Source organism: Grampus griseus, assembly GCF_964374135.1.
Source record: "Grampus griseus genome assembly, chromosome: 13".
Classification (NCBI taxonomy): domain Eukaryota; kingdom Metazoa; phylum Chordata; class Mammalia; order Artiodactyla; family Delphinidae; genus Grampus; species Grampus griseus.
Genome location: NC_139007.1, coordinates 18,088,434 through 18,208,120, shown reverse-complemented (window position 1 = coordinate 18,208,120; position 119,687 = coordinate 18,088,434). Strand labels below are relative to the sequence as shown.

At 39.6% G+C, this 119,687-nt stretch overlaps 2 protein-coding genes across 2 annotated transcripts; both read right to left on the bottom strand.

Moving 5' to 3' along the window:
- Positions 1-29,642: 29,642 nt before the first annotated feature.
- Positions 29,643-112,635, bottom strand: CYB5R4 (cytochrome b5 reductase 4). Its single transcript, XM_082669216.1, has 16 exons — positions 112,435-112,635; positions 107,294-107,447; positions 86,769-86,869; positions 81,804-81,885; positions 69,220-69,249; positions 66,980-67,040; positions 65,527-65,584; positions 63,595-63,688; positions 61,752-61,784; positions 59,702-59,824; positions 46,873-47,013; positions 45,110-45,262; positions 42,168-42,318; positions 41,772-41,858; positions 32,642-32,806; positions 29,643-30,209 (listed from the first exon to the last, which is right to left on the bottom strand). The coding sequence occupies exons 1-16, from the start codon at positions 112,507-112,509 to the stop codon at positions 30,155-30,157; spliced, it is 1,563 nt and encodes a 520-aa protein (XP_082525342.1). The 5' UTR covers positions 112,510-112,635; the 3' UTR covers positions 29,643-30,154.
- A 2,198-nt stretch (positions 112,636-114,833) lies between these two features.
- Positions 114,834-118,758, bottom strand: RIPPLY2 (ripply transcriptional repressor 2; the record flags this gene model as incomplete). The annotated part of the gene is made up of 3 exons (XM_082669165.1): positions 114,834-114,981; positions 118,014-118,078; positions 118,393-118,758. The coding sequence occupies 3 exons, from the start codon at positions 118,756-118,758 to the stop codon at positions 114,834-114,836; spliced, it is 579 nt and encodes a 192-aa protein (XP_082525291.1).
- Positions 118,759-119,687: the final 929 nt, after the last annotated feature.

Genomic DNA, 119,687 nt, shown 5'->3' with positions numbered 1-119,687 from the left:
CCACTTTTCCCTGGTCTCAGATTCATAATTCTGGTGTCACGTTTTACTTCCGATCTTCAGGCCAACCAGCTGCTAAGTTTTTCAGATACTTCTTTTTGGTGTCGCTGGACTTCATCCCTTCTTCCGCCCTCCGCAGCAACTTTCCAAATGCGAAACTTCGTGACTTACACTTCGTGTGCTAACCTCTCTCCTGGCATCATATTCTTTCTCTCTGACCTATTTCCTAACCCTTGTATTATAACGTAGAAGTCCAAAAAGATTTTTCTTTTCTCAGCCTTCAAAAATCAGAGAAATGCTTGTAAAGCAAGACCTGCCCTTGTTGAGGAAATGATCTGAATCAGAATCAGCTGCTTTTGGCTAGAAGCTCAGTCTAGAGGGCCTGAAAGTGGGTGGAATTATTGTGGTTGAGGTGAGGGGAAGGATTTGTCTGTTACTCAGCAGAAGAGGAAGGACGTGGGAACCAGGGAGATGGCAGAGGCTTTGTACCCCAGGGTCCCCGAAAACTTTAGGGAAGTGATCAAAGTCACAAAATGCCTGATCTTACTTAGATTTTGGTTTTGTTTATTTTGTGGGGCTTGTATCTGTGTGGGGCAATTGGTGAAAGTGCTGTGCTTGTCATCCAGGTTGACATGGCAGGCCTTAGGCAGCCAGTTTGTCTTCCTGAGACAGGGAGCTGAGGGAAAAACTATGAATATATGAGTAGTAGGAAATTCTCAAAACCGTAGAAGGGCTCTGGACTCTCATTTGTCATGTTTGACTATCTGAAGGAGGCCCTGGGTGATGCCTAGCATACGTTTTAGTAAATTTATGTAATTTTATAACCTGCCTTTAACACTTCCTGGCCCGAGGACATAAAAACAAACAAACAAATAAAAATTTTAAAATGTGAATAAGACACTTTATACATTGTGACTATAACTTTGTAAAAACTATTTATATGAAAAAAATAAATATACCAAAAGATCAACTGTTTGGTAGTGGAATTATGTATAAATTTTCTCTTTTTCAAATGTTCTGTAATATGGTTATATTACTTTTGCTTTACATTTTAAATAAGTAATTATGAAGGCTATATAATAACGTGAGGAACTGTTCATGATAGAGTGTATTTTTTAAATAGAATAAAAGTAGTACTGTGGTATGTCTGCAATAATGTAAAATAAAAATACAGTGCAGGTATCCTCCACTCTTTGAAAGCTCACTTTACACCACTTCACGTTTATGAAAGGCTTACATTAACACCTGTTTTTGCTAATGGAAAGAAATCCTAAAAGGATTTTTGTTTTTGTGAAGGAAGGTGAAAAGCAACAGTAGTGTTCAACGTTTGTTTTGCAGTGAGCTGTTAGAGGCAGCGTGCACCCTGAGCAGAGAGAGTGGCACCACCAAGCTCCTTCCCTGGAACTACACTCAGCATCTCACCATCAAGTTGCCTTAGCTTTAACTGTGTCTGTGAGCATCTGCGCTTTAATCTCAATTTGTTTTGTGCATCCCTTAGCTAGATGTGTTCTAGGGTAACTGTTTCTTCACTTTACGCCGTTTTGATTTACAAAGGGTTTTGTAGGAATGCTCTATTTTGTTTCTTTTTTAAAATTAATTAATTAATTAATTTTTGGCCACGTTGGGTCTTCGTTGCTGCGTGTGGGCTTTCTCTAGTTAGGGCAGGTAGGGGCTACTCTTCGTTGTGGTGCACGGGCTTCTCATTGCAGTGGCTTCTCTTGTTGCAGAGCACAGGCTTTAGGCGTGCGGGCTTCAGTAGTTGTGGCTTGTGGGCTCTAGAGCGCAGACTCAGTAGTTGTGGTACATGGGTTTAGTTGATCTGAGGCACGTGGAATATTCCCGGACCAGGGCTCGAACCCGTGTCCCCTGCATTGGCAGGCGGATTCTTAACCACTACACCACCAGGGAAGCCCCTCTATTTTGGCTATGGAGGAAACCCGTATATGTAGACAAGGGGTGGAAAAGTGTTAAAAATGGTCCCAGTGTGATTTTTTTGGGAAGCAGACTCTGAGACAGAGCTGGGTTCGACATGTTTATCAGGGAGCCCTTAGGATCAAGATCTGTGGGAAGGAGGAGGCGGAAGCAGGGAGGGCAGGGAGAAGTGTAGCTGAACTGGTTCCTGGCAGTTGTCCCCGCTGGGCCAGAATCCCTGTCCTGCATGGTCCCCCCGCACCAGTCACTGGATGTGGGCCACTCCAGGGAGTGGCGGCCTCGGGAGAGGCACTTCTCTGCTGCATGGACCTCCATCTGAAGGCTGTCTGCTGACAACACTTCTAGCAGCTGAGCCAACAATTTCTTCCTTGAAGGGCGCTCTGAGCCACACATACACACATATATATGAATTCATATGTACAGCGAAGGGATTCAGTTGTACATATATATCCATATATACATGTCCATAACTGGGACAAAAATGAAAACATTTTGCATAGAATGGCAGGATAAAATGTCATTCGAAAACCTTTTTTGTGTGTAAAAATCCCTTTTAATTTTGCTACATCAAATGTTTATTTCTATAGAATGGGCTTTTAGTAGTATCCATCTCATAGCGTTGCTGTGAGAATTAATAAGATAAGAAATGCAAACCACAAGGCCTGGCACAGAGTGCCCAATATTATTATTGTTCTTTGTTTCTAACTCTTCCTAAATTATACCCTGCTGAGAGGCTAGTCTTCTCCTTTGCCTTCCTTGTGTCACTAATCAGGGCCTACCTACCCTTTTTTTGCACCTGCCCCTTCTCTTTCTGCTTTCTGGTATTGAAAATGACGTAAGGAGTTTGGGATTAACATACACACACTATATAAAATAGATAATCAACAAGGACCTACTGTATAGCACAGGGAACTCTACTCAATATCTTGTTATAACCTATAAGGGAAAAAAATCTGAAAAAGAATACATATACGTATACATATATGAACATATATATGTATGTATAACTGAATCACTTTGCTATACATATGTATTCATATATATGAATACATATGTATGTATTATATGTATTTATATATTGTATATAAATTTGTGTTCATATATATGTATACATATGCATATATATGTATGAATAACTGAATCGCTTTGCTGTACACCTGAAACTAACACAACATTGTAAATCAACTCTACTTCAGTAAAAAAAATAAAAGTGAAAAATAATTTTCAAAAATTAAAAAAAGAAAATGATATAAGGATGTGACGCTGGAGTCATGCCAGCCTTCTTACGAGCACTGGAAAACAGGCAAGGGGAAAACAGGCCCACACTCTAAGGACGGTGAAGCAGAGGAATAAATGGTCTGGGTCCTTAATGGCGTTGTTGAGATGCCAAGCAACCCTGAGTTGTTTCACCCAGTGAACCATAAATATCCTCATGATATTTAAGCTACTCATAGCTGGGCTTTACTACTTGCAGCTAAAAACATTTCTAACAAATATTTAGGTCAGTAGCGATAGATGGAAAGTTGGGAGGAAAGAAACACATGAGGTTTACAAACTGGCTTGAGTTCTGTGAATATGGGAAATTCATACGTAGAACTTCATGAGATCCCTTCTGACTGTGTCTGCTTCAGATTGATCCATGGTTTAATTTTCTGAATACCTCCCTGCTCATGACACAAACAAATTAAGCCCTCCTTTGCCTCTAGGCTATATGGAGCAGGTATGTGGGGAAAGAAAGGATACTGATGAGATTTTCTGTTATTGGTGGATACCAGTGTGGCCATTAAAAAACAAACTAGAGACCTGCTTCAATCAGTACACTGAGATTCCTAGAACTTTAGTAAGAAGACCTGCATTCTGACAATTTCCAACCTCACCTATAATTTTAAGCTATTCATCCTCTTTATTATTCAGCGGGCATGATCCCTGTGGAGTTGTGGAAAGACACTTTCATCTCCATCCTTAGGAGAGCTGTGTGAGCATGGCTCAGCTAGTGACTGACTGTGGACCTAGGGGGAAGAAATTCAGGAGCCAGGAGTTTAACACACTTGCCAGAATTCTCCCAGCAAACAAGGAATGGAGAGAGGAATAGACTTCACTGCTTCCCCAGTTTTTATGCTTCATGCTAACTCTCTAAATGATGCTGCTTATCAGAGGCAAATTTCAAGCTTTTGTATTGTCATAGATAAAAGAGACAGCTACAGAAATAAAAACGCCCTGAATGATTACTTTAAATGAATTTCAAGAACTGTAGAGTTTGGAATTGAAACATTATGAAAAATAAGACTGACTTCCTGGGTTGGCTTCTAAGAATAGAGTGAATCCATTTCCAAAGGAGGTGGATGAAATGACCCAAGCCCCAGGTCCACTGATCCCACACGCTCATACACACTTAGAAATGTCAGTTACTTAGCAAGATGCTCCCCCGTGTTAGTGACACACTTGGTTATGCGTATGCCCTAAATCCTGTTTTGTCTTGGCTCTTAACTTTGTGTGGGTGACTGCACACTTGTCCCAATGAAATGATTTCTTTGTGCATGGTTGAGGTCTATGGGATTAGCAGAGCAGCTCCCTGCTCTCCTCTGCTTGGGCTGTGCTTCTCTTCCAGCCCTCCACACACCCCAGCCCAGACATCCTGGCACGTCTTTCCAGACCTTTCTTTCAGCTGCTTACATGAGTGTGTGTTTATCTTTGACCCATCAAGTCTATACATATAATGTCCATGTATCCTGACTCTACTGTAAGGATCTGTCTGCTGCTTCTCTCAGCACATTGGGTGAATCCAGAACCCTGAGGAGGGGCACACTGGAGCAGCTGGTAAGTGCAGCGCTACAGAGCCTCACTCTGACCTGAGTGCTTCTACGAGCAGGCCAGCTTTCAGCTCCTTTGTTCGTGCTCCCCCTTGGGCCCTCTGCTCATCAGCAATGCCTCAGCAGTGCTCAGCATCACATACAAGTTAAGCAAGTACATCCTGCCCTTCAGGGTGCCTACAAGGCATGAAATCAGATTAGGTGATGAGAGCAGATAAAAAGGCCTGTAGAAGCACAACCGTGCAAACCCTGAACAGACACATCAAATGCATAATAGACTGTTACTTTTTAACCCCAAGCCAAAGAACTTGGCACAGAAGGGACCAATTTTAATCTGTGAGAAAGAACAATAGTTGGCAAAGTGATTCCCTCTAATTCCTATATTCCGTGAACTGGTAGCAGAAGTAAAGCTATAGGACACTTCCCCAGATAACAGACTCCTCTTAGAGTTCTCTTTTTGGTCTAAATGTGGGTATGACAACATTGGGCAGTGTTTCCCCCGTGTGGGCTGAGAGCCCGTTTCCCCATAAATCACCAGGGCGGATTATTTAAAAACATAATTTTGTAGACTCCATCTCAGAGCCAAATCAGAAGCTCTGGAGGGTGGGGATGCTGGCAGTGTGTATTTTAACCAGATCCCCAAATTTGAGACCCACCCACATAGAGAATATGGGGTTTTACTAACATGTCAATGTTTCCCAAATGTGCCTGGAGCCATGATGATCTTTTTAAACAGACTCCCAGGCCCCTTCCCTGGAGATGCAGGTTCAGTAGGTCTGGGGCAGGGCCCTGGAATCCATATGCTTAATAAGTATTCCAAGTGATTCCTCTGGTGGGGCAAGTTTGGGGAACTCTGATAGGAGGCGATTGCAAAGCACATCCCAGTTAAACTATAAAAGTAAATCTGCCAGTTATTGCATCCTTACCACTAAACACTCTGCTGAATGTTTTCCAATGATAGCTCATCTCAAGATGATCTTAGGAGGTAAGTGGTATTCTGACTGCTATTTTATGCAGGAGGAAAATGAGACTTAGCAAAGTAATGTGAGGTCATAGAGCTCGTAAGTACTGAACTCAAGTCCTAGGAGTTAAAGGTCCCTGTCCTTTCCCAGGGGACCAGCCTGTCTCTCTTTACACACCAGGCAAGCACCAGAATGGAGTGTCTTCCCTCCTGTACTACACTGGAGAGATTCTCTTCTATGTGGTTTTGTGATGTTTGGAATCAGGACTTAGTATTCAAGGTCATAAAATACATTCCTCTTCATTTTGTAAAATGTTTTTTTGACCAAAACCTTTTTAGGTTTTCATTTTTAAAATTCTTGGTCTGATGCTCACACTTTATTCAAAATTCACTTCTTCATCAGAACACCTGAAGTTTCATACCATCAGGTTCAACCCCAGTGACCTTGTGGAATTCACCTCTATGTCATAACGCAGAACTCGGAATTATTTATTACTGCCAAGAGGCTAGAATGAACATCACAGACTCTCCCTCTGAGCAGCTTCAACAAAGATGCTTTGGTCTTAGGTGTTCTTGATCTTTTTTTTTTTTTCTAACTATATCTAATGTTCACATGAAAATTCCAGGTCAGGCTGAACTCCTGAGCTTGTAAGCTAATTTTGAAATTTGCTGGAGAAAGTTTGTAAAAAAACAATCTTCAGAAAGCTACTTTCTGTGTGTACATATTGCCTGGGGCTGCAGTACATCAAAGAAAGGATTGTGCCATGGTTAGAAAAGGACATGGGGAGGTCTGGGTGAGGTGGGAGTAGGGAGGAGATGAAGTTGGTCTTATCCTAAATTAATGGACATTATATGTCATTTCTCATTCAAATTCAAAGGTGGAAAAAAGAACTTGATGGTGGGCAAGCCAAGCCTGATTTTCAGTGTGGCCACCATCCTAAGGGGTTATTTGGTTCTGGGCAGTCTCTGAGCTCCAGAGCAATGGATCATGAGTAGTTCAAATGGATAGGGAAAACAAATCAGGAACTGTTCTTAAAAAGTAATTGCATTTTTGATATACCATGTTGTTGAATTGGAAAAAATCAGTATTATTAAAATGACCATACTACCCAAGGCAATCCACAGATTCAATGCAATTCCTATTCAAAGCACCAATGCCATTTTTCACAGAACTAGAACAAATTTTTTTAAATTTGTATGGAAACACAAAAGACCTCGAATAGCCAAAACAATCTTGAGAAAGAAGAACAGAGCTGGAAGAATCATGCTCCCTGACTTCAGACTATACTACAAAGTTACAGTAATCAAAACAATATGGTACTGGCACAAAAACAGACACATAGAACAATGGAGCCCAGAAATAAACTCACACTCTTATGGTCAATTAACCTACAACAAAGGAGGCAAGAATATACGGTGGAGAATAGATAGTCTCTTCAATAAGTGGTGCTGGGAAAACTGGACAACTACATGTAAACGATGAAATTAGAACATTCTCTAATGCCATATACAAAAATAAACTCAAAATGGATTAAAGACCTAAATATAAGACCAGATACTATAAAACTCCTAGAGAAAAACATAGGCATAACACTCTTTGACATAGATCTCAGCAATAATTTTTTTTGGATTCATCTCCTAGAGTAATGGAAAAAATAAACAAATGGAACCTAATTAAACTTAAAAGCTTTTTCACAACAAAGGAAACCATAAACAAAACAAAAAACAACCTATGGGATGGGAGAAACTATTTGCAAACAATGTGACCAACAAGGGATTAGACTTATTAAAAATGAAGGCTAATTTAAATTGAGATAGAAAGGAATAAGTTTGCCCATGAGTCAACAGTAGTACACATTTAATGTGGATTCTAGTCATTGAACCATTTTGGTCAAATGAATCCATTTTCCCCCTTTGGCTAAGCTAATACTAAAATTAAAGAAAGGGTAATAGGAGGTGAAAATATAAGTTTTGACTTCAAATTCACTAAAAAGAAAAAAAAACTATAGGTACTATTGAACCATACATTTAAATGCTAAATCAATGTTATTGTTTGAGCAGCTGTTCTTTTACGAACAATTTTATAAGGCATAAGCTAAATTTTATTTCATTAGCAGAGTATAGCTTTTCAATAAACAATGTAAATATAATAGGCCATTTCAATTAAGGCATTAATTAAATAAATTGGGTGAACTAGGGTTTACTTTAGACCACTGGTTCTCAAGTATTTTGTCCTCAGAATTCCTTTATGCTCTTAAAAATCATTGAAGACCCTAAAGAGCTTTTGTTTTTATGGATAGTTATCAATATTTATCATTTTAGAAATTAAAGCTAAGAATTAAAATATATATTAATTGATTTAAAGATAACAATAAATCCATTTCATATTAACATATTTATGAAAAATATATTTTCTACAGTAATGTTTAGGGACAAGAGTGGCATTGTTTTACATTTTTTGCACATCTCTACTGTCTAGCTTAAGAGATTCTCATATTTTCTTTTGCATTCAATCTGTTGCAATACACAGTTTTGGTAGAAAAAAAATCAAACTTCACAGAGATATTTAGTTGGAAAGGAGAGGAGCATTTTTAAAAGCTTTACTATTGAGGTATAATTGACAAATAGAATTTTAAAATATTTAAAGTGTACATCCTGGTGATCAGATACATGAATAGATTGTGAAAGATTCTTCCCATCTAGTTAATTAACTTAGTATAATGTCCTCAAATTCCATTCCCATTGTTAAAACAGCAGGATTTCCTTCTTTCTCATGGCTGAATAATATTCCACTGTGTGTGTATACGTGTGTGCGTGTGTGTGTGTGTGTATATGACACATCTTTATCTGCTGACACTTAGGTTGTTTCGTATCTTGGCTCTTGTGAATAATACAATAAATATGAGAATGCAGATATCTCTTCAACATCCAGTTTTTTGTTTCCTTTGGATATATATACTCTGAAATGGTGCTCATGGATCATATGGTAGTTCTATTTTTAATTTTTTGAGGACCCTCCATACTGTTTTCCACAATGGCTATACCAATTTCCATTCCTACCAGCAATGCACAAGGATTCCCTTTTCTCCACATGAGAGGAACATTTAAATAGCCTTTAAATAACTGTGGATAACCTTCTTTGGTACAATACCAAAACTCAACAGCAGTACTTTCTTACAGGTAAACTGCATTGTGGAACCTGAAATATCAATGAACCTTTTGTACTTTGTAACATTAAAATCCACTGGTCTATCTTGTACTTCAAGTTGATCTCTTACTTATGCATATATTTTTTTTTACTAGATCACATTTTGGTAAATAACCGCTCGTAACACTGTGCAGATCTTCCAAATGTTGATATCAACAAATTGTACAATATCCAAAAAAATCACATTTATCAATATCTCCATCAATCTCATCAAAAATTATCTTTTTTTAATTTTTTAAAATTTGGCTGCACCGGGTCTTAATTGCAGCATGTGGACTTCTTAGTTGCGGCATGCGGGATCTAGCTCCCTGACCAGGGATTGGATCCGGGCCCCCTGCATTGGAAGGGTGAAGTCTTACCCACTGGACCACCAGGAAAGTCCCCAAAATATCTTTAAGTATTGGGAAGCTGTCAAGCTCACAGTAGAAGACACAGGTTTTCCAAAATTCTAATCTCTTGAAAGTCAAAACTTTATCATTAGCAAAAAATACAAAATTAGCCAAAAATGTCAGTCCTGGCAGTGACAGTCTACTTTGTTAGTTTTCAAAAAAAATGCCCGCCAAATCCACCTGTCTGAATAATCATGGTTTGTATGTCATTTGTTCTATCAAGTAAAAATGGTCTCCTACATATAAAGCAGTCAGCTCAGCTTGCAATTCAAAGAGCTTTTCCTTGAAACAACTGTCTTCAGTCTACAGCAGAAATGTCTTATGTGTCCTCACCGTTTTGTCTCACATAATATTTTCCTGTTGCATCAAGGTCATTGTTAAGTGAAACTGGCATTTGTTTTTTCAGGGCGTGAGTGATGTTGGAAGAATACAAACACCACTGGTGCAGTGCAATTGCCTTAATTTGTATTATGGCACCAGCGTTTTTACCCACCACTGCTTTTGCGTCTTCAATAAAATGTCAACACATTTGTCCCAAGGATAAACCATAAGATTCAGAAAAAGTGATTCAACGCTTTGAATTTTCCAGTGCGGCTGGAGCTTACTGCGGAACATTCACGTATAGGAACCTCTTCTTTGTGCTGAGTTAGTGCTGATATGAGATGAACGTCAGCAAAAAGTCAGTACAGCCATGTCTATAGACCAATCCATTTGTAAGGTGAAAGGTGCAATTCTGCAGAAGAGATGTGAACTCATCTTCACATTTGTAGCTAAATCTTGAATTCACTGAGTTGCTGTAACCTTGGAAAGTGGTACTGCTGGGATTTCCTTTACTTACTCTCTGACCAGCAGGCAGTGAGCAACGTCTGATTACAAAATCGTTACAGGATTTGCCTCTGAGTTGTTTGTGCTCCTTCAATCATGTAACTTATCCTAGAAGATGCTTCACGGAGTTTTCATTTTTAGTTCAAAAAGTTGGAACAAATCATTTTTGGCATTTAAAGAGCTCATCAGGTCTATATTTAAAATACTCGATTATTTATTCTTTAAACTCTGAGTTATTGGTCTCAAAATTGGCAAATCTAAATTGGCAATATAGAATGACAATTTAACTGATACTCTATATTATCTGAAAATTTTCTATTGCATAAGACCCAGTTGGCAAATTATCAACACCCACAAAGTGAAGGAAACAGAACTTTTGTCATTTGTTTCATTTAAAGTTTCGCACAGTCTCTTTTGAGAGTCACAGAATTCTGTTGTGTCAGTTTCCACATTCTTCAGCATCTTTAGACATGGATGGTACAGCTGTGGGTTGAGAAAGCAAATCCTCTAATCTTTCCTTTTTATGCCAAGATCCCTTCTTTAAATGTAAGAAAAATATATTATAATTTTAAATTTTACAATAAAATTATTGAACTCAAAATTTTCAAATATGTTTTCAATAAACTTTTAAAAGCATTGCAAAATTGTGTATACAGTATGATCTCACTTAAACAAAAATACATATGTGAGTATATCTAAATATAAAAAATACATGCAAGAATGGCCACAGACATGTTAATGGCGATCATCTCTGAGTGGTGGGATTTTAGCCATTTTTGCTTTTTCCTTTATATTTTCGCGTATTGCCTAAATTTTTGCTGTGTTTTTAAAAGCTATTTTCCTTGTTTGTTACAGGGAGGGTACCCGTTCCCAACCTTAGGATGCTGCTGTGTGACGTGCTGTGGAAGGATGAGTGGGACTAGTCAGACGGTTTGATTGATGAATCTGATGAATCTGCCCAGGATTAATCTGGGAAAGGGAACTTGTCCATGCTAATCAGAGCTTGCAAAGTTGTATTTGAATACCAAAACATGAATACTTTTACTTGATTTACTGAGAGAACTATAGCTGTCAAATTCCACCAGAACATCATCTCATTCTTTTCCAAATCACAGTGCCGATGGGAGAAAACAAATTATGGAGTCATAGAAGGCCAGAACAAGAAAGAAATTTTAGAGATCATCTGGCCCAACCCTGTCACGTTACAGACAAGAATACTGGGCTCCAAGAGGAGGAAGTACGTCTTCCAGGTCACGGAGAAATCTCGGAGTGTGAGTGTGGTGAGGACGAGTGCCACTTGGGAGGCCTGAGATTATGCCCTCATAGAGCCCTGATTTATCAGCCCTGGACAAAGTGTGTCCCAGCCCTGACTCTCCATCTCTCCCTTATCAACATCACCAAGACTTCCCATCAGCGTCTTGTCATGGCTCCAAGATGTCTTCTTATCATGGTTTAATTACATTTACTCTACAATCTTCCTGCTTTCTTCAGAGATGCCAACTCATCCTCATAAACATATGATACTGAAGTCTTAAGGCAGAATGAGCAGTCTTAAGGCATTAATGAGTCGGCTGTTAGTGTTTACTACTATCAGTTGCTGACTGAATCCTATTTCCAGATTCCAGAGTTCAGTCTCTGCTGAGCCCATCATTTTTATTCCTTTAATGCATGTGCTGTAAACATCATCAGCCAGCAGGGCAATGGTCTGGAACAGTGAGCAAGGGATTGAGAGGACATAAAGGAGATGCTCCAAAATCTACTGCAGGCACATTCCTTGCCCTAAACAATTGCTTAAACCTATGAAATGTAAAGCCAGGTTGCACTGAATGTGGTTGCCCAGCCATCTGGAAACACTTCTGGGAAAAGGTGGGGTAGGTATTATGGTTCTCCAGAGAAACAGAACCAACAGAAGATATATATAACAGATGGGTAGGTAGATAGATACATCGATCTATATATAGGAATATATAGAGAGAGAGGATTAATTGATTGACTGACAGAGAGAGAGATTTATTGTCAAGCAGAGTACGCTGTACTGACTGCCAGCCTCAGGAAAGGACTCCACACACTTATGCCCATTGCACCTTGGTATTGGAGTGACCAAGGAAGACACTACGCAGTCAAGCACCAGATAGAACAAGTCTTTACTCACATAGAGAAGGGGCAGAGCAGGATTAGCTCCAATAGTATGCCGTGGTCCTCACAGCTGGTGGGTCCACCTCCACCATGGCCAATGCAAGGCAATTAGCCTATGAACCCCCAAGCTCCTGAGCACCCCTCCCCAGCGGCAATAGAAGGACCCTGACTGGGTCTGAAATACCGAAAGCTGGGGTTGTGCCTGAGGGCCGCTGACATACCTGCTTAAACAGAACAAAGGGACAACTCATCTGGGAAAAATATTCCCACACTAGGTGATAACCTGCACAGGCTCTATGGGTTCTTTATCTCTAAGGCCCAAGGCCCATTCTTATTCCGCCAGATTGGGGTGAAAATACTGTGCACATGACACTGTCTTTGCCAACATTCATTTTAAGGAACTCGCTCACGTGACTGTTGGGGACTTCTAAGTCCAAAATCAGTGGCTAGAAAGTCAGGTGAGAGTTGATGCCGTGACTTGAGTCCAAAACCTGCAGGACAGGGCAGTTGGCAGGCTGGAGACTCAGCAGGGTTTTTATGTCTTGAGGCAGAATTCCTTCTTCAGGAAACCTCAGTCTTTACTTTTAAGGCCTTGAACTGACTGGATGAGGCCCACCCACATTATGGAGGGTCATCTGCAATGCTTACAGTCTACTGATTAGTCACGTCTTAGAAATACCTTCACAGCAACATCTGCATTACTGTTTGATCAAACAGCTGGGCATCATACTCTAGCAAACTTGTTTTTTTTTTTAATGCATTGATTACCTTCCTTATGCCCTAAATCACTGGTTCCTCTCTGGAAGAGTATCACTGATTCTTAATTATCCTCTCACTGTGCCATTTCCCTGTGGGAAAATGTTCAGAGGGTCTCCACTATCACTATAGTTACATACAAACTCCTTATTCTGACACATAAAACCTATGACCTGGCCGCACACATCACCTGCCATCACTCACCCCCATGCAGGCAGCCAACCTGTACCCCTGGCTCTTCCAGGCTCTGGTACTTGCTCCCTAGGCTGCCCCCAGCCCTGCCCGTCAAAATCCTACTGCCTGAGAAAGGTCAGCTCAAAGACCAAATCCATTCAAAAATCTTATTTGTTGCTCAACTGAAAAAATCTCCCTCTTCTATGTTTTCAAAATATAGGTCCTGTTTTTTTTGTCTTTTTTTTTTGGCCATGTGGCATATGGGATTTTAGTTCCCCGACCAGGGATGGAACCATGCCCCCTGCAGTGGAAGCGTGGAGCCTTAACCACTGGACCACAAGGGAGGTCCCCCAGAATAGGTTCTTTAAAACTTTTATTTTTAATATTCTGCCTTCTACAGAGACCTTTCAAATTCACTATATCCCTTTGGAATGTAAGCATCCTGAGGACAAGGATGACCTTGACATCCTCACAGAACAGGCGTTCAGAGACCCAAATAATTTCAGAGTCTGAGAGATAAGGGAGTAGAACAATGTTCTCAAGGTTACCGAGCAGCATGAGAATAATCTTTACTTTGAGGTGAAAAAAGCAAAGTCCTGCTGCAACTACCTGGCCCCTCCCTCCTCCTGCACACTGCCCTCTGAGGCCACTTCAGCCCCACCTGTACACTCCAGCTGCCTCGACCATGGCCTTGGAGGAAGGAGTGTAAGGCGTACGAGATCAATTCCTCTAATCGCTGACCCTGCTCTCACTTCAGACTCCCACCGTGCTTCCCCAGGACTGAGACCCACTCAGTCCGCCAGACCTTAAAGGACTAGACTCCTGCCCACGTCCATCCTCTCATAACTAACCAAGAGTTGCCCAAGGCCGCAGCTGTGGTTAAGGAGAGGAGCATGGGCTGAGCTAAAGACCTGGGTGTGAGTTCTGAATGTTCCACTCACCAGCTTGGTTAGTTATGTAACTTCCGCCAGCACCTCTTCCCCACCTGCAGAGCGAGCATTATCGATACGGTGTAATGCATAGGGCGCAGGGTTTGGTGAGAAATAGATGAGACGCAGCTCATGAAAATGCTCTGCAACATTTGCTACAGATCTCAGCTATTCCCTTGATTGGGGGTCATCGCAGCCCCTCTGCCCCGGAAACACTTGGGATCAGGGACTTAGCCCAATTTACCAGCCTTTCGTGTGGGGTCATGTGGGAGGACAGAGGGAAGGAAAAATGCTCACTGAACTGAGAAGACCTCTTAAGGCAGAAGAGCGAGAGGGGCAGCTCCCTATAATCAATGAATCAGTTTATTATAGGGTAACTTACTCAGAGGGTGGGGTTGGGATGGGAGGTGAGGGGGAAGAAAATGATCTGGAAGAATGTGGCATTTGCACACCAATGGGCCACTGGGACAATTTTATAGTTAACCTAGGGTATGGGGTAGGTGCTTAGAAACAGGAAGTACATTCTTAATTCAAGATTCATGAATGGATAACTAGTTTCATGGGTGCCAGGAATACGTCACCAAAGCTTTTCATCATTGTTTGGGGACTAACTCAGCATACAGGTTACCTGGTCCTAATGACTATTAAATAATACCTACTAACTACAAAGCCCTTGATGACAGAGAAGTGATTTACTGCACAGTATAGTCCTGGGTAGGGTCAGCAGAAGGACAGGGGAAACACTAAGGGCCCAAGATACTGTCAGTTATGCGCATTCCGCCCCTAACAACTTGATGGCCCCTACAGTCTTATCTGACCTTCTTCCACGCAGACCCAAGAGCCGGATATAAAGATTAAGATCTTTATGTCAACTGATGTAAGTGTAAGAAATTCGAACACAATTTTCTTATGTTTCTTATGGCAATAACTTTGAAGTTATTTTTGAAACATAACGTTCTCTAAGAATGTTTAGGTCCCCTATTTGCTGCCCCTTCCCACATGGTGGGGTCAGCCTGCTGGTCAACCAGCATGGTCTTCATCCAGCTTTCATGTCCTAAGGCATGGCTTTTACTGCCTGGATCAAGCTGGGCCCTGATTCCTGACCACCCTGGCTTAGCTGATACTCTCTTCTAGAAATGACAAGGTAGGAGAAAAGGTCAGCAAGTGGCAGGGTCTAGTCATCTGAGGGCACATGCAGGTGGCAGACCAGCCAGGTGAGACGGGAGCCCATAGCTTAGCCTTGGAGGGGCTCTAGTTGAGTGAGTGGCACCGTCCTCCTTTAGGTGAAACCAGAGAGTTGGTACCCATCTTCTGTGCTGGACAGCACCACCGCCGATCCAATAAGAAAGGGATGCTCCACCACTCCCTCCTCCACTCCTCCCTGCTTTCTTATTCCTGGAGCGTTTCAGCAGACGCGACACTGGCTCCTCTGTGGCCTGGCCTCACTGCCTTTATACGGTCCACCAATCCCTTCATCGCTCTGGCCTCAACTGTTCTTACCCCTCCATGCCCATTCTGAAAGGGATTCCACCAGCCTTCCTCCAGGAAACCTGTTATGATTCCTTAAGACTAGGGAAGGATTCTGTCTCTAGCTCTCGTGGTACCCTTTGCACATTTCTAATGCAGCATTTATTGTAACGCACAGTTGTTTGTTTACTTATTTGTACCCACTAAATTAGGAGCGTCTGGATTAAAAAAAAAATTCTGTTATATTGAGAGATGGAAGTGTCCACCCAAAGTGGGCTCAGAGGACATAAGAAATTCTGAGTTAACAAAGGGACAAGATGGGTGGGTGACAATAATGATCTAGACGAACGAACTTCCTAACAATTGCGTATCACTTGGGTGCTTGCAGATGCTGGGAGTATAGGGAAACTCCTGCTGTTTGTGCGGGCCTTGGTTCCGTGTGGGTAGGCATGCATCAGCAAGGCAAAATGCCAGAGCTTAGCCTGGGAACTCTGACTTAGAAATAAATTATATAGATAGTCATCGCTTTCTTATATTCTCCTCCCTTTCCTATCATGCTATAACATATCATTTATGAGCTTTGCAATGAATCACAACAAGAAAGAAAATAGTGATCCTTTTCAGTTTGCCTCTAAGATTGCATAGAAATTTGTTATGCAATAAAAAGAGCACTAACATTCTCTGAAAATGTTCCCCTAGAACATACCTTCTAGGGCTTTCCAAATAGCTCAGAAGAAGGGTTTCAAAACTTTTTCTGTAAAGAACAACTTGAGTCTAGCACTTCTCAGAAGAAATCCAGCCTCAGTTTTTCTCGGCTTAATTTCATTTCAAGAATAGTACATTTTCTTCTTCCTCCAATTAAGCTCCACTGCCTAGTCCCAGGAAGAAAAGGAGTCATGGTAAAGCAGCCACAGTTAATAGATGAAGAAAGGAAGAGCAAAGCAATGAGACTGACAACAAAAATACATTTGGGAGGATGGACAAAACCAGAAATTCATTATTTAAAAACACTAATAAAATAGCTAAAGCTTTGAAAAGATTGGTGAGAGAGATAACTAGCTAATAACAGGAATGAAGAGACTGCCTTTAACTACAAATGAATATTCAATACCCAAAACAAGAAAATACTATGAACAATTTTTTCCCAGTGAATTAGAAAAGTTAGATAAAACAAACCATTTTCTAGATGAATATGTTAGCAAACTGACTCAAAGGGGAAAAAAAGCACAGACTCCCTGCTGTAGTCTAAATGTTTACGTCCCCTCAAACTCATATATTGAAATCCTAACCCTTAAAGGTGATGGTACTAGTAGGTGGGGACTTTGGGGGATGCTTAAGCCATGGGAGTGGAGCCCTCATGAATTACATTAGTGCCCTATGAAAGCAAGATCTCTAGCCCCTGGCACCACGTGAGGACACGGAAAGAAAGTGCCGTGTCCTCTGTTCTGTCCTCTGTAAAGCCCTCTGTTGTTTATAAGCTACCCAGTCTGTGGCATTTTGTTACAGCAACTCAAACTGACTAAGACAACTCCAAATAGACTTTAAAATATTAAAGACGATCAAGAATATAAAAATCTGCCCATGGGATCAGGGGAAAAGTGATGAAACAGTTTTACAAATGAGATCTACCAACAATTGAAGGAACAGATCCCTGTCATGTAGGAATTTTACCATAAAATAGAAAAAGAGGAAGAATTGTCCACCCCAAAACACATATTACATGACCAGTATTACTCCAAGGTTAGAATGATTTAAAGAATGAAAATAACAACACTAATCTCACTCACAAACACTGATAAAATCCTGATAAAATCCTCCTTAATAAAATATTAGCAAAGAAGATTCAGTAATTAGAAAACAACAAAAATTATGACTCAAATGGGTAACTGGTTTTATCCCAAGAATATGAGTTAAGTTTAGAAAAACCTATTGTTTTTTAAATCTATATTTTATCTATTATCACATTAGCTGAATAAAAGAGAAAAACAAAATCATCTCAGTAGATGGAGAAAAACTTTTTTTTAATTTATGATTTTAAAAACATAGCATATTTGTTTGCAAAATTAGAAGGAAATTTCCTCAACTTAATAAAAATTTTAACACAACAAAAGATTGTACTTAATATAGAAAATAGAATAAGAAAAACATTTGATAAAATTAACACCATTAAAAATTAAAAACACAAATTCACAGATATAGAGAACAAACTAGTGATTACCAGTGGGGAGAGGGAAGCGGGGAGGGGCAAGAGAGAAGTAGAGGATTAAAAGGTACAAACTATTAGGTATAAAATAAGTTACAAGGATATATCATACAACACAGGGAATATAGCCAATATTGTATAATAACTATGAATGGAGTATAACCTTTAAAAGTTGTGAATCACCATATCATACACCTGTAACTTATATAATATTGTACGGAAACTATACTTCAATTAAAAAAAATTAAAAACAAATGCCATGCACATATATTTGGAGAAAACTGTAATTCGAAAAGATATACAGACCCCAGTGTTCACTGCAGCACAGTTTACAATAGCCAAGACATGGAAACAACCTGTGTCCATCAACAGATGAATGGATAAAGAAGATGTGGTGTGTATATATATATATACATATATATATACACACACACACACACAATGAAATACTACTCAGCCACAAAAAAGAATGAAATGCCATTTGCAGCAACATGGATGCAACTAGAGATTATCATATTAAGTGAAGTAAGTCAAAAAAAGGAAGACAAATACCATATGCTATCACTGATATGTGGAATCTAAAATATGACACAAATGAACTTATCTATGAAACAGAAGCAGACTCACAGACATAGAGAACAGACTTGCGGTTGCCAAGGAGGAGGGTGGGTGGGGGAGAAATGGATTGGGAGGTTGGGGTTAGCAGATGCAAACTATTATATAGAGAATGGATAAACAACAAGGTCCTACCGTAGAGCACAGGGAACTATATTCAATATCCTGTGATAAACCACAATGGAAAAGAATATGAAAAAGAGTGTGTATATATATATATATATATATATACACACACACACATATATATATAACTGAATCACTTTGCTGTACAGCAGAAATTAACACAACATTGTAAATCAACTATAATTCAGTAAATTAAAAAAAACAACAAAACAAAAGTGCTGTGCAAACTAGGAATAAAAAGGCACTTCCTTAACCTGGTAAAATTTGTAAAACTATAGCAAATATCCTATTTAATGGTGAAATATTAGTTTTAAATAATTTAAAAATTATTTTAAAGGAAGAAATAAAACAATCATTCACAGATAGTGTTCATTATCTAAATCAAACTTGAGAAAACTCAAGAGAAAAACAGACCAATTATTAGAATTACAAATTGAGGTCAGAATAAGACAAATATATATAAATAGATTGCATTCCTACACACAAAAATAACATATGCATACAATTTTAAAGCATATCGTATATGATAGCAACAAAATGTAAGGTACTAGAAGTAAATCTAATGAAAATGTGCATATCTTTATGAAGGAAATTATAAACATTTATTGAAAGACATTAAAGAAGTTCTATGTCAGTGGAGATATATCCCCTTCAAGGATAAGAGTGAATATGATAAGGTTGTTAATCTCCCCCAAATAAGCTATAAAGCTTCAGTTATAATCCCAACAGTATTGTTCATGGACTTTGACAACTTTGTCTTAAAATTTATGTAGAAGAGCAAAGAACCAAGAACAGACATGACAATTCTGAAGAACTTCAAGGTGGGTGAAGACCCTCATTCTGGCAGCTATGAAGATCTCCCTAAAGCTTGAAGAATGAAGCAACCTGGTACAGGGAAGGGCCAAAGAAACCTACGAACAGATGGGAAACTCAGGCACTGACATATTCATAGACAAAAACCTGACACGTGACAGAAGTGGCTTTGGAAATCAGAAAGGAAAGGACAGAATAGTCCAGTGTTTTTCACATTTTGTTTTACCAATTACCCACAGTGAGAAATGCATTTAACACTGCAACCCAAACCATACAGTCATGTAGGTAAATATATACATAAAACCAAAACAGAAGATTCAAGGAAAATAGTTACAATTACTATGTGCAATGCATTCCAGTATTTTTCTATTCAGCCCTGTTTTATTTAAAACACACACACACACACACACAATTGTTGCGACCCATACAGTTGATTCCATAAGCGCTACAGAGTCGTAACCTTCAATTTGAAACACTGCACTGTGCAACAAGGTTCTTGATAGAGAGTTCTGTGCAGTGGGCATGCTAGTATGGTTCCCCAGGGGTTGGAGAGGGAGTTGATTTGTAGCGTTTGCCCATAACTGTGGTATAAAAATTCCTGCTGTGGCCCATATGAGCTAGCAATGTGTTTAACAACCAGCTAACGCGATGCCTGAGAATTAACAATGAACTTTCAGGAGCTGGTACGAGGTAGCTGCAGCACGCTGCTGATTCTAGGATAACTGGTTACCCATGTGAAAGAAATAATCAGACCTGTACACCACACCACAGATAAACATTAATTTCAGGTGAACTAAATGCCTGACACATGAAGAACAAAGATGTGAATGTGAAATGTGAAAAGCAAAAGTTAGAAAAGTGCAAAACAAAAAACAGTAGTATGTCTTTTTAACTCCTGGGTAGGAAAGGATTCTTAAATGATGTTAAAATCGCAAGCCACAAAGGGAAAGATTGATACATCTGATTACATTTAAAACAGACATTCCTGAGCATTAAAATTCATCACTTAAAAAGTGAAAAAACAAGCCACAGCCCAGGATACAACATTTGCAACTCATATACATTCAGAATTTTATAGGAATTCTTATAAATCAATAAGAAAAAAAACCTATAGAAAAAATACACAAACACACGTGCAAATAATTTACAGCAGAGATGATGTAAATGGCAGAAGAAAAAGGAAGAGAGGGAAAGAGGAATGGAGGGAAGAAGAAAGAAAAAGAAAAGCTCAACACCATTGTAAAGCAATTATACTCCAACAAACATGTTAAAAAAATATTCTCACTTGGGTTAGATGTATCAGCTGGGTTCAGACTGGAAAACAACATTCACACCCAGTCTTTCAATTCAGAGGAAATTTAATTCAGAGACTTTGGAAACCCAAAAGTCGAGGCAACCAAGAGATATAAGTGCAGGAACCCCTAGGCTGGGAAGGAAAGAGAAGACATGGTGTTTTCAGAATCCAGGACCTGGGGCTGCCCAGCAGGCCCTGAGTGGAGAAGGGGCCATCCAGCTGAGCCATGGCAGGAGCTGGCCAAGGTGAGCTGGGGCCATGGAGACCCCATTGGAGGCAGAGTGGATGGGGAAAAAGACCTTGGCTTCTCCCGTTTAACCTTCCACCAGTGCTTCACATTAGCTGAATGAAAATGGAAGCCAGCAGGCAAGGGACGCTGGGAACGGTCCTTTTAGAGATGGGCTCCCTCCAGGACAGGAGAAAGGAAAGATCTGAGAGAAAACTTGTAAATGCCCAACACATCAGGGGATGCACTGAGACCACTCCGTATCCATCAGATCTGGAATATTTCTAAAGTCAAGCAATAAAAAGCATTTTAAGAATATGAATGTATGAGAAATCTAATACACTGGTAGTGAACGAGGAAACTGACACAACAATTTTGAAAATAGAGGTTTTTTTCTCTAGTAAAATGGAAGGTACACACACCTGTGACCTAAAAATTCTACTCCTAGATAAAAATTCCAGAGAAAATTCTCACATGTATGTACAAGGTGACATGTACAAGAATATTAACCATTTGGGGATGGTTTAGAAAGTGGCAATAATTTCAATGTCCATCAATAGGATAATTAATTTTTTAAGGTTATATATTCATATGATAATGGAATACTATACCACAGTTAAAATGAAGGAACTAGTGCTACATGTTTAACATGGATTTATCCCTCAAACAATGCCACTAAAACAAAGCAAGGAGCAGAAGACCATATACAATATCATTCATATAAAGTTTAAAAACATAAAAGACAATTCTGTATTTTGCACGAGGATATTGCTCAGGACCACATACAGAGGATAAAGTATAAGAAACACGCAAGAGAAAGATAAACACAAAATGCAGGATAATGGTAACCCTAGGAGTGATCTCGAGGAAAATGGCATCATGGAAGGGTCCCTAGGAGGCTTCATCAATATATAAGTGCTTTGCTCCTCAGGTTAGGTGGGCAATACTTGCCTGTTCCTGACAGTTTCTCTCCACCTTTTTATATGTCTGAAATATTTGATTTTTATTAAAAAGATATGGAAGGACTGGCATCAAATTACTTTATTACTCACCTATATATATCAGGCCTCATATTGGTCAAAACTCTGAAATGTGTTTATAAGAATTCGTAACACAAAGCTGGTGTGAGAAATAGAAATGGTTGGTAAATTGCCCATTAATGACTCCCTATGTTTTTGGACTTACTAAGAACTTGTGATCTTTCCTCCAAAAAACTAAGCTCCTTCGTTCCATCACATATATAAAAACCCAGAACATTTGGAGATAGTATTAGTGGCTAATATGTATTAAGTACGTCCTCTGCTTCAGGCACCTATCATCCCCACTGTATGTATGAGAAAAACAGAGCACCAAGAGAGGAAGTCGATTTCCCAAAGCCACCTAGTGAATCGGGGATAGGGCCATTTCCACACTCACTCTTCTGCCCCACCCAGGTCAGCCCTTGTTTTTCTGTCTTACCTCGGAGTAATTTTTAAACCAGGGTAGATGAAATAAGGGTGCTTCTGGCAATGTCTAGACCTGACCATAACGTGAAGCTTTCTAATGTCACGGAATAGAAAACAAAATCCAGAGGGCTCTCTGGGGAGAAGCAAGCACACCCTATTGGCACCCCTGGTTCTGAGGCCATGCGACAGCTCCCACCAGCGTGTGACTTTGGGCAAGTTAATCAAACCAACTGCATTCCAGTCCCGGTTCTACCACTTTCTGACCCATCACTTAGCTTCTTTAAGCCTCATCCAGAAAACAGAGTATTTAATACCTTCCTCGTTGAGTTGGTCTGAGGGTGCTAAGTGAAAGCACGTCAGAAGCTCTTGCACCCTGCCTGCCCCGTAACCTAGATGGTTACCCACGGGACAGAGCCAACAGTGCCCATCCCTTCCCAACTCCACATTCAGTCACCTCACGTTGACATTGGCCATAGTGAGACAGGCTGGGACCTGGGACCCTTTGCTGCAGTGCTTACAGCTGGGCAAACATCTCCCCAAGCAACAAAATACACAGAAACTCTAAGGGACTAAAAACAACTGTGTGCATGTGCGGTTGAGGCACATTATGGACAACAAGATACAAAAAGACCAAAAAAAAAAAAAATCAACTGCCACTTCTGAAGAGCCAGGAACAAAAGTAGGACACTGCGCATGCCCCCTGCACACAGCACCACCAAAGAAGTGGGTAAAACATCTAAGCCACTCCTCCGGCCAGACCCCTGGACACAGCCCTACCCTCGCCCCATAGAAGGAAGCAGCTCAGCCCCTGCCTCGGGGCTCAAGCCAGCGAAACTGTGGCTTGTTCTCGCTCCCCGCTGCTGCAGCAGGAACCCCAGTAAAACTTTGCCTGAATTTCTTGTCTGGCCTCTTATCAATTTCTACTGATTAAGGAGGCTGAGAATCCTGGTCGGTAACAACAGCAAAAGGACTTAAACCACAAAAATGGACAAATTCTACAAATCAGGGCTTTATGTATTTATTTTTCTAAGAGCTGGTTGTTAAACGGTTTACCAGCAACCCCTGCAGCACTGTTGGAATTGGTTTGTCAACTATATAAATATTAGCTATTATTGTTTAAGATTTCCTGACCAAGAGGACAAAATGGAGAATGTTTAGGGGTGAAAACAGCTCCCACAAGAACACGGTTCTCCATCTCACAGAACACCTGTGCAGCACACACAGGTAAGGCCTTCCTCTGTGCCCAAGCCGGGATGGTGGGGTGCCAGGGAAACAGCAGTTTTTAGACAGCTGGTTCAGCACAAAGGGGCCGAGTTCCACGGCTTCATTACTGAGTGAGCAGGTGGTATCTTCACGTGTTACTTTCTAATCTGACCAGCATTGTGCTTTTCCTGAAACCCCAGTAAGTACCGGGAACCCTGTATTTGGTTGCCTGTGCCACTTTCTAACTGGGTGAGGGAGAATGCCCCTTCTTCTAATGGTTCACTGCACAGAACTCCCATCTCACTGAAGGTTTAGAACAATTAATTCAAGATTTTAAAATATGAAAGTATATATATTAAAATACACCAGACAATATGTGAAAGGCAATGAGGAAAATCTAGATGTATAATGATTCCTGTGATTTTTTTTCTCTAAACTGTGCAAGAATGTGGCTATCCTGAGAATTGCCTTGTGATAATTCTTATATTAGTAAAATATTAACTTGCTCAGAAAGTGAGAAATCCTCAGCATAACAAACACCTGAATGTATTTTACTAAGAATTTCAGTAGCTTCTCCCTTAGACATGTTTACAAGCCAGAGTTATTTGTACCAAACACAAATAACTGCGTTTCTCAGGATGTTCGAAATGAGAGGAAATAAGAATTGTAATGAAGTCAACACAGGCCACCTCAGCAAACACTACAATAAAAACACTTCCCTCACTATTCTGATCACCACCGGTTGAGATGATGGCTAATTAGAAAATCCTGAGTCAGAACATAAGCTCTTCAAATTCGAGGAAGAGAGTTGCCAGCATCATTTTCAGATTTACCTCCAAGTGTCCAGTTGCTAAGAGACATATGGACAAAATGTACTATAACGTGCAAATGGTTGTTCCTCCCAAAGAGCCAAGCTTACACAAAGCCTGTGTGGTTTGTATTTGCCTCCACGGCTACAGTGATGATTTGCATTATTGAATGTGTTTGCCATTGTACCAGAATTAAAGATGTCTCATCATGGCCCTATTTGTCATTAGCTGCCTGCCTCTCAGACCCGTCCCTTCCAGAATGTTCTCCCCATGCTATCACCAGAGTTCTCTTCCTAGAATGTTAGTCATTCATTTATCAACTTCACAGCTGCCTTCTGCACTTTTAGTTTACACTCTTAATTTAAATTGATTTGTACCCAAGCTTATTCTTGCCCTAAGCACTCCATATGATTTGCTGTCACACAAGGGAAGAAAATATTCGTGAAACATCTGAAAAAGGACTTGTATCTAGATGTACAAAGAATGCTTCCAATTTAATAACAATAAGAAAAACAATCCAATTAAAAATGGGCAAGGGCTTCCCTGGTGGCGCAGTGGTTGAGAATCTGCCTGCCGATGCAAGGGACATGGGTTCGAGCCCTGGTCTGGGAAGATCTCACATGCCGCGGAGCAACTAGGCCTGTGAGCCACAACTACTGAGCCTGTGCTCTGCAACAGGAGAGGCCACGATAGCAAGAGGCCCACGCACCGCGATGAAGAGTGGCCCCCGCTTGCCCCAACTGGAGAAAGCCCTCGCACAGAAACGAAGACCCAACACAGTCAAAAATAAATAAATAAACAAACCAATGAACCGACATTAAAAAAAAAAGGCAAAAGATTAAAACCCTACAAAAGACAATATACCAGTGGCCAATAAGCATATGATAACAAGTTCAACGCCAACAGACATCAGACAAATGCAAATTAAAATCACAAGATACCACTACACACTAACTTTTAAAAGATTAATACTTCAAGGTTGTTGAGGATGTGGAAGGATTGAAATTCTGATACAGTGCTTGCTGGCAGGAGTGTAAAACGGTACAACCAATTTGGCAAAAAAAACAACCTGGCATTTTCTTAAAAGTTTGAAACTGTACATTCAAAAGCATGATTATCTAACTAGTATATGTCTCAGCACTAGATCTAGAAATATACACAGAATAAAATAGGGTTTAAAAAAAAGTTAAATGTACAGTTACCACATGACTCAGCAATTTCATTTGCAGGTATCTATCCAAGAGAAATGAAAAAATACGTCCACAGAAAGACCTGGGCATGAATGTTCTGGGGACAATAGAAGCTTCTCTCGGGGTGACACCCTTCCTAAGAGCTGAGCACTTGCTGGAGGGCTGGGGGGCAGTGGCCTGAAGTCCCCTCGGCTTGCTCTCCGGGTGTGGAAGCCGTGCCGCATTACCAGGGCCCCGAGCTCAGTGTGCTGCCCCCCAGGATGGAGCCTCCATTCCATGAGTGCGGACCCGGCAGCAGAAGAGCACTTTAACCAGGAGAGAAAACATGTTTTTTGTATTTCAGATAGGTGACTCTGGCATTCTGGCAGACAGAGAGAACAGACTTGGGATTGCCAAGGGGGAGGGAGGGTGTGGGAGGGAAGGATAAACAACTGTAGAGCACAGGGAACTATATTCAATATCCTGTGATAAACCATAATGGAAAAGAATATGAAAAGGAATGTATATATAACTGAATCACTCTGCTGGACAGCAGAAATTAACACAACACTGTAAATCAACTATACTTCAATTAAAAACACACAAAAAACCCCCAAAAAACCAAAGCAGAAAGACACCAAGAGACTGGGGCTGGCTGAGGTTTCACTTTTCCTTTTTAACCAATTAGCCGCCATTCTAAATATCGTAGACCAAACAGAGACTGGGTCATCTGCCCAAAGGTGGGAGTCTGCAGCTATCAACAGACACAACCCCAAGCTAGTTTAGGACAAGTTTATGTGGCAGAGAAGGTAGACCACAGAGGAAGCTGGAGTCAAGCCTTCACCAGGCGTGGAAAGCATCTCTCACTCCTCCATCACATTAAGGTGAAAATTGAGGGCCCATAGCGAGCTCTAGACAAAATACAACTATCTTACCTTGGACAAGTTTCTCTGTCCTCTTCAGACTGTGGTAGGCAGAACGGTCCCCCAAAGACGTCGACACCCTAACGCCTGAAGACTTTGAATATGCTCTATTAAATGGCAAAAGGGACTCTGCAGCTGTAACACTACAGGTTTTAAGATCAGGAGATTATCCAGGTAGTCCTGGGCGGGCCCCGTCTAATTGCATGAGCCCCTACAAGCAGTGAACTTTCTCCAGCAGGGGGAAGAAAGACTGTAGCAGAAGGGAAATGCAGAGAGATCTAAAGCATGAGACGCGCTGGACCTACCAGTGCTGGGGAGAGCCACACAGACAGCATGAGAAGGGACGTGGGCAGCTATACAAGAAAAGACTGGCCCCCAGCTGACTGCTAGCAAGGAAATGGGGAACTCCAACCTCAAGGAACTGAATTCTACGAACAACCTGAAGGAGCCTGGAAGCTAAACATTCTCCAGCACCTCCTGAGAAGAGTCCAGCCCAGCTGACAACCCGATTTCAGCCTTAGGAGGTCTTCAGCAGAGGACCCAGCTGAGCCCTATTGGGCCCAGACCTCTGAGCCATGGAATACATGTGTGTTGTTTTAAGCCTCGAAGTTCACAGTCATTTGTCCTTGCAGAACTATAAAACTGATACAAAACTGACATAAACACATTTTTAAAAAGGAAGTAAGCAAGCAGAATTCTCAAGGAAAAGTGACTTTGAGTATAATTCCAATTTTCTTATTGCAAATACAGGACGTAGGAGCCTTGGAGCGCTTTGCTCAAGAATAATAGTTACAATCCATACTCCCTTCTGCGCTCCTCAGTATACGGCTGTATTAAATGGGAGACTGAGGCTCTATTTAGGGGAGTTTCTAAGGCCCTCTAGCAACACTGGAACAGAGAATGGATTTCAGTGAGGTCAAGACTGCAATAGGAATAAAAAAAAACCCTGCAATAGGAAGACCAGTTGTCGGGCTATTGTACTGAGGTGATTGAGGGACCACAGGGCAGGGCTAGCTGGTATGGAGGAATCAGATTGGAGAGGGAGACACTGATCCCGAACAGTTCTAGAAGGGCTGGCTAGGTGGAAGGTAGCACCAGTAAATCAGAGAATTCAAGAGAAGGAACAGACCTGGGAGAGAGTGAAACCATGGGTTTGCTTAAATCCACTTCAGCTGCCTTCACTGATCAAGGTGGTTTTGCATGTCCTCCAAGCGGCATGTAGCCTGAACAATAAGGTATGTATCTGCCCGAGTTATTTTCCAGGAACTTGGAGTCAGCTGTGTCTAGTTGGAGCTCAGCTGGTTAACACTGGAGAGGACCACTGACCCTCCAAATGGGCACACATGAGTGGCCACGCAGGGACCTTCTGACGCCAGAGGGTCGAAAACTCCACCTCAGCTCGTGCTAAGCGCCTCCACTCTTGAACGTGCAGAAGCCTGTAGCCTCGTTACGCCTGCACAGAACAACAATCACCCCCACCTTTCCCGGGTCACCTTTCCCCACGCTCCCCACGCCTCAGACGGCCCTGCTTCTTCGTTCATTATCCCGTAATTCCCCTGAGCCCTTTGGCGGATCTGAGACTTGTTTTCCCTTCTTCTCACCCGGCTGCCTTTTAAATAAACCCTCTCTTTGCTGCAATCCTTGGCGTCTCAGCGTTTCGGCTTGCTGGACGTCAGCCAAACATTAACCTGGTTTGGTTACAAGATGGTCACGGCAAAAGCTTAGTTTGGCATCTATTGAATTTGAGGGGCTTGCGGAACACCCAGGTGGTAACTGGATATTGAAAACTGAAGCTCAGCTGATTCTCAAAGATGCCAATTTGGGAATTATTAACATACACGTTCAGAAGATGCTCATGGGTTTTCCTTTGCTTTAAAATACAGTAAGAAGACTGAGGAAGAGAGACAAACAGGGAGTAACCTGGAGGTAATTAGAAATGGGTTTGGAGGAGAGAGGAAAAAGGAGGGTAGAAAAGATGAGAGAGCTGGCTAAGGTAGAATTAACAGATATATTACTAATAAACTACAAAAAAAGGTGTGCCTGGAAAGTTCATGATCTTAGGGGAGAAAAAAAGAGGTGGTAGGAAGGCAGAGGTAGAAAATGTTCCTGTTAGCCACAGGGAGCATTGCCACCTCCGGCCTGAGTGAATGACTATGCATGGAGGAGGGAGACGCAGGGAAAGAAGAAAGTGTTGATCCAGCCACTTGCACCTGGGGAGCTTCCTGGGCTGGGGGTTTGTAATTTGAGGAATGTTAATATTGTGTTCCTCCTGAGTACACCATTCATTCAGTGAAGACTTAGCTATTTACCAAATCGTTTACAGGGGAGTTGGAGACTCCCCACACCCCGATTTCTGTAAAAGCAAAAGCAATGCTGCCATCCTGAATACGGCTAAATCTTAAGTACGGCTAAATCTAAGTTGGCTTACACATAGCCACCTATGCATCCAACACAGTTTCCTCATGAAAAGCCCACAATGGCTTTTCTTTTTTTTTTTTAACATCTTTATTGGAGTATAATTGCTTTACAATGGTGTGTCAGTTTCTGCTTTATAACAACGTGAATCAGTTATACATATACATATGTCCCCATATCTCTTCCCTCCTGCGTCTCCCTGCCTCCCACCCTCCCTATCCCACCCCTCTAGGTGGTCACAAAGCACTGAGCTGATCTCCCTGTGCCATGCGGCTGCTTCCCACTAGCTGTCTGTTTTACACTTGGTAGTATACACAATGGCTTTTCTTGATACCCTTTGCAGAATCCCAATCTGTGAAAGCCTTTGAAGGCTGCACACAGCAGCAGGGAGAGAGAATAAGATGCCCACACAGCAGAGCTTAGGAGGGCTCCCTGCTGAACCGCCAGCTGTGGGGCAAGCAGTCAGCCAGGGAAGGTACCATTTAGGATGGAGTGTCCCTCATTTGCCCAGCTGGTCTAGATGGGCTCAAAAAGAATTTAAATTTAACATATTCCAAAGCACCAAATGATTATTTTAGACCATGAGACCAGATGCTATACTTTCATTATCTTTCCTGATGCCTCTAGTTTTGGCTAAGAATCAGAATAGTTGTCAAGGTTGGGTTGTCTTAAACTTTCTAAACACATATACTCCAAAGCTGCGTGTGTCAAGTGTCTCCAGAATCTTTTACTGCTGCTTTTAAAATTCCCCGCAGACACTCACCCACACTGTTGCACTCGAACACATTTCTACCACAAAGATTAAAAAGTACTTCAGAATGTTTTTTATTCTACTCTGTATCAAGGCCACAGACACACAAAATGTTTGGATCACTTAAGTTATAACATTCCATGTTTTCATAGTAAGAACAAGGACATAAATGATCATTTCCTGAGTTTACAGTGCAATGTAAAATTTAATCTGTATTGCTAATCAGACATCTTACAGCATAGAAATGTGATCAAAATGATCATTTGCTTTATCATGTCATAAAACACAAGAGCTTATTGTAGAACAGTGATACAGTTTAAATGGTAAGGAACTTTGTGATTCGTAACAAAGAATCCTCTATATACTTGTTGCCACGATTGACCTTCCAGGACAAATATCAGTAGTAAAATAAGTTATGGTACAAAATAAAGTCAACAAGGTATCTATAGTGAAGAAACATTTGATTTAATTTAAGAAACTAAAACCTGGATTCTAGTTAACCTATATACAAAAATGTTCTTTTAAAAAACCCTAAGTAATCACAAATTTAGCTAAAACAGTTGAACGATGGCGCTTCATTATGCTGTAAAACTATGGATCTCATCTTTGGAAAAGTTCAAATCATGCAGCAACCTGAAAAACAAATAAAAAGCACATGTTTCTTAGGGAAGATGTTTAAAAATAAACAAGATCAGAGTTTACCATCGTAACCATAGTATTTTTTCATTTTCCCCATTTAGCATGTGTTTTCTAAAAAACACAATTATCAATTCTAAAAAATTAACAATAATTCCTTAATATCATCTAGTATCTAGTAAGTGTTCACATTTTCAATTGTCTCATAAATGCCATAATTTTTTAAAGTTTGTTTGAATCAAGATCCAATTAAAGTCTACTCACTGTGATTGGTTTATATGTCTTTTGGGGTTTTTTTTGTTTTTTGTTTTTTGTTTTTTGCGGTACGCGAGCCTCTCACTGTTGTGGCCTCTCCCGTTGCGGAGCACAGGCTCCGGACGCGCAGGCTCAGCGGCCATGGCTCACAGGCCCAGTCGCTCCACGGCATCTGGGACCTTCCCGGACCGGGGCACGAACCCGTGTCCCCTGCAACGGCAGGCGGACTCTCTACCACTGTGCCACCAGGGAAGCCCCTCTTTTTGGTATTTTTTGATCTATAACATCCCCTCCATCTCTCTCTCTCTCTCTCTCTGTCCTTCAATTTATTTGTTGACAAAATGAGATTTTTAAGTGTTGAGTCTCCCACAGTTCTCATTTTGCTGCATCCCTGTGGTTTACTTTAATAATGTTCCTTTTTCCTTTTATCTCCCAAAATTTAATAATTGGATCGAGAGGCTTAATCAGATACAGGTTCAATTCTTTTTGACAAGACTACTTCATAGTGCTCTTTCATCAGGAGGCACATAATACCGGGTTGCCTCTCTTTTTGGATGCTAACCACCACTGGTGATCTATGTGCATATCTACTAGTTTCATTAGGGACCGAAGTTGGTGATATTCTACTCCTATCATTCTTTATTCGTTTATCAGCCGAGGAATTCTATAAAGAATAACTTCTGCTCATCTAGTATGTGGTTATCCAGTAGTATAACTCATACAGAAAAGGCAGAATAAATGCTGGTTTTCTTCCTCTTTATTCACCAGTTTTTGAAGTAAGGACTTGATCCCCTAGCATTCTATCTTAATTTTCCCCCACTGAACAGGAGAAACAGAAATACTGCTTAAGTATAATTCAACTTGGAGAATACTGTAAATGGAGACTGAAATCTTAAAAGTAGCTCTGTTTAAAATAGTGCTGAAGGGGACTTCCCTGGCGGTCCAGTGGTTAGGACTCCACGTTTCCACTGCAGGGAGCATGGGTTCGACCCCTGGTTGGGGAACTAAGATCTCGCAAGCCATGTGGCATGGCCAAAAAAAGAAAAAAAAGGAGGTGAAAAAAAAATAAATAAAATGCTGCTGAAAATAATAAACATTTCCTTCGTACTCACTCTTTGTAGTCACTGTGCTAAGCATTTCACATGCATCAATATTATCCTTTATTCCCTCGGATAGGTGAGTGCACGAAAGCTGAGATGGTTTTGGCCCTAGGACACTTAGCTGATGATTATAGCATGAGCCTAAGTGGTGGACCTGGGATACCAACCCAAAGTGGCAGCTTCCAGAGCTGACACGCACATTCAGACAAAACGACAGGACGGCACAGGAGTTACGAGGGCCAACGTGGTGCGGCAGGCAAGCCTCTCACTATCTGAACCCAACCTACCTTTCCGGACATACCGCCTGTCTTTTTCATAATTAAAATTAAAAATAAAATAGCAAGAGAGAAAATTACCTAGCAAATGTTAGGTTCAGTCATATACCAAACAAGGAAATGCAGGGCATTTAAGGCAGTCATGTTTTAAAGTCATCTAGAAGCCCAGTAGTGGCTATATGTAACCAAATATTTTAAAGTGTCATTTTAGAGTTAAATAAGATCAAGGTGATTTTTAAATAAGATGGTCACTACCACTGGTTGTTCTCTGTGTGGAGTTCAACTCTTGGTCTTGGCTTATTTATGTTCTAGTCTCTGGTTTTTGTCTTGCTGTTTGGCTTTCTCTCACTGTGTTATCGATTAATGCTCACCCAGTTGCAGAGAATGATGGAAGATCAAAAGCTACAATGAGATGAACACTGCTTATTATGATATATTTTTAAAAAATTATTATATATTATGAAGCTTTGGTGGAAGAGGAGGTTGAATCTAGTGTCCCCAAAACTATCTGGCACCAATCTTGTGAAAGCGTCCACACTACCAGCCACTACCAGAGGCCATCAAGAGCTGGCTGTGTCTGACTTTTGTGTTCACGTCTAACTCTGTGCATAATCCGGGCCTCCGACGCTTCACCTGCATGCAGATTAAACACTTTGTTATTATTTTCTTATGCTGTGACAGACTACTGAAGTACGTGTTCATATGAATAGGAAGAAATGAGAGCCATGTCAACTGCTGTTCATAGGAGGTCGTCATTTCACGGTGCTGGGATTCTCTCTCCTACCACGTTGCTACTCACTTCATTCCTTGTTCTGTAAATGGCATTGGTCCACAAATGCAGATGAGGACTTTGGACGTGTCTAAACTTCTTTTCAAAAATTCAGAAAGCAGAGCTGGTGAAATGTATCCCCGTTTGCCATTCCATTCAGAAGTAGGTACTGAGAGAACAAATTCAAGGTCAAATCTGGAGAAAAGAAACATTTTTTTAAAGTCTATTACATTAAATACATTATGAACATGTTTCCAGTTCACTAACGCATCTTTTTCTCCCCTGGAGAACAAATGAATATATGAAGGTTGACACGCTTGCTAGCAAAGCACTAGAACAGAATGTAAACATTTTGCAAATACAGGTAAATCCACATTTACTAAAGATAAACTTTTGCTACAGATAAGAGAATAATTTGAAATTTTCTATTGAACTCATTAGAAAGAGAGCTCTGAAGGATCTCAGAGAACTCCACATTTTTATTAATAATTCACTTGTATAAAGCACAGTAAAGAGCAACGACCAGTGACATGTGCATTTTCATCTGACTCAAACCCCTCCAATGAGTCCTTGACCCCGATAACCAACGGCCTATCTGACTTCTTACTGTTACTGTCTTCGTGGCTTCAACCTTGACTTACAGTATCCCTGTGCCACACCCGATGTCACTGCTGTGAATGGCACCACAGTCCGTTTGGTTGCACAAACCAGAAACCCAGGACTGATCTGCCTCACCCTCCACGTCCAAATTCTCCCCAATCCTAGCTCCTAACTCTGTGCTCTGCTTCTCTCAGCCTTCACTGCCACACCCTGCCTGTTCTCTTTCTCCTTCTGTAATGTTTCTACCACACCCCACTGTTCAGTTTCTTAGCTCAAGCATAATTTCCAGGGAAGCACTGCAGCCCCACCAGTCTGGAGTCCTTTCGTAATTACATGTGTTGTAGAAATGTTTCCCTTTTCCTCTTCTTTATAGCCTTTCTATCAGGCTGTAAATATGTGGCCACCAAGGTGATTTTTCTAGTAATGTCTCCCTTCCCCATTAGACCAGAAACTCCGTGAGAGCAGGGACCATGTTTGCTTGGGTTATCACTGCACCCCTAGTGGCCATCACACAGGAGGCACTCAAACACTATGGAGTGAAACATTTCAAAGAAAAGAAAGGGTACAGAATTACGATCAGAAAGAAGCACATCAAACCAAGCCTCACAAGGGAACAACAGACCACTTCTTCCCACAGCTCTGCAATCTGTTAAGTGAACTGCTGATGAACAGCCATAGCATATTCAAAATTCTAAGCTCTACCTGCTCCCTTTGCTCCATTTCTGCAAACACAGTTAGTTCTTATCATTTTCAGTAGCATCAGATCGAATGTGTTTCTACATTTTCCACTTGAGTAATATGTTAATCTCAATCTTAAGAAAACGCTGAAGTGAATAATTTCTCTCGTGAGGTGGCCCTGGGAGCCAAACATCAGAACAGAAGCAAGACATGGCTGGAGCTGTGGTCCTCGCCTGGCTGGGGTGCAGCTGGGTGAACGCTCCCAAGAGCGGACGGGCCAGCACAAGCATACAGACCAGCTCAGGGCGCCAGCCGGGGCTACAGAACCCGTCCCAGCTCTCACCAGACCCAGCCTCTAGGGCTTATAGGTCCATCTGTGGAACAAGGTGGGAAAACTATATGCTCTCTTACAATTCTAATATTCTGATTTTATATTTAAAATCCCAACAGAGACGTGTTTTATTTCTTGCCTTCAAGGTTCCCATTTCACTTTAGCAGCAATAGGAATCCACCCTATACAAAACAGTACCCCAAATACTCTCTTTTACTAGCATGTTTTCCTTCCCAGCACTTATCATTAAGATAGCGTTACATAATTCTGGAACGTGATGTTTGTTTGCTGCTCCATGAGGCCAGAGTCCTGGCCTGTCTTGTTCATACTGTATCCAGACCTGGCTTGAGGCAAGTGTGCAAAAAATACTTGATGAATGAAAAAAGGAATTTATTTAACAAGAAGCCATACTGGTTAAAAATAAACACTATACTCAGAAGAACAAAGCCACATGCTGGCATCTATGAAATTACATATAAAAATGTACGTGAATTTGTAAGGGCATTTTTCTGGGAAGAAGGTCTATAACCTTTCATCAGATTATCAGAGGGGACCCAAAAGCAGCTGTGGAACCACTATCTTAAGACATTTCTAATTATACATAGACAACGCAATAAAATATAGCAACTGCCTTGTTAAATTACAAATAAAAGATAGTCTCCTCTGCCTCTATTTCCAATCAGCCTGTCACTGGAATAAAACTGCTAAGATATATAAATCAATACTGGCGTCCTTTGTCATCTGAATAAAAATCTTAATTTTCCTTTAGTGAGATGCTTTAAAAAGAAAAAAAAAAGCGTAATCAGTGGCATGCTTTCTGCAGGCATCTACTAAAGGGTGAAAAATAACTGTGATCCTTACATAAATGGTATAAATTCCTCATGTATTTTGTATTTATTCACATATTGGTCCCCCGGGTATACCTTTGGGTCTCTCAGTGGAAAACGTGACCAGGTGGCATGGATGCAATTTTCAGGGGATTGTAAGGAGGATGCTCTCCTGTTTCTCTTCTCCTTCACAGCCCTGGAAAAGAGCTTTCACTGGAGCGGGAGCAATCCCAAGGTAAGACTCAAGAATACATGAATGAAGGGCTTTTTATACCATATCAGGATACAGATGGTTACTGTGGATGGTTGCTTCTGAATTTTTCTGAAGGGCAACTTACTGTCTGAAGCATTTATAGCCTTGAGGCATGAGGGGACGCACTGGCAAATGTCCTGAAACTCCTTTCTGCCCTATGATTTCAGAAGTGCCAGAAAGGACTGGGACTCTTGAAAAGGTTACTTGAAAGTAAATTTCGAGAATCCATAAAGTGCAAAGCAACATGAGAGAGAGAGAGAGAGAGAGAGAGAGAGAGAGAGAGAGAGAGAGAGAGGGAGAGACCTGCTTCTGATGAATGCCTGTGAGGTCTAAATGTCAATGGAAGTAAACAAGCTTGTCCAAAACAAATTACTTTAAAGTAGGCTGATAAATGACCTGAGATTAAAAAATCTTGAAATATAAACGTATGCATTCAGTCTAAACCATATGCAGAGCCTGAAGTCATTCAACAGCGTACTCCCTCCTCCTCCAGGCAATCAGCTTCCCAGACCCACTCCTTCCTATTTCTTAAACAAACATACATAGCCCTGCCTTCCCAATTTTACTGCCACAACTCCAGGTCCGGCCCTTCTATCTCTTGTCTAAGATGCTGCTCTAATAAGCTTACCCTCATCTCTCTGGCATATCCTTGTTATACTAGTTCTCCTAAAAGCCCAGATCCAATCTCACAACTTCTTTGCTAAAGCTTCAGTGGCTTGTCACTGCCCACAAAGTAGTACTTCAGAGTATTTGGGGCCCCAGCTTCTCCTGGTTCCTCTAGCTAAAGAAAAATACTAGAATCTGCAGAAAAACTTGCTATTTGCTCATGGGAAAAACAGCCCACAAAATAAACAGCTAGGGGTTAAAAATATTTCTCAAAACGAATCTGATTAAACACGTGTGCTCCTCCAAATGTTAGTGGTTGTCCATGAAAACAAAAGGCTAACCTGGCAAATAAGTTTGGGACTACTGGGTTAAGAGAAGTTAAACAGATTTGTTTAGAATTTCTCAAAGCCTTGAATATGCTAAGTTCATATTAAACTTCAAGAAGATAACATAGTATACATTATTTCTCAAACTTATTTAATCATAGAGCCCTTTAGGGGGAACACATATATATTTCAAGGAACACATTCCAAGAAACACACCCCTGGGACTTCCCTGGTGGCACAGTGGTTAAGAATCCGCCTGCCAATGCAGGGGACACGGGTTCAATCCCTGGTCCGGGAAGATCCCACATGCCACGGAGCAACTAAGCCCGTGTGACACAACTACTGGGCCTGCGCTCTAGAGCCCGCGAGCCACAAGTGCTGAAGCCCACGTGCCCTAGGGCCTGTGTGCCGCAACTACTGAGCCTGCGTGCTACAACTACCGAAGCCCACGCGCCTACAGCCCATGTTCTGCAACAAGAGAAGCCACCGCAATGAGAAGCCCACGCACCACAATGAAGAGTAGCCTCTGCTCGCCGCAACTAGAGAAAGGTCACACGCAGCAACGAAGATCCAATGCAGCCAAAACATAAATAAATTTAAAAAAAAAACAAAAATCATTGGGAACTGTATTCAATACCTTGTAATAACCTATAATGGAAAATAATCTGAAAAATATATATCTCAATCAATTTGCTGTTCATCTGAAACACAATATTGTAAATCAACTATACTTCAGTAAAAAAGAAAATCCAAAAAAACACCACCCCTGGAGGAACATCTGGGAGGAACAGAGAGTGGTATAGGGTCCAGATTAGGGGCCCACATATCTGAGTTGCCTCACAGGCTGGGGAAAAAGAAAGGCATTCAAGCACCTTGTTTAACTTACTTGTGCTTCTGGAATCACTGGATTTTGCCGTCTTAAATGGGACTTACACATTGCTGGTCCCCAAACTGACACCAGAATATAGAAAAACCTTTACCTTCGAGAGGCTACTGTCAAAGTGGATCAATAGGCCTTGGTACACTTTGACTTAGTGATTCTTCTGGTGAACCTTTATCCTGCATAGCTAGAGAGGTACAGAAAAATTTGTACTCACTATGTCCAACAGTAGAGGGTTGGTTAAACAAATTATGGTATGAACTCAATGACCAAATACAATGCAGTTATTAAAAATCATGGTGTAGTGTGAGTTTTCCCAACTAGCGCTACTGGCAGTTTGGGCAGGATAATTCTTTGCTGTCCTGTGCTGTCTTGTGCACTGGAGGCTCTTAACAGCATTCTTGTAGGCTCTTAGCAGTCTCTACCCACTAGGTGCCAGGGGAACCCCTTCCATCAGTTGTTACGATCAAAAACGTTTCAAGACATAAATGTCCCCCTAGGGTGTCAGGGTGTCAGGCGGGGAGAAACAGAATCACTCCAGGTCGAGAGCCACAGGTTGAAAGTGTTCTATACATAGAATACACACAATTCACTAAAAATGTAGTTATAAAAAGTATAGTCAGTATGGCTACATTATTTAAAAATACAAAAAAATAATGTGCGCATTTAAGTGTATAAGTGCGTGCATGTGTGTATGTATGTGTGTGTCTGTGAGAGAGAGAGGGAGAGAAAGAGAGAGAAGGAGAATGGAAAGATACAAACCATAATGTTGTTCCTTGGGTGGTAAGATTATGGGTGATCTTTTCCCTTATATATTTTTCTATACAAATATGTATTAATTTTATAAACGGGAAAATCAGCAAATCATCAAATTCTACTATTTATAGAAAAGAATATGCTATTAACTTTACTAAAATAAGGTTATTATCTTCAAACATGACTGCTTTGAAAGGGAAGGAAAATACTTATTCTATTTATATATTACAAAATGCCATCCAGAAGTCAATCTCACTGTCAAACTGTCCTGCACCTCAAAAAGAATTCTGCAAAAGCAGAGAACTCAGAGCGGGCGCATTCTACTGGGGGAGGGGGGAGTACCAGCGTGTAAGACTGAGTCAACCAGGCCTCATAACACTGCTCAGTAGTCGAGACAGAGATAGTGAAATTTAATTTGGATTTCCGTTTACATAGTAATTACCTACACCTGCTGCTGTACATATTTACCTTCTACTGGAGTTAACAGTCAAGTGTAATAAAATATTTGGATAAAATTCAGGCAAGCTAACTTTTTTTTTTCCCATTGAAATTTTATGCTTAATGACATGAAAACTGAATTGAAACAGAAACATCCTGAAAGAGTACAAATCGTCTACCTATTCTCGGCAATTCTAAGATTAAGTTTAGCAACATGGGAAAATGAAGAGATCCATTCCCCGGATTGCATGAGAAGATAAGCCAACACAATATCCTGTTCCCCGTTATATCCCCATACAGGCACCTGGGAGACGCTCACAGGAAATTGATGAGTAAATGAATGTTACAAATATGCTAATTCTGGGCGAGGCACCCACATCCGCTATCTCATGGCCCCCACTCCCAAACAACCCTATGATGGAGATATCGATGTCCCTGTTCTACAGATGGAAAAACTGAAGCTCCCTCTGATCAAGTGACTTGCCTGAGGTCATAGGTTAACAAGTTTCCATCATACAACAATATTTCGAAGAATTTCCTTTGCTAACTATATTATTTAGATAAACTCTGAGGACAAGCACAGCATGCTTGCTGAAAATGAAAATATTAGACAATACACCAGTCTCAGTATACATTTTTCCTATCCCTCCTTGTTCCCCAAAGGATTGAATGGAAAGCTGTGTCCTAATCCTACAGAGAGTAAGGTATTTCATTTGTTTTAACTATAGAACTTATTTTTTTAATAGTCACAATCCAATAATAATTTAACCAAGGAGATGTGTTCAAGTTTCACATTCTGCCATCAGAAAGTTTATTACTAAAATGAGCAGTGACATTGGAGAGTCAAGATGTAGGAAAGGGTGGTTTAACAGATTAAAAAAATTAAGCCTTAAATGTTAATTAAATGACAGATGTGACAAATTAAAACTACTTTATATTAATTTGAACTTTCATTTTCCTTCTGTGTATGGGACTCAACAATTATGCTCTGAATGAACAGTACTACCGAGAGCCATCAGTAAACCTTTAAGGCTAGGTTTCTCCTCTATCTGCATAAAACCTGAGAATATGGAAGGTTCCTGACAAATGTTCCAAAGCCACGTACATACACAAGGCCTCTGTGTTTCCCACTGAGGGTCTGACCCCAAGGCCTTTGTGTTTTCCAGTGAGGGTCTGACCCCAAGTCTCCAGGGGGGCACAGATCATTCGAGGCTGGAAGTCAGTGCCAGTAGAGGGCCCCCAGCAAGGAGAGTGTACCCCCAGAAAGTGGAAGGAAAGGGAGGGAGCAGAGAGCGCACAGTAGCGGGAGCAGGCAGGTGAGAGCAGGGAGAGCGCGAGCGAGCAGAAGAGAGAGGATGAAGGCAGGCCAGAGGCAAAACACTCACTCCTCCCAGCACACTGGAGCGTCTCACTCACTTAGAGCCAGTTATCCAGAAGTGAAAAAAAGGGGCCTTTCCTCATCCTCAGTCCTGCAGCCTACGCAATTCCACCAACCCAAATTATGTGGACCAAGCAAGACAAAACAAAATACACAGGGGACGTTGTTAAAGGGCACTTCATGTTCAGAAGCTGTAACACATGCCTTTCTACCAATTCTTTCTTTTTTTTTTTTGATTTTTTTAAACTTTTTATTTTATATTGGAGTGTAGTTGATTAACAACGTTGTATTAGTTTCAGGTGTAAAACAAAGTGATTCAGTTATACGTATACACATTACTTCTTACGTCGAGTTTAACATCAATGGATAGACTAAGAGTACAATGTCTGCTGAAATAATAGTAAATGAATTCTTCTTGTACAAGCAAACTATCTTGAAGAATACCATGTCCCAAAACTGCCAGAAATAATTTTTTAAAAAAATCTAGCTAAAAAAGTGTAGCTACGTCTGCTTAAAGTCTTTTAAATGCTTGTTTAGGAAACAGGAGCTCAAACAGTCAATACAAGAACACATGTATACAGAGGTCCTTCATAACAGCAACCCAAATATCTGAGGCAGGGCTTCACAATTTCTAAGCATTTGCACTATCTTCTCTAGTCCTCACAACAGGCTTATGAAGTAAATAGGAAAGATGTCATTATTCTATTTTGAAAATAAAGGGACAGGCCCACAGAGCTACGTAATTTTTGAATACAGTTTCAAGCTAGTAAAGGGTAGACTGAAAACCAGAATTTAGGTCTTTAGGCTTTTTGATAAATGCTGCTTCCGATATTCCACTTTGAAAATTAGTGAAAAAGACACTTGAAAAACGCAGGACTTTCTATTTCTTTAAATTATGCTCTAAATTGCTGTGCAACTACTTAAGTATAGTACATATTCTTAGGTTTATGTTTTAAGTACGTGAGAAAACACTTCGGTGATTAAATTCAGGTCGTCCTTCATTTGTGCAAATTATTTACTAAAAGAGAAAGAGGGGGAGGATGGGAGACAACAGAGAGGAAAAGACTAGAAGGAACCACGGCATCACCTTAGTGAGGATATTCAGAAAATATTCAGAAGAACCTGGAGCCCCAGGGACAGCTGGATTTCTGAGGTCTTTAACTTTTAAAATGTCAAGAACTTTATCTCCACCATACTGTCATAAACATAAATACTTACGTCAGATATTTTGTATGACTTACGAAGTTCTGCAATTCTTAGAAATAGTTTTTAATGATTACAAAAATGCTTCAGAAATATGACAGCTTGTCCAATTCATTCTTCTTCTGAAAATTTTGTTTTGGATTTCCAACTGCTTTCATACCTCTTTAGGGGAGATGGGGCGTATGCGTGGTTAAATTATCTCACTTCCTTGGACTGTGCTAGGGCTCTTTTTTCAATGAAACAAACTGCCACCTTGCTGTCCTTGCTGCCTCATTTTACCACTGAATTCAGCCTGACTCAGACTTTTTTCTATTACCTATACCAGCATTTCCCAAAGTGTGTACTGCGGACCACTAATGATATTTAATACGTGTTAATGTGAATGAAAAAGAATGAAGAGAATCTTGCTAAACAATGCAGAAGGAATCCCCTTCTTGGAAAGTCACAATGGACATTGGCATAGTAAACGCTCTAAGAAATCCTGTAGTAAAAAAAGTGTTTATTTTTGCTTAACCTACCTCACCAGATTTATCTGATCTGTCCCCATTATAACAAGAAAATCCTGAATTACCAAATTGGCTACACTGGATCATTTTCAATGAAACCTAACTCAGTATACACAACATAACATAAACATAAAGCCCAGTATATATTTTAGTGAAACATCTCTGATGTCACATTGACTTTATCAAACTATCTCTTTGGGAGAGGTGTACTAACATTACTTACATTTAGTTTTTTGTTCTTTTTTTTAAGAGAATTAGTGATTATTTTTGTTTGAAGGAGTTTCCTGGTCAGTTAAAAACTCCAACCAAAGGAGGCAGGGTATCAACTAACTAAACCTGTATGAATATTTAAAAACAGAGCTAATACCACTTTTATACCTTTTATCCTTAAATGCTAACTTCTCCAATTGGCTTCTCCAAATTATGTCATCCTCTGTTTTATTGAAGAACATCAGCTTCACTTTCCTTAAAAGAAAAAACAACAACAACTCAAAAGGTACCATTTCGATTATAGAATTAAAAAATATGCATGAATGGAAAGTCTAAAAGTGAACTAGCATGAATGTTTTTTTAGTGCCAATTAGGTAACCAAAAATGTCAAAAATAAAGGAATCAAGTAAATAAAACAGCTTGGAGTGGAGGAAGAAGAGTGAGAAATGACGACTGAGGGATAACATGTCTGTTGAGGTCCACTAAGTATTTAATCGATTTAGAATACCTTCTACTAATCTAGCAGTCTTACAAGGGGTAATAATTAAAGATAAAATGACATACCTGAGACTGGGTATATTAGTCAAAGCATAACTCAGTACTTTAACCATTGGTGTGAAGCCTGTTCCCGCTGCCAATAAAAAGAGATCTTCCAAGTCTTGGAACTGGGATATTTTAAAATTGCCCTCGGGATTGCTTACAGAAACATAATCTCCTAAACAATGAAATATACATAAAATCGGGGAAAAAAATGAGACCGTTAACCTAGCTGAATTAAGAACACGAGGAGAAACAGGTTGCATAATTATCAGACTACATCTCAGTTTTTAAGGAATGTAAGGGGTTTTGAGAATACTCATTAGGCTCCCAAGTATGTCATTACACTCAAATTATCATTATAATCAAATTAATAATGAGATTTCATTATACTCGTTTCCCAATATTATTTTCCCAAATCAACTGGAGTCTCTAACATACAAACTATTGCCAAATATTTAACTACAAATTATCAATAAAGGCTTGATTGCTAAACTAAAACTAGGCACTTCAAAAGCAGAGTCCGAGTATACCTGTCTTGCACAGTATAGGGCGGAAAATACACATTCACTACTTGCATATGATTCTTAACCACAGTAATAAGCGTAGTAGGAGAGAAAATTGAAACGGAAATGTATTCTAATATCTTATGTTGTTAGTAAAAGTGCTAACTTTGCCTCCATCAAATCTCTGAAAATACCTATCAATTAAAACAAGAGCTGTTCTGCATTTAATTCCCATAAAGACAAAGCACGATCAGAAACCGTACTTGGGGCATGCTACTTCCAAATTTTCAATCAAAACAGTTGAATAAACCCTTTTCTGCTATGCAGTTGATATAATCGCTATGTACCACTCATATAAGAGAACTGTCTTTAGGACATTTCAGAAATTTTCAATGTAACTTTAAAAATACAAAATAAAGCTGACCATATTTTAAAAACAATTTCAAATGCTCTGGTTTATTTTTAAATGTTTGGATGCTCATAATTTTTCCCTTTTTTGTCCATGGCAGGAGAGTAAGAATGTTGTAGTAATTGATGAGTTAAACATTAGAAAGTAACAGAAGTTCCTTGTTACGGTTTGAAAGGGACCATAAGATCAGACATCCTCAGGAAAAAGTCAGCTGGTTGTTTACTAAAGCAGCCTCACAGAATGATATTAACTTGATAACTTTTGTCCACAGTCCAGTCCTTCCAATGTCATAAAATTGATTAGACTCAGGCAAGGACTTGATGCTAATGAAGTTCACAAGAGATTAAAGCACACATGCCAGAATGGCAACGGATTTTCAGCCTGACTACCTGCATCTAGTGACCTGAGCATTACATGCCCCATCCAGGGCATCTCAATACCAGTATTGGAAGACCAAACATTTGGAACATTTGGAAGGGCAAAATAATCATTTAAAAGTTGCTTGATGAACATGGAATTGAAACAAAGAAGTGGATAATTTTATAGGGTAGCTCACATAGGCCATATTGAGACTTCATGAGTTACCACTGCCATGCCAGCGTACAACCCTCTAAGTGGCACCAGTATCTGTGCCATGACTAGTTCCCCTAGATGAAGTTGAAAAAACACTGATCTTGCTATTTCGGCTTTCCTTTCCCATGCTCTGTGCTGACTCTCCACCCTGCTCTCTGCTACACAATCTCTATGGATAGGTTATAATACCATCAGTTAAGTTTCCAGCTGCTATATTACAATCATGTTGTCAGTCCTTCGCAAGGTGATATCACCTTCACTAGATATGTAGGTATTCCAAAATTCGTTAGGTTCACATTTATGTCCAATATTTTGATTTATGTAACCAAAGATGACTCATCACATCTATTATATGTAGACTGCTGAGCTTAACTTTCAGAGAGCAGCAAATTTTCTCTATTTCCAAATTTTAGTGATCTACTTCACTCGATATTACTGCTAATACTGTCTTAAAAGGGGAAGAGCTCTTTTATTGTTACGCAAAAGGCAGTCAAAAGTTGAAGACACAGAAAAAGGAGTAGAAACAGGAAGGGGGGCGGTCTCTAAATATTAGTAGATTTCCTTATAGTCCCTTTATTAATTCTCTCATAGTACTTTTATTGAGAGCCTGTTATGCGCTAACTGCCCTGCTGGGTATGGAAAATACAAAGATAAGACATATCTATCCTTAAACTCAAAATCCTGTAAAGAAGGAATATTATTTATTCTTATCCTAGATCAATGAACAAAGTGTTAGTTACCGAGGGGTTCAGAAGAGGAGGGAGGCTTCATAAAGTAAGTGATATTTTTAAAAAATATTTTTAAAAAGGTACTTGACAGGTAGAGAGAGGCATTCTAAAAAACTCAACCACCTAAGAATGAGGATGACAAACCTCTGGACTAACTGATTAAGTCCTCTTCGTGACCTGCAAAGACTTGGATGCTTTTTCCAGCTTCACCTCTCACCATACAAAATACTTGTGCTACTCAGGTTATGGAGACCCATCCAAGGCGTCAAAGCTGCAGAGCAACATGATTAAATCTATCATCAAGGCAGTATGGAAAAAGAACTGGAAAATGCAGATTAATAGAAAGATACCAGTTAGAGGCAACTGAGAGAGACCAATTACAGATTAAGAGAGAAATGATGAAGGCTTGATCTAAGAAGGTGGCAGAAGGGATAGAAAAGAAAGATTAAAAAGTCACTGAGCGGTAGACTCAATAAAACTTAGTGACTGACTGGATTAGGAGGGAGAAAATGGGAAGACGCAGCGATGACTCGAGTCTCCAGATTGGGTCGAGGATGAACAGTGATGCTGCAAATAACAGATGAGGAATATGGAAGCAAGGATAGGTTGGTGGGACTAAGAGAACATGACTTTGGCTGCAGACATGATGAGTTGAAGATATCTGACAGACTCCCACAGGGAAATAACTAAAAGAAACTGTAACATGTGATCCAATCCAGAACACAATCTAGGTTAAAAAATATATATACTAACCAATCTGAAGATGATCAAGCTCTGGTGTGAAGAGTCCAGCAGGGTAGATTTTGATCAAAAAGTAGATGTATTTATTGTTGGGAAGAACTGGTTCCTTGAACTCTGAGAATAAGGAATCAGATACGGGTGTATATGGCTTCACAATTTCAGTACCTGGAAAAAGTCACAACAAAGAAATTCAAATCTAAAAATCTAAATGAAGATGAAGCATACAAATTTTATGATGCTATCAGTATATATTTAAAACTACACTTAATGTGAACTTAATTCTACGTTCTATATGTATGTAGTACATGTATATATACCCTAAACCTATGTGTGCTGAGATAATGTTAACAAATCAGTAATCTACCCATAATATAAATAATCTGTTTTTATTAAGCATGGCATAAGGTGATGGGGTTTTATGTTAATAAACTTAGACAACCATCTACACCATCAACATGTAAGCTTTGTAATAGGCTACAACAAAAATGGCATTAAAAGTTTACACAGAGATGCGAGAAGGTATTTACATAATAATTTTAATTATACACCAAATTTTTTAAAGATTTTATTTTATTTTATTTTATTTATTTATTTTTGGCCTCACCACACGGCATGTGGGATCTTAGTTCTCCGATCAGGGATCAAACCCGTGCCCCCTGAAGTGGAAGCATGCAGTCTAACCACTGGACCACCAGGGAAGTCCCCATATACCAAATTTTTAACAATGGATACCAATGGCCAGTGGGATCATTTGCGTTCCAGGAAGGAAAGAATTTCACTTTTTACTTTATATATTTCGAATTGTTTTAACAATTTAATATTTTATATATTACTTTGGTAACTGAGAGGAATGTTAATCCAACTACTTCTAAGAATATAATAATAAAAAACAGGGTAAAATTAATAAGAAGTCATACTTTAGCCAGCCAAATTCCAAAGAAAGAGGAGTCACCACATATTTGAAAGACCAAAATTTTATACATGGTTCCATCACATATACAAAAATTAATCTACATGTAAATCATAATACATTGACAATAACCACACTGGGGAAGATACCAGCTATTGAATGATAACTTGGCATTAGTGATGATGAAGAGAAAAACTGAACAGTGTCATCATAATAAACTATAGTCACCAAATCCTGGCTGGTAGTCTGTGAGGCTGATTGCTGGAAAGGCTAGGAGTGTTATCTTCTGCAGTTTCAAAAGGCTAAGAAGATGTCAGACATCGCTAAGAAAGGTATTTAAAACAAGTGAATGAGGTAATTTCAGGACGAAAATGAGGGGAAAAGAATTTACACAGTAAGGAGTATGTTTACAGAGCTTCTAACACTAGTGGCACATGCAAGGAAATCATTTATAATCATCCACTCGTTTTCAGTTTTATAAATTCAACTTCATAAATGACAGACCCGTAAGTGGTTAAATAAGAGACGTTAGTGTGTGTTTCCGGCAGTTGTCTTCACGGAAGACCATTTGTGTGCTCCCTCACCTCTTTCCTTTAAGGCTTTGTTAGTAATAAATTACAATGCTGGTGGCACTACCTCTGTGACTAGTGATAATTTCTTTGTTCATACAGTGATGCAGCACAGCTATAGTTCCCACATGTAGGATCACTGCATCCACAAACCTAGAATCTGGCTATCACTAAGTCTAGCTGCCCAGAAACATTTTATTAATAACCTAAATGGGCGCTTCCTCGAGAGATTAGTACTGATTCCGAACTGCTTATAAAAGAAGAAAATGTTTCCGCAAAGCCTCTGCTTGCCTTACCTGTAATAGTTAGCTTGAAGTAAACATGTAGCCCAGTTGGCACCTGAAGATGTGTGCTTGGTGGCAGCATCAAGCAGAAAAGCTTCGTATCATGAGTCACATCTTCCTTGGAAATTAACTGGCACTTTCTGTAGTACAAACCTAGAAAGTGATTCATTTTCTCTTAGTGAGGAATAAATTAAATAAGCAGTACCCTCAGACCTACCACGCAAAAACACAGGCTCAGCTTTCGCTCTTTAGTGAGCTTGAGTTTCACTAACAGGCCTGTGACATTTAAAAAATTCGTCAGTATTTTGAAAATCTTACAGTGTTAGTTTTCTCCATTTTATTTCCTGTGATATCCATTTTCTAAAACCTGTAAGTACTTCTGTAATTTGAAAAATAAGCTCTATAAAATGAATGTTATTTCCTCATGTCTGTTGTTATAGCATGTTAAAACCATTATAGCCTAAGACATTAAAGTCTAGTTTATTTCTTCTTAAATTTACTTTTTAAAGTAATTCCATCCTTTAAGCCTATAACAGCTATATAATTAAACTGTAGATGTGAAAGATATTTGATAACAAAGCTCATTCTAAATTCTTTTCTTACAGAATGGAAAAGTCCTGAAACTCAAATATTTAAGGTTTAACAATACCAGCACTATTCAATAACTTAGAAATATTTCTTTGATAAAGGCAGGAAAAATACATTCTTGTGTCTCTGTATATGTGTATTATATATACACAAACAAAATTCATATGTATATGAATTACAGAACATTTCAATGGTCAAAAAATGATTAAAACAAAAAATAAACTTAGGTTTAAGGGTGTAAGTTCTGATTATCTGGAAAATTAATTTAAGTGAAAAACTGAAGATGCCAAGTTTGTGGTACTAAAATACAAATAAACAAAAGGAATCAAGTATTTCTATAAATACGGGAAATATTTGAAATTAATACCCTAAGCTCAGGAAATATTATTTGTATACAGAGCAAAATAATACCACTTGGATTGGAAGATCTTGTTACAGAAGTTCTGAAAGCATGAATATTTTCACTTGTAAATTTTCTTTCGGATGTAAACAGCATGCCAGAGTAGACTTTGTTTCATAATTTCCTCTCTTTTATAAAATAGCATTTACAGAGATGTCAGGAATTAATCCTAATAAAGCATCTTATTATCCTAATTATGCTTTTTTTTTTTTTTTTTTTTTTGCCGCACACGTGCCTCTCACTGTTGTGGCCTCTCCCGTTGCGGAGCACAGGCTCCAGATGCGCAGGCTCAGCGGCCATGGCTCACGGGCCCAGCCGCTCCGTGGCATGTGGGATCTTCCCGGACCAGGGCACAAAGCCGTGTCCCCTGCATCGGCAGGCGGACTCTCAACCACTGCGCCACCAGGGAAGCCCCTATGCTCTTCTTTTTAACCTAAAAATATTTAAGTAGGTGCAGAAAGATTTACTCCAGACCTCAGGATGTGAAGGTCCTACATCAAATAATGAATGGTTAGTGGAAAACTAAAATTCACATAGAGTCCTAAGAAATCATTTTGGCCACAGTTTCATCCAATTCTTTTCTTCCCTTGTCCCTTTTGCTCCCAAAGAACCTGGTCACTAAATCTTTCCATCTGTCACCATGGTAGCTCGGTATGCACATAAACTTTAGAGTGCATCGTTGCCAGGGCAAAGCTTAGACCAGATTACAGCTAAGGGTACCGCCCCAGAGTTATCCCAGAAGGCCTAATCCAGTACTGGACCGACAAAGGATCAGAGGACCTAGGCTCACCCCCAAGAAGAAATGAAGGTTCAAATGATCTCCTTATCCCTTCCTCTAGACCTTCCTGGGACCCGGAGTGGTAATACAATATGAGACCCCCATCTATATGTCTAAATATGTGAAAGTTATAAATCAGACAAATAACTGCTAAATAAAATATGTTCTACGCTACACCTTGAAATATACTTTCATAATGACCTAGAAGCCTAGGTTCGAATTCAGGATTCTTCAGCTCCTCAGAGTTCCACACAGGAAGATGGCGGAGGGGTGACAGCAGCACCCCCTTGACTGCCTATGGCCTGACGCCCCTCTTCTCAGCCCCACCGTCTGACCCTGAGTGGAGCCTTGTGCAGGTGTAGGTGCACCAGCCCATATGTTAAGGCTCATCTACTTGCTCTCTGCATAAACAGCCTTGGCCACTTCCTGGATAGAAGCGGATTTGGGGCCATTTGGGCAGGGAATTCTGGGGTTCCAGATACCTGGAGGGCAGTGGTGAAGGAAAGCGCCTGAACTCCAGGTGGATAATTCTTCACCTTGCACACTCCTCATCCTGTGGGAGCCATGCGGCTGGAAGAGAGGCCTTGTGTTTTCCTCTAAGCACGGACTCCAGGGCAGGTGCCCCTCCTGACAATTTCACCTCTAGCCTTTACCAGAAAGGATTTCCTAGAGTAAGTATGCACCTCTTTGACTATACTTAAAACACAAGGAAACTCTGGGTTCCAGTGACTGACTGGCTTTCCTTGTTAGAGAATTAACACAGTGTTCCTGCTATTTAACACCACTGAGATAATTTCAACATCTTACCGATAAAATAACAAAACTGCCATAATTTCACAAGGACGTGCTAACAATAGGTTCTAAAAGTCTTACGGAAAACTTAAGAATGTTTTCGTCTTTCAGTTGCACTGGGAAGTATCACAGGCATGGACCTGAAAAATGGGGGAAAAGGAATATAAAGCAGATGCACTGACGACTTCAGTCTGGATAATGCCTGTATTGAAGTGTCAGGTTTTTGGTTTTATAAGCATAATTATACAAGAAAATGAGAAACTGAAAATAAATATGAGATGGTGAAACAAAAACATAAGACAGAAAACTGTCTGCCCAGAAACCTCACTTCTTTTTTTTAATCTTTATTTTTTTATTGAAGTATAGTTGATCTTCAATGTTTCAGGTGTACAGCAAAGTGATTCAGTTATATATATATATATATATATATACACACACACACACACACACACTCAAACACACATTCTTTTTCAGGTTCTTTTCCATTATAGGTTATTACACGATATTGAATATATTTCCCTATGCTATGTAGTAGAGGTCCTTGATGTTTACCTATTTTATATACAGTGGTGTGTATCTGTTAATCCCACATTAACTTCTTTTAATAACATACATATAATATTGAGACATTCAGCATAACACTGAAATGCTGAGGATAATATAATTTGGGTATCCTTTTTTCTTCTTGTTGAAAAGAAACTATAGCTTTCCTTCTAAAGACTAGACTTTCACAGGCTAAAATAAAGACAAAGCTCAGTGGGAGAGAGACGTGGAAGAGAGCACTGGACTGGGAGTCCATACTGCCTTCAACCTGTCCTTCAGCTCCTTCCTGCTCCTAGTACACTTTCTGTTTTTCTGGCCATGCTACACGGCATGCGGGACCTCGGTTCCCACACCAGGGATGGAATCTGTGCCCGCTGCAGTGGAAGTGCAGAGTCCTAACCACCGGAATTCCCGCTAGTACACTTTTAAAGCACCTATCCACTCTCATTTTCCCTGCTGGAAGCAGGGGCTTACAGAAGTTAAACGGCTTGCCCAAGATCACAGAGTCGCTTGAGAAGATGTGGATGGGGCAACAAGTTATGAGAGTTTCTCGCCCCAACTCATAGGCCTTGTTCAAAGAGTTTGAGAATCATCGTTCTAGAATAGTACATCGTTCTTTAGCATCTTCCTCCTTATTTCGACTACATCGGTTCAAGCATAAATGTTTACAGATTATCCCTCCACCCTTTACAACTCCCTACTAACTATTTAATGTCCAAATTAGGGAACCAGTTTAGCAAGTCACCATCCATCCCAGGTACATCTCTTCTTCAACATCCCCAATTCCTACAGTTCTGATCAACCACAGGTTTTCTTAGCACTCTTTACTACTTTCAATTACCTAAATACAGGTGTCCCCCGCTTTTCGAAATTTCCCTTTACGCCACTTATCTTTTATGAAAAATCTACATTAGTACCTGTTTTTCCTAACTGAAAGAAATCCAAAGAGGATTTTCACTTTTATGAAAAATGGTGAAAAGGGAAAATAGCATTCAGCGTTTGTTTTGCAGTGAGCTGTTACGGAGGCAGCGTGCACCCCGAGCAGAGAGAGTAGCACCCCAAGCTCCTTCCCCGGGAACTACACTCAGCATCTCGGCGTCAAGCCGCCATGACTTTGAACTGTGCCTGTGAGCATCTGCACTTTGTCTCAGTTTACCTTGTGCATCCGTGAGCTAGGTGTGTCCTAGCGTAACTGCTTCTTCCCTTTACACCATTTCCACTTACGAAAGATTCCACAGGAAGGCTCTACTTTTGGATAGTGGGGAAACCTGTATGATTTATTTACCTCCTAATTCGCAATCTACCTTTACTCATGTCTTCCTCTAAGATCTTCCTGAACCAACATAGGGCAACCAGTTAGTGGAACTACACACTTAAAAAATGCTCCAATGGAAAATAAATAACCCCAAACATCAATACTAACATCTACAATATTTAAAAATATATTGATATACATACCTTGATACGTCCACGCAGAAAAACCCACAACCTACAGCCATTCAATTCAATAGACATTCCATTTAGAAACTGGGTTATGTAAGGAGGGAAATCCAATATTACATTAACACCTTGGAAGAGGCTCAGAGCAAGACATGATATTGTCTCTTAACTCAATTTTATCAGATGCTTGAAAGGATGAAGCCATATGTTGCTGAGACCACTCTGGTTTCTGGAACCTATTAAGGTTGAATAGAAAGTCTGCACACTTGAGGGGCCTTGCCCTGGGAGACATTTTTCATATGATGTGGTGATGGACTGGAGAGCTATTAATGACTGAATGAGATTCTAGTAAAGCGCCGGTTTCTTCTTAGCTGTGTATCATTTGATATAAATGGTTCACGGCCAGAGACCAGGGGCTGGGCTGTGAGATAAGAGAAAATCTATATATTGGCCTCTGCCCCCGGTTCCTGGCACAGAGTTCCTAAAACTCTTATAATATCCTAAGTGATAAGAACAGTAGGAGCATCTCTTGTCCTTTACACCGTAATTCCCCCTTATCCATGGGGGATACATCCCAAGGCCCCCAGTGGACGCCTGAAACTTCTGGGTTTTTCCTATATATATGTACATATTATACAGTTGTAATTTATAAATTAGGCACAGTAAGAGATTAACAACAATAACTGATAATAAAATAGAACAATTATAACAATATGCCATAATAAAAGTTATGTGAATGTGGTCTGTCTCCCTCAAAATATCTTACTGTACAAACTTAATGCCGTTTTCACCTTAACTAAGTACTTATCACGAACTGTGGCAGTAACTTTTGCAGTTTAAAGTACAACAGCAAAACTAGCACGGATTCCTTTTTCCTTCTTCACAATTTCACAGAGAAGATTTGTTCTCATGGTAGAACATGATGTAGAACAACCTCATAATTTGATTTTTTTTTTTCCTTTCCTTGTTAAGACAAGAACTTTCACTTAAAGGAAGCACTTTACGGCTTCTCTTTGGCATACTGGAATTGCCAGCATCACCTCCCTTGCGCTTTGGGGCCATAACTAAGTAAAATAAGGGTGTGATCCTGCGAGAGCTGATCTGATAACCCGGAAGGCTACCAAGTGACTAACGGGTGGGATGTGCTGGACAAAGGGATGATTCACGTCCCCAGCGGGACGCCTTGAGATTTCATCACACTACTCAGAACGGTGCACAATTTAAAACTTATGAATTGTTTATTTCTGGTATTTTTCATTTAATATTTCTGGACCACGATTGACTGCGGTAAGTGAAACCTCAGAAAGCAACACCACAAATAAAGGGGAAACCACTGTATTTGTCTTTGACCCTCATCTCTAACATGGGATTCCTAATACCCTTGTAAATTCCTATGTAATAAGAGAACCAGGAACATTTTTGTTCTCATGAGGTGACTCTGGGTGGGCTCCTGGATGAGCGTCGGTCACCAGATAGACGCAGCTATGATAGAAGTTTGGAATTTCCAGCCCCACGTCCCACCCTCTGGAGAGGGGAGAGGGGCTGGAACTGAAGTTAATAACTGATCATGCCTACGTGAGGAACCTCCATAAAATCCCAATAGCAGGGGATTTAAAGAGCTTCCAGGTGGGCAAACACATCAACACTGGGAGGGTGACAGACCTCAACTCCCCACGGACAGACATTCCTGTGCTCAGGACCCTCCCAGACCTTCTCTCACCTTCTGCATCTCTTCCATCTGGATATTCATCTGTATCCTTTATCATATGTGATCTACTCTAGGAAATTAATCAAGCCTAGGGAAGGGATCTTTGGAACCTCCCATTTATAGCCAGTTGGTCAGAAGGACAGGTAGTAACCTGGGATTGCCCTGGCATCTGCAGTGTGTGTGTGTTGGGGGACGGGGGGAGGGATCAAGTGGGAGCCCTTAACCTGTGGGATCCAATGGTGTCTCCAGGTAGACAGTGTCAGAACTGAGTTAACTTGTAAGACACCAGCTGGTACTGCAAAGAACTGCTTGCTGTGGAGGAAAATCTCCACGTATTTGGGACCAGAAGTGTCAGAAGTGAAGCGTTCTGTGTGAACAGTAAAGGAGACACATAGGAGAGAAAGACAGTAGGGAGGGAGGGAGTTTTCTTCCTACACAGGAAAGAAAAATCTGAGTTTTTCCTTTACAGAATCTGTCACAGTTCATACAGCAGGGGTCAGCCTGATTTAGCCTTGCTGGCTGTCTGTTTCTGCCAAGACAGTGACCTTGATGAGCAATGAACTTGTGTGCAGGGATGATGTTCAGAACCCCTGAGAACAAGCGGAGACTTCCATAGCTCAGCTGGTAGAGCAGAGGTCTGCAGAACACTTGAGAACAAACTATTTTCAAGAACTGTACAAATATCTAACATTTTTGACTATGGATAAAATAACTCACACCCATGAAGTCACTAGAATACCTTCCTATGCTGAAGAAACAACGAAGTTTTAGTTATTATATACTTTTAAAAGTATTATATAATTGCATTTATTTTGCTGTTTTTAAAAATTATTCAGCCTTTTCACTAACTCTGGTAAGACTTCCACTTAACCTCTAGTAGTATAGTTTTATCATCCTCACCCAAACCACTCTTGAATATATGAATAAGAATACGTTCATAACACAGCTTCAAACACTAGGATGATAAACGTGTACGGGCACACATTTTTCCATATACTGGGGTAAAACCTAATGAAGCAGTATTAGTAAATTGACAATAAAGCATAGATTCCTTTCTGTTTTAACTATTACTGTTAAAAATATACCTAAAGTGGGCTTCCCTGGTGGCACAGTGGTTAGGAATCCGCCTGTCAATGCAGGGGACACGGGTTTGAGCCCTGGTCCGGGAAGGTCCCACATGCCACGGAGCAGCTAAGCCCGTGTGCCACAACTACTGAACCTGCACTCTAGAGCCCATGAGCCACAACTACTGAGCCCGTGTGCCACAACTACTGAAGCCTGCATGCCTAGAGCCCATGCTCCGCAACAAGAGAAGCCACTGCAATGAGAAGCCTGTGCACCTCAACGAAGAGTGGCCCCCACTCGCCGCAACTAGAGAAAGCCCACACGCAGCAACAAAGACCCAATGCAGCCAAAAATAAATAAATAAAATAAATAAATTTATTAAAAAAGACATAAAAAATTATTTTAAAAAAACATATATACCTAAAGTGTATTCAGGTCTTTTACTACCTCACCTAGACTGATGTGAGTTGAATCCTTCTTTCAAAGTGAGGATTTTATAGACTTAAATATTAGCATTAAGTTAGGAGAAAGGAAGCTCTTTCTCCAAGACTAGATTCAATGGGGCCCTTAGACAATGAGGTCCACATCATAGCAAGGTTGTCACTAGATTTGAACATTTCTGTGCTTATCACTTTTCCTCAGTTCCATAACTAATAACTCAGCCAACATTATACACTGAAGTGCCTGAACTGCCTGAATTCTAAGTTTTTAAACTTCTTCTATTCTACCTTTTAATATAGTAAATAATTTCTTACTCATTTACAGCCTGCCCCATCTATTCTGTGTTTCTTCATATTCAGGCCATTCCGCTAGAAATAAGAAGACAGCAAAATGCCAAAGCATCTCATAGTTACTGTGCAAGCAACAACTTTACACCTGCTGGGCTGAGCAGACAATTTAAGAGAACAAAGCACAATGAAGTTTCTATTTGCTATCCACAATATTTTCTTTTTTTCCAGTAATTCTGAATGCTTGTTTTAGGCAGCAAAGAAACACGGATGCGCAGGCAAGGAAGGGGAGGGGAGGGGTGAGGGCGGTTCTTTCTACCCCTGCAACAAGAGCTGTGGTTCACTGTGGCGGCGAACAGCTTGCCTGCAGAATCACAGGCTCCACAGAAAGCCTCCATTAAGTGACTGCTCACAGAGTGCTGACAAGCACGTTTACACCTACAGACAGTACTTCAGTGTGTGTGCACGCGTGCGCGTGTGGTGTGAGCAGTTAGGAAGCCCTGAGGAAAGTATAGTTCAAATAATGAGAAACTGCCATTTTTTTAGGTTAAAAGATAAACATCAGTGATTTCATACAGTTCAACTTGAATTGTAAAGACAGTTATAGATTCTATATATAGATAGATTCTACATATAGATTCTATATATATTTATAGATTCTATAGATTCTATAGATTCTATAGATTATATATTTTATATAGATATAATATATATATATTTATATATATATTATATATATTTATATTTTTATATTAAAAATATACATATATTCTATAGATTCTATATATATTTAACCCATATATTTAACCTATATATTCTATATATATTTAACCTATAAACCTAGAGGTTTATAAACAGCTGCTGACATATCACAATTATGACACAATTTTTCTAAATCTTGTTTATAACTTTGTATCCCAATATTCATTTACTGAGTTGTTTGTTGGCAAATCTGTATAACTGCCTTTGTCTGGTGATCTAAGTTCCCATATTAAAGGCAATCACAATTAAAATAAACTTTAGGTTGGATACAGAAATAGCAATCCAATTATCTATTGTTTTTGACTCTTAATAGACACAAGTTTGTTAGTCATCACACACACAGACACACACACACAGACACACACACACACACACACACAACTACTCACTCATAATCTTCATCTATTCATCTTTGGGAAGAAGAAAATAATTGGAAGCGCCCAAGTTACAAATGGTAGTTTGGTTCTAGTCATATAATTTAATTTACTAACTATTACAGCTGGATTAAATGTAAAAATGAAGTAGTTTCTCTTCTCTGATTATGTTCTTTGTTATATTTGAATCTTTTGTGTAAGTAAATTCTAGATGTGACATGAGAAGGTAGTGCACTAAGTCTTCAACTTACATGGTTATTTTTTAAACTACGAAATTTCAGTAAGAGGAAGCCAGCATGAAAACCTCCTTGAAAACCAAGGAGCCATGTGATAGACTGAACATTTGAAGCTACTGACAGCAAGTTAATCATAATACTCTGATCATGTAAGTATTCAGCTTTGCTAGTGTGGAAAATAACCTATAGTTTTTGTCATGATTTAAGGAAGAGAAAGGACGAAGAAGAAATTATCTATGCTAATTCTGTCAAACAAATTAAAAAAAAAAAATCCCCTGAACTCTGAGTCATTTTCCAAAGTGGAAAATCTAATTCACTGAAAAATACATGCATGGCTCTAATTTCAGACAAGAAAGCTAAAGCGAACTATGATGGTTTATGATTTAAGCCAAAATTTATGGCAGGGATGAAAGAGTTCATGGAAAGCCTCAGGAAATTATAGAAGAGAATACTTGAGCAATGTTCGTTCTATTTCCAAATGGAGGTCAGCCTGGGTTCTCAGTCTCATTTATTTCTAGGACTTAGCTTTTACTTGGTTTGCTATGATTTTCCAATCACTAGAGAGTCAGATAATTTCAGCGCAACAGATTTCACTTTAATGATATCTCTTTTCATTTTCACTGCCTTTTACCTATTCTCTTCTGATCTGCTACATCACTCAGTTATTCCTCTATGTTCTCTCTCCCTACCTTATACCACACAATTGAGACCTCCTGCTCTGGGGAAATGGCTCTATTTGAATTTTCCCACATATGGCTTACATTTCCTTTCTCTACCACCTGCAAAAGGTCTGGCACAGTAAATACCCAGTAATGATATCTGGAAAGCCCTTCATAGTTTTTTTGGGTTTTTTTAAAGCCACTTTCAAAACATTGCTTGATATTCACCTCCTTCATTCATGGAGAGTCATGTAAGGTCAAACTCATCTGCATCTGTTAGTTCACTTAAGGTAAACTTACAATACATTCAAGTCTGCACTATGTAACTTGCTCTTACTGGCCTATTTCTTGGTACAAGTATTCTTCAGTCTCATGTTTGTGTATGTTCTTTCTTCCACCTGGGAAAATAATTTCTGATGCCTTTTATTTGTTTCGTACCACAATACCTAAAATAGCCTTCTACACACAGTATGTACTCAAAATACAGCTACGTGATACTTTTCTGAAAATTAAAATACTATCCACAAATATATTTTTATAATTTTAAATATTTAAAGATGCTAAACTGAATATATACAGTTAGTTTCTTCTAACCGCTCCCTAAAATAACAGCAAAGATGGTTTTTTTTCTCTGTGTGTGTGTTTTGTTTTTTAAGGCCTAGCCTGCAAGGACAATAAGAACAGAAATAAAAAAGCAACAGAAGTTTGGGAGCTGACAAAGCAAAGAAACGACTGGTAACTGACTCAGTAGACTCCGTAAAGCTAAATCCTAAGCTAGACAAACAAAAAGCCAAGAATCAACCCATCTGTAACGTGAGCCTTTGAGGCTCAGAAATTGGCAGGACCAAGTGTCTAGAATCAGAGTGAAGGCAGAGCTAAAACCACTTTCTGGAAGAAAGTTCATTGAAGAAGCCTAGATGCTGCCTCCCCTACTTTCTGAAGTCCTCCCCTACTTCACACGGCCACATGACTGATTCTCTTCTATTCTAGCAAAATATCAGGATTTTGCTCTCTCCGTAGAAGGCAAAACAAAGGGTCTCTAGATTGGGTATATGTTATAGGCTGAACTGTGTCCCCCTCAATTTTCAACGTTAAAGTCATAACCCCCAGTACCCCAGAAAGTGACTATACTTGGCGACAGCGTATTTCAAAAAGTAAGTTAAAATGAGGTCATTAGGGTGGTCCCTAATCCGATGTGACTGACGTCCTTATAAGAAGAGGCAATAGGGACACAGACGGAAGACCATGTGAACACAGCCATCTGTAAGCCAAGGAGGGGCCTCAGGAGAAGTCAACCCTGGCAGCACCTTAGTCTCAGACTTTTGGCCTTCAGACTGTGAGAAAATAACTTTCTGTTGTTAGGCCACCAAGTCTGTGGTACTTTTTCACAGCAGCCTTAGTAGACTAATATGGTATACTAGGCAAAAAAAAAAAAGGAAACTAAGTTTACAGATATCCCAGCCTTCTTTTCCCATATAACTTCTGAAATGCTGGATGCGAGGTAGAAGACTGTTTACCCTAGAGACTCTGACAAAATACTGGCATCAGACTTTTCCCGAAGAAACCATCCAGCCACATAGTAAATATTACTGTCAACAAGCCACACCCACAGGCACAGAGTTTCCAATCAGCTTTTAGAGTTCCACCCTGAAGTATGAGCAGATGGTCAAGGATCAGCAGACATTCAAAGAAAGCATCTAATATGAAAGACGGACCAAAATAAACAAACTGTAGGAATAGAGGCTACACAGGGAGACAAAAACTCTCAAACACTATAATTCTTAAAAACAGAAGATAGAAAACAGGATGCTAAAACAAAGGAACAAAAATCTAAAGAGTTCTCCAAAGTTAAAAATATGAGAGTAGAAATGAGTAACACAACAGCAGAGCTAGAAGACACAGCTGAAGAAATCTCCCAAAAAGTAGAAGAAAAGGACAAAATTGAAAATGAGAGAGAAAAGACAAGATAATCAGAGAACTGGTTAAGAAGGCTTAAAGCAAGACTATTTCTAGAAAGTAAGCACAGACCATGGAGGGAAGAAATATCAGTATTCCCCAGGCCCGAGGGTCGTAAGTTTCTGTAATGGAAATACTAGCAAAGAGGATGAATATTCGGCACAGAAGTTGAAAGCAGACCCCCCATTAAGGTATATCAAACCGTGAAATTTCAAAACACTTGGAAGAGGCAAATCCTACCAGTTTTCAAAGAGAAAATATGGAGTGCATTCACTTTGTGAAAATTCATCAAGTAGAACACTTGTAATATGCACCTTTGCCTATAAATGTTATAGTTACATACAAAGCTTTAAAAAATAAAGAAAGGAAGGAAATGAACGGTGTCATCCTTTAGGAATAAACTCAGAAACTGGTTTAGGTAAGCAGAGAGACAGTAAATGAGCCTTCTCTAACAGAAAAAAACTAGATGTGCCTACAAGGCATAAACTTAACTTGTTTCTGTACCTTTTATAAAAAAAAAAAAAACCTCAAGGAGTGAATGGTTGGACAAGAGTTTGAGTGGGTTTCTACATTTAGGTATCATTACCTAATGACCTTTGTTATGTGTAAACATTAGATAGCAGAGTCATAAATTTAATTTCTGCTTTTAAAAAAAAAAGAAGGATAACAGACACAATGTCCCTTTCAACTCCACAGAGAGAGATACAAGGACCCTTTGGCTCACTGCAAGTGGCCTTCCAAACTCGGATACAACTGAGCCACTGACACAACATTTTCATTAACCCAGGACTCAAAATAATAGCACAGCCTACCTGTATCTTTCTTTGGAATAAGTGAATTATGATTCTCCAGGGGATGACCAAGGCATTTCCAAGAAGTATTCTCTTTTTTCTTCAGGACAATCTCTATTTTTCCCACATTCTCAACAACTCGCACTGAAAAGAAGATAAATTGCATTTGTATTCATTGATACTAAATATAAGGTTTTACTTTTAAACCAATCTTTCTCAAACAACCCAAATGTCCCAATCAGATATGAATGACACTGAGCATTTGTGAGATAAATAAAATTTTGTGTACATGTTCATCAAAATTGTTTATGCCTTATATGATGTTAAATCCAGTTTATGTTAGATTCAGATTAACTTCTTTCAAATTAATTTATCAAGGGCCAAACTAATATATAATGTTAGTTTTCATACAAGCTCAAATAGAGCCATGGCAACTAATTAACACATAGCTTAAAAAAAACCTTAAATATACAAATTAGCCATTGAATGGATCCACAAAAGCAAATTTAATTTATACTCTTTTAACATTTCTTGGGATCTGAGGGGTTCTTATGAGTGAATTCAGTAAACCAATATTGAGCCTAATAAACATAGAAAAAGCTTCAGGAGAATGAATCCCAATAAAGTGCATGTCAATCTTTGATAATTAAAAATCTTTTAGATTCTCTTTTTATTTTTGAATGTTTAAAATAGTTTAGAATACATGAGTACAATAATAAAATAAACTTTTAAAACTGATTAAATTTTATGAATTGAATGTGCTTTTAAAGATCTAAAGTATATTTCTTTTCGTCTTTAGAAACAATCTGTCCTTCCTCACTGTAAACACATAATTCAGTAGCAATTTAACAACTTTTAAACACAGATTATTCAAATAAATTCAATTCAGTAAGCACTGATTTGAAGCTTAACAAACATAAGAAGTCCTTGACTTTAAAGAGCTTAATTTATACAATTTACAGAACTTACTATGGTATAAAGAAAAGGAAAGGTATAGAACCAGTGTAAGGTACTCTGACAGTACTTTAAAACAAGAAACCACATGTATATATGAATATAGAATGGAATATTATTCAGCCTTAAAAAATGAAGGAAATCCTACCACTTGTGACAACGTATGATAAATCTAGAGGGCATTATATTAAGTGAAATAAATAAGACAGAGAAGACAAATAGTGCATGGTATCACTTATATGTGGAATTAAAAAAAAATTCACACTCATAGAAACAGAGAGTAGCAAAATAGTGCCAGGAGTTGGGGCAGGGGGAAGGGGGAATAGAGAGAGCTTGATAAAAGGGTACCAACTTTTAGCTACAAGATGAATAAGGTCTGAGGATCTAATGTATAACATGGTGATAACAGTTGATGACACTGTCTTGTATACCTGAAATTTGCTAAGACAACAGAACTTGTGTTCATATGCATAGACGCACACACACAAAGGTAAATATGTGAGGTGATGGATGTGTTAATTAATTTGATTCTGTGAATCTTTTCACAGCATATACCTTTATCAAATCATAACATTGTACACTTTAAATCTTTAAATATATTCTAATTTTGTCAATTATATTTCAATAAAGCTAAAGAAAAACACGAAAAACAAGAAACCACCATTCTTTGATGAGTCTTCTATTGCTAAACAGCTGTGTAAAATCCACGTTGTGTATTTACATGCAGAAATAGTCATAATTTAATGTGCTCTGTCAATATTAAATATTTGAATATATACACCTAAGAAAAATTAGTCTGGTGTGGTTAAGTATATTTCTACAAGCTGCATGTCAGGAGTAGGGTCGGAAGGAAGAATGGGGACAGGATTTTTTTTTCTAAGGAGAGGAAAAGGAAAGGGAAAAGAGATGAGATGAAAAAGGGGAAAGAAAAAAGGCGTGGGGGGAACTGAAACCAGAGGGAAAAGAGTACATTTAAAAATTAATGTACTTGCTTATATAGAAAACATCATGTCCTTGTCTGCAACATGAAAATATACAAATGAATAATAAGACAAATGCTGTCCACGCCCCCGTGTGTGTGTATATGTACATAGATAAATTATTTTTGGTAGCTTACCAGAAAAATCTTCCTGAATCTCATGACTTAGGGCTGGAGAAAAAAAAAATTTCAGTTAAGATCCAACTTCAGTTCCTATGGTCTACAAACACCATATAAGATCATTAAAATGGTTCTTTCATGCACCATTCCACATCTCTCAAACATATCCTGAGAAATCAAAAGAAAGAAACTGAACACAACCAAATTACTGTATACAATGTTTTGAGACAAATTACTTAAATATGTGTCTTCAATTTTTCCATTTCTCTCCCTATTAATTAAGGAGTAAATACTCAATTGCCCACAGGTGGATAACCCACACTGGTGCAAGGACAGTCCCAGATTGACAATGCTACAAACCAAGACAGGAGCAAGGCAGGGAGAGATAGCAAGTGAAACACACATACTCCAGGGTGTGCACGTGCGTGTGTGAATACAGGCCGGGACTGGGTCTAGCTCAGCGTTTCCTTTCTTACTGTTCTCTAAGTTGAATATTCATTCAGTTATTGAAAAAGAAAATTATTGGGCATCTATGCGTGTTACGCACTTTCCAGGTGTTATAGTTATCACAGTTAGTAAAAGAGAAAAATCCCTGCTCTTATGGAACTTACATTCCAGGAGGGGGTGATGCAAGAAGTATTTTTTACAAACAACTGCTCTAAAGTTCACTGTGTTAATAGTTATGTGGAACTTAAGATTCTGCATTATTTTAGTCCTTCTGATCTAATATTAGCAACCAGGAGATTCACATTTTTGACTGTGGAATTTTTGTTTGTTGTTTATATGTGTGCAAGATACAGTTAGCTACAGTGTGAACAGAACTAGCCATAAAGTATTTGAAACATAGTAAAGGCTGACACAGAGGTCTTCCTTAAAGAAAAATCATGACAGAGCTAATGAATAATGTATACTTTTCTAGACATCTGAGTTTTTGATTAAAACTCTCCCTAAGAGGCAATATATATTTGATCTTATGCTAGCAAAAAACAGGGTAGCATGTATTTCTAGAAGAAATGTTTAAGATTTGAGGTTGATTAATGAGTGGGGGGAAAATAAGAAAGAAAAAACATTTATCAACTCCAATCAAATTCAGGACTAAAGGTCCTTCATTAATATGGTAAAGCCATGAGCTGAATCGCGAGTCATCTGAGGCCTGGAGAATTTCAGTCTCTGTTTTGCAAAAGTAAATGAAATGTTCTTTACATAAGAATGTGTGCTTAAAATACAGTTTTCTTCTTGCTGTTTTGGTTTGTTTCATTTCTACTTTCTAACTAGAATAACATTACCTTCTTTAAAGGAGAAAATGATGAACTCCTAGAGTCATTATGGGTGAGAAATGGATTAAGAATCTGCTACCTTGATTCTAGATTTTAGTCCTGATTTCTTTCCCCTGATAGATCTGTAACCTCTCAAAACAGACAGAAGTGAACTGTATGGTAGGTCTTTGCCCATGAAGGGACAGGCAGCTGAAGGGTACAGTATAACCTTGCGGCTGGCAAGAGACAGGCCGATAGAACAGTGCCTGGTGATGTCTACTCAGTGGAAGCACATGACAGGCAGGTCTCGGAGATTTATTTGTAGGTAAAGTTACAGAGTCTTACAAAGCTGGGCCAACAAGTATTTCATATGATTATTGATTTTGATCGCACCTAATTGTTTAAACTGGGGAAAAGTGAGGTTGTACTGCCATTTGCTAGCACTTTCCTTAGTATAAAGAAATAAAAGAAAAAAAAGATCAAAAATGACAAACCAAAATGACAATGGCACATAAAATATTATAGGTACCGAGACTCTACACCAGTAACTACTATACCTAAAGGAAACAAAAGTTGTTTCCATGAATACAGAATAAGGTACTTACCAATATGTATAAGATATGAATAATCCTTGATAACTGTTTCTGCTCTAAAGGAATCATCCCGGTGATCAGCTATTACTGAGTCTAAATTGATATCCTTAAATGGAAATCGAAAAGAGAAAGATTAAAAAGTAAACTTTTCACCAAACTCCTATTACTGTACTTTTTTTTTTTTTTTTTTTTTTTTTTTTTTGCAGTACGCGGGCCTCTCACTGTTGTGGCCTCTCCCGTTGTGGAGCCCAGGCTCCGGACACGCAGGCTCAGCGGCCATGGCTCACGGGCCCAGCCGCTCCGCGGCATGTGGGATCTTCCCGGACCGGGGCACGAACCCGTGTCCCCTGCATCGGCAGGCGGACTCCCAACCACTGCGCCACCAGGGAAGCCCTATTACTATACTTTTAAGCTGATCAGTGAAAGTTCATATGGTACTTATTTACAGAACCCACAAGCTAAATACACATTATTCCTGTTTTTTTCCTCTCTCATCAACCCAGTTCTTCTCCTTCAAAGTATATATCACAATTTTAACTATGCATTTGTCTATGCTTAATGTCTACCTTACACACTCGTCTTTAAGCTCTAAGTGTAAGGGGCAGAATACTGTCTTCAGAATATTGCTCAGCACCAAGTAGGTGCTCAAATATTTGTTGAATAAATAATTTGGAAAAAAAATTAGAATCAGACAAGAAGCCAAGATATCTGTGTTCATTTTTATCTTTCCACTATTATGTGACACTGTGCAAATAACACAACCTCTTAGGCTCAGCTTATCAAAAATAATAATAATAATAAATTCACTAACAAATTTTTAGATGTCTCTAATTTCTACATAGCTTTGGTGCAAGTTATTTTGGTGCCTATCGTTTACACCATACACTGAATACATTATTCCACGTAGAAACCTTCCCCCTTCCCTTAATCATCCATCCTCTGCACTTCACTGATATCACCAATGAGAGCACACAGACCCCAACCTTGCCAGGCCCTGTCCTCTTGGTTCAGGACTGCTTGGTTAGGAGACAATACCAAGAGGGAGTGGAAGGCGGGACAAGCAGTGCCTCTCTGGGCCTCTTGGCTCTTTCAGGCAGAGGCTGGTCACTCCTGCGGAGCCATCAGATCCTGCTGCAGGAGTAGGAGGCACTCACCAGCTCAGATGTGGTTCTGCTACTACAGAAGTAGCATGAGTTCTCAGAAATTCCTAGCTGCCAGAACTTGTCTTTAAATCTCCACAGTTCCTCAAGTGTGGGAACCTTGCCAGTTGCTGGAGGATGTGTCTGGAGATGTTGTAAGTTGCCTGCTTATTTATCTGATTTCCCAGCTGGACTGTAAGCCTGGTGAGAGTTCAGTCTCTATGAAACTGGCCCATCATTAGATTCCTGAATTCTACGATGGTGTTGAAAATGAAGCAGGGATTCAATAAACACTTAGTGAATGAATTAACTCCTTAATTTTAGTTTTCAGAGGGCATTAACTGAACCCCGTTAGTGGCTTAAGCATACTAAGCTCCAGCAGTACAGCCTCTCCTGGCTCTTGAATTCCAATTTAAGTGCAGGAAATTAGTTCGTATGGTGAGGTTAAACGGGGACTCTCACTGCTGTTATCCATGCTTAAACACAAAAACAATCACAGAAGAGCACATAAAATATGCTTCTTCCTGGTCTATTTTTCCCCTAAGGTGCTATGGCATGGTTGTTAAGGGCACATACTATGGAGCCAGCCGGCCTGGGTTCAAAGTGCTAGAGCTGCCGCTTACCGTGTGATTTTGGGTAAACTACTTAATTTCTGCTTCCTCATCTGTAAGATAGGGGTAACGAAAGGATCTACCTCACAGAGTTGCTGTCAGTTAATACAAGAAGAGCTCTTAGAAAAGTACACCTGCGCATAGCTCACATTTATTATTTACTTTTTTTTTTCTGATCTTAAAAATGTGTTTACCTTCTGTTTAGTATATATGACAATGGTGACTAAAGCGTCTGTTTGGAACCAGTCGTAGCTGTAAAATATTTTAAAAAGAATAAATAATCATGTGTAGTAACATATATTAAATCATTAAATATATAATTTTAAAATATATACAATTTAAAAATATAAAATATGACACAATAAATACATGATTTAAAACATAGTTCAAAATCTACAGTGAGAAATACATTTCTCTAGGTAAAGTTTTTTTTCTAAATAATCAGTGGTGTTACCATGAAATAAATAATAAAGCAATTATTTCTCAATTTAAAATACTTACACATCCATGTATTCTAACTTGGATAAAAACAAACAAGATCCTTGAGAAGGCACTTTTTATAAAGGTTACACATCTAAAATTCCTTTTATCAGAGCAGTAGCACAACATGTTTTCTGAAGGAGCACGACAAAATCTACATGCTTATTACCTTCACTCCTCCCTGTCATAAATATGTTATTACTCCTCAAGAAATTAACTCACCAAGGATGCTTAATGGTCAACAGTAAAAACTTAAGGAAAAACTAAGTCTTCGGTTTTGTAATAGCTATTGATCAAATTGATTCTGTTTTTGTACTTACTACCTGTATACAGGCCCCCAATGTGAATGCTAGGAGGTATCCTCAGGCCCTTAACTTAAAATTGAATATGAAATAATTTAACAGGTATAGCAAGTAGAGCCAGAAGCTGCTATTATAGACTCATGATAGGGGGAAAGGGGGTAAAAGAAAGACTACAAATAACACACATAACACTAAGGGCATCTGAAATATCATTAACAAAAATATACATGGATTGCTTAATTTACTAAGACAGGGTACAATACATTCTGAAGGATTTCCATTAAAAACTGATAAAGCAAACTAGACACACAAAAAATAGAATAGTTGAATAAATTATGGATATTCTATGATCAATTTCCATCACATGATAGAATACAGACAAAAAATGCTTTTGAAGAATCTTTCATGACATAGGAAACTGATCATAGAATATACTATAATACTGTATTATCAAAATAGAATGGTATGGAAATAGGTATCACATGAATAAACTGTGTGGAATAAACCAAATATTAAGCGTCTATATCCAGGGTTGGTGGGATTACAACTGATTCTATCACTTCCTTTTGTATTTCTATTTTCCAAGTTTTCTACCATGAATGCATATTTTATAATCACAAAAAATAGTTCTTTTTTAAAGTTGTGGTGTTTAAAATGGGTTAAACTTCAGTTATGTTAAAAATTCATATTTACGGAACAGCTCATTCTCCAACAATGCCTGATAAATGAGGCACTACAGTTGTTGTGTCAAAGAAGCATAATTAATAAAATAAGCAATAAATCAAACTTAGAGCCATTTTTTTTAACGTGTATATTTTGGTGTAGAACTGATTACGCTTTAAAAAAGTAAAACAAGGATGCATACCTTGGAGAACTAGGCCCTTCTTTGGCAAGTGGATCTGTCACTTGGCTCTTGGGAAGCATGCCTTCACAAAGAAAAACAAACAAAATAGCTACAGTTCATCCATGTATAATTTTTCTTTTTTTTTTTCCCCATCTTTTCAGTAAATTTCTTATTGAAATATTATAAAAGGACACAAGTCATAAATGTACTACTCAATGGATTTTCATAAGTAAAACAAACTCTTGTAGCCAGCACCTCCCTGTGCCCCCTTCCACTCAGCACCCCTCCCCCAAGGGTAACCACTATTCTTTTAACATCATGATTAGTTTTTGCCTGCATTTGGTCTTTATAAAAAATGGAATAATAAAATATGTTCTCTTTTGGTCTGGCTTTTTTGGTCCAGCTCTATAGACATTTCAGTTAATGTCAAATCAGCATGATTAATAGTAAACAATAAATCAGGTCTGGAGCTTTCTGAGATTTTATCCAGGATGCTGAATACATCAGTAGTTTGTTCCTTTTTATTACTGAGTATTACTATACTGTATGAACACACCATATACCGAAACCTATTCATTCTCCTGTTGATGGACATTTGGGCAGTTTTTAGCTGTTACGTATAGTGCTGTTATAAATGTTCTTGTACATGTACATATACATTCTTAAAGAACATCCATCTACATTTCTGGTAGGTATATAGGACATGTATATGTTTAGCTTTAGTAAATACTGCTAAACAGTTTTCCAAAGTGGTAATACCAATTTACACTTTCTACCAGAAGTGTATGGGAGCCCTGTTGCTCCACCACCTTGCTGACACGTGGTATTCTGTCTTTTTTCATTTTAGACATTCTTGTGGATGTGCCCCAGCATCAAATTTTATTTTTTATTTTTATTTTTTTAAAGATTTAATTTTTAATTTATTTTTGGCTGCATTGGGTCTTCATTGCTACACGCGGGCTTTCTCTAGTTGTGGCGAGCTGGGGTTACTCTTCGTCGTTGTGGTGCATGGGCTTCTCATTGGGGTGGCTTCTCTTGTTGCGGAGCATGGGCTCTAGGCACACAGGCTTCAGTAGCTGTGGCTCATGAGTTCTAGAGCACAGGCTCAGTAGTTGTGGCTCACGGGCTTAGTTGCTCCGCGGCATGTGGGATCTTCCCGGACCAGGGCTCGAACCACTGTCCCCTGCATTGGCAGGCGGATTCTTAACCACTGAGCCACCAGGGAAGTCCTCAACATCACATTTTCAAGGCTCTGGTTTTCTCACTGTTTTTGAAAACTCTGAGAACACGCAAGAGCTCCAAAGATACTATCAGTGATACTGTCAGACAAACAACTTCAGGTGTTACATCACAAATTGCATAAAGTAGTCTACAATAAGACAATCTTTTCTAGTTAAAAAAGAAAAGGTAATTCATCTGGCAATCCAGCTTATTAGCTGAATTTCTATAACTTTCTTATGCAAATAGGGAGGGAAAAAAACCCAATTTTTAAACATACATTAGTAATACGGTTCAGTCAGAGTAGCCCCGTGCATTTCATAAGTGTCATACCAAACTTTTTTGGGGGGTTAGTGGCAGTGCCAGTCATAATTCCAAGTCATACTGAATGGCTGAGGAAGCCAGAACTGCCGAGCCCAGAGGAGGGGAGACTAATAGGCTGGCTGCTCAGCATCTGTGTAGACACTGGAAGAGCACCCCGTGCCTGAGGGAGGGACACATTCAGCCTGGCCTCTGAGGGTGGAACTCCTAGTCACCATGAGTATTCAAGCTAAGGGCAGATGAACACATGTTCAGGGATGTTATAGAAGGGATTATGGTAAGAGTCAGAGCTGTTCGATGCTTTGTGACCCCCTAGAGAGGTGGGAAAGGGAGGGTGGGAGGGAGGCTCAAGAGGGAGGGCATATGGGGAGATATATGTATGCATATGGCTGATTCACTTTGTTGTACAGCGGAAACTAACAACATTGTAAAGCAATTATACTCTGATAAAGATATGTATATATAAAAGAATGTAAACAGTAATTACACTCCTGAAAAAAATCTATCCTATAAAATAAAAACATCAATATATAAAGATAAAAAAAAAAGGAGGGCTGCAATAAGGGATCTACAAAATTCTCTGCCAAATCCTCTAAGCTTAGGCAAGTAAACACATCCTTTGTATAAAAAATATCTAAATACCCCAAATAATTCTGTGAGGCAATACTGTACACAGTCATGTGAATATGATTCATTTTTTACTATAAATGTATATGGCTTACCGTTTAAGAGTCTCTTTTCCTCATGATAGTCTGTACAGTGGTTTAGAAAAAAAGTTAGGTAAGAATATTGTAACATCAGAGAGAAGATCGGTTAATATTATTGAGTTAAAGGTAACAGCCCTCTTCTTGAAGGGCTTTCTTCCGAGGCCTGAGGAGAGAAATAAGGCTGATAAACAGATGGCCTATGCTTTACGTAAGAAATTTCATCTCTGAAGACAGCAGGCCATTTCTGCAGGCATTTGTCTCCAATTTCACTGGGCTTTTTCCTCCTTCTTTGGACATTTTTGCTCTAATACCTTGATTAATTTCTTTAGAAAGCACATAAAGACCCAAGTTTTGTCCTGGGCATCATATTCTAAATTAGTCAAAACTATCCAAAGTTTATTAGATTACACTTTATATATGAAACATACATATTAACCCAAAGAAAGACACCTTATTATCTTTCCTATCTAAGTGAGCAGTTAAAATGATTATTATTACTCCAAATTTAAATGGCCAAAATGCTGAAAATATGTTAAGACTTTCACTTGTATATCAGTGCAATCAATCATTAGGGGTGCAAGCCAGAAAAAAATTTAATGGGTGTTTCCTTTCAGGATGGCAGCCAGCTCACAAATCTATATTATATTTTGATCACCACAAGTTTTATAACCATATGTCAAAATAAAACCCTCAGCAAGTTGCCAGAGTTTAAAAAAAAAAAAGAATGCCAAGCTAACACAAAATATTCAAGTAGTAAAGTAAATTGACAGACATTACTTGTTAAGGTGACATCACCTTGTTTTGTAGAAAAATAAACCAAAGTACGTATATCAAAGCTTTCAAATTTTTTTATGTTCTGATTTTCAATCAGCCAGAGATCCCATAATTACTACCACTTCACTCACATGCCATAAAATACCCATGATTAAGGAGGTCAGATAACCATTCTTTTTATTTTCCCCTTTTTACTGAAATAAGTTCATAGCTGAAAGGGATCTTAACAACATACACCAAATTTATCATCTGCTCCCCTCATTAAAGGCTGAAAATCAGAGGTCAGGACTTGAATGAACCCCACAGCTCTTTAGCAGCAAAGCCAAGATTAAACTTCATCTCCCCTGAAACTAAGCGCCATTTTTCTTAACATGCCATTGTGAGAGATAATACTTTCTGAAAAGACACAGGACCTGAAAACCATTTAAATTATGCCTCAAAATGAGCTTTGTTTTTCAACTGCCAGATGAAAATCTAGTCATTAGTTTGCAAGGGATCACTGATGTCCCTGCTTGCTGACTTACTTTCATACAATTTCATCTGTTTTTGCTACTGCAGTTGTGATCATTTGTTTTATCAATATCTTAGAACAAATAGCAAACTCACAGTAACATAAGTAAATTAAACCCAGTTTCAGTGTACAACATAGTTGGCAGTTTGATGAATCTCATTTATCATGTAAAACAACTTGTTTCTATCTAAGAGGCTCAGATTTTGAAAACTTGTCCCCAGGGAATTTGTTTCTAGGGAAAAAATATGTCATCTCATATGATTACTTCCTGTCTGATGTGAATTGATTTGAACCTGTCAGAACTTTATGGATCCTGCTAAGTTATTCATTTTTTTCTGAGTCTTTTTTTTCTTTAATAAAAGAAGTATCAATAGGAAGAGAACATCTAGCTAAATGATCTAAAATACCTTTAAAACTCCACTAGTGGGCTTCCCTGGTGGCACAGTGGTTGGGAGTCCGCCTGCCGATGCAGGGGACATGGGTTCTTGCCCCGGTCCGGGAGGATCCCACGTGCCGCGGAGCAGCTGGGCCCGTGAGCCATGGCCACTGAGCCTGCGCGTCCGGAGCCTGTGCTCCGCAACGGGAGAGGCCCACGTACCACAAAAAAAAAAAAAAAAAAAAACCTCCACTAGTGTACTTTTGCAACTCTTTTTGAAAACTGAGTCACAGAAATACGAGAGGCTATTTGTTTTTACTGCTAAGCACATTTACATCAGAGTTACTCTAGGCACATGAGATACTTTCCTCTCTAACAAGAAATCTAACATTCTGTCTTGATACCTAATTCCATCATTTGGTTGGCTCCATGGCCAAGAAAATTTGCATCTTCTTATAATATTGGTTAGACTGCATTACTCTGATCAGAGCCTCTGCTTTCTGGAAAGGTCTGAGTCCTTTAGAAGACTGGAGCTGTGATCTATCAGCACTCAACTCTTCTTTGGTAAGAGGGCTGGCGACAATTTTTAATTGTGAACCCAATCTAGTTTACCTCTTCTAAGTGGAGCCACAGAAGGATCCCCTGGGATGGCGAAAGTTAAAAAACAAGCAAACAAACAAACCCTGTCTTACTAGTATACTGATTCATTTAACAAATACCTGTTGACCATCATCTTAATAGGGATAGTGACACAATATGAAACCCTTTGGATAAAAAGTTAGGAAAATACGACTGTATGTTCAGTTTGCTTATACATGCGTAAAGATGATTTGGAAGGATACACAATAACACAGTTACCTGCATCTGTGCACAGGAGGGAAAAGGGTAGGTGGGAGACAAAGGTATGACCATGGCACTTCTCATTCTGGAATCGTGAATGTATTACTGAAAAAATTAAATAAACTAAATTGGAAACTTCAATATGGTCTTTTCAATATGATATGATAAATGTTTTAAAAGAGAAATATAGAAGGTGGCATGGAAGCACAGGGATGAGGGAGGGCACTGCTACTTGAAATTTGAAAGGATTTCATTGAGGAAATAATATTTTAGCTACATTTTGAAAATATGTAAGCATTTTTCAGGAGGCCCTGAACAAAAAACATTCTAGGAAGACAAACGCCGCACTTTTACATCTGAATGTCATATTTATCCGTAGCTACATACCCCACCTTCCTTTCTCACTCCAAAAGGCTGATGTCACGTAACTATCAGATAGGAGCTCTGTCTTATTACCAGGGATCTTAGTCACAAAATCCAAAGTGTACCATTCCATGTTCCCTTTACTGCTTTGCCTGGCCAGAAGACTCCCTGGTTCTCTACAATGTGTTTAATAACCATTTTTCTCTAGAAATTCTTCCTCATCTCTAAAGAGAACTAACTCTTCATAACACAACTGAGGCCTAATTCTTGGTTTTGTTTCCGAAGTCATAAACTCATTTCTCAAATTCTATAAAATTTAATAATTTATGTATTTCTAAACTATCCTTCTCTTTTACTCTCCTTAATTTATCTTTGTAAATATCCTCTGAATCATCTTCAAATTTTGTACATCTCTCAAACTTCAAGGCCCAGAAGTTTACTCCTTATCCTAGAAGTAGTCTACTAGCAGAATTAAAAGAAAGGTTCAATAGTTCAAACACATACTCTGAAAAATTCCAGGATTAAAAAGTTCTAAAAGTACCAGACTATATAGTTACTTATTCCTGGTCAGTTTTTCTCTCCAGCAAATACTGCATTTTTAGAAGTTTGTATTTTCTGCTTTCAAGGCTATACTTGTCATTTTTTATTCAATTCTCCAATTTATTAGTTATTTTCTACTCTTGTCCTATCCTCAGAGGGATTAACCACTCCTTTCTTATTTGGTATTACCTATACACAAATATACATGTTCAAAAATCATTTTTCAGGACTTCCCTGGTGGTCCAGTGGCTAAGATTCCACGCTCCCAGTGCAGGGGGCCCGGGTTCGATCCCACATGCCGCAACTAAAGATCCCGCGTGCTGCAACTAAGACCCGACACGGCCAAATAAATAAATAAATATTTTTTAAAAAGCACGTTAAAAACAATCATTTCTCTCTGAAAACAAAACAAATACTAACTTAAACCAAACACTGGCCAGTCACAATCATACAGCAAAACCCACTTCCTGCTCAGGCCTGCATCTGCCCCCTGACCGGGGACTTCTCACCCCCCATTTTTAATTACCTGTCCCTTATATCTTTCTGGCAGGAATCACTGAGACAGTGGGACCTATAGCACAAAAGTAAATGAAGGTAGCCTGGCTGAGAAAGCAAATCTGCTCAGCCAGTAAAGTCCACTTCATCATGACACCCACCCCTTTCTCTCCACTAGTAACTGTCTTGCTTCCCCCGTACTGAGCCTCTGAGCTTGTGCTCTGTCCACCCACTTGAGCCCTGAACTGTCCCCATTTTATCAATGAGGAAACGGTAGCTCCTAGAAGAGGGAGCTTTGACTGACTATACAGAAGCTGACCTCCCAGCTGGCAGCCAGCCCACCCAATTAGTGATGCCACTAATACCATCATTTTTAAGAATAAAAAACTAATTCATATATGAGGGTTTCTCCATGTCAGCACTAGGAACAGTTGGGGCCGGACGATTCTTCGTCGTGGGAGTGTATCCTGTGCCTTGTAGGGGATTTAGCAGCACCCCTGACCTCTCCTCTACCCACGGGAATGCCAGTAGCATCTAGTTCAGCTGTGACAACCAAACCATCTCCAGACATTGCGAAATGTCCACTGGGGAGCAAACTCAACCCAGGTTGAACCACTGGCATATACCAAAGAGAAATAAATTAGTTGAAAGAGGATAACTTTAATGAGGTGATTTTCTGCCTCACAAAAGGAAGCACCCAGGACTTCTCTCAATGGTGGGCTTCTCCTATTAAATAACTGTAGCCTTTAAGGAAAGTACATATACCTACAAGCCTCAGGAGCTTCCCTTTTAAACTGACAGTGTTAGAACAGCTCTAAATCCCTCTTCCAACTCAAAAGTATTCTACTGATCTATGGTTCTAAGTGCTTTATAGTCAGCAAGCGCTTGTGAAAACTAAAAACATAAAGTATTAGAAACCATGATAAAACAATGAGAAATTAAGAAGAAACATTCCTGACACTGGGCTATGCCATTAGAAAATGTGACTATTTTACAGAATGGCCATCATTAAAAACTCTACAAATAACGAATGCTGGAGAGGAGACGATGTGGAGAAAAGGGAACCCTCCTACACTGTGGGTAGGAATGTAAACTGGTGCAGCCACTATGGAAAACAGTATGGAGGTTCCTCAGAAAACTAACAGTAGAGCTACCATATGATCCAGCAATCCCACTCCTGGGCATATATGTGGAAAAAACTCTAATTCAAAAAGATACATGCACCCCTATGTTCACAGCAGCACTATTCACAATAGCCAAGACATGGAAACAACCTAGATATCCATCGAGAGATGAGTGGATAAAGAAGATGTGGTGTATATACAATGGAATATTACTCAGCCATAAAAATGAATGAAATAATGCCATTTGCAGCAACATGGATGGACCTAGAGATTACCATACTAAGTAAGCCAGAACAAGAAAGACAAATACCATATGATATCACTTATGTGTGGAATCTCAAATATGATGCAAATGAACCTATCTATGAAACAGAAAAAGACTCATAGAGAACGGACTGGTGGTTGCCAAGGGGGAGGGGGTGGGGGAGGGATGGAGTGGGAGGTTGGGTTTAGCAGATGGAAGCTTTTATATATAGAACTGGATAAACAACAAGCTCCTACTGTACAGCACAGAGAACTATATTCAATATCCTATGATAAATCATAATCGAAAAGAATATTAAAAAAAAGAATGTGTGTGTGTATATACATAACTAAATCACTTTTCTGTATAGCAGAAATTAACACAATATTGTAAATCAACTATATTTCAATAAAAAATATATATATAAAGAAAATGTGACTATTTAAAAAATTTAATATATTAAAATTTTAAGAGTGCATTTATGATCTGGTACAGTGCTGTCCAGAAGAAATATAATGCAAGCCACAAATATAATTTAAAATTTTCTAATAACCATATTAACTATGTACAAAGAAACAGGTCAAATTAATTTTAATAATATATTTTCTCTTAATGCAACATATCCAGAATCTTGTCATTTCAACATGTAATCAATGTAAAGTTGTTAGATATTTTACATTCTTTTTTTCATCCTAAGTCTTGAAATGCAGTATTTTACGCTTGTAGCACATCTCAATTTGGAGAGCATTTCCATACTCAATAGCAACCACATGTGGCCAGTGGCTATAATAATGACAGCAAAGGACTCAAAAAAGGGCAAAAAGAACACTTGTCATCTTTGCCAGAGAATGAAGTGTTCCACATAAATAATCAGTAACTGAAGCTCACCTTTTCAAGCGAAGTTTCTCCCTTTATTCATTATTGATATCTTTCTAAAGCACAATACAAACCACAATACTTTTTAAACAAAGGATTATAAAAAACCCACTGATTCTTCTCTTGATAAGGACCCACTAGTATTATGTGGTTTATATTCTGACACTGTTAGCTCTTCTGTGTTCTTCCCAGATATCACTCCTACCCCAGAAGCCAGCAGATAAATGGAAAACTGTCCTCCCGGGACTGCTCAGCTGTGGGGATGCCTACAAAATGCTACTTCTGGCTCCTCCCTGCACTGGGGTCTGGCAGGTCACCCCACCTAAAAGATGGTGTCAAGGATCTCGTATTGAAAGAAGCCCATATATAACATTTCTCTTCAGTATATCCATCCCCCCCCAAACCCCTATAAATCCTCATGTCAGCAAGTCTCCACCTACTGTTTCCACTTCGTCTCTGTTTTCATCCTCTATTCCTACTTAATCTGTTTTCATCCTCTATTCCCACTTCATCTCTGTTTACATCTCTGTTCCCATTTCATCTAGAAGCTGTAGTTGTGGAGCGAACATAGTCTCTAGTTTGCTACAGTTACAGTTTACTGCCTGCCCCCTGTTGTCTCAGTATAACTACTAATAGAGGCTCCATTCATTCTCCAATCTGCCCCAGTTTGGACAATTACACGGTCACCCCATCTAATAGTCTCTATCCTTAAGTCTCACGCCAGCAGACTTCAAGGATCAATCTCTGCCTGTAGATGAAAGGCATAGGAGGTACTGTTAAAACAACATTCACTTTAATTATCATGAACATTCTTGACACATTAAACTTTTCTCTTTAGTTACTTTGTCCCTTTTATATGATCTACTAGTTCTGGTTAGCTTGGAGTTCAGACTGTTATCTTGCTGGATCTTAAGTCTCTACTGTTCCAAAAACCCGATCCATTTACTTGCAGTCAACAACTTTCCTGATTGTAAAGTTCTTGTCTTTGCTTCCTAGTCTTAACTACCTTTATTTCATCCTTGTTACTGAATGACTTTAGGTTGTCAGTTGTTTTCCCTCAGAACTTCCAAGATACTGATCTCTTTGTCTCCTATTGACGTTCTACTAAATTAGCAGTAACAGCTAGTAAATTACACTGGTAAATTAGCTGTCAATTTACTAATCACTGGTTTGTTAGTAAACCTATCTCTCTCTGGCTGTTGTCTTTGGTATTCTGCAGTTTTACCATGAATAGTCTATGTGTGGATTTCTTTTTATTTATCTTGATTGGGGATTTGCTGAACTTGCTAAATCTGAGATTTGTGATTTACCAATTCTGGAAAAGTCTCAGCCATTCAGATGTTGCCTCCTCCTCAATCTCACTACTACTTCCTTCTGGAAATCTGATGACAAGTGTTAGATCTTATTGCTCTATCCTCTGCGTCTCTTGCATATTTTTCTATCATTTTGTTTCTATGCACCATGTTCTGTTCAACGTCTGCTGCTCAGTCTGGCAGTTCACTCAACTCTTCTACTACGTCTAAACTCTAACTATTCATGCTATGCACTTTTTAATCTCACCAGCTCCATTTTTCATTTCTAGGAGTTTTATTTTTTTTCAATTTTACATGATTATTTTAGCAGTCTCTTGCTTTACTCATGTTACCAATTCATTCTTATTTTCCTAATCACTTCAAACATAATTATTTTTATTCATAATTATTTTTATAATTACTTGTATACAAATAATAAAGTCCAAGGGGTGAAATTCTGCTTTTGTTTCTGCTGACTTGCTTCCTCAAGTGTTGTTTAATTTTTCTACTGTACACTAATAACTGGTGATGTGTCCCTGTGGGCGTTTTAAGGGTTTTAGCTTGAAAGTTTGTTCCACCATTAAAAACGTGTACATCAATCTGCCAAGCAGGCAGGGAAACCAGTAATGGGAGACCATTTTATTTCTCGGTTTGAGGTTTCTAAGACCACATAGGTGGTATATATATTTGAATTCCCAACTCTTACGTGTGCAAGACTGTGGTTACAAATTCTCAAAGGAGATTTCTCTTTCCTCTCCTCCATCACCTCATAAACAAGGTGAAGGCAGACTATCCTGACATCTCCCTTTGTTGTTGCACAGATTTCTTTTCAAGCCTTCCCATTTCACTGATCATATAGACTTCAAGAGTCAAGCTATAGGCAGGGATCTCAGCTCCAACTCCCTGCCTTTACAGACCCAAGATCCGGTCTCCCATTTCCTATGTGACCATTAAAATTCCCATGTGGCTCTACGTTCCAAGAATCTGATAAGTGCTTTGGGGAAATGGAGGCATCAGAACTAGCTTATCATCCTGGACTGCCGCTTCTAGCACCGCCCCCCCCCCTTTTTTTTAAATTAAATATCTGGGGACTTCCTTGTGGAATCTGCTCATTTTAAACGGTGTTTGCCGTATCTGATGAAACATTCTGAAGATTATCTGTCTTTCATTTCCAGGGAGGAAGGAAGGAAACCAGAAAAATCCTTTTATTAATTTCATGTCTCCTATGACACAGAAGCCTAAGGAGCTGGCACACTTTCTGACCACACTGAATTACAGAGAAGCACATGACCTTTAGTACCGGACTGTGTAAACAAGATACGTAATGTCCAGGATGAGGTAAAATTAGTCAGTTAGAAGCTTGCCTTAAGAACATGGCCCCTGCTGGCAGTGAATAGGTGAACTCAGGAGCAATTAAGAGAAGAAAGGGATTTGTTTACAAGAGTAAACTGGTTTGGAAGAACTGCCAGACACTGAAGTTCAAACTAGTTTGCCCTTGGTATACACGCAGACCTCGTTTTTATTGTGCTTTGCTTTACTGCACTTCACGGATACTGCGTTTTTAAAAACTGATGGTTTGGGGCAACGCGGCATTGAGCAAGTCTATTGGTGCCATTTTTCCAACCGCATTTGCTCGCTTCTTGATTCTAGGGCACGTTTTGGTAATTCTGGCAATATTTCAAACCTTTTCATCATTATTGTATTTGTTACGGTGATCTGTGAGCAGTGATCTGATGTTACCATTGTAATTATTTTGAGGCACCACAAACTGCACCCACATAAGACTGCAAGTTCAATCTATAAATATGTGTGATCTGACTGCTCCATCGACTGGCCATTTCTCCATCTCTCTTCCTCTCCTTGGGCCTGCCTATTCCCTGTGACACAACAATCTGAAATTAGGCCCATTAATATAACCCTACAATGGCCTCTAAGTGTTCAAGTGAATGGAAGAGTCCCATGACTCTCCCTTTAAATAAAAAACTAGAAATGATTAGGCTTAGTGAGGAAGGCATGTCAAAAGCCAAGACAGTCTGAAAGCTAGGCCTCTTATACCAGACAGTCGGCCAAAGTGTGAATGCAAAGGGAAAATTCTTGAAGGAAATCAAAAGTGCTACTCCAGGAAAGCAAAACAGGCTTACTGCTGACATGGAGAAAGTTTTAGTGACCTGGATAGAAGATTAAACCAGCCACGACATTCCCTTCAGCCAAAGCCTAACTCAGAGCAAGACCCTAATCTCTTCAATTCTATGAAGGTCGAGAGAGGAGAGGAAGATACAGAAGAAAAGTGTGAAGCTAGCAGAGGCTGGTTCATGAAGTTTAAGGAGAGAAGCCATCTCTATAACATAGAAGTTCACAGGGAAGCAGCAAGAGCTGATGTAGAAGCCGTAGCATGTTATCCAGAAGATCTAGCTAAGATAATTAATGAAGGTGGCTACACTAAACAACAGATTTTCAGTGTAGATGAAACAGCCTTCTACTGGAAGAAGATGCCATCTAGGACCTTGATAGCTAGAGAGGAGAAGTCAATGCCTGGCTTCAATGCTTCAAAGGACAGGCTGACTCTCTTGTTAGGGTCTGATGCAGCTGCTGACTTGAAGTTGAAGCCAGGGCTCACTTAACCATCCTGAAAATCTTAGGGCCCTTAAGAACTATGCTAAATCTACCCGGCCTGTGCTCTATAAATGGAATAATAAAGCACATCTGTTTATAATATGGTTTACTGAGTATTTTAACCCCACTGTTGAAAACTACTGCTCATAAAAGAAAGATTCCTTTCAAAATATTACTGCTCACTGACAATGCACCTGGTCACCCAGGATGTCTGATGGAGATGTTCAATGAGATTCATGTTGTTTTCACGCCTGCTGACATAACATCCATTCTGCGCCCTGTGGATCAAAAAGTCATTTAGACTTTCAAGTCTTATTATTTAAAAAATACATTTTGTAAGGCTATAGCTCCCACAGATAGTGACTCCTCTGATGGATCTGGGCAAAGTCAATTGAAAACCTTCTGGAAAGAGTCACTATTCTAGATGCCATCAAGAACATTCCTGATTCATGGGAACAGGTCAAAATATCAACATTAACAGGAGATTGGAAGAAGTTGATTCTAACCCTCCTGGATGACTTTGAGGGGTTCAAGACTTCAGTGGAGGAAATAATTGCAGTCATGGTAGAAACAGGAAGAGAACTGGAATTAGAGGTGGAGCCTGAAGATGTGACTGACTTGCTACAATTTCATGATAAAACTTGAACAGATGAGGGGTTGCTTCTTATGGATGAGAAAAGAAAGTGGTTCCTGAGATGGAATCTACTCCTGGTGCAGATGCTGTTAAGATTGTTGAAATGACAACAAAGAATTCAGAATAGTAGAGAAACTTAGCTGATAAAGCAGCAGCAGCGTTTGAGAGGACTGACTGATTTTGAAAGAAATTCTACTGTGGGTAAAATGCTACCAAACAGGTCTGCATTCTACAGAAGAATCGTCATGAAAGGAAGAATCAATCAACGTGGCAAACTTCACTGCTGTCTTATCTTAAGAAGTTGCCACGGCTACCCCAATTTCAGCAGCCACCACCCTGCTCAGTCAGCAGCCATCAGCATCAAGGCAAGACCCTCCACCAGCAGAAAGACTGACTCTCTGAAGGCTCAGATGATGGTTAGCTTTTCTCAGTAACAAAGTGTCTTTAAATTAAGGTATGTATGTTGTTTTTTCAGACATACTGCTATTGCACATTTAATAGACTGGAATAGGGTGTAAACGTAACTTCTATGTGCACTGGGAAACCAAAACATTCACGTGAGTTGCTTTATTGCAATATTTGCTTTATAGCAGTGGTCTGGAACTGAATCTGCAATACTTCCGAAGTATGCCTGTATGCGTGTACTGCTTATTTGTTTTATAGCAATAGAAAGAAAAAATCCTTTTTGAGCCTGTGTTAAATTCATGCTAATTTACTCACATTAATTCTTAGCCCTATGAGTAATGTGTACAGATGAAAAAACTGGAGGCTCAGAGACAGAAACTGCCATCTTTATGGCACAGCCAATAGGCCATGGAGCTAGGGTTCAAATCTAGGTACGCCTGTGCTATTTCTATACAGCTGACACAGGCCTCTAACAGTAAGGCCTTGAAGTACAAAACTCACTGAGCTAAATAAATAGTAGCAGAGTCAGCTCAAACAAGCCAATGTATTCCTAATTTGGATGTCAAAATCAGGAGTTGTTCAAAAGAAACGACTCAGTTCCATCTACAGTAAAGGATTTAAGCAAAGTACTCCTGCTACTCCAATTGCCTGTCTAAACTTTTCAAAGGGCGCTCTTCCAAAAGAAGCTTAGGAGGAAAGAGATGATCTCCAACACCATGCCGATTGTTGAGTGGCAGTTTGGAAGGAAGGAAAAGAAATTGTTTTTTTGTTTGTTTGTTTGTTTTTTTAACATTTATTTATTTATTTGGCTGCATCAGGTCTTAGTTGCAGCACGTGGGATCTTCGTTCCAGTGTATGGGATCTTTAGTTGCGGCATGTGGGATCTCAGTTGTGGCATGCGTGTGGGATCTAGTTCCCTGACCAGGGATCAAACCCAGGCCCCCTGCATTGGGAGCACAGAGTCTTAACTGCTGGACCACCAGGGAAGTCCCAAGCAATTGGTTTCTTTAAAAGTACTTTAAAATCAGTTTTTATGGTAAAGAGTCAAGGAGTGGAAAAGTTCAAGGCAAATGGGAGACAAAGCTGAGAGGGGAAACTTTACTGTATAACTTTTTATATTTTCTGATTTTTGAGTCATGTGAATACAATTACATATTCAAAAAATTAAATTTTAGGAAACTAGTCTAAAAGTCACTTCCAACCAACTGTTCGAGCTACTCTATGTAACAAGAGAATAAAAGACTAATGAAAACTAAGTAAATAAAGTTCTTTCACTTCCATTATGCTTATTCTCCACACTATGAATGTTCTCTCAAAACATGCCAAATTTTTAAGGTAAAATCATTGTTTCATTCTAAAGAACTAAAGTAAAATCTTTACAGTGGCTAGAACAGGGCGCCAGTGAAATGAGAACAATTTAGTGATTTCTTTAAATCTATTTGCTGAAATCCACCTAAAAGACAGTCCATGTGTATCACACATCAATGCCAGTTTAGCCCTGGCTTCACGTACCTTTAGGAAAAGCAGGTTTAACGGCCATCCTGCCAACCAGGCATTCTTTCAGCATGGATTCATAGTTGACCCAACGATGAACCTGGTGTGGGAGAAAAATAGCAGAAAAGCAACATGACTCTAACTCCATGAGATGCCCTAATTTTTTTCTGATGAAAACTAAATATTCTTACACGGCTCTGAAAAACTAAGAAGCAGATTCAATTAGCCAACAAGGGAGTGACAAAATGGGAGCATATATAGGGACTTTAGAACAATGTTCTCAAAGTGTTGTGGACAGACCTCTGGAGGTTACTGACGCCCTTTCAGATACCCACGAGGTCTTGATTACTTTCATAATAATACTAAGATGTTATTTGCCTTTTTCTTGTATTGACATTTGCAGTGATGCTGAAATAGCAATGGTGGGTAAACCAGTTTGCATCTCAGCACAAATCAAGGCAGTGGTCTCAATCATTACACTGCTCACCACCACAGACCCACAGGGCTGGAGGGAGTTGCTTTCATTTAAGAATATCCTTCATGAAGTAGAAAAAACAATTTTCTTAAACCTCAACCCTTGGTTACAGGTCTTTTTTATATGCTGTGTGACAAAATGGGAAGTTCTCAAAAACACTTCTGCTGCTAAGTAAGATGGTTGCTGCGAGGAAAAACACTTAGGCAACTGTTTGATTTGCCTATTAAACTGTGTTTTTTCTTGAAAGGCTATTTACCCACAAAAGAAAAAGAATGACCTATAAACTAGTTACTCAGACTTGGGTATCTGATAGACATTTTCTTCTAAATGAACAAAGTGAGACTGTCACTTCAAGGGAAACAACTGACAGTATTTGTTGCCAGAATTACTAGTGGGAATTAAATTTAAACAACCTTTCTGGAGGGCATCTTCTCAATATATAACAAGAGCCTTAAAATATGCAGCTCTTCCCTTCAGTAATTCAGGAATTTATCTGAGAAAATATTTGCATATACACAAAGATGCAGGCACCAGGATACTCATCATAGCACTAGTTATATTAGCAAAATATTGGGAACAACCTAAAAGTCCAATTGTAAAAGACCAGTAAAGGAAAATCATAATATATTATTCCATGCTATATAATCACTAAATAATCAGGTCAAATAATACTGATACCAGAATCTTTATGTACGTTCCTGAGTAAATAAATATACACTAAAATAGAGAATATGTAAAAAATATATATGTACTTATAAATGCACACTAGTTAATATAACCTGAAATTTTATTTACCAAATAGTTATGGAGTCTCCAGTAATGTGTAAAGCACCATCTCTGGGGTTATGGGGTTGGGTAGAATTTTAACAGATAGATGAAGGAGAAGGATAGTCAAAGAGACAAAGGTATGGGGTTTGTCTATCATGGAACTGGTGATTTGCTCAAAGCACTTCAGTTCCAAAGCAAGTTGCATGTTGAGAATATTTACCTTGATACATTATTTTTAGGCCCTGAAGTGCCAGAATAATGACTTTGAATTTATTACACTGTCATTGGTGAGCCTCTGAAACTTGTAGAACAAGATGCTAAGACGATTGTCTTTAAGAATACTATTCTAGCTGTCATGTTATCTAAATTGGTACTGAAGGTAAAGATACCGGGACAGTATTAAAATATTAGGGCTAGAGAGGGTGATGACGACTTGACCTAAGGCAGTGGGAAGACAGAAAAGGTGCAATGTTTAAAGACAGCATCATAGAAGTTCGCCAGTGATTAGATGTTGAGGCACATTTGTTACCAAGACTGTTGCCCCAGAACCATACTCCTGCCCCTCCCTCAGACGGAAACTAACTGCCCTTATCGAGTTTCAGGCCTAAATACAAAAGGAGGAAGCTGCTCCTAGAGAAATTTCTAAACAACTGGTTAGAACTAACTCGGCCCCAAATGGCAGAAGACCTAAACTCCAGTGGACCTTGAGCCTCATTACACACTCACTGTAACACATTAGCATGCTATAAGCGACACACCCACCAGCGCCATGACAGCTGACAACTGCCATGACAACAACCAGAAGAGCCCAGAAAGGGACTGAAAAGGAGTGTTGCCTCAGCTCCTGGTCCAAACACACCCCCAGTTCTCGGATAAGTCACGAATATTCCTCCCACCCTCTACTCAATTCCCTCCATTTTACCTCAACCTTCCTATTATATATGGTGTCTCAGCCTGAGTCAGGTTGAGAAGTTGATCTGCAAACTAGTTCTTGCTTCTCCATTCTTTGGCCACCGAAGAAAGCTTGTGCTGTTCCAGTCTCAGCACTGGTTTTGTTATTGGCTATACGAATCCAAGCAGAAAAAGAACCTCCCAGGCTGAGACAAGGGATCTCGACCTGGGCCAAGACCCTGGCACAGGTCCAGGTGACCACTTCAATAATACAGTGAGAGAAGGTAAAGATTACTCAAGTGGTTTCCAGTTCCCATTTCCAGAAACAGGAAACAGTAGAAAAAACAAAGGGAAGAAGATGAGTTGATATTATCTGAGGGCACACTGAGTTCAATTGCCAACAGGTTTTCAAATCGCCCATCAGCCAACTGGAAATACGAAACGAGAAGTCAGAAGTGAGATCAAAACTAGAGACAGAAGTCTGACGATAAAGAGATTACTTAATATTCTTTGTACAACTCAAATACTAGATATTAGAGATATAAGACACTTCACCACTGTTTCTAGAATTTTATCAAGTTGTTTACTTCTGTGGTGAGTAAAAGTCATAAGTAAACATCTCTGGTCTTATTAAAGCCAAGGGGAATGCAGCAATCTGGTAACTAAGTGTGGACAAAGGGTGTAGCCTGACATTTCAGTAATCAAAGGATGTCGCAGCCATAAAGCCATCAAGCCACTGCAGCCGCCCCCAGTGGTGTGGCCTAAGAGGAATTCAGCATGGAGGAAAAGAGGATACTGGCCCTAGAGAGTTAAGGTGCATATTAAAGGAACAATTTCAACAAGCCCAGACTCTTGCATCTTCCCATACACAGAAAAGCACTAAAATAATTAACTGAGATGCCTGCTTTTTGTGATTAGTAGTAATGTTTCGATGTTCTACTACATGTTTTTTCCCAGCAAAAGCTCCTATATATCCTGGTTTCTCCCTTACCTCTTTGGAACAGTTTCTCAGAGCTATCTGAGAGGCTGTTTCCAGACTACAGTCCTCAGTAACGCCTCAAATAAAACATAATTCTCAACTTTTAGGTTGTGCATTTTTTTTTGGTCAACAAAAGTACTGTTGAAACTGCTAAAGAATTTAACAATATAGCAGTTCTTGTGACTTCCCCAAAACAAGCTTATTTCAATAAGGTCCATATAATCGCACAACACTAAGAAATATGAACAGGGCTAGATGTTACCGGAAACTCGTCTTGTGGAAGAGTACATTCAGCATCAAGAGGTTACAGGTGCCAGCTAAAAACTGGTACTTGCCATCTTGCCTCTTCAAGGCCTAAGTCACTAGCCACTGCAGCTGCTGACCTTCAACACCCCCCGAAAGGAGTGCAGGGTGGAGAGCAGGAATGACGCACTCTGTACTCTGGGAAAAATTGGCAGAACAGGCCTTCGGAGAGTTAGATATTTTCAGGAGATGGTTTCATGAGCCCAAATTCCTGCATCTTCTCATGTCTAGAAAAGCACTAAGCTCATTTAAGGTGACATCTGCTCCTCGTAACTAGCCGTAAGCATCTGCCAAAATGTGTGCCTGACTCCATGCACCCCGCTTCACTAAAATCATACAATACCGACCTCTCCCTCTACCTCTTGGGAGCAGTTTCTCAGAGCTACCTGAAATGCTGTCTCCCAGGCTACAGTCCTCATTTCGCCCCAAATAAAACTTAACCCACAACTCTCACATTGTGAATTTTTTTTTCAGTTGACACAGGACAGATAAAAGTATGGTAGACAAGTTTTCCGGCAAATATTCCCAAACTTTCTATTTGGCTTGCACGGCTAGCCAATAACAAATATCAAATGACAACGGGAATTTAAATCAGCAATGAGGACCTCCCAAGGAGAATCCTATTATCACCAATGAGTAAAAATGACTTTTCTCCAACCCAGGAAAAACATTAACAGCAAATGAGATTCGGTTATTTAAGCAGATGCACGTAAGTACATTAAAATACAAAACAAATTGTATTTCTGGTATCCTGGTCAAAAAATAAATCCTACAACGGATGAGAAGGTAAGAGGAACAGAAATCAAATTTCATTTGTTCAGAACGCAACTCTAAAAATAAGCCAATCTGATTCAAGTATCTCAGATGGTAAAAATCCAGTACTACAACATGGTTAATCATCGCTAAAATACAAAATAAAGCATTTGTGAGACAAAGGCAAATTTCTATTCTTCTCAAGATAGTTGTTTCAAAATAGCAGTGCAGCCAATTGATAGTAATTAGCATATTCTACATGATTTTTAAACAGTATAAGAGCTAATCATTGTTTTTAATAAATATAAGGGGGAAAAGTGACTAATTTAAATATCTTTTGACACATACTACAGAATCTCTGCTATCTCTAGGAAAAATATGTTTTCTATTCATTAATGATCTTTCTACATAATATGCAGACTTAGTACAGCAAGACAGGCTGATTATGTAACAATCCCTAAATGAGCAAAGAAGCTAAGGGACTTGTTATTTCCTCTAATGGTCACTACCTCCTATAAGTCAGTCATCACCATTATCAAAATTGATCAAAACTGAGTAAACAGTTGCCAGCAGAGGAGCAGCAAACACTTAAGAGTAAACTCCCAGATACAGATCTGAGAGCAACTCTAAACTGTTAGTAAAATAATTCAAATTAAATGAACAGTTGTTACTTATGAGCATCTTCCCACACTTCAAAATTTAAGCCACACGTCTGAAATTTATGCCACTATTTTCTTTCTTTCTACCACTGTCGCACTGCTGAACCTAAGAGCACTCTTCCACTGTGAGGGAATGGTCACTTTCAGCACCTTACCTGGTCAAAAAGGTCAGTACCATCTGATCCCGCTGCACTCATAAGTTCCTCTTCTCCACCAGGGTGATACTCCATGTACGGGCTGACATTATAAACAAACCCTACATCAAATAAGGAGAAATAACACCCTAAATGAACTTCTAACAAACTGCACAAATTAGAAATCGATGTTTCAATAAATTTTTCCAAATACATTCCATTTAACAAACCATTATTTAGAAATATTAAGAATATGAGGGGTCTGAGATTTCACCATACTTGCAAGCTAACAAGTTAGCCTGCCAGTTTCATGGGTCCTGACAGAAAACACGAGACTCCCAGGTTAGAAACAAAGGAGAGCTTAGTACTTATATCAGTAGAGGTAACTAGAATATCAGCATCTGCATGAGTTCCCTGAACCCCAATTCCCACAGAGCTATGTGAAGAGGGCCAGATAACACCTGTAAACTCAATGTGCTTCATGACGGAAGAGCAACCTTGAGCTTAGGAAGCTCGAACATTTTCTGAAGGGCAGTAAATACACCTGGCCCTTTGCTCTGGAGGGAGACATGATCTCTATTATACTGAACAGTAAGCAAAGCTGTCCTTTGCTCTAGAGGGAGACACTCGCTCTACCATCTAAGGTTGTGCACTACGCAAACATCCCTGAAAAGACTGCCTAGAACAATGACAGTCGGCGCGTCTGCTCGCAAGCTATGCAAGTGCGCAAAGACCTATAGAGAACTGCCTCCTAAGGCAAAGAAATAATGAAACACCATATATAATATTTAACAGTTCTCTCTGCCCCCACCTCTCTCTCTCATATTACCACTTCATCGTCCTCTACTGCCCTGGCAGGAGAATCTGATGAAAAAGAATGGAGCTGTCACGCATATGTTGATCATCTCAGCAAAGGCTGAGATGGTGACTGGGCCACTGAGGCACAGTCTGCAAAAGCAAGCACAATTCTTCTCTGCAGTTGCCCAAGGAACCAAGATTATTATTTAGATCTTAATAATCCTTTCATCTTCCCCAATATTTACTTTATCTGTTCATATATTTAACTATGTTTTTATTTTTTAAGAAGAAGGAATAGGGAACAAGAAATATAGAATAGCTCAATGAATAGTCTACCCAAGGAAGTGAATTCCTTTTTAATCCTTCACTTGTAGTAAACTAGAGAGCAGACAAATCCAGCCCTCAAGACTCCTCAAGAGTGCAAGGAGGACAACTGGTTTTCTTATATGCAGGACTATTCCTTATGTAATGACTTCCATGAATTTAAATAACCTCAGATAATTTAAAATGTTCATCCTATATAATAATCTTGGAAGGAAAGTAGTTGAATTTCAGACTCAAGAAAGGTACTGTAATTTTTCCACCAGTTTAATTTTGGAAAATAACCAAGCAGTCCAGGTTTCTTTATAAAATTGCTTAAAGGCAATTCACAAAAAGAAGTAAATTCACAAAACCTTCCAGCAGTCCTCCAAAAAAGTCAGGAAAAGAAAAAAAAAAAAAACAACTGGCAGAGTTCCCCTGTCTCTCCTTCCCCATTCACCTTTCCCCACCAAATTTAGAAGGAATTTTTGCTATTGTTTAATGCTCCAAATTCCACAGACCACAAATGTCTGAAGTAATGATTAGGATCAGAATTATTCCCAATAGGCTTTTAAAGATACAACGTGTAGTTTAAAACTGCTCGTTGAAAAGCTTAGTTCAAGGATCAATATCATTCCACGTATAATCTGAAAACTAATGTTGCCATTTTACACACAAAGAACTCTTCCATCTTGGCAAACGCTGCCTCTGGTTTTTCACGTATATTTTTATTTGTTGTAATTTAAATCCCAACTGCTACTGATAAAGACTATGGGCACCTTACAGTAATACATTAACTTTAAGTTTGTGTAAGTTTGTGCGTACAAATTTTAAAAACACACACTGAAACGTGTAAAAGAAAAGAAAATATACCAGTTGCCTAGCCTAGCTAACAGTTTTACTATGATTGAGCAATTAAATGTGGTCCTGAACTTCCTAGCAGCTAAGGCCAAAGGAGATACTAGTTACAGTGGTCTCATTACCAGATCTTAAAAAGTACTAAAATGGAACAAACAAACAGAGACTCATTAGTTATTTAAAGGCAGAAGTCTCCCTTCGAGTTTTTGATATTGATATTGCAAAGATCTGAGTCCCTATACAGAGGCCATGGACCACATAACATATAGTACAATTTAACAACATGCAGAAACATTCTTCAGGTAGCATTCCTCCCATCCTCTCCAGCCTCAGGTAACCACAAAGGTACTTTCTGTCTCTTTAGATTTAAATATTTCGGGCATTTCACATAAACGGAATCACACAATTTGTGGTCTCTTGTGTTTGCCTTCTCTCACTTAGTATACTATTTTCAAGGTTCATCCACGGTGTTGCATGTATCAGTACTTCATTCCTTTTTCCAGCTGAATAATATTTCATGTATGGATGGGCTACATTTTAGTTATCCATCCATCAGCTCGGGGACATTCCGGTTGTTTCCACTTTTTAGCTTTTATGAATAATGCTGCTATGAACATTTGTGCACATGGCTTTGTGTGGGCATATATTTGTATTTCTGTTGAGTATATACCAAGGAGTGAACTTCCTGGGTCACACAGCAATCTATGTTTAACCTCTTGAGGAACTGTTTTCCATTCTCTGCAGCAATATGTGAAGGTTCCAATTCCAGACCGCTCTTTTTTTAGTCACTACTCCAACTCCCCTTAGAGAGGAAAAGCCTTTTGCCACCTGTGGAACCTGAATCACACCTCATATCTCAGATAACTGAACTGAGAACTGGATTGCAGCATGACTCAAACTATTCTCAACCCCCAGCTCTAGATGACACAGCACAATGGAAGACTCAAGTGGACCTTTTATATCTATAAATCTAGCTCCCAGATGGGGCTCCCACAATTTTTCAGGTTAGGTACCCACATATGTGAACCCTGACAGCCCACTAATAAGGAGGGAAGGGCATCCCCATGGCTCAGGCCACACACCCACTAACTAGTAATTTTTCACTTTTTCTTTGTTCTATGTTGTAAGTCAGAGAGTTTCAAAGTATGGTCCAGGGGCTCCTGCAAAGCTCAAGACTCTTTTGGTGGTCCAAGGCCAAAACTTTTTCATAGCAATACTAAGATCCTGCCTGCCTTTTTTAAAAAATTCTTTCACAAGTATACAAGATTAAATGCAGAAGGTGATATGAGAATATGGTTGTTATCTATTAAGCCACACATTAAAGATATTTGCCAACATGTAAAACAATGTCACTTTCTCACTATATTTTGTTTTGGAAAATATAGTTATTTTTCATGAAAATATTATTACTTATAATAACATACAGTGAGTTTATTTTTAAATCAATTTTTTAAATTCTTTCAATTTCTCAATTTTAATTTCTGAAGGGTAAACATCAATAGATATGACCATCATAAACAGAAGTTCTTTGGGGTCCTCAGTAATTTTTAAAGGAGTAAAGGGATCTTAAAACCAAAAAGTTTGAGAACTACTGCTATAAGTAAAAGTGGTAATTTTATAATTAGCTTTTAAAATAATTTGTTTTAAAATTCAAACACAAATGTAACTCCAAAGCTCCACATTACATTAATTCAACAAAAGTTTATTTAACGTCATCATGTATATACAAAGTATTATGCTACTATACTGCAGTATTCCTGTTTATTTCACTAATCACCACTGTTCATTTTGTTGGCTCTACAATAAATGAAGGAAAAGGGTGTGCTCACATAGTAAAATCATGGCATATTTCACTGTATTCAAATACACAGATCCATTTTTGCAAGTACTGTGACTACTTTGCCATCTTGTGTTTAGTAAAGAAACTGCATATTGTTTTCGTTATTTTACGGCTGATGTTTATCTAGTTCTAACAACTGCTGAGAAGAGGGTGTTAAAATACACAACAATGGTAATGGATTTGAATTTTTTCTTTCAATTCTATTAATGTTTGCTTCATGTATTTTGAAGCTTTGTTATCAGGCATAAAGTCTTCCTAACGACCCTTTCAACATTATAAAATGTCTTTATCGCTAGTAAGAGTCTTTTCTTTGGTAATAGTTTTTTATCTGCTATTAATCTAGCCCCATCTTACTATATTTACCGTTGTTTTTTTTTTGGCCATGCCACACGCCTTGCGGGATCTTAGTTCCCCAACAAAGGATTGAACCCAGGCCCAGGGCAGGGAAAGCACCAAGTCCTAACCACTGGACCACCAGGGGATTCCCTATATTTACTACTTAGATAGTATACTTTTTCCTACATATTTAGTTTCAACCTGTGTCTTTATATTTAAAGTGTATCTCTCACAGATATCACGTAGTTAGGTCTTGATACATATACACACACAGAAAATCTCTTATCTTTCAATTAGAATAACTGGTCCATTTACACTTAAATTAGTTACTGATGTGATTGAATTCAGAGCTACCATCTTATTAGTCTCCCTCCTCAGCCCCAAGTTTTCTTCTTTCTTTTTTTTTCCTCCAAGTTTTCTGTTTTTGTCTCTATTCCTCTTTCCCTGACTTCTTTTGGGCTAACCAAATGTTTTTTGAGAATTTCATTTTATCTATTGGTTTTTTAGTATACCTATCTGCATTATATTTTAAGTGACTGTTCTAGGGGTTACAATTCATTATAATTGTACAATTCATTATATTACACATATGTGGGTACCTAACCTGAATTGTAACCCCTAGAACAGTCACTTAAAATATAATGCATTGAATTATAATGAATTAATGAATAATATACATCCCTAAGTTTAACCAGTTTGAGTTAATGTTGTACCCCTTCACATGTAAGAACAATTTACCACCCTCCATCCCTAATACTTTATGTAACCCCACAATACAATGTTACAGTTTTGCTTTAGAAAGTCATGTATTTTTTAAAAGATAAGAGGAAAAAAAGTAATCCTGTCTCTTTCCTCACAAATTTACTATTTCCTAAAGATCTGAGTTTCCATCTGGTATCATTACCCTTTAACCTGATGGATTTCCTTTAGAGCTCCTTGTAGTATAGGTCTGCTGATACTAAATTCGTAGTTTTTGTTTATCCAAAAAAGTCTTTATTTCATCTGCATCCTTAGAGTATCTTTAAAGATATAGAATTCAGAGTTGATAGTGTTATTTTATTCTCTTCAGCAGTCCTTCTTATAGCGTCCAGGTATTTTTCTTCTGGCTGTTCTCAAGATTTTATCTTTGGCTTTCAACAGTCTGAAAATCAAGTCCCTACGTGATTTTCTTTGCATTGATCATGTGTGGTTTTGCTAAGCTTCTGAATTGACAATTTTATGTCTTTCACCAAATTTGGAAAAATTTTGGCCAATATTTCTTCAAATATTTTTCTGTTCCATTCTGCCATTCCTCTCCTTCTGGAATTCCAAATAAATATATATTAGACATTTCTATTTTATCCCAGAGGTCCCTGAGCCTCCATTCATTTTACTTTGGGTCATTTTCCTCTCTGTTCTACAGATAATTTCTATTAATCTATCTTCCAGTTCACTAAGCTTCCTTTTTGTTAGGTCCAGTTTGCTATTAGGCCCATTTGGTAAAATGTTTTACTGCATATATTGTATTTCTCAGTTCTACATTCCCATTTTTTATAGTCTCCTATTTGTTCATTCATCATATATCTGTGTTTCCCTACTTCCTTGAGTATTGCTGTAATAGGTGCTTTAAAATCCTTGTGAACTAAATTCAACATCCGGATCATCTCCGGGTCAGTCTCTAATAACTGCCTTTTCTCTTGAGCATGTCTAGAAACTTTGGATTATATTCTGGCCACTGTAAACAGTATGTTGTAGAAATTCTGGATTCTGTTACATTCCTCCAAAGAGTACTGACTGTTTTAGTAGGCAATTAACTTGACTGGACTCAAACTCTCAACTCTGTTTCCCCTTTGGGGAATGGAAACTAAAACCTCTGTTCAATCCTTTTAGCCTTAGTTAGGCTGCCTAGAGTTTGTCCGTATGCAAGATTTAGACAGTTTATATCCCTCTCTGGATCTCTTTTTCTGGATTTTCTTCCTCATTTTTCAGTTAGTACAAATGCCCCAAACTCTGTCATCTAGTTCTTCAGGCCAGCCAAATTCTTCAACTCAAGACTGGGAGTCTCCATCTGAATTTTAGCCACCCTTCACAGTACCAACTTGGGCATGACCTCAAGTCAAATGCCACAGGAAACGGCAATTCACCCAGTGACAGTTCCTTCTTCTAAATATAGATGACCCTTACCCTCTAGTTTCTGTCTGCTTTTGGTTGCTCACCAGTGTTTTTAGATAGTTGGTTTTTTTTTTTTTTAAATATGTTGTCCTCAATTTATAGTCAGTATTTGCTGGAGTTTTAGTCCAAAAGGAGTTAATCAGTTACACCTAAGAGCAGAATTCTGCCTAATATTTTAGAAAACTAGGCAATTATCTTGCTAATTTCAATAGAGACAAATGGAAAAGATATTAATGAAAGATAAATGGATTTTATAATGATTGATTTAAAGTAAATGTGGCCTTGGTATTTGAGAATAATATAATAGAATGTAGGCTTGCAAGGTGTTGGATAATAGAGTATCTCAGGACTTCGCGATTAAAAGCACACATTTGCCTCTCACATTCCTGCAATCTTCCTAATGACTACAAAGAATAAATAAGACATAAAACCACAGAGACACAGAAATCAGAAGAGAACATGAGAGCAGTGAAGTTCTGGAAGACTGAAAGCCAAATGATAAGCAATAATTTACTTAGCAGAGTTAAGAAAGGTAAAATAGGGCCTATGTGTAAATCGGAGGGGAACCTATAAAAAAAGCCAATATGTGCAGCAGAACCCCGAAAAGGTACAGTAATCAGTAATCCAGGTAGTTCTGAAAGTGAGGGTGCAGAAGGCAACCAAGTAATAAGCCCCTTTCCCAACCCACAAGAAGTGTAGGTTTACTCTCTAGAGACAAGGAACCAGAGACACATTACACTCAGGGAAGCGGCAATTAGTGGAGGAGGGGCTTGAACTAAAAATGAGCAGTAAAACTCTACGTGTCAAAACACTAAGATCCACCTCCTACCACCCATCGCAGCAGAAGTTATTTGCAGATGATTAGAAGATTGTAGCCTAAAAGAAAAGATTTACATATAGTAGGGTGGGGATCCCTGCCACTGCCCCCAGTCAATTCATAAAAAAATGTTCTGCCCATACACGTGGAACTTCCATTCACCTTTCTGGGCCATCAACCTCACTATGAAGAGGCAGAACATTTGACAAAAGTCTCTAAAATTAAAATTAGTATCTTAAGTACTTATTAACTGCCAAGCTCTGGTGCACAGTTTTTAAGAGGAAAAAAAAAAAGACTAGAAATGAGACCAGCGCTACCTCAGAGAAATGAGAACCAGACAGCAACTGTCCTGAATATAACTTAGAGCTTCAAACTGCACCAAACGACTTCAATGATGACCAGTCTAATTAACAAAAGAGCTAAAAGAATCTGGTCTGAATGCCTCATTTTGCCCAGGAAAATTTAAATGGAATGTAATAAAGGCCTCCAAGCACTTCAGAAGGTTGACTGGCCATAATTATCAAAGGTCATCTTATGTTACATTATTAGTATTAGGAAAAAGAGCCCTGACATTTAAGTTTCATTAAAAGTAAACTGACCTGTGAAAGCATGAAAAATTAACCAACAGCCTGAGCAGTCAGTTACACTCTGAGTATTTTGAAAAAAATCCACAAACTTCTCCTAGAAAGAATAATGACCAAACATTACTAGCACCGGACACGTTTACTATTCTTAAACTGGGTTTACAACTTACACCAGTAATAAACAAGACACCCTATCTTTAAAAGATCAGTTTTCCGACTACCCCACTCTTTCCTATTCCGTGGGATCATTTCCCTCTGTTTGCCTGTGCCTTAGGGCTACCAATGACAGCTACCAACACTGAACTGCCTTGCTATTAGTTACCCGGAAAAAAACCCCAAATATGTCCTTATGCTTTGAGTTATTTCCTATTTTCCGAAACAAGCCAGCTGCAAAGATTAATTAAGATGTAATGATGGGGAATTCCCTGGCAGTCCAGTGGTTAGGACTCCGCGATTTCACTGCTGAGGGCCCAGGTTCATTCTCTGGTCGGGGAACTAAGATCTGCAAGCTGAGCGGCATGGCTGGGAAAAGAAAAAAAAACAGGTATAATGATGAACTTAAGAAGTAGAAAGCCACAAGAAAAAATTGCTCCCACCCTTAACAAAAAGAAAAAAGCCAGATAATCCAAAAACACTGTAAGTTTTTTTGAGGATTTTTTTTTATATATAAATTTATTTATTTTATTTATTTATTTTTGGCTGTGTTGGGTCTTCCTTGCTGCGCGCAGACTTTCTCTAGTTGCCGCGAGCTGGGGCTACTCTTCTTTGTGGTGCGCGGGCTTCTCATCACGGTGGCTTCCCTTGTTGTGGAGCACGGGCTCTAGGCACGCGGGCTTCCGTAACTGCATGGCATGTGAGGTCTTCCCGGACCAGGGCTCGAACCTGTGTCCCCTGCATTGGCAGGCAGATTCTTAACCACTGCGCCACCAGTGAAGTCCCAAAACGCTGCAAGTTTCTGAGTCCATCAGTGAGGTGACATGGTAAGGCAACCAAATATCTAAATTCCAGAGTGACAAGCCCCTCTGAGGAAATGGGACATATGAACCACTTCACCTTTGACAGAGCACAAGCAAAAGAGATGTTGCTATAAAACAACGGAAATTTTAACAAACTCTTTTAGGGCCCAGTGTGCACTAGTGCCAATTTAGAACGCTGAGAGGCTCAGATACAAAGGGATTCTGCATGCAGTCAATTCTTTTTTCATAGTCTTGCACCTCATGAGATGCTCATGGGAAATAGCGTGAGCAGGGCAGACCTGAGAAAGGTCCATAGGTGGTCCAGGTGTGTAGTACCTGCTCCAAGACTTGAGGGTAGAGCAGGAGTACCGAGAAAAGGCCATCTATACTTTGGGCCTGCAGGAGTACAAGGTGGGGATCAGCTACTGCTGAGGAAGGAGCAAGAAATTCACCCATGTTGCAGATCAACCCTGACACGCGGCAAACGCAGTCTGTTGCTGGGAAGGGCTAGTAAAGCCTCCCACCCTCAAGTCCCTGCACTGATATCAGGCAAAGGTTAGCTGCTGCTGGATAGGGCAGGAAACACACATCCTCCTTCACTCTACATTGACATTAGGCAAATGTAAGCTAAACACTAGAGGAGGGACAGAAAACCCACTCAGGCTGAGATCCTACGCTGATATGAAAGATGACTTCTAGGACTGGAAGGCAGGCAGAGTAATTGTTCACACCCCATGCCCTCTGCCCCGTCCTCCTCCTCCCCTCCTGATATAAGGTAAAGTTCAGCTGCCACGGGCAAGAAATCTGCCTGCATTCTAAACCCTGCACTGAGTAAGAGGCAGTGCGAAAGTGACAGGATCACTGAGAAAGCTCAGCCCATGGGGCTCAGGTAACAGGACCTGCCTAAGACTGAGGCTGAAACAGGAAAACTGCAAAACCCCTTCTACCACCACAAGTCTTACATCAAACAACAAGTAAGAGCAGTCTGCCACTGGGAGAGGGGCAAGAACATGGTGAGAGACCCTATGCAAGTATATAGGGCAAGCTGTCAGTTAAGAAGAGTAGAACAGGGACAATGAAAAAATCCTCCAACACTAAGGTCCCGCATCAAAAACAAGGTAGCAGTAACCTACTGCTGGAGGAATCTGAAGTCAGTGGTGCACCAATGATAACAATAACAACCACCCCAAACCCAGATCAACTACTAACTAAGCTGACTCAACCTAATTGCCAGAAAAAGTGTACCATTTCTTTTTTTTTTTTCCTTCTGTTAAAGAAAGGCAGACTGCCACATGCAGCAGCTCATTTGGATGTGTGTGGAGTACTGGAAGCTTGACTACCCTACGTTCTCCTACAAATGACCCTGAGAGCTTGTTTGCAGGTTCTAGCAGGGGAGCGCAGCTACTCATATACCCTTGACGGAAGAACAGTCCCCCTCTATCGGGCAAGGTCATCCTCTTCAACCAAGCATGCAGCTTCAAGAGGGATGCACATGGAGTGGTGAGGGAGGAAGGGGAGACCCGCCTAGCCATCCAGGTCAGCCGAATCAACCCTGGTGATCAATGGGGTGACAGATGTCGCAGCCAGATCACCCTCACATCCAAAAGTGTACCATCTCTGAGTATAAACACCTCAAGTTCTACTGTTCATCTATATTCAATGTGTAACACACAATCAAAAAATTGAAAGACACATTTTTCAAAATGTTAAAACCCACTGTCAACAGAGAAAAACAGCAATACAACCAGACTTAGAGATGGTGCATATACTGGAACTTATAGGACAGATACATTAAAATAACTCTAATTAATATATTAAAAGATCTAGTAGAAAATAAGGTTGACACTTAATAAACGGGAAATTTCAGCACAGAGATGAAAGCTATACAAAGAAGCCTAATGAAAACACAAAAAATGAAAAACATGATATCAGAATGAAGAATTCCTCTGATGAGTTAATCAGCAGACTAGACACAATAGAGGAAAAAATAAGTAAACTTGTAGAAAAGTCAACAAAAATGATCAAACTGAAACACAAAGAAAAAAATGAGTGAAAAAACAGAATGGTGCATCTAAGAGCTGTGGAACAATACAGGCTAACGTATATGGAACTGGAATCCCAAAAGAAGAGTAGAAGTATTTGAAGAGATAATGGCCCAAAACTTCCTAAAGTTAATTTAGAGAACCCCAAGCAGAAAAAATAAAAGGAAAACCACATCATAGTCAAACTGCTGAAAAGCAAAGTAAAATTTTAAAGGCAGTCAGAGAAGAAAGAAGCCTTACATTCTACAGGAAAACAATTAAGAATGACAACAAGGGCTTCCCTGGTGGTGCAGCTGTTGAGAGTCCGCCTGCCAATGCAGGGGACACGGGTTCGTGCCCCGGTCCAGGAGGATCCCACATGCCGCGGAGCGGCTGGGCCCGTGAGCCATGGCTGCTGAGCCTGCGCATCCGGAGCCTGTGCTCCGCAACGGGAGAGGCCACAACAGTGAGAGGCCCGTGTACCTCAAAAAAAAAATGACAACAGAGTTCTCATCTATGCAAACTAGAAGATGGAGTGACATTTTTAAAGCGCTGAGGAAAATAAACTGTCAACCTAGAATTTTATACCCAATTATAATGTATACTCAAAATGAAGGCAAAATAAAGATGTTTTCAGATGAACAAAAGCTGAGAATTCATTGCCAGCAAATCTGTAGTGCAAGAAATGTTCTTTAAGGGAAATCTGGATCAACACAAAAATATACCAAGCACTGAATATGGTAAAAATGTGGGTAATTTTTTTCATTTTCTTAATCTCTTTAAAAGATAAGTGACTGTCTAAAGCAAAAACAGTAACATGTCGCAGGATTTATAGCATATGCGGAATGAATAATAGCACAAGACGCTGGAGAAGGAAATGGAAGTATATTCTTACACTGTATGTAAAATGGTATAATATTATTTGAAGGTAGACTGTGATAAATTTAAATTGTGTATCATAAACCCTTACAGCAATGACTAAAACAAAGATAACAAAAAGGTATAAAGAATAAGTTAGTAGTGAAGATAAAATGGATTCATTAAAATATAATGATGACTATGTCAACAATAGGTGAATCTAGCCATGTGAAGGGTTTCTAGAGTTCACGGCATCACTTTTGCAACTTTTTTTGAAAGTCTGAAGCTTTTTCAAAATAAAAGGTTTAATTGAAAATATTAATGGCAAAAAATGGCCCTGAAGAAATCTCCAATATTTGCTTAACCCCTACAGCGTGCAAAGTCTGCAAAAGGAAATGTGAAGCTGTACAAGGGAGAGAACATAGGACCCCCATCAGGCGGCAGCTCACATTCTATGAGCTCAGAAATGAATAACTGCCCATGAGTATATATCAGAAAACTGTCCAGAAATAACAAACTTCTTGATTAAGGAATTGATATATTCCCTAACTCTAAGAGCAACTCTAAGAGCAATGTAACCTGGAAACAGCAAAAATGAAAGTCCCTCAACTGGTCACTGTTTTGTGAAAACATTAAAATATCCCTACCATATGTGGTTTAAAAGTCCTACATGTGATTCAAAGGATATTTACTGAACACTGCCCATGAGCCATGCCCTGTACTAGATGCTAGGGGTAGGGAGAGAAGCTGCATAGTGATACCCTGAAACTCAATTTAAATAAAAAGACAAAAATAGAAGAAATGGCCCAAAAACATTATAGATGTTCTAACAGAGGACATACATCAAATACTGAGGAAGAAAGTCCAGGGGAAGAAGCAAAGTCCAAGAGGACCAGAAAAAATGAGAAGACTGAAAGGAAGAAGCTGTTGGAAGAAAGAAAGGAAAGAACTGAGGGTGTTTCAACAATGTAGGATAAACAACTACCTGAGGTCACAGAAGACGCTGGAGGAGGACTGATAAGAGCACATAAAGGGTCAAGCCTTAGAAAAGAGTGTGCCTTAGAAAGAATGATGTCTTTGACTTTCCAATACAAGAAACTGAGAAGAAAGAATACAGGTATCACTAACTTGAAGCTCCTCATATTCACAGTGAACACCTATGTGTTGCACTTGCGCTCTTTCTCTCACACAATCACACCACCTAGACTTCGCACGTGCTTTTTCCGGAACCTGTAATATAGTTCCCCTTACTCTCTGCCTGGTTAATGCCCATTTACCTTTCATCTCTACTCAATCTCCTGGAATCTTCACTCTTAGCACAGCAGACCTCTCCTTCACAATACTCCTCAGACTTGAGTAACACTTTGTGTTCCCTGCCAGATTGTGAATTCCATGAGCAGGGGCCAGCTCTGTTTTAAATTTCCATGTCACTCCCCAGAACCTGTTATCATGCATGAAACATAGTAGACCCCAAGAAATACTGATTAATAAATGAGTGAACCAATATAGAGAAAGTTAAAACCTATAGTCTCTATTTTTTATGAATGACAACTACACACAAAGTCACACAGAAAGCAAAAGCTATTATTTCATTAAATTACTAAAAATAAAAATTGCCTTGGAAGGCTATCCTGTATGACTGTTAATTAGCAATGCTATTTAGCACAAGGGAAGAGCTACAAGTAACAGGCACTCCATCGTAATTTCATAATAAATTAATTCACGAATGGCACTCAAAGTGAGTTACGCATAAAGGCTAGGCCAGGATCCAATCTAGAGTTGAATATGATAAAACAGGAAGCAGTACAGTGTAGTTTAAGCATAACAGCTTAGAATCAGGTTGCCTAGGTTAAAATACTGGCTCTACTCTCATCAGCTATGGCTTTGGCAAGTTACTCTATGCTCTGTAGCGGGCATTAATGTTTTCCCTACCCAGTGTCCACTCCCCTTCCAGCAACAGCAGCAGTTTTTCTTCAAGGAGTCACATCCTCCTCCCTGACTCTTCACTGTGGCCCCTCTCTAGGCTACAGGATGAACTTGTGACCTAGGTTTAAGTGATTAAGTACACCATTTCCCCCTAAATAGAACTACAATTCCAGCAACGAGAACATGATCAAAACTGTGCCAATCGGAGCCAATTCCAAGGCTTTTCTTTTAGTTATTAGATAAAAGGAAGAGAACCTGAAAAGAACTGGGGTTACAGTTGCTGTGGTCATCTTGCTGCTGTGAAGAGTTAGTCCTAAAATGGAGCAAGCCCAGAAGGGAAACTGACAGACAGTGCGAAAGCAGATCCTGAGGACACCACCTGAGCCCCTGTACCAATCCTCTCCTCAAGTCAGCTCCACCTGTAACTTTTTAGCCTTCTGCTTAATCCAAGTTAGGCTGGAGTTTCTAACACTTACATCCATGAGTCCCCACTAATACACTTTCTCAGCTGCAGTTTCATCATTTGGAAAATGAGGATTCGCTAAGCTTCCGTGCCTTCATCTGTGAAGCAGAATACCTACTTCATAGGTTTGTCGGGAAAAGTAAACACTTAGCACATAGCACAGATCTCACACATCATCAACCTGCTGTTTAAAAACAGAAAACACTTCTTATAAAGAATACTGAGCTATATATGTGATTTTAATTAAAAATCTGAGAATTATGTGACTGGATAATAAGTGAGCAAAAACCTCTGGTAAAAAGATAATGGCAACAGCTAAAATGTAAATTGAGATAAAAATCCCAACACTGAGTTTCCTGCTACCAGGTAATTCAGACATTAACTAAGACTATAACAAGAGTAATTGCAAGCAAATTATCACCACAGAAGTATAGATGCCAATGTTGAAGAAGAGAAATTAAAACAGTCACCTCCCCAGTAACAAGAGTAGAAATCAGTGAATAGAAAATGGACAAGGAACAGAGAAAATCAAAGCCAAAAGTTAAGACTGATAAACTTCTGGTAAGACTGATAAAGAAAAAAAACAAAAAAACCAAAGACTATCAATATTAGGAATGAAAAAGGGTCTATCACTATAGAACCTAAAGACATTAAAGAGATAATAAGAGCATGTTATAAACAACTTTATGCCAATATGGTAAATAACAGATGAAATTAACAAATATACTGAGAAATGTAACTTATAAAAACTGACACAAGAAAAAGAGAAAATTTGAATTGCCCTAAAAATTTCTTTAAAATTGAATTTGTAATCAAAAACTTTCTTATAAAGGAAATTTCTAAATGTTGGCTGAAGTCTGTAAACCACTGTGTCAATCAAGCAAAACACCTGAGGGTTAGATGAGGCCCTCCCCCACTCGCCCAGAACACCAGTTTTTTCCCCTCTAGTGGACTTTTAGTGAATGGAAAGGGTGGTACAGAGAGAGGAAGAGTCAAAAAAAGAAAGAAGAGATTGAATAACAATTAAGGAGATAAAGACAGAGTAAAAGTAAAAGAAATGGAATGGTCTCATGTGTCAGTAGGACAGAATAAAATCAACAGACTAGATTACCTGCATTAATGGTGTATAATAGGCAACCTGAGAACCTACAGATTAGATTAGAAATGGATGAATAAAGGGAAACAGACCTGAAAAAATGTTCGTTTGTATTTCCTAAACAAGCAAGTGACAGCAGAAGGGAGTTGTTCGAGAATCTGCAAACTGTCAAGAAGCAAGTAAGGAGGCTGCTACACAAAGCAGACGAGGTACAGAACAGTTGAGCTGACTGGAATAACGATACAGTGTTGTTTAGAGGCAGTCTACATTACTGTGATAATACCTTCTACTAGATATTAAAGCATTAGCTCCAAACTTGAAAAACTGCTTCTAGAAGAAAATTTTCAGACAGAAAAAGTTTCTCAGCTAGAGACAGAAATACTAGTTTCTCAAAACAGCATTGAAGCAGGGAGCTAAGGAAACCTGGAGAAAAGAACTTGGTGTTAAAAAAAGTCAGCTCTCTTCTTGGTGGGTTTGAATCTAACCTAAAAAGTATAAAACTTATTTTACTTTATTATTACTGAAGTATAAATAAAAGATAACCTAAAGAACCACAGTCAATTCTCATTACTCTAGGCAGTTACGTTCTACAAACTCACTTCAAACACTGAATTAGCCAACACTGAACCACTGCTCCTAAGGGAAAATATTAATACAAGGTGAGGTTCCTGCAAGCCCCTGGTCACATTTTTGTCAGCCAATCAAAACATAACCTTGTTTAATGTATGTTCTGCTTGACATATTATTCGATACATACTGTAGATTCGTGAACGCTGAATTCACAGCCAACAGCACTATGACTCATGGCTGAACAAAGCTCATCTAACATATATTTTCTCCAGAAGGCACATGACCGCATTCTTGGGACAGCACTTCAGCACTCTCCTTGTGGGGCAGGGGGCATGTATACAGTGAAATCACCAACGAAAAGCACAGGATGTGAAAAATGTCGCACTAAAAAAACGGCAAAAAAGACACTTGTGAGAGAGCTGGAACAAGAAGGCAGAACATTGCCTTGTCTGACCTCAGCTAGGAACGTGTGCTCGGGCAGCAACAATTTTTCACTGCACTGTGCACATCTTCAAATTACTATGAAAGCACTATGAGTGCTGATTTGGGGGTTACAAATACATTTTAGTGAGTACGCAAATTTGAAACCCAGCAATAATGAGGATTGATGCACTCATAAAAATTTACACTACTGTCATACAAGTAAATTTTTTAAAAGTTTACTGTAAATGAACCTAGAAATCTAGGAAACGGTAATGGAAAAATACCATTTCTTGGAATCAATCTGCCAAGATTTTTTAGTTATTGAAACATGAAAAATACAAACCCACTAAAAGTCACTTTTACAATGGTCTCAAGCAGGCCTCTTCAATTTACTAGCATATGACAATCAGCATTAGGAGAAATCAAAGTATGTTCATTTCTAAGTTATAAATGAAATCCATTAAATCCCACTTGGGGAACTGCATTCACTAAATTTTTTTTTTTTTTTTTTTTGCGGCACGCGGGCCTCTCACTGCTGTGGCCTCTCCCGTTGCAGAGCACAGGCTCCGGACGCGCAGGCTCAGCGGCCATGGCTCATGGGCCTAGTCGCTCCACGGCATGTGGGATCTTCCCAGACCGGGACACGAACCCGTGTCCCCTGCATCGGCAGGCGGACTCTCAACTACTGCGCCACCAGGGAAGCCCTTCACTAAATTTTTAACAGCAGAATGGCCAATATATTTACTGTAATCAACTTTTTAGAAATATCATTTATTTAAACGGACTGTTATTGAGTATCAGGCCACACTTCCCCTCACCCTAAGATTAAAATGATGCCAAAAGATGATTTCATGACTTAATACATCATTACCCACACTGATTACATACTACAGTAAAATATACTACAGAAAAAACAAAGTCTGATCTAGGCTCTACAGAGCTCTCACAGATGAGTGATTTAGATTTTTATTCAAACACCTAAATGTTCATGTTCAAATCTTCACATGTTTGTAAATCATCTTTAGTTCTTGACAGAGAGACAGAGAGAAATAGCAATAAAAGAGAAAACTACAATTGCATGAATTAACGGGAAATTCAACAAAATTTTTGAAAAAGCTCTCTCTCTCCCATCCAGTCCCTCAATGTCCCAATTAACTCCTATTGCATTATAGGAATTACATACTTTACACAGAAAGGTGAGAATTAAGTGAACAAATCAGAAACTCCATAAACCTGCCTTTGAGATCATTCCAGACCAATGCCCACATTTTACAGTCAGCTGCCAGCCAAGTGCTCTTTTTACACCATCATTTTTACGAACGTGACTAGATTTAGCACACCTGAACATTAAGCAGAACAGCTATGTACTCAAAAAAAAAAAAAAGTCCCCCAAATATTAGCTATAAAAACCCATGCCAAAGTATATATTTTCTAAAGAGACACTGTGTCTCCCTTGGTCTGATCAAGCTGAAATTTGAACTGATCTAAAAATGGGGCAATTGTTAGAAAAGGAAGAATCCAATACTTTAAAAAAAGAAAAAAATATATACCTTGATACCATGCTTCCCTGTGGTAGAGCTTTGATTAAAACTTGGGTCCAAACATTAGCACTGACCTTCAAAGCTAAATTGGCATACATTCCCTTTAAGAAGGTATCACTAACATTTTAAATTAGAACAGCTAAGAAGAAAAAGACGATTACATTCAGTCCTGTGCTTTCTTCTACTTTCATAGAGGATTGTGTTAGAAATTACCGGGAATTTGTCTGTCATCCTACTTTGTCTGTCATCCTCATTCATCCTACTTTGCTGCCTTTGTCAACATCCTGGTTCACCTATTACCACCTGAACTTCTGTAAGAGCTAAATGCTTTCCTAGTCTCATTTCAATTCACTATGCCCACCACCAGACTACCTTTTCCAAGGCCTTCTCTGTCCCCACATTCAAGCACCTCCAGCAGTTCACACTGCCATCAAAATTAAGAACACAGTTCTCAGCTTGGCTTTCAAGGTCCTCCATAATCTGCCCTAACATGCCTTCAGAGTTTTCTTTCTTATAATTCTCCAACAGGCAGCCTAAGCTCCAGAACATACCTCCAGCTTTTCTGTGTCTAGACCCTTGGTTAGCATTTCCCTCCGCTTGGGTGTACTTCCCCCTCCCTGCTGGTTGAAATCCTGTCCACCCTTTCAAGGCTTATCTCTATCACAAAAGCATCTCTGATTTTCCTAACCCACACGTCTCCCTCCCTGCAATCTGACATCACTTTCTTCATAGCCCTCGTAGGGCACTTCACTCAGACTTGTCTACCAGTTATTTATCTTCTCCTCCTAGAGTGGAGGGTGCCAGGGCAGGGCCTAAATCAAATGTTTCTTTATTAAAATTAAAAACCAAACTCTGTCAAAAGGGAAAAAAAAAAAAGACACATCCTACTTTGCAATCCGGGGGGAAAAGCCCAATTATTAGTAGGGTAGAATACATTCTCCAACAGAAACTTTAAAAGAATTTATCCTTAAATCAACAACCTTACCGGAAGAGTGTCATCCATTCAAATCATTACGGGAGATATGTAACTGGGAGCAACATGTATTACTTTTTAAACATAGCAAACCCGTCCCTGACCTCCATCAGTACATCAAATGAATAAAAAAGTATGACTGCATTGTAACGATGCCTCATTTATCTAATAGCGCTAGGATGTGAAGGGTTCACATGAGAGAGTTTTCTGAAAAAGTGGCTTCCTACTGCAGAAACAGCTCAGACACGCCCATAGCCTGGACCAGCTGAGAAATCCTCGTGGGAAACTGACCTCCACTTCACCCAGGCCAGCAGAAGACACTTGGGCACAGTGGGGAGGTCATTTTGTGCCAGTTACCTGCACCTGGTAAACAGGTATGCAGCACGGAGAGAAAGCAAGGAGGGTATTAAAAACCCTATCAAATGGCAAAAGGAGCTTTTTGTGTCTGGCAGAATCCTCATTCCAAGTTACTGGTCTATCCACAGTGTATTTCCCTGAGAAACTTTGAAAAGTTGAGCATCTGTTCTTCTGCCTCAGAACAAGCTAAGTCGTCCCCTCCTGGAAGATTCCATACCCTCTGCCACTGAAAAACATTCCACACTCTAATTATATCTGTTACGGATTGAATTGTGTACCCCCAAATTCATACATTGAAATCCTAACTTGCAATACTTCAGAACATGACCTTATGTGGATACAGGGTCAATGCAGATGTAATTAGATGAGGTCATATTAGAGTAGGGCAGGCCCCTCCTCCAATATGACCCATGTCCTTATAAAAACAGCAAGTTTGGACCCAGACAATCACACAGGAAGAATGCCATATAAAGATGAAGTCAGAGATCAGAGTGATGCCACCACAAGCCAAGCAACTCCAAGATTGCCAGCAAACCACCAGAAGAGAGGCGAGAGGCATGGGACAGCTTCCTCTTCAAGCCCAAAGAAGATATCCTGATCTTAAAGTTTAGCCTCCAGAACTGTGAGATAATAAATTTCTGTGGTTTACGTCACCCAGTTTGTTGAATTCTGTTTGGGCATCCCTAGCAAACTAACAGTGCTACTGGTGTCTTTCCATTTACTACACCACTGATCTACTGTGACAACCACCTCTTCAAGTAACCAAATTTCTTAAGAATGGTAAGTGTTGCACTAGTTCAACAAACACATACTGATGACCTCTATGTGCCAGGCACCAAGGACACAGCAGGGGACTGACATGGTCCCTGCCCTCATACAGGTGACAGTGTCATCAGGATAACTGACAACAAACCAAAATTATACAATGATAAAATTACAACTGCGATAACAGCAATAAATGACACACTTCCTTTCTTCTTTGAACTGAGGATAGTGGATATACTGAACCCCATCTAGATGACTCAAGGACATTGCTGTGGAGACCCAGTGCACAGCTGCAAGCCCTTAATTGTTTTTGCTTCTCTCCCAGATACCAGGCTGTAGGACACCATGAGATCTACTTCCATCAACTATCATTCTTTCTCTGCTCACTCTCTCCCAATCTATCCATTTCTAGCCTGGGGGTTCTAATTTGCTGTGGGCTAGAAAAATCAGGTAACTCATATTGCTAACAAGCGTGGATTAAGTAATAAAAAGTGCTGCAAGTGAGAACTAAGGATTTGGCTTTAATGTGGGTTTTCTGATTTACTTTAGATTCTCAGAGACATTTTTTCCTACAGAATTCTGTTACACGGCACAAAGGTGGAACATTATTCCATACAAACTAGGTGTTACTGAATAATTTTATTACTTTGGTATTAAATTGCCTGGTAAACACTTGTTTTCTTTCAAAGGGAATACAGTACAGGGATGCTATGTGAACAGAGACTTAGGGAAGAAATACTGCCCTAATTCAGACCCAAATTCCGAATTAGAGAATTTATTGCCCAGTGTAAGGCATATTTTTGTTATCTAATTGCAAATCATATCACCAAATAACAGGACCAAGGGGCTGTACAGCATTACAACTGGAAACCCTAGCCAAAACGTTTTGCAGTACATAATAAATACCACCTACCTCTTATGCATATCCAACAATCATCTTTTTTGTTGTGTTTTTTAAGTTCTTCTTCAGTTACTTCAATTAATCTTCCTTTTAATCCTGTTAGGTCCTTTCCACTTTTGGTCAGTCGAATCCAATCCATAAGACTTCTGCCCTGTTTCAGAGGGACCTCAAAAAGGAACAAGGAAGAATTCAGTGTGGCTTTTTCGAGTCAGCTGCCTTCCCTTCCGCTTCCTGCTGCTGGTCCTCAGGCCACTTCATTATTGATTCCCACTCCAAAAGATAAGAAAACTCAAATATAACAATTCTAAAAGTCTTCTTCAGCTTTAGGACGTGGTATCAGAATTATAAATGGAACCCTATATAAAGTACCTGGGCCATGAGGTGGGGCTTAGAAATTCTGGCACACAAACGTCCATGCAAATGGTATCATAGTACAAAGATAGTACTGAACCCAGAGTCAGAAAACAAATTTTGGTCCTGGCTCTACTGCTAATATGTTCTAGTCGCTTACCAATTTGGACCAAAATTTCTTTGCCTTAAAAATCAAGGGATTTGATAGAAGAAAACAGAAACTGGCTGAAGTTGATTTTCTGGGTTTTCAACATACACAGAATATTAGAAATCACATGAGATGGTAATATGTTTTCTAAGAATCCACTGAGAAACAAAGGTTATCAAATAATGGAAAATATTAAAACGGTGGCTCCCCATATTCCTTATAATAATGTCTCTAAACTGTCACACTCTAGGGAAGGGGTTGGCAAACTGGCCTATGCCCGTTTCTGTATAGCCCTTGAGCTACGAGTAATTTCCACCCATGGTGGTGGTGCTGGTGGTGAAGAGACTGAATCCTTATGACGCCCTCAAAGCCTAAATTATTTATTACCTGGGCTTTGCACAAAACTTTGCTTTCTCCTGCCTAGAGGGTTTAATAACAGGATGTTTGGGATTTTGTGGGTTTTGGTTTTTTTTACAAAATACATTTTCAAAGCTTTTAGATAAGAGGTACAATTAGTGTTTTAACCAGTTGAGACACCCTAGTGGAAATTTTTCAAGACATCTAACCTGTATAACTAGTTTGTAACATAGTACCAGATAACTGTTTAACATAAAAGTAGTCATATTCAAGGAAGTTTATTGCTATTTGTGTCCCCCCAAAACAGACTGAAATCCTAATCCTCAATGTGATGGTGCTAGGAAATAGGGCCTGTGGTAGGTGATAAAGTTGTTGCGATTAGTGCCCTTATAAAACAGGCATTAGGGAGTTCCCTCACCCCTTCCGCCAAGTAAGGACACTAAAAAGATGGCTGCAAACCGGGAATCGGGGTCTCACCAGACACAGAACTGGCCAGTGCATTGATCTTGACTTCCCAGTCGCCAGAAGTGTGAGAAATAAGTTTCTGTTGTTTATAAGCCACCTATGATATTCGGTTAGAGCGGCCCGAAAGTACTAAAACACACATCTCACTTTCCTGAATCATATCTGTTTTAGATATTCAATTGCCCCCGAAATAACCAAGTTAATAGGTCTGTGGTGCCTTTCCAGCTTCACATTCCTTCTTACCAATCCACATCATCCCAATCTTACCATCGCTAAAACTCTCTAGGTCTCTTGGTCTTCATAAATGAAGTAAAGTGTGAGAATACATATGATCTTTCCCATCCCAAACCACTTCTTTCACCATTCTATCACCTGCAGGTAGTAATCTTTTGGAAATGCAAATCTAAGCTAGGACGCTCCCTCCTTCAGTGGCTCCTCATAATCCTTATAGTAATGTCTCTAAATGCCCTCGAGTGGTTTACTAGGCCCTTCATCATCTGGTCATAGTTTACCTCACTAGCTCCACGTCTTAACTTTTGCCCCTTCCCATTCTATGCTTTTAGGTAAATGGAAACTGATTCCGCTCTCTCCCCCGCAGACATTACTTCCTCCAGAAGCCTTTTCTGACCCCGACTCCTTCAAGGTCATAACAGACTGTTACAGTCCCTATGGTATTTATAACTGCCTCTTTACTAGTCTGTGAAGCTTGCTGGACTAAACTCTTTGACAACAGAGATGTTGGGGCCCAGGGCAAGCCATGCAAGAGGAACACTTTGACTGTCCTCTTTATCTCCCTGAAAGCAGGAAATAAATCTCCCATGTGAAAGGTGCCCTCCCTCTACTGGGAGGTAGAAACACATCCTTCTCACCAGAGATAGGAAATTCAGGGCCAAGAAGCCTGTAAACAAATCTTGTTATTTGTTTACTAATTTACCACCCAAGCCCAAACTTTGCTCAAATTCCTTACCAATTCAGTATCCAGACCTAAGTTTCTTTGTCCCATCAATTCCTCTCAAATGTACTGTCTGTCTGAAAAGTATAAAAGCTGCCAGTTTTGGTCACTCCTTAGTGTAATAGGGAAGAATCTATTACAAGTTAATCACTAAAGGGATGTCGCCTATAAGTTTAAATTACACATAATGGCCCATCTCTGGGAACCCGGCTATCCGGGCAATGAGCATTAAGCTAAAATACCTTTATTTAGCTCACAGGAAACATCCTGACCAGGCCCACCTGCGAATGACTGCAGGGACGAAGAAATTAACACATCCTCTCTGGAGGCTGATGGGAAACAGGGAATGTTTGACTTTACTCCCTCCCCTTCTAGTATAAAAGAAGCCTGAATTCTAACTCAGGCAAGATGGTTCTTTGGGGGATGAGCCCACCAGCTTCTCCGTTTGCCGGCTTTTCAAATAAAGTCATGATTCCTTACCCCAGCAATTTGTCTCCCCCTTATTGGCCTGTCGTGCTGCGAGCAGTACGAGCTTAGACTCATAACATTAGATCCCATTTCTACAAGACTTCTGTGCATGCCAATTAAGTTTGTTTCTTTTCCTCCTGCTAATCTGTCTTGTGTCACTTCTGCAGAAATTTGCCCCTCCCCAACAGAGATCACATCTCCAGCATATGGTAGGGTCTCAATAAATACGGTACTGAGACCCAAATATGGTAGGGTCTCCATGTCTCTGCTTCTTATTTGTAGAAAAAGCTTCAGTCTCCTAGGCCTTCTCAGAGTTCCAAAGAGCAGAATCAAACAGCTAATGACTATAGAAGTGAGAAATGCAGAAACCAAGGAAAAGTAGTCAAGCAAGAAAACTACTAAGAGCTTGAACAATAGTCACAGGACTCCTAGTCCCTCCTGAAGAGATACACACGACAACATGATGCATATCCTTGAGTTCTTTTACAGCAACCAGGACCCCAAGGGATAGAAACTGCTGACCACAAACACAAAGGCCCCAGCCTGGCTGGAACAAGAAGGTTGTGGATTGAGATTTCTAAAATATCACCATGTTACCTCACCACCAACCAAACAGAAGAATGTCCGCAAGCTAATCATGCTCCCTGGACCCTCACCCCAAATGTTGCCTTTGATAACGCTTGCCTGAAAGCCATCGGGGAATCTGGGTGTTCTGAGCACTAGCTGCCCATTCTCCTTGCTTGGCGCCCTGCAAATAAACGCTGAACTTTCCTCCACCACAACCCAGTATCAGGAGATGGCCTTCGCTGCGCGTCAGGAAAACAAACTCAAGTTCAGTTCGGCAACAATTTCACAAAGGGGGAAAAAATCGTCTGAGTTTTCTCTTGAATTGCAGAATAATCGCATTTTATTCTCTTTCTGGACCCAAAGACTCACCTTTCCCATCACCACCTGAGAAAACGTTTGTCTTTGCCTCTAAGTTTTCTCCTTTAAATGATACTGAGAACATGGCTGGTAGTTTTAATGGAGAAGGGCAGCAACTCTCATATTCTAATCCAGAGATGCTTTCTTTGAAAACGCTCTACTATTCAGCCAAGCACTTAGCTTAAGGAGAGAAGCAGGTCAAACACCAAGGAGACGAGGACACACGACTGGATGGCTGCATAATATATGCAGCAATAAGTGAAAAGTCACAGTCAGAGTCACATCACATCAAGCCTACTGGGTCCAAGGCAGCATTTCTTAACCAGTTTTCTTTTCTGTGAAATGGAGATAATGAAAGCACCCACTTCATAGGATCATTAGAAAGATTAAACAAGTTAATACATGTAAAGCACTGAGGTCTTCAGTAAGCACTAAATAAATCTCAGTTTTATTATTATTACAGTTGGGGCGATAGACTTCTGAAAATCTAATGAAAGCTACAGATCCCTGAACCCATAATTGTGATCTAGAGTCAAACTCCAGGTCCATGTGGAGAACATAGAGAAAGTTGGTGAAGTTCCCAAATGATGTCAATGCTAAGGCTCAAGAGTCCAGAAATGAAAAAGGAGTGGCCCGAGTAGGTGGAAGTCTTGCAAACAAAACATGAAGATGTGGTTATTGAATGAGGAACTAACAATCAACAGAAACAAGCAGCATTCATGTTGCAATGAACACAGGAGACAATTCTATTAAATTCTGCAAATATAAAACACATTTGTGTTCCACCTGTTGGTAACAGAAGCTACATGCAACAAAAAGTTAAAGAGTATCATATTAGCTTCAGAGTCAGCAAATGACATCAGTAGAAAAGGCAGTGATAAAACAATCAGGTACCAGAGGAAGACAGAAAGGCAGTGTGACTTGGAGAAGCGTCCGTAAACCTAACTGGAGGTTTGCAGACACTTGTTCTCGCTTCTCCAATCTTCCCTAGCTCCCGGAGTCCCCACCCTTGGCGGGATGATCACTGGTCTCTGTCGCTAGTGCTCAGCCTTTCCTCTCTTCTAGGGAACTCACATCGCTCACAACCCCTTCGGAAAGTGAACAAAAGAACGGAGAGGAGGTTATGTTTAAGGAAGGAAGCTAATACTGAATCCCTACAATATAGGACGCACAGAGCCTGGCCCTATCATACATCTGAATTTAATTAATGGGGAAAGAGTTGGAAGAAGGGAACTGACAGAACGGGATAATGGGATGGGAAAGAAAAGGGGCCAGTACGTAAGAGGGAGGGAGGTTAGTAGAGTTCGAGGACTGGAAACGGCATGGGATCTGAAAGAGATCGCCAGCAAGGGCGGGAGGGAACGAAAGCTAGAGGTGGGGACAGGAGGTGGGAGAGGGTACGGAAGGAGAGAAAGGACTGTGCCGGAGCATGAAACGCTGGCGAGAAGGGAGGGCTGCGGCACGAGACCGCCGGAGTCACCCGCTTACCTTGCTACGCCCCCCGGTGGAGACGCGCTGCTGCGAGCTGGGGCCCGGGAAAGACTGGGAAGGGACGTTCAGCATCCTGGACTCTTAGCCCGGGCCCTGCCCGGGGTACGCCGCCCGACGGAATAGCTCGGTGCGACCCCTCCAGGTAACACCTCCAGCTCCGGCTCCGAGGCCGGGCAGAGGCCAAGCCCCCGACCCACTTCCGGGGTCGCCCGGGGTGAGGCGCGCCATGACGCAGAACGTCGAGGACGCGAGGGGCGGAGCCAACGAGACCAACGGAGAGCCGGCGGGGGTGGAATCAGGGTAAAGTACGCATGCTCCGTTCGTCCCGCACCCTGAATTTCAGCACCGAAAAGAGGTGACAGCTGTTCCGTGGAAAGATTAAAGGGTGAAGCTGTTCCTAAGCCTTGGTGCTGACTGAATCTGAGAATAAATTCTTGGAGACGCCTGTTAACCCAGAACACAAGTGTCTGCCCATTGTTGAAGCACTACCATCGCACTGCTTGAATATGGAATAAGGCATTTTGATTTCTCAGAAACTCTCTCTTCTAAGGCACCACGCTGTACAGGAAAGAGAACCTTTAAGAGTTAAGATGTCAAATGCAAACAGTCACTCCTGCTAGGTGAAGAGAACACTTCACCTTTAAGAACTCTCGCTAATGATTAACGAATGAGTCGCAGAGGTTAGTAAAGTCTCTTTCTGCTCCATTCACCCACTCACAAGTTCTTCCTCCTCATCTAACTTCCTCTCTTCCCTGAAAGATAAAGGGGACTGAGAACTGATGCAGCCTATGTCCAAATGTAGCGCTGAACAGCTAGCCACGTTCAAGAGTCAGATAGGTTTCGTTTGGATGCCACCTCTGCAGCTACTAAATGAGCATCCTTCTGCAGGTTACTTTAGTATCTCAATGCCTCATTTCCCATCTGCATAATGGATTTAGGTTTTAGTAAGAATTAAGTGAGACGTCAAGTGCAAATTACCTAGCACAGTGCCTGGCTAATAGTAGGCACTCAATAAATGTGGCTGTGGCTTTTCATACTATTCCACCCTATTAATGACAGCAGCACAAATACTGTGCAGGTAAACACCAGTCCCTAATACTCAAGGTCCAGATTGGTGACCTGGTGGTTTTTTTGCATATCTCTTGGGGAACACACATATCCTGAGAGCAGAACCCAGTAAAAGAAGAAGTTTTCAGGAAAAGAAATATAGTTCTAAGTAACTCTCCATCCTCCTGCCATTACTAACTTTTCCTGACTCTGAAACATGGTTTGAATTTGCTCTATTTCAATTCCTTTGTCCTTAAAGTGCCTGGAAATCAATGCTTATATTTCAATTGCTTGCCACTGCAAAGATTGTATTTGAGCTAAAAGAACTTCATGATCATAGTTTACTATGTTACCTCTCCCGTGCAAAGTGCTCCTGTTTTCTCTTTCATTAAAAGATGATGTATTCTTCTATAAGTCTATGTTTAACCAAAAAAAAAAAGCTAATCTCTAAGAATTTCTTATTTCACTTCCTATGTGAAAATCGTTACATGAGTATCAGGAGCAGGGAACCACAGCAGCGCTGGAAGGTGATGCAGTTAGAGAATGTCTCCTATCTGCCAAATTTCCTAGCTCCCTCGTGGACAGAAATGGAAAAAAAAGTACTATCAAATTCTGGCCTTTTGTCTCCCCTTTTTTAGACTCCATGTAAGTCACATCCATTTAAATGTTTTGTTTTAATTCTGGGGATCCCTCAATGTAGTGCCATAAGTACTAAACACCCATGCTATTTTACTACTGGATTTGAGGACAGCAGAAGGGTATTAAAGTAAGAATTACTTGACTCATCATTCATTAAAATCCCTACAATTTAATAGCCCTAACATTGATTCCCAATTTCAATTATAGACAATGATTTACAACATTTTCACCATCTACTAGCTAATACATAATAATAATGTGTGATTGGAAACATAAGAGGATTGTCCTCATTATCTAGTAAGATAATATTCATCTGTAACTACAACATCCAATGGGGCTCGGTAGGAAATACCAGATGTCACAAGATTCAGTCTTGAAAATTAAATATTGTCTTTCTTTGAAAAGTTTTATTTTCAAAATTATAACTGAAGATAAATTTGTAATTTGATGAAGAGAACCAAATTATCTTTTATAAGCCCCAAATGTTTATAATACAATCAAGGTTCCATTATAAATAAAACCTATTTTTAAATTCCAACATTGAATTATAGTGTAGGGATAAAAAAGGCCAAACTACCATAGTAATTACTAAATAGTTCATTTTATTAATAATTTATATACAAATAAGTTAATTTAAAAGGGTTATGATACATTTGTACACTAATCTAATTTGTACCTACAAGCTTTGAATGTCATCAAAAGTAATCAGATTAATTTTCACAGATCAGCTCCTCAATTTCTTCTTCGCTATCAGAATCTTCATAAAATGAAATTGTGGCTTGAATTGGAAATTTTTTCAGAAGAACTTCTGCTTCTTGATATAAGTAATCGTAACACTTTGATTTTGGCCAAAATAGTCTGAAAGAAGCAGACAACATAATATGCTTTATTTTTTTCACATTCAGAATCCTTCTACTCATGAAACGTTCAAATTTCAAAATCTCCATATATTTAACAACTGATTTATGCATTTAGGTAGTTTAAAATGCTACTATCACAGCTTTCATGGAGTCTGCTTGACAAAGTATCAGTAACTGGTTAATTACTTTAAATCTTTATCCAAGCTATAAATGGACCAAACAAATTGACACTAAACCCTTCGTGAGCATAAGATCAATATTTAACTTACTTCAGGCATTATGGATATATTTATTCTTACAAAATACAGAAGAAGGTTTGTCTTCCAAATTCCTTTGGGGAAAAAAATGAATCCTACCATGACATTAAAAATTGTGATGATAGCCAACTTTATAAAGACATCAAAGTATTATGCACCTTACACATAGGCATAAATTACCTAGTATTTTGCTTGAAACTCAGACTTAGCTCTTAGTTACAGATGGAACCAAATCAAGTTTAGAAAAGTACAAAAAGCAACCTTTTCAAAAGGCTACCTCTGACCCCAACCTCGAGCCCATCTCTCTCCCCTTTCCCCATCCAACTAAATTTTGGAACACCATATTAAGATGTTGAGAATTAGACTGGTTTTATACAAATAATTTGTATGTAAACATGATTACCTCAAAACTTCAAATTTCCAACAAATATTAATCTTGCCATCTGATCTTCTATTATTTTTCATCCAAGTAAAATAAAAGGACAAGGCTGAATCCCCAGCTACAGTACACAGTATTTTAGTATACAATAAATAGCCCCACATACCCATATAATAGACTGATTCTAACAAAAAGAAAGTTACATATGTTCACTATACTCTATTTTAAAAGGCAAAAAAGTAGGCCGTGTAGTTTATAAACGTTTCTAGCCAAATAGTTTTTTTTTTAAGCTTATCAACTGGGTGCCTAAATAAACAACCATCAGTAATTCAGTCATTCAATCAATATTTTAGTGATCTCTTGCGTCAAACATAATTCAAAGATGAATAAATCATGGTCCCTACCTTCATGAAGTTGACAACTGAGTAAAAAGAATCAGAAACACACATTACTACTCAAGATAGAACTTAATAAAAATACAATAAACTTAAGAGAAATACAAAGAAACTGCTACAGTAGTTCAAAAACGGAAGTGCTTATACAGGAAGCAGTTGATTTTCTAATGTGTAAAACTGCCAAACCCAAAGAACGTTGTTTAATTGTTATCACACTCTCTCTCCCCCGGAATCTCTCACTGGCCATTTTTCTTCCAGGGACTTCATACTTTACTGAATTCTCCCCTGTTCTGAGTGATTCTTCCCAGTCACCTTTGTGGACCTCTCTTTCTCTGTAGACAGGTTAGATGCTGGCCTTCCCCCACCATTTTATCAAGAGTGATCATTTCTCCTCTCTCACTCCTCCAGATGACCTGACCCACTGCCATGATTTCCCCAATTTACCAAAGGTTCCCAAGTCTGTCTGTATTTCCACTTAAGAACTTGACTTTGGACCACGAACCTGTATATTCTGCTCTCTACTGGAATATCTACTTGGAGGCACCATAGGCACATTAAATATGACAAATGGAAAATTCGACTCAGTATCTTGATCTACAGTTCCACCAACTTGCGCGTCATTCTGTCTTTTTACTTCTACTTTACCTACCATATCCAATACATCATAAGCCTAATCTACTGTGTCACCTAAGTATTCCCCAGATTCACCCAGTCCCATCCTCGCTTCCAATGCCTGAACTGCAATAACTTCCAATTTCACTTTTGGTGTTCTAACTGAAGCTATATACCATTTCCTTAGTGATTTTTCTGAAACATAAATCTGATCACATTACTCTTTTGGTTAAAATCCTTTGAGTAATCCCCAATACCATCTACAGAATAAAGTCCATGAGTTCCCAATGCCACATACAGGATCAGGACAAAACTCTTGTACCAAGGTGTACAAGACCTGGCCTCTGCCTTCCCTGGTGAAATGACCACAGCTTCACACACCCAAATGCCAGTTCCTTGATGCTCCCAGAAGGAACCATGCTGTTCTCTTTTTCTACGCTATTTCTTCTGCTCCCACGTTCCCGACCTACCATCCATCTGGTTAACTTCAAGACTCAACCAGGTAATCACACCTATGATACACACTTCCCTGACCCTTCTCCACCCCCTCTGACAGAGTTAGTTATAAAATTGACCAAGCTAAACTACTAAAACACTTCCAAAGGGCTGTGATTTTTTTTTCTCTGTCCTTCACAAGTTCTAGCAAAAGGTAGGAAATTAATCAACATGTATCGACTACTATGTGCTATTATAAACATATACACATTCTACAAACATTATATAGCTCTTCATCTAACAGCTCTCTAAGGCAGGCAAACTGCAGAATTAACTTTCCACCTGATTAAAAGCTACAAAGAATCTTGCAGGAAGGCTGACTTCCCAGTAGCTAGGAACAGTAAACTAGCTCCTAATTGTTAGGTCAAATAACTGTTGGTCCCTTTTGTGATCCTTAGTAGTCTTTAGGATTTTCATCATATTTCCTTTTTGTCTTACACGTCAAGCTCGATTTGTTCAGTTTGCTGTAAACCATGATTGTGAATACCATTCTTCCTTCTGGTTTGCAAGAGAAAAAAGAATATACACACTCTGCCTGGTGTGAAGTCAATTTCACTTGAACCCTTTGGCATTAAAAAGAAATTGTTTTGCAGGCACAAGATGTCACCTTTCTACTTTTACTAACACCGCCCGCTTTCCCTCTTCATAATATATTTTTTAAGTGTTTACTAAGTGTGCACTGATTAACAGTTCTTTCAGGGGAGAGCGTGAGCTCCTACATTTTCCAGTTCGATGAGTAAAGGACCTCTGGGACGAGGAAGATTAAAGAAACGTTAAAGATAGGTTTTCCAAAAGAGAAAAACTTCAGGACCAGCTGCTGAGCAGGGCCGGACGAGGCCCCCGGCTCTTCCCTGTGGCTGCAGACAGACCTTCGATGAGGCCTGTCACTCACCTGACTGGGTGTCTGTATCGGGAAAGCTTTTCTGAGGCGTCCGTTATTCCGGGGCCATCTGGCATCTGGGGGTGTAAGGAAATGGATCGAAGTTAGCACTCACCTTCTAAAAAAACTGCAAACCCTGGCGACCAGGCTTTCCTCTCGTCTGCGGGGAATGTGACCGCGGGGCTCTCAGTAGCCTCGCTCCCGGCCCGATCTGTTCGTGCCAGTAGCTCTGGAGGACGCACTCGTCGCTTCAGCACCGACAGGGCCACCGGTATGGCCACCAGCAGGCGCGATCTTAAGCGAGGGGAAGGCCTGGCGCGCGTCTCCCTGGGGCCCGGCGTAGCCTGCGTTGATCGATCAACAGCGCCCCCGGGATGCGCGGCTCACTCACCGCCTCCGCGGCGTGGTGCGGCGCCTCTTCCTCCTCGCCACTGTCTTCCACCCACGGTCTCCAGAAGCCTGCGGATCTGCGAGGTGGGCAGCGGAAGGCGCGCAGAGGAGCAGTGAGCCCCGACCCGGGAGAACCGACCGCATCTGAGCGAGGGCCTAGAGGGTGCGGGGGTGAGAGAGCGGAGGGGAGGAGCTGGGGAGGCGCAGGCGGGAGGGATGGAGCGGGGGAGGCGCAGGGCGGGACAGAGACGCGGTACCCGGGGTCCGCGCCCCCGCGCCGCGTCTGGCGTTCGGTAGCGGCTGGCAGCTGGAGGCGGCAGCGCGCGCGCTGGCCGCCTGGGGTCTCCGTGGTCTCCGCGATCTCCATGGGCAGGCTGGCCCCTGGCACCCACCCGGCCCGAGCCCGAAGCCTTATATAGCCCCCGCGGCCCGCTACATCTTTACACGTCCTCTCCCTCTCCTCCCCTCTCTCCGCGTAAACAAAAAGGCTGCGCGTCAAGGCGCAGCGGCCCGAACCCCGGGGGCGAACGCGTGCAACTCCCAAATGGCCCGGGGAGCGGGTTTGTCAAGCGAGTGTTAATCGCTCTTCCACACTTGTCTGCGGGGGGTGGATAACAACATTCGCCCGAGCGACCAGTTTCCTAGTGAAGAGGCTAGGACGGGTTAAACTTAAGCGATTCTACACGTTTTGTGTATTACTGCAAAAAAAGGCCGAGTGGCGGGTCATTACTGCTCGACAGTCTCACGGCTTTTCGCCTTCAGCAAATGCCACTGGTTCTGCACTCTTTACGAAAGGAATATCGGTTTGGGGAGGATTTGTTTGTTTTTTAATGTATTGACAGACTAGGTTCCTCCATCTGCCTATTATTATTTGAAGATTAAAGATTCACAAGAGTTTAATTGTAAAAGACTAAATGTTCCAACCTAGAGGACCAGAGCCTGGAGTCATAGGATTTTGGCATAGAATTCTACTCTGTCTTCTCGTCTTTGCCATTTTCCCCAACATCTTATCAGTGTCCTCCAAAGATAAGTCTTGAGTGTCATCTATACAATTCTGTCACTCTTGGCATTTTGTCACTCAGTGAGAATTAGCAAGTTCTTTTGTGGGTGTTGGGTGTGTGTGGAATAATAATGAAATCCTGGAAAGTTATGATGTGGAATAACTTAGTCAACCTCTCTGTGCCTGTTTCTCTTATTTAAGTTACCCCTTACTTATCACAAAGGTCCCTGAATCTTGGTTAAAAAAAAAAAAGTTATGCTTCCAAGAAAAGATGATATATAAATGTCATGATTTTT

What these genes read in the sequence shown, in the direction of transcription:
- CYB5R4 (XM_082669216.1), bottom strand. Translation starts at nt 112,509, where the DNA reads ATGCTGAACGTCCCTTCCCAGTCTTTCCCGGGCCCCAGCTCGCAGCAG. An exon ending in GCTTGATCATCTTCAGATTG is followed by an intron (nt 42,319 to 45,109) that starts GTTAGTATATAT and finishes TTCATTGTTTAG; the next exon opens with GAGATTATGTTTCTGTAAGC. An exon ending in ACTAATATACCCAGTCTCAG is followed by an intron (nt 41,859 to 42,167) that starts GTATGTCATTTT and finishes TTTTCTTTTAAG; the next exon opens with GAAAGTGAAGCTGATGTTCT.